This window comes from Eschrichtius robustus, chromosome 6 (assembly GCF_028021215.1).
Source record: "Eschrichtius robustus isolate mEscRob2 chromosome 6, mEscRob2.pri, whole genome shotgun sequence".
Classification (NCBI taxonomy): domain Eukaryota; kingdom Metazoa; phylum Chordata; class Mammalia; order Artiodactyla; family Eschrichtiidae; genus Eschrichtius; species Eschrichtius robustus.
The window spans coordinates 500,069-636,822 of record NC_090829.1 but is presented as its reverse complement, the minus strand read 5'-3'; the positions used below and the strand labels follow the sequence as shown (position 1 = coordinate 636,822).

At 51.2% G+C, this 136,754-nt stretch overlaps 12 protein-coding genes across 12 annotated transcripts; all 12 read right to left on the bottom strand.

The window, feature by feature from the left end:
- Window positions 1-24,885: 24,885 nt before the first annotated feature.
- Window positions 24,886-26,649, bottom strand: LOC137766685 (ubiquitin carboxyl-terminal hydrolase 17-like protein 6). The gene has a single exon (XM_068547284.1). The coding sequence runs from the start codon at window positions 26,647-26,649 to the stop codon at window positions 24,886-24,888; it is 1,764 nt and encodes a 587-aa protein (XP_068403385.1).
- A 6,310-nt stretch (window positions 26,650-32,959) lies between these two features.
- Window positions 32,960-38,190, bottom strand: LOC137766684 (double homeobox protein 4-like protein 4). The gene is made up of 4 exons (XM_068547282.1): window positions 38,148-38,190; window positions 36,259-36,413; window positions 34,722-34,842; window positions 32,960-33,417 (listed from the first exon to the last, which is right to left on the bottom strand). Exons 1-4 carry the CDS (start codon window positions 38,188-38,190, stop codon window positions 32,960-32,962), a joined length of 777 nt encoding a protein of 258 aa, XP_068403383.1.
- Window positions 38,191-41,236: 3,046 nt separating this feature from the next.
- On the bottom strand, window positions 41,237-46,471 carry LOC137766683 (double homeobox protein 4-like protein 4). The gene is made up of 4 exons (XM_068547281.1): window positions 46,429-46,471; window positions 44,540-44,694; window positions 42,999-43,119; window positions 41,237-41,694 (listed from the first exon to the last, which is right to left on the bottom strand). Exons 1-4 carry the CDS (start codon window positions 46,469-46,471, stop codon window positions 41,237-41,239), a joined length of 777 nt encoding a protein of 258 aa, XP_068403382.1.
- Window positions 46,472-49,517: 3,046 nt separating this feature from the next.
- Window positions 49,518-54,752, bottom strand: LOC137766682 (double homeobox protein 4-like protein 4). The gene is made up of 5 exons (XM_068547280.1): window positions 54,710-54,752; window positions 52,821-52,975; window positions 51,280-51,400; window positions 50,718-50,872; window positions 49,518-50,207 (listed from the first exon to the last, which is right to left on the bottom strand). The coding sequence occupies exons 1-5, from the start codon at window positions 54,750-54,752 to the stop codon at window positions 49,518-49,520; spliced, it is 1,164 nt and encodes a 387-aa protein (XP_068403381.1).
- Window positions 54,753-57,798: 3,046 nt separating this feature from the next.
- On the bottom strand, window positions 57,799-63,032 carry LOC137766681 (double homeobox protein 4-like protein 4). The gene is made up of 4 exons (XM_068547279.1): window positions 62,990-63,032; window positions 61,102-61,256; window positions 59,561-59,681; window positions 57,799-58,256 (listed from the first exon to the last, which is right to left on the bottom strand). The coding sequence occupies exons 1-4, from the start codon at window positions 63,030-63,032 to the stop codon at window positions 57,799-57,801; spliced, it is 777 nt and encodes a 258-aa protein (XP_068403380.1).
- Window positions 63,033-66,079: 3,047 nt separating this feature from the next.
- Window positions 66,080-71,314, bottom strand: LOC137766680 (double homeobox protein 4-like protein 4). Its single transcript, XM_068547278.1, has 4 exons — window positions 71,272-71,314; window positions 69,383-69,537; window positions 67,842-67,962; window positions 66,080-66,537 (listed from the first exon to the last, which is right to left on the bottom strand). Exons 1-4 carry the CDS (start codon window positions 71,312-71,314, stop codon window positions 66,080-66,082), a joined length of 777 nt encoding a protein of 258 aa, XP_068403379.1.
- Window positions 71,315-74,363: 3,049 nt separating this feature from the next.
- On the bottom strand, window positions 74,364-79,593 carry LOC137766679 (double homeobox protein 4-like protein 4). The gene is made up of 4 exons (XM_068547277.1): window positions 79,551-79,593; window positions 77,663-77,817; window positions 76,126-76,246; window positions 74,364-74,821 (listed from the first exon to the last, which is right to left on the bottom strand). The coding sequence occupies exons 1-4, from the start codon at window positions 79,591-79,593 to the stop codon at window positions 74,364-74,366; spliced, it is 777 nt and encodes a 258-aa protein (XP_068403378.1).
- A 3,047-nt stretch (window positions 79,594-82,640) lies between these two features.
- Window positions 82,641-87,870, bottom strand: LOC137766678 (double homeobox protein 4-like protein 4). Its single transcript, XM_068547276.1, has 4 exons — window positions 87,828-87,870; window positions 85,940-86,094; window positions 84,403-84,523; window positions 82,641-83,098 (listed from the first exon to the last, which is right to left on the bottom strand). Exons 1-4 carry the CDS (start codon window positions 87,868-87,870, stop codon window positions 82,641-82,643), a joined length of 777 nt encoding a protein of 258 aa, XP_068403377.1.
- Window positions 87,871-90,917: 3,047 nt separating this feature from the next.
- LOC137766677 (double homeobox protein 4-like protein 4) lies at window positions 90,918-96,147 on the bottom strand. The gene is made up of 4 exons (XM_068547274.1): window positions 96,105-96,147; window positions 94,217-94,371; window positions 92,680-92,800; window positions 90,918-91,375 (listed from the first exon to the last, which is right to left on the bottom strand). The coding sequence occupies exons 1-4, from the start codon at window positions 96,145-96,147 to the stop codon at window positions 90,918-90,920; spliced, it is 777 nt and encodes a 258-aa protein (XP_068403375.1).
- Window positions 96,148-99,196: 3,049 nt separating this feature from the next.
- Window positions 99,197-104,426, bottom strand: LOC137766676 (double homeobox protein 4-like protein 4). Its single transcript, XM_068547273.1, has 4 exons — window positions 104,384-104,426; window positions 102,496-102,650; window positions 100,959-101,079; window positions 99,197-99,654 (listed from the first exon to the last, which is right to left on the bottom strand). Exons 1-4 carry the CDS (start codon window positions 104,424-104,426, stop codon window positions 99,197-99,199), a joined length of 777 nt encoding a protein of 258 aa, XP_068403374.1.
- A 3,043-nt stretch (window positions 104,427-107,469) lies between these two features.
- On the bottom strand, window positions 107,470-112,700 carry LOC137766675 (double homeobox protein 4-like protein 4). Its single transcript, XM_068547272.1, has 4 exons — window positions 112,658-112,700; window positions 110,769-110,923; window positions 109,232-109,352; window positions 107,470-107,927 (listed from the first exon to the last, which is right to left on the bottom strand). Exons 1-4 carry the CDS (start codon window positions 112,698-112,700, stop codon window positions 107,470-107,472), a joined length of 777 nt encoding a protein of 258 aa, XP_068403373.1.
- A 3,046-nt stretch (window positions 112,701-115,746) lies between these two features.
- On the bottom strand, window positions 115,747-120,976 carry LOC137766674 (double homeobox protein 4-like protein 4). The gene is made up of 4 exons (XM_068547271.1): window positions 120,934-120,976; window positions 119,046-119,200; window positions 117,509-117,629; window positions 115,747-116,204 (listed from the first exon to the last, which is right to left on the bottom strand). The coding sequence occupies exons 1-4, from the start codon at window positions 120,974-120,976 to the stop codon at window positions 115,747-115,749; spliced, it is 777 nt and encodes a 258-aa protein (XP_068403372.1).
- Window positions 120,977-136,754: the final 15,778 nt, after the last annotated feature.

Sequence of the window (136,754 nt, the reverse complement as noted above, 5' to 3'; positions counted from 1 at the left end):
GTCTTAACACCCAGGAATAAGCCCCCCTCTGCTCAAAACACAAAGAGTGGATTCTGTCATCTGTAACTAATCATTGTGACCGATACAAAGTCAGATTCTGAAATCACCTCATTGTTTTTCCTGTGCAGAAGAAATACAGAAAACTTAGGAAAAACAAGTAAAAAACATCTGTGATCCCACCATCTGGAGGTAGTCACTGTAATATTTTTGCATGTTTTCTATTTTTTTTCTGTAGTCAAAATGACAGAGTTTGTATTATTCTCTGCCAGCTTTGCTCACTTAATGTGAATTATAAATGTGTCCCAGTAGCTTTGTCCATGTGACCTTCAGCTCCCTAGACCAAATCAGGTTCTATTCACTTTTTTAAACCACCGTATTGATGTACAATTGATATAGAAAAAGCTGTACGTATTTAATGTATACAACCCGATGACTTTGGAGATAAGTATACATCTGTGACGCCATCCCCATTCTATGGCATAAATACATACATCATATCCAAGTTTCCTCCACCCTCTCTATTTATTATGGTGATAAGAACACTTAATGGGAGATCTACCCTCTTAACCAAGCTCTAAGTATATAACATGGTTTTATGAACCTCAGGCACCCTGCCGTGCGGATCTCTAGAACTTACTTATCTCGGGTACCTGACACTTTGTACCCTTTGACCATTACCTCCCTGTTTCCCCCCTCCCTAGCCCCGGGCAACAAGCCTTCTACTCTTGTCTAAGGGTTTGGCCGTCTTAGATTCCTCATATAAGTGGTACTATGTAGTATTTGTCCCCTGTGTCTGGCTTATTTCACTTGGCATGATGTCCCCCATGTTCATCCATGTTGTTGCAAATGGCAGGATTTCCTTTTTCTTAAAAGGCTGACTAATATCCCATTTTGTGTATATACCACATTTTCTTTAAGCATTCATCAGGCAATGCACATTTAGGTTGCTTCCATGTTTTGGCTATTGTGAACAATGCTGCAATGAACAGGGGGTGCAGATACCTCTTTGAGATCCTGATTTCAATTCCTTTGTGTATGTAAGTGGGATCATCTGGTAGCTCTATTTCTAATTTTTTGTCTGCCTTTGGTGTTAGGGTAATGCTGGCTTCATAAAATGTGTTGGGAAGTGTTCTTTCTTTCATTTGTGGAAGAGTTTAAGAAGGATTGGTATTAATTCTTCTTTAAATGTTTGCTAGAACTGCCTGTGAAGACCTGGCCCTGAGTTTTTCTTTGTTGAGAGGTGTTTGGTTACTGATTCAAGCTCCTTATTTATTATTGGTCTGTTCAAGCTTTCAGTTTCTTCTTGGTTCTGTCTTGGTAGATTGTATATTCCTAGGAATTTATCCATTCTTTCTTGGTTGTCCAATTTATTGGTATATAATTGTTCACAATAGTTTCTAATATTTTAAAAACACTTCTCTGGCATCTGTTATGATGTCTTCTCTATCATTTATTATTTTATTTATTTGAGTCTTCTTTCTTTTTTATTTCACAATCTTGCTAAGCGTTTGTTAGTTTTATCTTTTCAAAAAACACATCTTAGTTTCATCTATTTTTTCTACTGTTTTTCTATTTTCTAACTTTATTTATTTATGCTTTGACCTTTAGTTTTTTCTTTCCTTCTGCTAACTTGGGTCTTAGTCTGTTCTTTTTCTAGTTCCTTGAGGTGTAAATTTGGGTTATTTGAGATTTTTCTTTTGTGATGTGTGTATTTATTTGTATATCTTGGTACTTTCCATTTGTCTCAAAATATTTCTAATTTCCCTTAAGTTTCTTCTTTGATCCAATGTTATCCAAGAGAGTGTTGTTTAATTTCTGTGTATTTATAAATGTGCCCATTTTCCTTCTGTTATTGATTTGTAATTTCATTCTGTTGTGTTCAGAAAAGACATTTGGGATGATTTCAATCTCCTTAAATTTGTTTTAAGACTTGTTTTGTGATCTATAATGTGATTTATCCTGGAGAATCCATGTGTGCTTGAGAAGAAGGTGCATTCTGCTGCTGTTGGATGTTCACTATATATCTGTTGGGTCCATTGGTTTATAGTGATGTTCAACTCTGCTGTTTCCTTACTGATTTTTGTCTGGATGTTCCATCCATTATTGAAAATGGAGTATTCAAGTCTCCTACTATCATTGTATGGCCATCTATTTCTCCCTTTAGATCTGTAGATGTTTGCTTTATATGTTTAGGAGCTCTGATGTTGGATGCATATGTATATATATATATATATATATATATATATAGTTTTTATAACCATTTTAAAAATGGAAGTATAGTTAATTTACAATGTGTTAGTTTCAGGTTTACAGCAAAGTGATACATATATACATATATGGATATGTATATATGTATATATATACATATATATATTCTTTGTCAGATTCTTTTCCATTATAGGTTATTACAAAATATTGAATATAGTTCCCTGTGCTATACAGTAGGTCCTTGTTGTTTATCTATTTTTAGTACTGTGTATATGTTAATCCCAAACTTCTTGTTTTATTTATTTGTATTAAAAATTTTTTTTATATTTAAAACATTTTTAAACATTACTTTCCATTTTTAGTTATTACAAAATATTGGCTATATTTCCCATATTGTACAATACATCCTTGTGCTTATCTTACAACCAATAGTTTGTACCTCCCACTCTCTTATGCCAATATTGCCCCCCCCAACTGGTAACCACAAGTTTGTTCTCTATATCTGTGAGTCTACTTCTTTTTTGTTATATTCACTAGTTTTGTTGTATTTTATAGATTCCACATATAAGTGATTTCATATAGTATTTGTCTTTCTCTGTCTGACTTATTTCACTTAGCATTATGCCTTCCAAGTTCATCCATGTTGCTGCAAATGGCAAAATTTCATTCTTTTTTTATGGCTGAGTAGTATTCCATTGTGTATATATATATATATATATATATATATATATATATATATACACCACACCTTCTTTATCCATTCTTCTGTTGGCCACTTAGATTGCGTCTATATCTTGGCAATTGTAAATGACGCTGCTGTGAACACTGGGATGCATGTATCTTCTAGAATTAGTGTTTTTGCTATTTTTCAGATATATACCCCAGAGTGGATGGGTGCATAGATAATTGTTGTATCTTCCTGTTGAATAAACTTTTGTATCATTATATAATGATCTTCTTTATCCCCTGTAGCAGTTTTTGATTCAAAGTCTATTTTGTCTCATAAAAATATAGCCACTCCTGCTTTCTTTGGTTACCCTTTGTATGGAATATCGTTTTATATCCCTTTACTTTCAACCTTTGAGTGTTCTTAAGGCTATAGTGAGTCTCTTGTACACAGCATATGGTTGTAGCTTGTTGTTTTATCCATTCAGTCACTCAATGTCTTTCAATTAGTGAGTTTAATCCATTTAAATTCAAAGTAATTATTGATTGATTATTGTAGTTATAGTTATTCTTAATACTTTTGTCTTTTAACTTTTCAGCTAGGGATAAAAGCGATTTGTGTACCACCATTACAGTATTGCATTGTTCTTTATTTGTCTATATATTTACCAGTAAAAATTATACTTTCTTATGCTTTTGTCTTGTTCTTTAGTATCCTTTTGTTTCAACTCGACAAACTCCCTTCAGCACTTCTTGTAAGGCAGGCCTAATGGTAACAAACTCCCTCAATTTTTGTTTGTCTGGGAAAGTCTACCCCTCCTTCATTTTTTTTTTTTTCTAAAGAGCTCCTGACTTATTTATTTATTTATTTATTTATTTTATTTATTTATTTTGTTTGGCTGTGTTGGGTCTTCATTTCTATGCGAGGGCTTTCTCTAGTTGTGGCAAGCGGGGACCACTCTTCATCGTGGTGCGCGGGCCTTTCAGTGTCATGGCCTCTCGTTACAGGGCACAGGTTCCAGACATGCAGGCTCAGTAGTTGTGTCTCACAGGCCCAGTTGCTCCGTGGCATGTGGGATCTTCCCAGACCAGGGCTCATACCAGTGTCCCCTGCATTGGCAGGCAGATTCTCAACCACTGTGCCACCAGGGAAGCCCTCTCCTTCATTTTTAAAGGGCAGTTTTGCCAGGCATAGTATTCTTGGTTGGCAGATTTTTCCTCAGCATTTTGAATGTATCATCCTACTCTCTACTGGACTTCAAGGTTTGTGCTAAAAATTCTGCTGATAATCTTAATGGATTTTCATTTTATATAATGAATCATTTTTCTTTTGCTGTTTCAACATTCTCTCTTTAACTTTTGACAATTTAATTTTCGTGTGCCTTAGTGTAGACCTTTTTTAGGTTCAACCTATTTGAGGTCTTTTGGGTTTTATGAATCTAGGTGTCCTTTTCCTTCCCCAGATTTAGGAAAATGTTAGCCAATATTTCTTTAAATAAGCTTTCTTCTCCTTTCTATTGTTCTCCTGAAACTCCCATTATGTTATATTGTTTTTCTTGACTGTGTCGTATGAGTCCTGTGGGCTTTATTCACTCTTTTTCATTCCTTTATACTTTTGTTCCTGAGTAGAGCATTTCAAATAACCTGCTGTCAAGTCCACTGAATCTTTCTTCTACTTTATCAAGTCTGCAATTGAAGCTGTCTCTTGAAAATTTTCAGTTTAGTCATTGTGTTCTTTGCTCCAGAATTTATGTTTTGGTTCTTTTTTATGGTTTCTATCTCTTTGTTGAACTTCTCATTGTGATCATGTATTGCTTTTTCTGATTTTGTCTAGTTTGCCTGCATTCTCTTATAGCTCAATGAGCTTCTTTAGGATGATTATTTTGAATTCTTTGTTAGGCAATTCACAGATCTCCATTTCTTTGGGGTCAGTTACTGGAACTTTGTTTTGTTCCTTTGGTGATGTTATGCTTCCCTGATTATTTGTGATCATTTTATCCTGTGTTGCTTCTGCACATTTGAAGAAGTAGCCACCCCTTCTAGTCCTTATGTACTGGCTTGGAAAGGGAAAGACTTTCATCTGGTTAGAGATTCTGGGAATCTATCAAACATTTTGTATAGAGGTGCCCACTCTACTCCTCTCATGCCTCCTTGGGGAGCTACTTTTAGGATTGTGTGCCTTCCTCTGAACCCATAGAGCTCTGTAAGGTGATGAGAGCTGCCTACTCCTTTTCTCTAGGGTGTGCCCTGCTAGGCCAGGGCATTGGGTTCAAGCACCACTTCCATCCCTCCCTTCTGAAAGGCATGTCTTATAATTTTGTGCATTTTCTCTACCCCACAGAGCCATGTCGAGTGTCAGGCATCACCCACCCCTTTTCCATAGGGCAGTGCACTGAGGTGCCAGGACAAAGAGCTCAATCCCACTCTGTCCCTCCCTCCTGAAGGAGCAGTCTCATGGTGGTGTACCTTCTTCCAATCCTGCAGAGTCAAGTTGGTTGCTGAGATCTTCACTGGTTGCTGAGGTTCATGTGCCATTTGTGGGAGTGTGTGGGGCACCATCTTTGGGGAATTGTTGCTTTGGGGGTGTATATGTTGGTTGCTATGAGCCTCCACCCTTTTCTTTGTTCTTAGCAGCTCCCAGAGAATCCAACCATGCTGATTTCTTCAGTGTTCTGGATGCATCAAGATAAGCAGAGCTTTTAGACATTGCCCCAAAAGGCTGGGGAGCAAGACCCTCACATGTTCTCTCTTTATCCTGTGGGAGAAATCGTGGGCTGGCTGATCTCTCTTCATGCTGAGTTTTATCAGCCTGGGGGAGGGGTGATGCAGACAAAGTGACACTGTTCTTTCTATCCTTTCAGTGTGGCTGATCTTGCATTTTGTGGTTCACTGGGGTGCTAGAACCTCTCAACTGGACTTCAGAGCTCTCACACAGGTATTTTTGTCTGTAGATTGTTGTCAAATCATCAGTGTTTCTATGGGGGAATGAGGGCTGGAACCTCCTATTCTGCCATCTTATGGATATGATTCCCTTTCTCCATGTACTCTTGCAACACTCAGCCCTTAGAACAAAACTCAAACTTCACTCACAGCCCAGGAGTGCTGAGGGGTCTGGCTCTGCTCACTTCTTCAGCCTCCTCAGCTTCCAGCTTCCTCTGGCTTATCCTGCTCCAGCCACACGTCTTCCATTACTTCCATCTCACAGCCAAGCTCCTCTAGCCCAGCATCCTGGCAATTCCTGTTCCCCTTGCCTGGAAGGTCTTTTCCTGGCTGTTCATTTGGCTGGCTCCTGCTCGACTTTTGGATTCCATTTTAAATGCCAGCTCCTAGAGCAGGTTTTCCCTGTTTCCCCATCTAAGTAACCTCCCCTACTCACCCATGGTTCTCTACCACATTACCCCTTCTTCCTTCTGTGTACTTGTCACATTTGTCCACTTACTTATTGTCTGTCTTCCCCCATAGCATGTCAACTCCAAGAGGACAGACACTGTGTCTGTCTTGTTTATCACTATGTTCCTTGCCCATTCCCTATAGATTACTTTTAAAAGAATATTTCAAGTGGTAACATAACAGTCAATGTGTATATGGTGCCATACTTGACTTCATTCTTTCCTATTTGTGGATATGCAATAGTTTCTGATTATAAATAGTACTGCAATGAACATCTCCGTGCATAACATTCTTTGTCCCTGCCTCTGGTGATTTTGTTCAGTAATGTCTCAGAAGTAGAAATATTGGCTCTATGATAGAGCATGAGTACGTTTAAGGCTTCTTCATAAACATGGCCACACTGCACTCCAGAAAGGCTGACTGACGACCTAACATAAGTTCCATCACCCCTGAATGTGAGGGCTATGAGACAAGAGATGAGTCTTCAGATGAGCAGTGCATATGAACCATCTGGGGATCTGATTATAATTCAGATTCTGATACGGGAGGTCTGGAGTCAGGCCTGAGATGCTGCATTTCTAACAAGCTCCCTGGAGGACTCCCCCAGAGCTCCTCATCCTGCTTGCTCTTTCCTGTCGGTGTCTGGGCTCTATACAGACCCAGCCCCTGGGCACCTGTATCTCTGCCCAGACCTCAGCCTCCTAGGACAGCAGCCCCAGCAGGACAGCCTGTGCTTGTTTCCGCTCTGCTTGCCTCAGGCCCTGTCTCCATTCAGCCATCAACTCCAGGCTCTATAACTCCTGATGCATGTGTGGCTCTTAGGGGTTCTGAGTTTGGTTTTCCACTAGGTGTGGGTTGAACTCATCCCTTCACATCCCAGGATGCTCCACTGCCCTGGGTGGGGTAGTGGACATCTGTGACTACCTTTCCTTCCAGCCCTCTCTCTCCTCATCGTATGGCAATAGTACCTCTTTTTTCCTGTGAAGACGGCCCCCGCCCCCGCCAGCCTTTCCTAGTCCATGTGGTTTGGGGAAGTTAACCCTCTATAATATCAGAATCAAAAGGTGAACATATAACCTAAATCTAGCCAATCAACAGATTTCATCTCCTTTGTTTCAGCAACCTGTTTGCAGGTGGACATGTGACCTTGTCCCAGGAAACCTGTGCCAGGACTTACAACAGAACTATTGTGAATGAGAAGTTCTCTCCCCTCTGGGGTGCTGCCAGGGCCACTATATGTAGCTAACAGGCCAGAGAGTAAGGCCAGCATGGAAACCAGAGATAAGGTAACTCATGATGTCATAATTTGAGGCCTTGGGTCAAGCTGGACCTGAAGTTGAATTGATTTTAATGGAGTTGGGCCACAGTTGAGCTAGGACCAAAGCCATCACAGCAAGGCATCAGCTTGGGCAGCGAGGCTTGTGTGTGTCAGTGTGTTCAGCACAAACTAAGGAAGGCAGAGGACTCCAGAAAGAGAAACCCCAAGAATGTGCCTGCCCCTCCCACACATGCACCCATGGGCACGTGGGCACCCACACAGTCCAGGCCAGAATAGTGGGGATCATGATGGGGATGCGGGACTGCAGCCAACAGAGAGGAGGGCTGCTGCCATCAGATGGGAGGTTTTCCCATGTTACTGGTATCTTTGCATGATACATAATGAGCTTTGAAACAAAAATAAGAGACACATTGAGCAGGTAAGAAGTAGCTTAAAGTGAGTGTGAGTCACAACAGCATTAAATCTGGTACAGCCTCTAGACAGCCTCACACCTTTCATCTCTCCCTGGAGAGGAAGTCCTCAGTGCTGTCGCTGTCTTGTTCTTACACATGTACAGGGCTGTCAAATGCACCATCGTGGGGGTGGGGGGGAAAGCAGAGAGGAGAGGTGGCCAGGTCAAGGTCATACAGCCCATTGTGTACAATGCACCATCTGAGGGAGAGGTTCCGGATCAAGGTCACACAACCTACTGGGGCAGAGCAGACACGCAGGCAAAGTTTTCTTACTAAATCCCTGGCTTTGACTCATCATCAGAGGCAGGTTTCCTGGGAAGTTATGGAGGCTGAAACCACAGGGCCCTCACTTGTTCAGCCCCTTCTTTGATCCCAACGTAATTCTGGGTTCTTTCTCTTTAAAAAAGTCACACAAAACTATATAGTTCTACGTTTTAGGCCCCCCAAGGTGTGGATCAGCCCCAACCCCCATCTGACCCAAGGCTGTTTCCCACTTCCTTCCCATCACCTTTCAAGAACCCCAAACTCAAGGGCATTGTCATAAACTTGAAATACGTGCTGAAAGGCCTTTGCTTCTAGGGTACCTCTGCTTGTCCTCAAGTGTAGTTTTTTCCCCCTATTTTTGATGATTTAGGCACTTGTTATGCAAACGACATCTACAGAGATCCATTCTGTGAAATGCTTACATGCCTCTTTCAATGTCTTCTGCTTCAACTTCAACATAAAACCAAATCTTCTTGCTTCTCCCTGGGCCAGTGCTCAGGGGTCTCAGCCTGCAGAAATGAGAGAAGCCCATGAGAAGCTCCCTAGCCATCCACCCAGTGACTCATAAGAGAAACCCCCACCTCCTGGCCAGTCAGTGCCAGTTCGTTGAGAGTGGACTGTGTTTCATAGGTAAAATAGCTGCACCTTGTCACACGTGCTTCTGTCTGTCGGTGCCTGTCACTCCACAGGAAGCATCTGCAAAGTCCAGCTTGGTGTCTGGTCCTGGGATGGATACTGACAAGACTCAGCAGGCAGATGCCTGCTCAGGGCTGGGTGTGCTTTAGGCTCCCAGAGGGGACGCAGAGGGGTGCAAGTGTCCCAGGGCAAAAGGTCGGGGGGCAATGAGAGAGGCCTCTGGGAGGAGACCTGTGGGCAACCACCTCCTGGAGGAGAGCACGAAATGTGTCTTCACTCTTCCAGAGCCTGCAGAGGGATGCAGGCCCCACTCCACATTAGCTCACTTGCAGGATGCACTTTACAGAAGCAGTGTCTGTGGGTAGGACATATCCTTCCTGTCCAAATCACATCTTGCAAAAAAATAAAGTAAAATAAAATAAGATAAAATAAAATAAAAATAAAATAGTTAGACACTTTCTTCTTCTCCCCTTCCCCAGCCGAGTCCTCCAAGGACAGTGGGGACTCAGCCTCCAGCCTGCTGACCACTGGTGGACAGGGTTGGGTCTGGAACTACTGGCAGCAGTTTTGCTTTTCTGTAAAACTTTAGACCTCTCCATCAAATCTGAATGAGGGGGCTTCCCTGGTGGCGCAGTGGTTAAGAACCCTCCTGCCAATGCAGGTGACACGGGTTCGAGCCCTGGTCCAGGAAGATCCCGCATGCCTTGGAGCAACTAAGCCTGTGCACCACAAATACTGAGCCTGTGCTCTGGAGCCTGTGAGCCACAACTACCGAGCCCATGTGCCACAACTACTGAAGCCCACGCACTTAGAGCCCGTGCTCCACAACAATAGAAGCCACCGCAATGAGAAGACCGCACACTGCGCCGAAGAGTAGCTCCCACTTGCCGCAACTAGAGAAAACCCATGTACAACAACAAAGACCAAATGCAACCAAAAATAAATATTAAATAAATTTTTTAAAATGTTAAAAAAAAATTTGAAGGAGAGCCTTGCTGGGTAAAGTAAATTTGGTTATAGGATTTTCCCTTTTATCACTTTAAATATACCATGCCATTCCTTCTGGCTTGCAGAGTTTATCCTGAAAAGTCAGGTGATAACCTTATGGAAGTTCCCACGTATGTAACTTATTGCTTTACCTTTGCACCTTTTAATAGTTTATATCTTTAATTTTTTGCCATTTTAATTATGAGTCTTGGAGTGGTCCTCTTTGGGTTGATCCTGTTTGGGGCTTACTGTGTCTACTGGACTTGGGTGTCTGTTTTCTGAGCTGAAGTTTTCAGCTTTTATGTCTTTAAGTATGTTCTGGGACGTTTTCCTTCTGGGACCGCAAATGTTAGTACATTTGATGTTGTTTCAGAGGTCTGTTAAACTGTCCTCAATTCTTTTTATCCTATTTTTTTTCTGTTCATATTCAGTGATTTCTAGTACTCTGTCCTCCAGTTTTCTGATTTGTTCCTCTGTATCATTTTATCTACAGTTGTTTCCTTTTAGTGTATTTTTCATTTCAGTTATTGTATTCCTCATCTCTGTTTGGTTGTCCTTTAAGATCACCTTTTTTATAAGTATATTTATTTATTTTTGGCTGCGTTGGGTCTTCGTTGCTGTGTGTGGGCTTTCTCTAGTTGCGGCGAGCAGGGGTTACTCTTTGTTGTGGTGCGCAGGCTTCTCATTGTGGTGGCTTCTCTCGTTGCCAAGCATGGGCTCTAGGCACGCAGGCTTCAGTAGTTGTAGCACACGGGCTCAGTAGCTGTGGCTCATGGGCTCTAGAGCATAGACTGAGTAGTTGTGGCACTCGGGCTTAGTTGCTCCAAGGCATGCGGGATCTTCCTGGACCAGGGCTTGAACCCATGTCCCCTGCATTGGCAGGCAGATTCTTAACCACTGTGCCACCAGGGAAGACCCTAGATCACCTTTTAAAAAAGCTTCTAAGGGACCTCTCTCATTGTCCAGTGGTTAAGACTTTGCCTTCCAATGCAGGGGGTGCGGGTTCAATCCCTGGTCAGGGAGCTAAGTTCCCACATGCCTAGCAGCCAAAAAACCAAAACACAAAATAAAAGCAATATTGTAACAAATTCAACAAAAGACAAAAAACCCCACAAACTTCTAACTTCTTGCTCTGGTTGTCCATTTTTCTCCTAAGTTCTTTGATTATCTTTACAATCATTACCTTGAACACTTTCTTGAGTAGATTGGCTATTTCCACTTCATTTAGATCTTCTTCTGGGTTATCTTGTTCCATCATCTGTATAGTGTTTCTCTGTCATCTCACTTTTCTTAACTTGCTGATTTTATTGCTATGTATCTGGTAGGTTAGTTACATTTCCTGACCTTGGAAAAGTGGCCTTTTGTAGGAGATGTCCTATGTGTTCCAGCTGCCTACTCTCCCTTGGTCACTAGAACTATATGCTCTAGGTGTACCCCCTATGTGGGCTGCCTGGGCTCTTCTGTTGTGGTGGGCTGACTACTGTGGGTGGTCTAGAAGGCTTGGCTGCCCCCAGTCTGGTTGTTTGCCAGGCTGTGCCTTGCTTGGAGGCTGTCAGTGCTGCTTGATGGGAGAGGATAATGAGGCAGCTGGTTGGACAACCTTGGGTGACATCGAGACTAGTGTTGGCTCACTTGTGGGTGGAGATGGGGTCCAGGAGATACCAGGGCTGGTGCCCAACCACTGGTGTGTAAAGCCAAGTCCTGGGGCTATCCTGGCCCACTTGCTGGCAGAGCCAGGTCCTGGTTTCTGCTTGCAGGGCCCAGGAGAACCAGAGCTGGTGTCAGACCACTGTTCTGGACACAGCTGGCTGCAGGGTCTGGGGTGTCCTGAATCTTGTGTTGGCATTCTGATGTGCAGGGTCAGGACCCAGCCGAGTCCATAGATGGTCCTTGCCTGCTGGCGTTTGGCTGGGTCAGTGGGCTGCTGGGCTGTGGCAGTCCTAGGACTGCTCTCTGTCCACTGGTAGGTGGGGCTGGTTGTGAAGCTTGAGCAGGCTCAGTGGTGGTTGGCGCCAGGGCCCAGCCAGTCTTAGGACTTTTTCTGGCCTTCTAGAAAGTGGGCTGCTTCCACAGGTTGTTAGACAGAGTTATTTCTGGGACTGGTGTCTGACTCTTTTTTTGTGAGGCTGGTCCCAAGGCTAGAGCAGGTTTACTGTTGTGTAGGACCAATCGCCCACCAGTCCCTGGATGGTGACCACCTGCTGATGGGTGAGGCTGGTCCCGAGGCTAAAGCAGTCTCACTTGTGGGAGGGACCAGGGATTCTGGGGCTGGTGCCTGCCCACTGGTGGGTGGAGTTGGGAACCAGGGTCTCTGGCTGGAGGGTCCTGGGGGCCCTGGATCTAGTTCCTGTGCACTGGTGTGTGTGGAGCCTGGTCCTGGGGCTTCTGGTGGTTGGAGGCCAAGTCCAGGAGCAGCTGTGGGCTTGAGAGGGTCTTAAGGTAGCCTGAATGCTGGTGGATGGGGCTGTGTCCCTGCTCAATTAGTTGCTTGGCCTGCGGCATTCTAGTAGTTGGACTAAGGGTATCGTTGGGTAGATTTCTAGGGGTGACCCCTCGCACAACCCTAAACCCACCATGCAATTTCCACCAAGCCAGCAGCATCTATTCTAGGCAACAGCAAGGCCACACCTATTCCAGGAGGAGCTCAGCCCCTAGGAATTAGGCCCAGGGAGCCTGCACTTCTGCAAGTTGTTACCTGAAACCCTCACGCTATGCAGTGGTCTCAGGTGTGCTATGCCTGATAGCTCTAGCTCAGTGCTACTGAATACGGGTCTGAGGGAGTAACATCTGCACCAACAAAAAACTTGTTAAAGGTGCCGTTTCATGGGACCCACAGGAGGATCATAACTTAGAGTGGGGCCCTGATCCCCCCCAACTTTGTGCGCACTTTAAAGCTTCAGAAATGTTTGCTCCGTTGTTCCCATGCAGTCTCCCATTAGTGTTACACAATAAATATTTAGATATAACATCACCTGTGCCCTCCCCACAGCGTCTGTCTAGTGATCTGGGTGGGAGCATCCGTGTTGTTTTAACTCCAGGTGATTCTAAGTTTAGGCCAGGTTGAACCCCGAGGGCTGCTGGGTACATTGGTGAGAGTTGCTTCCAGTCTTTTGTCCTTTTTCCTTTGGGGAGGCATCAGTGTCTTGTCTACATGGAATTGGAAGGGGCAGGGCAGTGTAGCTCACTTACTATGCTGTATCAGAAGTTTTGGACATCTGTGTGAGGGGGGAGCATGTGTAGACAGGAAAGGAAAACCTCACAGCTTGTTCTCCATGCAGGAGCTCATTGTTCCTGAATCTCTCTTTTTCAAAAGGTTGGCATTTGTATCATTTTTAAAGATTCCACATGTAAGCATATCATGATATTTGTCTTTCTCTGTCTGACTTCCTTCACTCAGTATGACAATCTCTAGGTCCATCCATGTTGCTGCAAATGGCATTATTTCATTCTTTTTTTATGGCTGAGGAATATTCCATTGTATATGTGTACTACATCATCTTTATCCATTCCTCTGTTGATGGACACTTAGGTTGCTTCTATGTCCTACCTATTATAAATAGTGCTGCAATGAACATTGGGGTGAATGTATCTTTCTGAATTACAGTTTTCTATGGATACATGGCCAGGATTGGGATTGCTGGATCATATGGTAGCTCTATTTTAAATTTTTTTAAGGAAGCTTCATACTGTTCTCCATAGTGGCTGTACCACTTTATGTTCCCACAAACAGTATAGGAGGGTTCCCTTTTCTCCATACCCTCTCCAGCATTTATTGTTTGTAGAAGTTTTGATGATGACCATTCTGACTGGTGGATAGAGTTATAGATGTAGAAAATAAACTTATGGTTACCAGGAGGTAAGGGGGGGAGAGATAACATTGGGAGATGGGGATTGACATATACACACTACTATATATAAAATAGATAACTAATAAGGACCTACTGTATAGCACAGGGAACTCTACTCAGTACTCTGTAATGGCTTATCTTGGAAAAGAATCTGAAAAAGAGTGGATATATGTATATGTATAACTGAATCACTTTGCTGTACACCTGAAACTAACACAACGTTGTAAATCAGCTATACTCCAATAAAATTTAAAAAAAAAACTTGGGAATTTAACATATCAAGGTCCTTTTGCCTGTTGGTGTTGTGGGAAGAGGTGAAGGAGCTGCGCTGACGGTGCTGGAGGCACATTTTCAAGATGCTGATGTAGTTCGTCAACACGATATTGATGAGAAAATGACCCAGAGCAGGAGGAAGGAGAGGAGGAAATGGCAGCTTCTTAGGTAAATGTCCTGTCCTGGGTCAGAGGCTGTGTCTGCTTTTCCTCCTGAAATGTCATGGATTGCAAACCTGCAAACATTTAGTTTTGTATTTCTAATGTTCTTGCCTAGCAAGGTTGTTTTCAACTACTTATTTTTCCTTCTTATGATAGCCAAAGTCAGCTCTTTAGAATACTTCTCGCCTGTGTTCCAGAGTCTTTTCCCCATTGTCTCCATCCAGGCTCCCTACGGAGCATGGAGAATTCTCACCATGAATTAATGACATTCAACTATTGAAATGATTCCCTTTGTGAAAGATCAACATGGGAAGGCATTAATATGCAAAATTCTCTATGGGATAATTTCACATATTGAAATATTAGTAAAGAAAGGGAAAGTGGAATGATTAATGCTCATCTGAATTCAATGTCAAATTATCACAACAGGATTAAGAAAATGCACTTTTAAATGGGATGGCGTTAGTGGTCCAGATAACTCAAAGTTCTGAAAAAAAAATAATTTGGAGAGACTTGCTCTCTGTATTGATAAGAATGACTTACTATTTAAATACACTATTAGAGTTAGAGAACATGGGAGGTATATGTGGACTGAAATTCGTGTAAAACTGACATTTTTTCTTGATCGTTTCAGATCATAATTTTCTAAATTATTTTTGCCCAGAATACCACAGCAGTGATAATGTGTCTTGTGAGTTTCAGTCACCTGATAATCATTTGTTCCATTACACCTAATGTTCACTGGTTCAGATGCTTTCTGCAAGATTCCTCCACTATGAAGTTCATATATTTCTTATATCTTTAGTAAGGGTTTGCTGTGATTCACTGAGAATGTGCATAAACCATCACGATAAATCTGGAAACTTCCATTTCTTCTTAGTTTTCCTTTGTTTGTAGTTTGCTTTGGAAAATGAACATTGTCACCTTTGTTTCTTAAAGATGTTGGCTTTTCAAGTGGAAGTTGTAATCAGTCAAGCCTTGTTCTTCAAAGTTTCCATTATACTCCACACTCATGTAACAGACATACTTTTCTTTGTCACTTCTTTGTATTTTCAAAAAAATTTACAAGGATCATATTATTGATGTATGTTCAATTGTGTTAAATTCCTGAAATATAGCTCAACTCAAATGATAAATATTTTCAAAGAAATCAAAGATTCAGGACCAATAGCTCTAACTTATTTTATATCATTGTATGTATATCTCCCGTAGTTTATTTATAAAATACAAAGTGTATCATCCACAAATAGATTTATAAGGTTTACCCAATTAAAAACAATCAGATTTAATTCTTCTTTAAGTTTGTTAGAACTCACCAGTGAAGCCATCTAACCCTGATATATATATATTGGTTGAGAGGTTTTGGAGAACTGGTTCAATCTCCTTAATAGTAATTTGGTCCGTTCAGATTGTTTTATTTCTTCGTGATTCAGTCTTTTTTTTTTTTTTTTAATCTTTTTTGGCCCATTGATTCTTTAGGATCATGTTGTTTAATTTCCATGCATTTGTAAATTTTCCAGATTCTGTCTTGTTGTTCATTTCTAGTTTCTTACCATTGTGGTTGAAAAAAAATACTTAGTATGATATCAGTCTTCTTAAATTTGCAAAGATTTGTTTAGTGACCCATCACATGATCTGTCCTGGAGAATGTCTAATGTGCATTTGAGAAGAATATGTGTATTCTGCTTCCATTGGATGGACTGTTCTATTTTAGTCTAAGTCATTTTCTCTAATGTATAATTCCAGTTCAGTACTTCTTTATTGATTTTCTTTCTGGATTCATTGTTGAAAGTTGGGTATGAGAGATCCTTACACTTTTTTTTTTGTATTGTCTATTTCTCTCTTCAAATCTGTTAGTACTTGCTTAACATACTAAAGTCCTCCACTGTTGGGTGGGTATTAATTTATGATCGTTGTCTTCTTGATGAATTGACAATGTTATCATTATATAATGATCTTATTTTTTTTTCCTTGTTGCACCTTTTGATGTAAAGTCTATTTTGTCTGGTGTAACTCTAGCTACCACTGCTTTCTTTTTGTTTCCACTTGTATGGAATATCTTGTTCCAAAGCTTTGCTTTGAGCCTATTTCTTTTTTTAATACTGAAGTGAGTCTCTGATAGACTGCATATCATGTATTTTTATCTGTCTAGCCACTATGACTTTTGACTACAAAATTTAATATATTAATGTTTACAGCAATTGTTGATAGGTAAGGACTTACAAATCCCATCTTATTGCTTTCTGGATGTTTTGTTGTTTCTTGTTCCTTTCTTCCTCTTTTGCTGCCTTTCTTTGTGTATTAGTGATATTCTGTAGTGGTATGTTATGATTTCCTTCTCTTTTTATTTTCTGAATGTGCTATAAGTTTTTGCTTTGTGGTTCCATGAGGCTCATGGAAAACATCTTATAGATACAACACTCTATTTTATGTTGATAACAATTCAACTTCCATCACATACAAAAAATTTACTCTCTTACACCCCTCCATGAATTTTTGTATATGGTGTTATAATTTACCTCTCTGTATATTGCTTATCCATTAAAATTATTATAACTGCTCTTCACTTAAGAGAGACAATATTCTTGGTTGGCACATTTGTTTTTTCACTGAGCAATTTGAATGTATTATTCTGTTCTCTCTTTGCCTATGAAGTTTCTGCTGAGAAATCAACTGATAACCTTATGAGGGCTCTCCTGTAATTTATAAGTTTCTCTCCTCTTGCTGCTTTTAAGATTCTTTGGGGACTTCCCTGGTGGTCCAGGGGTTAAGAATCCACCTTCCAGTGCAGGGGACGCAGGTTCAGTCCCTGGCTGGGAAACTAAGATCCCACATGCTGTGAGACAACTAAGCCCATGGGCCACAACTACTGAGCTCGTGCTCCTCAACTAGAGAGCCCGTGTGCCACAACTACAGAGCCCAGGTGCCCTGGAGCCTGTACGTCACAACTAGAGAGAGAAAACCTGCACCCCACAACTAGAGAGAAGCCTGCACCCCACAACTAGAGAGAAGCCCGCATGCCACAACTAGAGAGAAGAGAACGTGTCACAACTAGAGAGAAGCCCGTGCAGCACAACGAAGAGCCTGCGCACTGCAACAAAGTATCCTGCATGCCTCAACAAAGATCCTGTGTGCTGCAACTAACACGTGGCACAGCCAAAAAATTAAATAACTAAATCAATAAATGAAAAGTTTTTAAAAGAAGCCTTTGCTTAAAAAAAAAAAAAGATTCTTTGTTTTTGATTGTTGACAGTTTAACTATAATGTGTTTTGGAGAAGTTTTTTTTTTTTAATGGTGTTTGTCTGGTGCCCTATGAGCTCATGAACTTGGATATCCAAATTTCTCCCCTGATTTGGAAAGTTCTCAGCCACTTTTTCTTTAAATAAGCCTTCTGTCTCTTTTCCCTCTAAGACTCCATGATTCACAGAATGTTTCTTTTGATTTTATCTTACAGATCACACAGTCATTCTGCACTCTTTTTCTCTTTGTTCTCTCTTGAGTGGATGTTTTCATCTTACTGTCTTCTAACTCACAGAAAATTTCTTCTGCTTGATCGGTTTTGATATTGATGGTACTTTTTGCATTTCTTCTTTTTCTTGTAACATATAATATTATTTGACCTTAAGGTGTACAGCATGGTGATTTGATACATTTACATATTATACCATGATTGCTATTGTAGCAGTATTTATTATTATTATTTCTTTATTGTGTTTGGAAAAATTAAGTTCTAGTCTCTTGGCAAGTTTGATGATTATAATACAATACGTCATCTTGGCAGCAGATGGTCAATGTCTCATCCTGAGACAACACTTTGTGTAAAGAAGAAAGTCCTATTGGTTTGATGCGTGGTCACGGAGGCCCCATCACCTCCGCTTGGAGAAGAAGGTGCAGGAGGGACATCTCTCTGGTCTGTCTCTCTATGTGACATAATTTTCCTTTTCATGTGATTCAGGATCTCTAAAATGAATATCTGAGGAAGACTGATTGAAAGCTTCAAGAAGATAAGGCAGATGGCAGGTCAAAAGCAGAATCAGCTCCACAGACCCCTATATGTGAGAATGTGATGTCAGGACTGTGGGGACCAGTGTGACAGAGGGCTCTCCACAGCGGGGAGGAGGATCCCAGGGTAAGCAGAGGCTCGAAGCCGTCCTCAAGTTCCCCTTTGAAAGCTGACTGTGATTCCTGCTGATTCACTGATCGCAGGTGCGTGCGAGGCCTGGAGGGTCCTTGGGCCACAGCGAGTGAGCATGGGAGCTGCCCTGTGAAGGGCCAAGATGGGGCTCTACTTCCCTGGCCCTTGGGTCAAATCAAAGGAAGGAGAACCAAGAGGGCTGTGGGATCATCAGAGCCCAAGATCCTCTCACAAGACTGAAGAAAGGGGCACAGACAGTGGTGAGGAAGGGTTAGCATAACGTGGTGGATTGTGACCTAGCGGTGCTGTGTCTCTCCACCTCTGCACCAGGTGCACAGCCGTCTCCAGGCAAGGATCGGCAACCGGGAGAGAAACCGGCAAGGGATCCGTATCCTCCTCGGTCTACATGGGGGAAGGGGCTCATTCTACTCTGAGAGAATCACTGGTGCAGCGGGGGAGAGAAGAGGGCACCTCTGGGAACTCGGGCCCATGGCAGGAATGAAAACAACAGAACCATTAGTGGGGAAGCCTGGTAGACCCTGGAGTGGGTCGATGGCTCTGAGATGAGGGAAGGGGCCGTCTTGGCCAAGGTCATAGCACTTCAGTACTTCCCCCACCCGAAAACATGGAATAAGCCTGGGTCCCAGTTATTGCTCTCCCTAGTGGGACAGGACCTTGAGGTGCATCCACTTACCATGGTCTGTTTTGCAGGCCAGGAAAGCCGACATGGAAGCCTTGGGGTCCCAATCCACAAGGAGACTCTGAAGAAGGAAGCCACAGCACTGGGAGGAGTGGGCTGACAGAATTGGGGGTCGCTTGCCCAGGCCACTCCGGTTCCCCATCCTGAACCAGCCAACCATCTTCAGGGTGGCCCCTGGGACGGTCTTTACTAGATAGGGCAATGGATGGTGGGGCTCCAGGTTCAGAAGAGCTCCCTTCCTCCAGCCCCTGAGACAACAACCCTTTTCCGCCAGAGCCCTCCTACCTGCCCTTCAGGGACTCTGGAGGACATGGATTGTCCTGTGTCCTCTTAGGTGAGTTTAAGCACTTGGACTAGAGTGAGAAGCTCACAGAGCAGCTCCGACTTGGCTTTCAGGCTCAAGGGACCTGGAAGGGGCTCTCAGACTGAGGCAGGGGAAGCACATGGGGCAGGCCTTGTCCGATGAATCAGGCTTACCCGGCTCTGGGGCAGGTGTGGTGGGAGGAGCCCTGTGGAGCCCCAGGAGACAGACCCCCCACACAGCCTCTTCTAATGATGGACATAGCCAGTGCTTGTAATATGGAACTAATGGAACTGGCATGGGGAATGGTTTTGATGCAGTGAACTTGGTGGTAAACTGAGTGGGAAAATTGGCATAAGGATTTAATGTACGTGAGGAGCTACGAAATTAATCTGCGCTGGAGGAGGGAGGTGGGCACTCTGTGTCTTTTAAGAGGTGCCCTGTCCTGAGACAAACGTTTTGTTTTATAGACGACAAAGGTCTTGTTTCTGTGGAAGTGCATTACAGAAACCCGTAAATTTTGTTCTTCAGTATCACTGTAAAGTTGTGCTTCTAAAATGTCTTTTACTGTTAATAAATCCACAGAATAAGACAATATTGCACAGGTATTTGGATTTCTAAACACCACCAGTCCATTTGATATATATGTTTTTAATTTATTAAGTTCATCCTCCTAATAATAAGGTGAAACTAGGAACCTGCAGCTTCAGAGAAGTACAGTCTCTTGGATGTCCAGGGATCCATGCTCAGAAAAGAGGATTCTGCCAGGTTGGATGGACCCACGGATTTACAGTTTCAACCAACTTCCCAGTGATGGTGGAGCTGGTCTCCAGACGTCCATCAGCCAGCACTAAGAGAAAGAGCAAGCAGAGTGCAGCCTGTGCCTTAGTGCCAACCAGCTTGTTTCCAGGGACATCACCACTGTGTCTCAGAAAGATCCCATTGTGTGCTGAGCCTTCCCTAGCAAAGACAAGAGGGGAGAAGGCAGCGGGTTCCGAGCAAGGCAGTATCTGAGAAACAACAGGCCTTCATTCCTTCATGAAATTTGCATGGAACATCTACTATGCTCTCTTAGGTGGGTTAGGGGGCACTGTGTGCTGGGCACCATGCTGGACACCATAGTGCATGGATGTGAGTTCATCCTCATATACACTTTAAGCGATCAGTCGATTCATACATGGGAGTGGAATTCTCATGGTTGTGGAGATAGGCTCTTTCAGCTGAGAATTCCTGATTCCCAGGTGGTCATAATTCCACCAGAAGACAAAGTATTTTGTTGCATCTGACTGAGGACATTTCGGTTATTTCTCCTAAAACACCTGGCAATCCTGTGACATCAAACATCTTGATTCTGTCTCCCATGCTCATTGTTAAAGGAGCATTCCACCTGAAACTACTAGAATGTAAATCAACTATACTTCAAGTAAATATATATATATATATATATATATATATATATATATATATATATATATATATATATATATATATATATATAATTTAAAACCTTTGGCATTTCCCCCAATATCCATGGACTCTTCTCTCACATTCATCAGATTATATGTAAACTATTACACAAATGAAACATAATTTTGGATGTAGGTACTTTCCATCACAAGATTTAAAATCATATTTACTTACTGTCATTTATTACTTTGTCCCTCTCCCTCATACAAGGAAATAAATTGCTTTTCATCTCAGCTAGGTAATTTTTTCTACATCTGTGTTTTTTCCTATTCTCTCCTGTTGTGTCAGAATTTATGTTATCCTTTAAAACAATTACGCCTTATTCTAGTTTTATTTTTTTAAGTCTGGATGATTTACAATATTAGTTTCAGGTGTACAGCTAGTTGTTCAATTATTTTAAACATTATACTCCACTTAAAGTTATTATGAAATATTGCCTATATTTTTTGTGTCATACAATTTATCCTTGTAGCTAAGTTTATTTTTAAATTTTATTTATTTATTCATTTATTTAATTTTTGGCTGCATTGGATCTTTGCTGCTGCATGCTGGTTTTCTCTAGTTGCTGAGAGCGGGGGCTACTCTTTGTTGCGGTGCACAGGCTTCTTATTGCGGTGGCTTCTCTTGTTGTGGAGCACGGGCTCTAGGCGTGTGGGCTTCAGTAGTTGTGGCACACGGGCTTCAGTAGTTGTGGTTCGTGGGCTCTAGAATGCAGACTCAGTAGTTGTGGTGCACGGGCTTAGTTGCTCCACGGCCTGTGGGATCTTCCTGGACCAGGGCTCGAACCCGTGTCCCCTGCATTGGCAGGTGGATTCTTAACCACTGTACCACCAGGGAAGCCCCATGTAACTAAGTTTTTCCCCCATTTGTATGTATAGTAGTTAGTATCTCTTCATCTCATGTTTCTTATTTGTCCCTCTCCCCCTTCCCTCTCCCCTATGGTAAACACTTTTTTGTTTTCTATATCTGTGAGACTGTTTCTGTGTTCTTATTTCATTTCTTTGTTTCATTTTTTTAAATGATTTTACACATTTTGTCTTTTTTTTCTTTTTTTTGGCCTGATGTATTTCCTGAAACATAAGACTCTCCAAGTCCATCCATGTTGTCAACAATGGCAAAGTTTCATTGTTTTTCTCATGGCAGAGTTATATTCCATTGTATATATACACCACTAGTCATTTATCCATTCATCTGTTGATGGACACATAGGTTGCTTCCATGTCTTGGCTATTGTAAATAATATTGTTATGAATATTGGGGTGCATGTATCTTTTCAAAATAGTGTTTCCATTTTCTTCAGATATATAACCAGGAGTGGAATTGTTGGATCATATAGTAGTTCTATGTTAATTAAAATTTTTTTTAGGAACCTCCATAGTCTTTCCCATAGTACTGCACCAATTTGCATTCTCCCCAACAGTGTAGTAGTGTTCTTTTTTTCTCCATATCTTGGAAAATTTTTTCTATTTGTAGAAGTTTTAATGAAGGTATTTAGTCTGGTGCATGGTGATATCTCATTTTGGATTTTTGGATTCGTATTTCTTGATGTGTAGTGTTGCTGAGCACCTTTTCATGTGCCTGTTGCCATGCGTATTTCTCCTTTGTGAAAATGTCTGTTCATATCCTCTTCTCATTTTTAAAATTGAGTTGCTTAGTTTTTTGATATTGAATTGTCTGGGTTGTAAAACGATGTATACTCTATTTGAAACTACTCCCTGTCTCTGAACCATCCTCTTAGCATTTAAATAAGCTTTGGTATCGCCCAACCTTAAATTTGATTTTTTGGAGAAGGTTAAAATTTTGAAATCCTTTTATTTCCAATAGCTTCCCTTTCATTTTTAAAATCCAGTTTTGAAGGCACATCCATTAATAAACATTTCCCCTCACCTCAAACAATCTTGTCTTTGTCCCCATTAATTCATGGATATTATTCCTTTATTTAATAAAAAAGAAAAATAAGTTTTTAAGATATAAAAATATGAAAAGAATGAACCAACTTTTATAAACTCAACTGTGTTCCCCTCCCTTAAATTCATATGTTGAAGCCCTAACATTTATTTCATCAGAATGCAATTGTATATGGACATAGGGTAGTTGCATATGTGATTAGTTTAAGGTGAGTCCTTTAGCATGGGTCCCTAATCCAAGCAGACCTATGCTCTTGAAGAAAAGCAAGAGACTCTGCAGAACTCTGTATCCCAAGGACAGAAGAGCTGCTGGCTGAAGGCATGATGTGCATTTATTCACCAGTAGATCTGGAAGGGCCTGAGATTTGAAAAAGCCTTAGGTCCTCCCAATCACCCCTTTCCTCTCAGTTACATGAGCTTCGATGACTAAAAATGAACGTTAAGATGATCTTTCAAGGCTGAGAAATAAAGACCATGTACAGTATGACTTTTTTGGTAGAATTTTATTTATACTGAATAAAAATTTTAAAAGAAAACTTTAGAATAATGCTCATTAAAATATAATAAGCAAAGCCATGGGAATGTTTACCACCATGATTTACATGGGAAGAACTACACAGAGTCCACAAAACTTGTCTCAAGACAGGGAACTGCTGAAATTTTGCAAAACACAGGGTTTGGCCCTTTAGCCAGTTTCGAAAAGTTCAGACATTTGCCACCAAAGTCTGATGAATGCCGTAGCTTCCTATTCACACCAAGTTACTCAGTTACTTAAAATGGATTTAGATTGACTAACAATTTGACGTGTCACTTTGCTAAGTACCATTTGACATAGGACTCTATTTCTGTCGTGAGACAGCACAGTGCTTGCATGTGTGTGTGCCGAAGCATGATATGGGTTTCCACCATTGTGTCACCCACTCTTAATTGGATTAAGGGTCTGAGGGTGTGGTCACTCTCAACCCCGAGAGAGAAGAATGGACTCTTTACTGAGGAATTCTCTTATCAAACTCCAGGAATGCCTCTGAGAGGCTCCCAAATAGATTCACATGGGGGTGTAGACGTTCAGCATACAAATTTGGGGGCACACAATTCAGTTCACAACACATTTCACTTGTTAAAAAGATTTCTGTCCAAAGGAAAACAAACATTTTAACACTTCACTCAACTTCCTGAATTTCCACTCTACTCTTATTTTTTTAATTAATTAATTAACTTATTTATTTATTCATTATTTATTTTTGGCTGCGTTGTGTCTTCATTGCTGCATGGGGACTTCCTCTAGTTGTGGCTAGTGGGGGCTACTCCTTGTTGTGGTGCACAGACTTCTTATTGCGGTGGCTTCTCTGGTTGTGGAGCACAGGCTCTAGGTGCACGGGCTTCAGTAGTTGTGGCTCACGGTCTCAGTAGATGTAGCTCAGAGGTTCTAGAGCACAGGCTCAGTAGTTCCTGTGCAGGATATTAGTTGTTCCACAGAATGTGGGATCTTCCTGGACCAGGACTCAACCCATGTCACCTGCATTGGCAGGCAGATCTTTAACAACTACGCCACCAGGGCGCCCCCAACAAGCATCTTGGTGGCAGGCACCTTCTTGAGACAAACACTGCAATGATAGGCATTTTTGCCATCCAGCTTCTTGGGCTTCACCAACTCGTTCAAAGCTTGCACCACACTCTGAGCTGCCGTGATATCCAGGTAAGGGTTGAGAGTGTCCAAAACCCCGAGGCAGTGGAGACATTGGATCTGAGATCTCCAAGACCCGCCAACGGTTCAACGGATGAGAGTGGTGCCCTCGGAGGGATGGCCTAACAGCTCGTGCACACTCAAGCATGCTTGCTGCATGGCATCCAGAGTGAATATCAGAAACTTGTGGGCACCTTCCTGCTTGTGTCTGTGGAAGCTAATGACCAGGCCCTTCCAGGGCTGGATCACTTCTCCAGGATGAAGGAGGACTTGGGTAATGTGAGTTTGCATAGCACACAACATGCAGAAGGTCTGGTTCGGACAGATTGTTGAGTGCTGCTGGGACAGCATCGAGCTGGCCAGGGGTGGTGTGTGGGTCAGACACTGCAGCGCTGCATTCATGTAGCAGGTGTTCCCCACATTCTGAAGCCTGGCTCCCACCACAGAGGGTCTCCTCTGGGTTCTGCAAGGCTAGAGTAGCCACACTTGTGACACAAACTCTTTCCTCTGTGTGACTCTAGGTTTGTCAGTTGGATGTGTGGGTGTCTGCAAGGATGTGCATCAGACCTTTCTGCAGTGCACCCACAGACCTCTGCTTCTTCTTGTTCTTTTTCTTGGAGGCTCTGGCTCTCCTGCTGAGACAAGGGATGTTGCTGCCGATGTTTATTGGCCTCTGGGGTGCAGTGTCCCCGCTGGCACGGTTGAACTGGTAGTTCTCTTGCTCACACAGCTTTGTGCTCATCCCACCTTCATAGTTCGATGGGTGAATCACGACTGCATCGGCAGGCAAGGCAGACTCGATCTTCCTGAGGTTGAACTCAGGCTTAGGTCGGTTGGGTGCCTGGAGGCGTCTCCACTGCTCTAAGCTGACTTCTTGAACGTCTGTTCCCTCCAGGGGCTCCTCCGACCCAGGAACTCCGATGCTGACATCTCTTTCAGGCTCCCTGTGGGCCGCCATGGTGCATGTGGGCTCAGCCCCCAGGGGTGTCCGTGCCCCTCCTGGTGACACTCCCCCACTGTCTCCTTCCAGTGCACTATTCTGGACGTAAAAGAGGACATAGGCACTTTGGCTCAGGGCAGAAGTCACATCACAGGCTGTTACCATGGCATCGTCCACTTTATACCACTGGCCGTTTCCAGCTTTGACATAACAAAAGTAGTGTCCTTGGTGACCACTCCACCCGGCGTGCACCAGCACAGCATAGAGCGCATAATCTAATGGCCCTGCCTTCTGCTCAGACACGTACGGTCGCAAGTCGAGGTACTCGGGATAGTGCACTTTCTGAACCATTTTGACTCCTGTGACCTCTGTGAACCGTTTCAGCACAACGATGAGGACCTGGGAGGCACTGTGCAAAGTCAATCTCTTGGTGGCAGGCACCTTCTTGAGACAAACACTGCAATGATAGGCATTTTCGCCGTCCAGCTTCTCGGGCTTCACCAACTCGTTCAAAGCTTGTACCACACTCTGAGCTGCCGTGATATCCAGGGTGATGTCCAGGTAAGGGTCGAGAGTGTCTGAAACCCCGAGGCAGTGGAGACACTGGATCTGACATCTCCAAGACCCGCCAAAGATTCGATGGACGAGGGTGGTGTCCTCGGAGGGATGGCCTAACAGCTCGTGTGCACTCAAGCATGCTTGTTGCATGGCATCCAGAGTGAACATCAGAAACTCGTGGGCATCTTCCTGCTTGTGTCTGTGGAAGCTAGCGACCAGATCCTTCCGGGGCCGGATCACCTCTCCAGGATGAAGAAGGGCTCGGGTAATGTGAGTTTGCATAGCACACAGCATGCAGAAGGTCTGGTTAGGACAGACTGTTGAGTGCTGCTGGGACAGCATCGAGCTGGCCAGGGGTGGTGTGTGGGTCAGACACTGCAGCGCTGCATTCATGTAGCAGGTGTTCCCCACATTCTGAAGTCCGGCTCCCACCACAAACGGTAACCTCCAAGGCAGGAGAAGTTTCTGGGCACAAGCCAGCCCTGCTGACACTGGAGTCAAGTCACCGCGCTGACTGCACCAAACCATCTGGGATGGCGGGGACGGCTCCTCAGGTCGAGGGGACCCCCAGTGGGCATCAACAGCAGTGGCACTTGGCTGAGGAGAGTGGAGTTTGGGAAAGATGTCGAACTGAAATAGACACTCATCTCCCCAGTCGAGAGAAGCAGCCTCCACGTCTCTGCAAACAAGGTCCACAAGATTTTCCATCTGGTGCTCCAGCAGCACAACGATGCCTCCTTCCTGGAGACAGTCGGTCTGCAAGTGACAGCCTGGGACACTCCCATCAGCCATTTTATAGCTCACTCCTAGCCCTGCCCCCACCCCCGCCACCCCACCGGTACAAGATCCACCAATGCGTTGCAAGCTCTTAATTGGATTAAGGGTCTGAGGGCGTGGTCTCTCTGAATCCGAAGAAAGAGAGAACAGTGGACACATTTCCTGAGGAATTCTCTTTATCAAAATCCAGGACCACCTCTGAGAGGCCCCCCAGTAGATTCACACAGTGGTGTAGACGTTCAGCATACGCATTTGAGGGAACACAATTCAATCCAGAACACACTTCACTTGTTAAAAAGATTTCTGACCGAAGGGAAAACAAACATATTAACACTTCTCTCAACTTCACGAATTTCAAAGGTTCTCTGACGTGACAGAATTTCTTGAGAGCTTTCCACATCAACTTCGATAGTTTATGAATAGCAACTTGCACTCAGAGTCCAAGCAAGTGATTCAAGGAGTGTAAAACCTCTCAGGGAATACATGATTCCATCACTCTTAGGTGAGGAAGCTCTTATGTACCCTCTCAACATCCTCAAATTATCTGTCCTTCTCTTCAACAGTGAAACAGGGTGCTTGCTAACTCATTCCCTGAGACTGAATTGAACTGTGGAACTGTGCTTGTGTGCGTGTGTGTGGGTGTGTGTTTAGACGTTTCTGAAGGTGGTGTGTGGAAAATTTGACACCCCAAGAAAAAGTGTCCATAGGGAAAGACAATCAGTATTTGGCAACGCCTGGTAAAATTGCAGGCAGGGTGCGCCTGCCTTTGGTGACTCCTCTCCAACCTGCCCAGAGAGGGAAGTCTTCAGCACAGCTAGTTCTTCGGAGGCCAGCCATCAAGGGAACACCTGCCTGGCACCATCGGGCCCTCCTGCTACCTTGGCCCTCGACCCTTTCTTCCTGACCACCCATTTGAATGGACCTCTCGCCACACAGCTCAGTCTGGCCACGTTTTCCCAAAGGGGGCACCTTCCTTGCCAACATTCGAGTTCCTGCTGTCTGGAGCACCCATAAGAGGAAGCCCCAAGAGCAAGGACTCCAGGTAGCTTAGGGAGACTTGCGTCTGGACATGGACCCCGAGAGGGAGAATAGATCGAGAGACTCGAACGTACCTGAGTTCTGCTTTCCGGAATGCCCAGAATCACGGGCCACCCGTTCTCTGGTCATTATCCCAGGGTAGGCGTTCTGTTGAAAGAGTGCTTGCAGGGTGTCCTTCTGACTCAGCCTCAGAACCAGCCTCCTCCTTCGCGATGGTCTTGAGAGCCGGCCTGTGGGAGAGAAAAGGGGGAATGTGTCAGGGGCGAATCCATGGAGATGCAAACCAATGGTAACGGCACAACGGTGGTCCTTGTGCCACGTGAAAAACCTCTAAGCCAGGGGAAGACTCTGCATTTGGAACTACCTTGGGTACACCCCGAACGCCACACTGACTGGGACCCTGGGAGTTCATGCAAAGCTGAGAGTCAAGGTTATGGGGATTTCCCCCACCACTCGCCAAGGATCCACAGAACGCCATGCAAACAGAAGGGGAAAGCCCTAGAAGAACAGGCAACCATGACCAAAATGGATGGAAGGATTTTCCACCTATGGATGCCTGGGAAAGTCTTGATGGCTTCTACCAGATTCAGCTCGAACTCTATGCTAACAAGAGGAGCCGAGCTTCTGGCCTGTCATACGCACAGGGAACATCCACTTTCACTATTTAAAAGGAAACGAGATGAAACTTAAACGAAGCCAGACAAACACACAAGCCAAACCCCAACACAGAATGCACTAGGAGATTGTTTAGAAGACCCACTTTTTTGAGATAAGGACCAACGTGGGGCCCCGTCTGAAGGTGCCCACCCACCCACACACCCACAACAGCCCGGTACTCCTCGGAAGATGACTTTCCTTTTCTAGGCACCAAGGTCATGCTGACTCGCTGTGTGTTCATGTTATTCTTTCAGTTTGGCAGCCTTGAAGGGCTGCCCCCAACCCTGTCCTATTTGAGGTTGGATCGTTCTGATGCCAAGGAATAAATAGGTGGTTGTTTCCTGACTTCCAAACGGGGAGCCGGGTGTGATGGCCAGAGTGGGTGTGGTTTCAGGCAAGTCAGACACGTCCCTGAGATCTTGAGTTTCCTGAACTCTCTGCAACTCTAGGACAACACCAAACTGTCTACAAAGGCTACCTGCTCTAGCAGCTGGCAGCTGGTGATGTAAGGTTGTCTCCAGGTCTCTCCCTGGAAAGAGGCAAGGCAAGGAAAGGGTTTCAAACCCCCAACAGTGAGTTCCCTAAAAAGCACCCTTCCTTCTTGCCAACTCCATGGAAAATCTTTGGAAAACACTCAAGAAACTAATGTATCACACTGGGGATTTTGCCTTTCCAGAGGTTCCTGCACAACCTACCCTGGAGTCCAGTAGGAGACAGTTCGAGTGCTCCGGGAATCACTGTTTCCAAGGCTATAGCTTTCAGCTGTGCTCAAAGAAAAACTCTCTTTTTCTTCTATTCTTAATACATACTGGATGTGGATTCTTTCCCTGGCCACCATAGAAGTTAATCAGTTCAAATGGAACGCGAAACCAAAGAGAGCAAATCGGAAACAACAAGAAGAGAACATGTGAAACCAACCTAAAATCCCAAACACAGTCAACTGGAAAATAGTTTCAGTTTACTTGGGAACGTTTTCCAGCACTCATGTTCTGTTCTCTGCAACCACAGACTGGGACTTATGGTAGAGAAGCCATTCTCTGGTAAGGGGCTACCAATTTCGATTTCGATTTCAAGAAGGAAAACAAACGAACCAGCAAACCAGACATATGTATGTGAAATGCCCTAGTTACTGTGCATCTTTTGGCCCAACTGATTCCTGAAACATGTCTCATGAAATCTATCCATGCCATTTGGTGGTCATTGACAATCTTCAATCGTCGCGATGATCACCACTTGGGGTGGAAATGTGCAGCAGCATATTTGGATGATCCAACCCCAGAGCACAGATGCCGAGGCAACGTAGCTCCAGAGGTGCTGGATGTACCAGAAGACCTGGACGAATCCATGGAGGTAGACCCACATGGATGGCATGGAAACAGCTGGCCAGCCCTTCAGTACCCAGAAGCTCAGGACTTATAATGGATGAGGATGCCCCATACCTATTTATATAAATATCCACAGATGGTGGGGAACCCTTCCTTGCAAATTGAGGAACTGGAAGGAATCCATTGAGGCAAGTGGGCGTTGGAATGGAAGGCCTGTTCGGAGGCTCCCAGGTCTCTTTGAAGCTGCCGCCCTCGTCATCCTTTCCCAGAATGCTTGGGGTCCAGTGCTCTCTCGTTTTCACACCTTTTCACATTCCACACATACTTTTGCTCTCCGTGGAATTCCCCAACTCTGAATCCCTCACGCTTAGCTGTGTCACTGTACTTTCCAAAATGGAGAGAGAACCTGGAGCCTAGCTTTCCTCGAGTACGTTTCCCACTTCGTTCATCACCACCAGGACGTCATTGCCTCCCACTCTTAAAGCATTTCCTTGGCTGGGGTTTGAGTTCCCGATAATTCACACACTAAGCTTGACTGCTTATCTAGGGTCTACCCATGGTCCTCAACAGTTCGGGACTTTTTCAGAGGTACCCTGAAACCCACCCCCTTGCTCACATGCCATGGAGAGACCATAGAAATGGGCACGACACACGTGTAGGTTTCACAAGCCAAGGAACTTAATTTCAGTGCTTGTCCTTGGCGTCCACAAGACGAAGTCGGTTTCACATTCACTGGTCAACTGGCATCTGTACGAAGAAAAAGAAGAAGAAGAAGAAGAAGAAGAAGAAGAAGAAGAAGAAGAAGAAGAAGAAGAAGAAGAAGAAGAAGAAGAAGAAGAAGAAGAAGAAGAAGAAGAAGAAGAAGAAGAAGAAGAAGAAGAAGAAGAAGAAGAAGGAGAAGAAGAAGAAGGAGGAGGAGGAGGAGGAGGAGGAGGAGGAGGAGGAGGAGAAGGAGAAGGAGAAGGAGGAGAAGGAGAAGGAGAAGGAGAAGGAGAAGGAGAAAAAGAAGAAGAAGGAGAGGGATATGAAGCAAGTTAGATGATGGATGATGACACAGCTGCCTTTGAAAGGAATGCTTTGGATTGCAAATACAACCATCCAAAATATTCCGTATATTTGGGCTGCAGAGAATTGAAAAACTCAAAACAAACCAACAAAAAAACCCACACAGAAACACAGTACCATCTCCAATGTGTTCTTTTGCCACCAAGGTTTATAAATGTCAGCCACGTAAATTAACATGAGGACAGTGAGCTTATTTAGAAACAGTTGGGAATCGGAGTAATTACACCAGAAATTCGTTAAAATATAGCTGGTGAGTGTGTGTGTGTGTTTGTGTGTGTATGTGTGTGTGTGTCAGTGTTTGTGTGATCTGTGTGTTTGATTTTCTGCACCAAGTAAGGACGGTTATCAGGTAGTACCCGGGCATGGAGGCCACCGGGACAGGTAGGTGTCTGCAAGTCCCAGGAGGCCCAAGAGGATATCCTAAGGAGGTGCAGGTCCTGGTCCCTTGTCCTCAAGTGCCAGACATCAGAGGGTGGCATGACCATCTATATGGATCAGGGTGGTTTTTCCCGAGAAGTTGAAAGTTTTGGCTGAGATAATAACGGAAACATGAGATTTGCTGGCTCCTCCCAGGAGACACTGGCGGCCAGACTTGGACCGGCTCCCTCCTGGACAATCCAGGTGGGGTAAGGTTGCGTGAGAGAGAAGAAGCTTTGATCAGCATGGCAGCCAGGACATCCTGAGAGCCCGCAGGTGTGTTTATGCACAGTCCACCGTGGCATCCCTGTGGAGATTCCGCTGCCTGTCCCTGGGCTACGAGGTTACGCAGGAGCAGCCAGCATAGGACCCCCAAGATGGTAAAGCCACAGCTCCTAGCTCTACCTAGAGCCTGTGCAACTCCTGCCACCCATAAGGAACTCAGTGTTTCCCGGCACACTGTGACCCAGTGTTCCTCCCGCCCTCTTGAAAGCACCATCTTTTCCATAAGCTGTCTCTTTCTACATCTCCAGTCATACTTGTCCTGAGGCTACCGTGGCCAGATCCTTTTCCCAGAAGCCCTATGCCACCTGTGTGGCCCTTGAATCTGACATTTCCTTTCTGCACAATGAAAAGAATGAGAGAGATAGAGAGAGAAAAAGAGAAAAAGAGAGACAGAGAGAGAGGGCTGTATATTGCTCTAGAGCTCTGGAGAAAGGGGAGCCTAAGACAGAGGAGTGACTGGGAGGGAGCTGAGGACTAGATGTGTCTGCAGAGGTATACAGACTATAGAGCTAGAGACCCGGATGCAGTAGTAGCTAGAGAGTCAGATACATCGGCGTATACACATTCAAGTGGCAACTCTCAGATTATTTTCCTACTTCGTGCCGCTGACACACCCATGCTGGACATGGGGAGCACGGATTGAGCCAATCGAGAATCACTCAACACAGAGTATACGAGGCACATGTATTCGAAAATATTTTTGAAAGAAGCAGTGGGAGGGATCACCTGCCACGACATTAAGATGCCACAGGCATTTGGTTTTTCAGTTCCTTTGTGCATCGCTTTAGTTGTAACACGGCTTATCTTTTGAGAGGTGTGCGCGTGTAGTGTGTGGCCGTAGACAGACAATGAGAGAGAGAGAGGGACGGAGAGAGATTATTTGCCTGCATAATAAACCGGGCACAGTTGTTACTATGAACTCTGGCAGTGAAAGTGCTTGCAAAGTTCTGTCCTTGTGCGCAGAGGGCGATAACCTGAGGAACCCTTCCACACCATGCACCCAGAAACCAAGTGAAGGTTGTCACTGAGAGACTGTTTTCGTGCTTCCACTAGGGTGTGTTTGTGGCTACAAGCTATGGGACTAGACAGGGGCGTCTGGACCACCTTCCCGTGCTGTCCCAGGCCAAGGGAGGGATTTCACCTCCCCGAGGAAACGCGGGAGAATACAAAGCGACCAAAGCACAACCAAGAACTTGAACTGAGTGCCAAGATTTATTGATTGGATCAATGGAATGTCACATACAACGGGGAAATCCAGTTCAGCCTTGGGTCCTCCTCGTTGTCACTGAAAGGCTAGAATTCCTTGAGGCTTCAGAGGTGGTGGCCCTCCTGGTGCCCATGCTTCCTGACAGTCCGTGTGGAGCATGGCATTGCTCGTAGACACAACGCAGTTGCCGTCGACAGTCTTCTTGCCTTGGTCGCCCTGCCAGACAGTATCATGAGCGTTGCTTGTTCCTTCTCCTTTCTCTCGCCCGTGGCTCTGCCTCCCGGGAAAGGAGGCTTGAACGGGGCTCGGGGGAAGGTCTTCCTACCTCCCCCTAAGCCTGTGGCACTGGGGAGCCTGGCAGCATGTCGAGCAAGGCCTGGAATTCTTCCTCGCTGAGGGGGGCTTCCAGGGTTGCCGCAAGTTCCTCTTCCTCTGCGTCCGCATTCGGAAAAGGGCCTGCCTTGTCCAGAATGTCCGCGTCTGACAAGAGTTCGTCCAGGAGGCTTGAAGAGCCTGGAAGGGCTGAGTGCAGGGGCTGTTGCTCCAGCTGGGGAGATGTCTCTTCACTTGAGGTTGGCTGCTGCGGCCAAAAGTGTGTCTCTGGCGGTGCAGGCGGCACGATGGCCCCCTGGGCAGGCTGCCCACTGGCGATGACAGCATGTGTCCCTTCGCCCCACGGAACTGTGGCCGGAAGAGGCTGCGGGTTCTGGCATCCCTGAAGTGCTGCCAGGCTGGGCTGGACCACGATGAACATCAACGGGTGGCCCACACAGCACCCAGGGGCAGCCCCTGGCAGAAGAAAGGTGGGGGAGAAAACAGGAGTGGCCGCAGCAAAGGATTGCGTGCTCTCGGGTGCATGAGAGGGAGGATAACGATGAGAGCTGCTATGGACAGTGGGCGGGGGGCTTTGGTCCGACAGGGCAGTCACGGCTGACGTGGCATCTAGTCCTTCGGCCAGGGCATTCACAGGCCCACTAGCGCTCTGCTTTGGGTGCCGAGCTCTTCGGTTCTGGAACCATATCTAGGGAACCATATGGGGAGACAGGAACATTAGCAGCGCAACAGTCCAGATCTACTTGCCGCCGCCCCATCCCTGGCCGGCCCCGCCACGGCCCGCCCTGCCCTGCCCTGCCCTGCCCTCCAATCTGTCAGGTCCATGGCAAGTACTGGTGGGCCTCATCTAAGGGCCATTTTACCTAGAGCTTTCGCCTTGGCTCTTGAAAATGCGGGAGGACGTCAGGGCAACACAGGACCCACCCCACCCCTCCCCACCCCTGGCTTTGAGGAGAGCCGTCATTGACCGGCTACAACCTCAGGCCCCTCCCTGGCTGCCCAGGACTTCCATTGCCCTCTCCTCTTCCGGAAAGGGATGCCTTCAGATCAGCTCCCTTAGTGTATTCGTAGGACGAAGGGAACCTCCTCCCAATCCCCCCTCGCCAAGCCTACCTATATCCAGCAGCAACCCGTCACAAGGTTTAACACTCCTTCCTCGTGGGAGAAGCCAAGTCCCACCCACTGGTGGAGAACTTACCTGGATTCGAGGTTCAGGAATTCCTGTCTGGTGAGCCAATTCTTCCCTGGCAGCAATAGATGGAAATCGATCCCTCTCAAAGGCTTGCACAAGGACCCTTGTTTGAGAAGGAGAGATGAAAGTCCTCTTTCGCCTGGCCTCTCTTCCCAAGCTTTCTGAAGAAGAACACACAGAGAAGAGAGGACATTCAGGCCAATTGCAGCACATTCACAGCAGATGCAGTGTGTGGTATGTAGGAAGTGGTATGTCATAGATCAAGATCGATACATCGATACATCTTATTCAGTGCTATGTGAAAATGCCCCATGTGATGGAAGAAGGGATTTCTGCACATCCGGGCAGGTTCCGGACCCGAAGATTCCAAGCCTTCCTGGCCATGCATCTCCCCACCCTCCAACAGGGGCATGATGCTCCTGTGTGGAACAGGAATGGGGCAAGAAGCCAAGATATCATGGTTTCCTCTCTGAAGCGTTCCTGGCCTCCCACGGTCATCCACGTTCAGAGATGATTGTGTCTCAAGGGGATGCTCTGGGGAAATGCCTTTGGATTGCTGGGTACTTACCTCGAGTCAAAGCCTGAGGTGGTGGCGGCCGCAGCGGCTGCGACTGCCCCCCTTTGAAGGCATTCGCCGACAGCAATCGGCTCTGCTTTAGGCGTCTTCTTCGTTGGTTTTGAAACCAAACCTGGGTACAAAGAAAGAAAGCCTTGTCATTCAATGCTTATGCACGTACTTCCAAGACCGATTGCAGGATGCACCATAAAACAAACGCACAAACGCGCCAGCCAGCCAGCCAGCCAGCCAGAACAAGCCGACTAATGGAGACCCAGTATGGCCCATCTGCCCCCAGTGGAAATATTTACGAGTCAAAGGGACTGAACTCTCACTGGCAGGTAGAATGTAGACTCCCGCTTTCACCTCTGAAGAAGTGCACCAGATTCCAGAATACACAATCTGTGTCCGTGAAAATAATCCTTCCTCTTCGCGTCACCTTACTGGTGTGCAGAGTAATGACTTGTGACACAGGAGGAGACAATGCTTGCTTTCCCACAGTCAGAATGGGATGGATAGCTACCTCTCTCTCTCCCTCTCACCCGCCCCACCCCTCCTCATCAAAACTAGCAGTTTCTCTGTGGGTCTTTTGGTCCCCATCTACGATTCTCCGCATCTACCTGTTGACGTCTGTCTCTGTTGCCACCCGCCCGCCGGCGCACCTGCCTGCCTGCCTGCCTTGCCCTCACTCTGTCTCTGTCCCAGGCTCTCAGGCTCAATCTCCTTTCCCTCATTTGCTCTCTTTGCCTCCCCTTTGGCACGGTCCATGCCCGATTCATGGTTCCCTGTCTCTCTTATGTCCCCACAGGCAGTACTGTCTCATAACACGCAATCATATCCATTAGCAAGTGCCCCCATGAAAACCACACTTCCCATGCTGCCTGGGAACTACTCATTGACAGTCACTTCTCAGGGACTACATGCCTCCATCACTCTTAGGTCAGGAGACTCTTATGTACCCGCTCCCCATCTTCAGAATATGTGTCCTTGTCTTCAACAGTGAAGCCGTGTGCATGCTACCTCATTCCCCGAGGCCGAACCGCAGTGTGGACCTGTGCTTGTGTGCGTGTGTGTGTGCATGTTTTTAGACGTTTCTGACGGTGGTGTGTGGAAAATGTGACACCCTGAGAAAACGTGTTCGTAGGGAAAGCCAATCAGTCTTTGGCGACGCTTTGTAAGGTCGCAGGCGATGTGTTCCTACCTTTGGTGACTCCTCTCCAGCCTGCCCAGAGAGGGAAGTCTTCAGCACGGCTAGTTCCTCGGAGGCCAGCCATCAAGGGAACACCTCCCTGGCACCACCAGGCCCTCCTGCTTCCTTGGCCCCTCGCCCTTTATTCTTGACCACCCATTTGAATGGACCTCTCGCCACACAGCTCAGTCTGGCCACGCTTTCGAAAGGGAGCCACCGTCCTTGCCAAGATTCGAGTCCCTTCTGTCTGGAGCACCCAGAAGAGGAAGCCCCAAGGGCAAGGACTCCAGCTGGCGTAGGGCGACTTGCGTCTGGACATGGACCCCGAGAGGGAGAATGGATCGAGAGACTCGGACGTACCTGAATTCTGCTTTCTGGAATGCCCAGTTCTCGTGCCAGCCGTTCTCTGGTCGTTATCCCGGGGTAGGGGTTCTGTTGAAAGAGTGCTTGCAGGGTGTCCTTCTGACTCAGCCTCAGAACCAGCCTCCTCCTTCGCGATGGTCTTGAGAGTCGGCCTGTGGGAGAGAAAAGGGGGAATGTGTCAGGGGCGAATCCATGGAGGTGCACACCAATGGTACCGGCACAGCGCTGGCCCTTGTGCCACGTGAAAAATCTGTAAGCCAGGGGAAGACTCTGCATTTGGAATAACCGTGGGCACACCCTGAAAGCAACGCTGAGTGGAACCCTGTGGGCTCAAGCTAAGCTGAGGGTCAAGGCTATGGGGATCCCCCCACCAATTGCCAAGGATCCACAGGGCGCCATGCAAGCAGAAGGGGAAATCCCTAGGAAAACAGGCTAACGTGACCTAAATCGGTTGAAGGATTTTCCACCTGTGGAGGCCTCAGAAAGTCTTGATGGCTCCTACCAGATTTACCTTGAACTCTAAGCTAACGAGAGGAGCCCGGCTTCTGGCCTGTCATACGCACAGGGCACATCCGCTTTCACTATTTGAAAGGAAACGAGACGAAAGCCAAACGAAGCCAAACAAACACACAAGCCAACCCCCAACACAGAACGCACTAAGAGATTGTTAAGAAGACCCACATTTTTGAGATAAGGAGCAACGTGGGGCCCCGTCTGATGGCGCCCGCCCACCCACACACCCACAACAGCCGAGTATACTTCGGAAGATGAGTTTCCCTTTCCAGGCACCAAGGTCTTGCTGACTCGCCGTGTGTGTGTGCTATTCTTTCAGTTGGGCAGCCTTGAAGGGCTGCCGCCATCCCTGTCCTATTTGAGGTTGCGTCTTTCTGGTGGCAAGGGAATAGATGCGTGTTGGTTTCCTGCCTTCTAAGGCGGGAGCCGGGCGTGATGGCCAGGGTGGATGTGGTTTCAGGCACGTCCTGCACATCCTTGAGATTTGAGTTTCCTGAACTCTCTCCAAGTCTAGGACAACACCAACCCTTCTGCAAGGGCCACCCGCTCTAGCAGCTGGCAGCTGGTGACGTAGGGTCGTCTCCAGGTCTCGCGCTGGAAGGAGACAAGGCAAGGCAAGGGTTACGGACCCCCAACGGGGACTTCCTTTAAAAGAGCCCTTCCTTCCTGCCAGCTCCAAGGAAAATCTTTGGAAAGCACTCAAGGAACGAACGTGTCACACTGCGGATTTTGCCTTTCCAGAGGCTCCTGCACTGGCTACCTTGGAGTCCAATGAGAGACAGTTCGAGTGCTCCTGGAATCTCTGTTTCCCAGGCTCTAGCTTTCAGGTGTGCTCAAAGAAAAACTCTCTTTTTCTTGTATTCTTAATACATACTGGATGTGGATCCTTTCCATGGACACCATGGAAGTTAACCAGTTCAAATGGAACACGAAACCAAAGAGAGCAAATCCGTAACAACAGCAAGAATAGAACATGGGAAACCAACACAAAATCCCAAACATGGTCAACTGGAAAAAAGTGTCAGTTTAGTTGGGAACGTTTTCAAACACTCGTGTTCCGTTCACTGCAACCACAGGCTGGGATTTTTGGTAGAGAAGCCATTGTCAGGCAACAGGCCTACCTACTTCCATGTCGATTTCAAGAAGGAAAAGAAACGAACCATCAAACCAGAAATATGTACGTGAATTGCCCAAACCAAGGTGCATCCTTTGGCCCAACTGATTCCAGAAACATGTCCCAGCATATCTGTCCGTGCCAATTGGTGGTCATTGGGAAACTTCAACCTTCGTGGTGATCAACCCTTGGGGTGGGGAGGTGCATGAGTGTATTTGGAGGACCCAACCCCAGAGCCCAGATGCTGAGGGCAACGTACCTGTGGAGCTGCTGTATGTGCCGGACGAGCTGGACGAATCCATGGTGGGAGACCCACACGGATGGCACGGAAGCTGCTGGCCAACTGCTCAGTGCTGAGAAGCTCAGGATTTATAATGGGTGAGGATGCCCCGCCCCTATTTATGTAAATAGCCGCAGATGGTGGGGAACCCTTCCTTGCACATTGAGAACCTGGAAGGAATCCCGTGAGGCAAGTGGGCGTTGGAATGGAAGGCCTGTTGGGAGGCTCCCAGGTCCCTTTGAAGCTGCCGCCCTCGTCATCCTTTCCCAGAATGCTTGGGGTCCAGTGCTCTCTCGTTTTCACACCTTTTCACATTCCACACATACTTTTGCTCTCCGTGGAATTCCCCAACTCTGAATCCCTCACGCTTAGCTGTGTCACTGTACTTTCCAAAATGGAGAGAGAACCTGGAGCCTAGCTTTCCTCGAGTACGTTTCCCACTTCGTTCATCACCACCAGGACGTCATTGCCTCGCACTCTTAAAGCATTTCCTTGGCTGGGGTTTGAGTTCCCGATAATTCACACACTAAGCTTGACTGCTTATCTAGGGTCTACCCATGGTCCTCAACAGTTCGGGACTTTTTCAGAGGTACCCTGAAACCCACCCCCTTGCTCACATGCCATGGAGAGACCAGAGAAAGGGGCAGGCCACATGTGTAGGTTTCACAAGCCAAGGAACTTAATTTCAGTGCTTGTCCTTGGCGTCCACAAGATGAAGTCGGTTTCACATTCACTGGTCAACTGGCATCTGGAAGAAGAAGAAGAGAGGAAGAAGAAGAGGAGGAGGAAGAGGAGGAAGAAGAAGAAGAGGAGGAAGAAGGAGAGGGATATGAAGCAAGTTATATGATGGATGATGACACAGCTTGGTTTGAAAGGAATGCTTTGGATTCCAAATACAACCATCCCAAAATTTTCGGGGCGTTTGGGCTGCAGAGAATTGAAAACTTAGAAGCAAACAAACAAAAAAACCACACAGAAACACAGAACCATCTCTAATGTGTTCTTTTGCCACCACGTGGATTAACATGAGGACAGTGAGCTTATTTAGAAACAGTTGGGAATTGGAGTAATTACACCACCAATTCGTGAAAATATGCCTGGGGCGTGTGTGTTTGTGTGATCTGTGTGTTTGATTTTCTGCACCCACCCACTAAGGGCGGTTGTCAGGTGGTACCCGTGGACGGATGTCACCGGGGCTAGTAGGAGTGTGCAAGTCCCAGGAGGCCCAAGAGGATGTCCTGAGGAGGTGCAGTTCCTGGTCCATTGTCCTCAAGTGCCAGACATCGGGGGGGGGGGGCGTGACCGTCTTGTTGGATCAGGGTGGTTTTTCCCGAGAAGGTGGAAGTTTTGGCTGAGATAATCACAGAAACATGGGATTTGCTGGCTCCTCCCAGAAGGCACTGGCTTCCAGACTTGGACCGGCTCCCTCCTGGACAATCCAGGTGGGGTAAGCTTGCTTGGGAGAGTAGAAGCTTTGATCAGCATGGCAGCCAGGACATCCTGAGAGCCCGCAGGTGTGTTTATGCGCAGTCCACCAGTGGCCTCCCTGTGGACGTTCCGCTGCCGGTCCCTGGGCTCCGAGATTTCGCTGGAGCAACCAGCATTGAAACCCCAAGATGGTAAAGCCACAGTTCCTAGCTCTAGCTAGCGTCTGTGCAAGTCCTGCCACCCACAAGGATCTCAGTGTTTCCCGGCACACTGTGACCCAGTGTTCCTCCCGCCCTGTTGAAAGCACCATCTTTTCCATAAGTTGTCTCTTACCGCATCACCAGTCATACTTGTCCTGACGCTACCGTGGCCAGATTCTTTTCCCAGAAGCCCTATGCCACCTGTGTGGCCCTTGAAACTGACGTTTCCTTTCTGCCCAAGGAAAAGAAGGAGAGAGAGAGAGAGAGGAAGAGAGAGAGAGAGACAGAGAGACAGAGAGAGAGGGCTGTATATTGCTCTAGAGCTCTGGAGAAAGGGGAGCCTAAGACAGAGGAGTGACTGGGAGGGAGCTGAGGACTAGATGTGTCTGCAGAGGTATACACACTATAGAGCTAGAGACCCGGATGCAGTAGTAGCTAGAGAGTCAGATACATCGGCGTATACACATTCAAGTGGCAACTCTCAGATTATTTTCCTACTTCGTGCCGCTGACACACCCATGCTGGACATGGGGAGCACGGATTGAGCCAATCGAGAATCACTCAACACAGAGTGTACGAGGCACATGTATTCGAAAATATTTTTGAAAGAAGCAGTGGGAGGGATCACCTGCCACGACGTTAAGATGCCACAGGCATTTGGTTTTTCAGTTCCTTTGTGCATCGCTTTAGTTGTAACACGGCTTATCTTTTGAGAGGTGTGCGCGTGTGGTGTGTGGCCGTAGACAGACAATGAGAGAGAGAAAGGGACGGAGAGAGATTATTTGCCTGCATAATAAACCGGGCACAGTTGTTACTATGAACTCTGGCAATGAAAGTGTTTGCATAGTTCTGTCCTTGTGCGCAGAGGGCGATACCCTGAGGAACCCTTCCACACCATGCACCCAGAAACCAAGTGAAGGTTGTCACTGAGAGACTGTTTACGTGCTTCCACTAGGGTGTGTTTGTGGCTACAAGCTACGGGACTAGACAGGGGCGTCTGGACCACCTTCCCGTGCTGTCCCAGGCCAAGGGAGGGATTTCACCTCCCCGAGGAAACGCGGGAGAATACAAAGCGACCAAAGCACAACCAAGAACTTGAACTGAGTGCCAAGATTTATTGATTGGATCAATGGAATGTCACATACAACGGGGAAATCCAGTTCAGCCTTGGGTCCTCCTCGTTGTCACTGAAAGGCTAGAATTCCTTGAGGCTTCAGAGGTGGTGGCCCTCCTGGTGCCCATGCTTCCTGACAGTCCGTGTGGAGCATGGCATTGCTCGTAGACACAACGCAGTTGCCGTCGACAGTCTTCTTGCCTTGGTCGCCCTGCCAGACAGTATCATGAGCGTTGCTTGTTCCTTCTCCTTTCTCTCGCCCGTGGCTCTGCCTCCCGGGAAAGGAGGCTTGAACGGGGCTCGGGGGAAGGTCTTCCTACCTCCCCCTAAGCCTGTGGCACTGGGGAGCCTGGCAGCATGTCGAGCAAGGCCTGGAATTCTTCCTCGCTGAGGGGGGCTTCCAGGGTTGCCGCAAGTTCCTCTTCCTCTGCGTCCGCATTCGGAAAAGGGCCTGCCTTGTCCAGAATGTCCGCGTCTGACAAGAGTTCGTCCAGGAGGCTTGAAGAGCCTGGAAGGGCTGAGTGCTGGGGCTGTTGCTCCAGCTGGGGAGATGTCTCTTCACTTGAGGTTGGCTGCTGCGGCCAAAAGTGTGTCTCTGGCGGTGCAGGCGGCACGATGGCCCCCTGGGCAGGCTGCCCACTGGCGATGACAGCATGTGTCCCTTCGCCCCACGGAACTGTGGCCGGAAGAGGCTGCGGGTTCTGGCATCCCTGAAGTGCTGCCAGGCTGGGCTGGACCACGATGAACATCAACGGGTGGCCCACACAGCACCCAGGGGCAGCCCCTGGCAGAAGAAAGGTGGGGGAGAAAACAGGAGTGGCCGCAGCAAAGGATTGCGTGCTCTCGGGTGCATGAGAGGGAGGATAACGATGAGAGCTGCTATGGACAGTGGGCGGGGGGCTTTGGTCCGACAGGGCAGTCACGGCTGACGTGGCATCTGGTCCTTCGGCCAGGGCATTCACAGGCCCACTAGCGCTCTGCTTTGGGTGCCGAGCTCTTCGGTTCTGGAACCATATCTAGGGAACCATATGGGGAGACAGGAACATTAGCAGCGCAACAGTCCAGATCTACTTGCCGCCGCCCCATCCCTGGCCGGCCCCGCCACGGCCCGCCCTGCCCTGCCCTGCCCTGCCCTCCAATCTGTCAGGTCCATGGCAAGTACTGGTGGGCCTCATCTAAGGGCCATTTTACCTAGAGCTTTCGCCTTGGCTCTTGAAAATGCGGGAGGACGTCAGGGCAACACAGGACCCACCCCACCCCTCCCCACCCCTGGCTTTGAGGAGAGCCGTCATTGACCGGCTACAACCTCAGGCCCCTCCCTGGCTGCCCAGGACTTCCATTGCCCTCTCCTCTTCCGGAAAGGGATGCCTTCAGATCAGCTCCCTTAGTGTATTCGTAGGACGAAGGGAACCTCCTCCCAATCCCCCCTCGCCAAGCCTACCTATATCCAGCAGCAACCCGTCACAAGGTTTAACACTCCTTCCTCGTGGGAGAAGCCAAGTCCCACCCACTGGTGGAGAACTTACCTGGATTCGAGGTTCAGGAATTCCTGTCTGGTGAGCCAATTCTTCCCTGGCAGCAATAGATGGAAATCGATCCCTCTCAAAGGCTTGCACAAGGACCCTTGTTTGAGAAGGAGAGATGAAAGTCCTCTTTCGCCTGGCCTCTCTTCCCAAGCTTTCTGAAGAAGAACACACAGAGAAGAGAGGACATTCAGGCCAATTGCAGCACATTCACAGCAGATGCAGTGTGTGGTATGTAGGAAGTGGTATGTCATAGATCAAGATCGATACATCGATACATCTTATTCAGTGCTATGTGAAAATGCCCCATGTGATGGAAGAAGGGATTTCTGCACATCCGGGCAGGTTCCGGACCCGAAGATTCCAAGCCTTCCTGGCCATGCATCTCCCCACCCTCCAACAGGGGCATGATGCTCCTGTGTGGAACAGGAATGGGGCAAGAAGCCAAGATATCATGGTTTCCTCTCTGAAGCGTTCCTGGCCTCCCACGGTCATCCACGTTCAGAGATGATTGTGTCTCAAGGGGATGCTCTGGGGAAATGCCTTTGGATTGCTGGGTACTTACCTCGAGTCAAAGCCTGAGGTGGTGGCGGCCGCAGCGGCTGCGACTGCCCCCCTTTGAAGGCATTCTCCGACAGCAATCGGCTCTGCTTTAGGCGTCTTCTTCGTTGGTTTTGAAACCAAACCTGGGTACAAAGAAAGAAAGCCTTGTCATTCAATGCTTATGCACGTACTTCCAAGACCGATTGCAGGATGCACCATAAAACAAACGCACAAACGCGCCAGCCAGCCAGCCAGCCAGCCAGAACAAGCCGACTAATGGAGACCCAGTATGGCCCATCTGCCCCCAGTGGAAATATTTACGAGTCAAAGGGACTGAACTCTCACTGGCAGGTAGAATGTAGACTCCCGCTTTCACCTCTGAAGAAGTGCACCAGATTCCAGAATACACAATCCGTGTCCGTGAAAATAATCCTTCCTCTTCGCGTCACCTTACTGGTGTGCAGAGTAATGACTTGTGACACAGGAGGAGACAATGCTTGCTTTCCCACAGTCAGAATGGGATGGATAGCTACCTCTCTCTCTCCCTCTCACCCGCCCCACCCCTCCTCATCAAAACTAGCAGTTTCTCTGTGGGTCTTTTGGTCCCCATCTACGATTCTCCGCATCTACCTGTTGACGTCTGTCTCTGTTGCCACCCGCCCGCCGGCGCACCTGCCTGCCTGCCTGCCTGCCTTGCCCTCACTCTGTCTCTGTCCCAGGCTCTCAGGCTCAATCTCCTTTCCCTCATTTGCTCTCTTTGCCTCCCCTTTGGCACGGTCCATGCCCGATTCATGGTTCCCTGTCTCTCTTATGTCCCCACAGGCAGTACTGTCTCATAACACGCAATCATATCCATTAGCAAGTGCCCCCATGAAAACCACACTTCCCATGCTGCCTGGGAACTACTCATTGACAGTCACTTCTCAGGGACTACATGCCTCCATCACTCTTAGGTCAGGAGACTCTTATGTACCCGCTCCCCATCTTCAGAATATGTGTCCTTGTCTTCAACAGTGAAGCCGTGTGCATGCTACCTCATTCCCCGAGGCCGAACCGCAGTGTGGACCTGTGCTTGTGTGCGTGTGTGTGTGCATGTTTTTAGACGTTTCTGACGGTGGTGTGTGGAAAATGTGACACCCTGAGAAAACGTGTTCGTAGGGAAAGCCAATCAGTCTTTGGCGACGCTTTGTAAGGTCGCAGGCGAGGTGTTCCTACCTTTGGTGACTCCTCTCCAGCCTGCCCAGAGAGGGAAGTCTTCAGCACGGCTAGTTCCTCGGAGGCCAGCCATCAAGGGAACACCTCCCTGGCACCACCAGGCCCTCCTGCTTCCTTGGCCCCTCGCCCTTTATTCTTGACCACCCATTTGAATGGACCTCTCGCCACACAGCTCAGTCTGGCCACGCTTTCGAAAGGGAGCCACCGTCCTTGCCAAGATTCGAGTCCCTGCTGTCTGGAGCACCCAGAAGAGGAAGCCCCAAGGGCAAGGACTCCAGCTGGCGTAGGGCGACTTGCGTCTGGACATGGACCCCGAGAGGGAGAATGGATCGAGAGACTCGGACGTACCTGAATTCTGCTTTCTGGAATGCCCAGTTCTCGTGCCAGCCGTTCTCTGGTCGTTATCCCGGGGTAGGGGTTCTGTTGAAAGAGTGCTTGCAGGGTGTCCTTCTGACTCAGCCTCAGAACCAGCCTCCTCCTTCGCGATGGTCTTGAGAGTCGGCCTGTGGGAGAGAAAAGGGGGAATGTGTCAGGGGCGAATCCATGGAGGTGCACACCAATGGTACCGGCACAGCGCTGGCCCTTGTGCCACGTGAAAAATCTGTAAGCCAGGGGAAGACTCTGCATTTGGAATAACCGTGGGCACACCCTGAAAGCAACGCTGAGTGGAACCCTGTGGGCTCAAGCTAAGCTGAGGGTCAAGGCTATGGGGATCCCCCCACCAATTGCCAAGGATCCACAGGGCGCCATGCAAGCAGAAGGGGAAATCCCTAGGAAAACAGGCTAACGTGACCTAAATCGGTTGAAGGATTTTCCACCTGTGGAGGCCTCAGAAAGTCTTGATGGCTCCTACCAGATTTACCTTGAACTCTAAGCTAACGAGAGGAGCCCGGCTTCTGGCCTGTCATACGCACAGGGCACATCCGCTTTCACTATTTGAAAGGAAACGAGACGAAAGCCAAACGAAGCCAAACAAACACACAAGCCAACCCCCAACACAGAACGCACTAAGAGATTGTTAAGAAGACCCACATTTTTGAGATAAGGAGCAACGTGGGGCCCCGTCTGATGGCGCCCGCCCACCCACACACCCACAACAGCCGAGTATACTTCGGAAGATGAGTTTCCCTTTCCAGGCACCAAGGTCTTGCTGACTCGCCGTGTGTGTGTGCTATTCTTTCAGTTGGGCAGCCTTGAAGGGCTGCCGCCATCCCTGTCCTATTTGAGGTTGCGTCTTTCTGGTGGCAAGGGAATAGATGCGTGTTGGTTTCCTGCCTTCTAAGGCGGGAGCCGGGCGTGATGGCCAGGGTGGATGTGGTTTCAGGCACGTCCTGCACATCCTTGAGATTTGAGTTTCCTGAACTCTCTCCAAGTCTAGGACAACACCAACCCTTCTGCAAGGGCCACCCGCTCTAGCAGCTGGCAGCTGGTGACGTAGGGTCGTCTCCAGGTCTCGCGCTGGAAGGAGACAAGGCAAGGCAAGGGTTACGGACCCCCAACGGGGACTTCCTTTAAAAGAGCCCTTCCTTCCTGCCAGCTCCAAGGAAAATCTTTGGAAAGCACTCAAGGAACGAACGTGTCACACTGCGGATTTTGCCTTTCCAGAGGCTCCTGCACTGGCTACCTTGGAGTCCAATGAGAGACAGTTCGAGTGCTCCTGGAATCTCTGTTTCCCAGGCTCTAGCTTTCAGGTGTGCTCAAAGAAAAACTCTCTTTTTCTTGTATTCTTAATACATACTGGATGTGGATCCTTTCCATGGACACCATGGAAGTTAACCAGTTCAAATGGAACACGAAACCAAAGAGAGCAAATCCGTAACAACAGCAAGAATAGAACATGGGAAACCAACACAAAATCCCAAACATGGTCAACTGGAAAAAAGTGTCAGTTTAGTTGGGAACGTTTTCAAACACTCGTGTTCCGTTCACTGCAACCACAGGCTGGGATTTTTGGTAGAGAAGCCATTGTCAGGCAACAGGCCTACCTACTTCCATGTCGATTTCAAGAAGGAAAAGAAACGAACCATCAAACCAGAAATATGTACGTGAATTGCCCAAACCAAGGTGCATCCTTTGGCCCAACTGATTCCAGAAACATGTCCCAGCATATCTGTCCGTGCCAATTGGTGGTCATTGGGAAACTTCAACCTTCGTGGTGATCAACCCTTGGGGTGGGGAGGTGCATGAGTGTATTTGGAGGACCCAACCCCAGAGCCCAGATGCTGAGGGCAACGTACCTGTGGAGCTGCTGTATGTGCCGGACGAGCTGGACGAATCCATGGTGGGAGACCCACACGGATGGCACGGAAGCTGCTGGCCAACTGCTCAGTGCTGAGAAGCTCAGGATTTATAATGGGTGAGGATGCCCCGCCCCTATTTATGTAAATAGCCGCAGATGGTGGGGAACCCTTCCTTGCACATTGAGAACCTGGAAGGAATCCCGTGAGGCAAGTGGGCGTTGGAATGGAAGGCCTGTTGGGAGGCTCCCAGGTCCCTTTGAAGCTGCCGCCCTCGTCATCCTTTCCCAGAATGCTTGGGGTCCAGTGCTCTCTCGTTTTCACACCTTTTCACATTCCACACATACTTTTGCTCTCCGTGGAATTCCCCAACTCTGAATCCCTCACGCTTAGCTGTGTCACTGTACTTTCCAAAATGGAGAGAGAACCTGGAGCCTAGCTTTCCTCGAGTACGTTTCCCACTTCGTTCATCACCACCAGGACGTCATTGCCTCGCACTCTTAAAGCATTTCCTTGGCTGGGGTTTGAGTTCCCGATAATTCACACACTAAGCTTGACTGCTTATCTAGGGTCTACCCATGGTCCTCAACAGTTCGGGACTTTTTCAGAGGTACCCTGAAACCCACCCCCTTGCTCACATGCCATGGAGAGACCAGAGAAAGGGGCAGGCCACATGTGTAGGTTTCACAAGCCAAGGAACTTAATTTCAGTGCTTGTCCTTGGCGTCCACAAGATGAAGTCGGTTTCACATTCACTGGTCAACTGGCATCTGGAAGAAGAAGAAGAGAGGAAGAAGAAGAGGAGGAGGAAGAGGAGGAAGAAGAAGAAGAGGAGGAAGAAGGAGAGGGATATGAAGCAAGTTATATGATGGATGATGACACAGCTTGGTTTGAAAGGAATGCTTTGGATTCCAAATACAACCATCCCAAAATTTTCGGGGCGTTTGGGCTGCAGAGAATTGAAAACTTAGAAGCAAACAAACAAAAAAACCACACAGAAACACAGAACCATCTCTAATGTGTTCTTTTGCCACCACGTGGATTAACATGAGGACAGTGAGCTTATTTAGAAACAGTTGGGAATTGGAGTAATTACACCACCAATTCGTGAAAATATGCCTGGGGCGTGTGTGTTTGTGTGATCTGTGTGTTTGATTTTCTGCACCCACCCACTAAGGGCGGTTGTCAGGTGGTACCCGTGGACGGATGTCACCGGGGCTAGTAGGAGTGTGCAAGTCCCAGGAGGCCCAAGAGGATGTCCTGAGGAGGTGCAGTTCCTGGTCCATTGTCCTCAAGTGCCAGACATCGGGGGGGGGGGGCGTGACCGTCTTGTTGGATCAGGGTGGTTTTTCCCGAGAAGGTGGAAGTTTTGGCTGAGATAATCACAGAAACATGGGATTTGCTGGCTCCTCCCAGAAGGCACTGGCTTCCAGACTTGGACCGGCTCCCTCCTGGACAATCCAGGTGGGGTAAGCTTGCTTGGGAGAGTAGAAGCTTTGATCAGCATGGCAGCCAGGACATCCTGAGAGCCCGCAGGTGTGTTTATGCGCAGTCCACCAGTGGCCTCCCTGTGGACGTTCCGCTGCCGGTCCCTGGGCTCCGAGATTTCGCTGGAGCAACCAGCATTGAAACCCCAAGATGGTAAAGCCACAGTTCCTAGCTCTAGCTAGCGTCTGTGCAAGTCCTGCCACCCACAAGGATCTCAGTGTTTCCCGGCACACTGTGACCCAGTGTTCCTCCCGCCCTGTTGAAAGCACCATCTTTTCCATAAGTTGTCTCTTACCGCATCACCAGTCATACTTGTCCTGACGCTACCGTGGCCAGATTCTTTTCCCAGAAGCCCTATGCCACCTGTGTGGCCCTTGAAACTGACGTTTCCTTTCTGCCCAAGGAAAAGAAGGAGAGAGAGAGAGAGAGGAAGAGAGAGAGAGAGACAGAGAGACAGAGAGAGAGGGCTGTATATTGCTCTAGAGCTCTGGAGAAAGGGGAGCCTAAGACAGAGGAGTGACTGGGAGGGAGCTGAGGACTAGATGTGTCTGCAGAGGTATACACACTATAGAGCTAGAGACCCGGATGCAGTAGTAGCTAGAGAGTCAGATACATCGGCGTATACACATTCAAGTGGCAACTCTCAGATTATTTTCCTACTTCGTGCCGCTGACACACCCATGCTGGACATGGGGAGCACGGATTGAGCCAATCGAGAATCACTCAACACAGAGTGTACGAGGCACATGTATTCGAAAATATTTTTGAAAGAAGCAGTGGGAGGGATCACCTGCCACGACGTTAAGATGCCACAGGCATTTGGTTTTTCAGTTCCTTTGTGCATCGCTTTAGTTGTAACACGGCTTATCTTTTGAGAGGTGTGCGCGTGTGGTGTGTGGCCGTAGACAGACAATGAGAGAGAGAAAGGGACGGAGAGAGATTATTTGCCTGCATAATAAACCGGGCACAGTTGTTACTATGAACTCTGGCAATGAAAGTGTTTGCATAGTTCTGTCCTTGTGCGCAGAGGGCGATACCCTGAGGAACCCTTCCACACCATGCACCCAGAAACCAAGTGAAGGTTGTCACTGAGAGACTGTTTACGTGCTTCCACTAGGGTGTGTTTGTGGCTACAAGCTACGGGACTAGACAGGGGCGTCTGGACCACCTTCCCGTGCTGTCCCAGGCCAAGGGAGGGATTTCACCTCCCCGAGGAAACGCGGGAGAATACAAAGCGACCAAAGCACAACCAAGAACTTGAACTGAGTGCCAAGATTTATTGATTGGATCAATGGAATGTCACATACAACGGGGAAATCCAGTTCAGCCTTGGGTCCTCCTCGTTGTCACTGAAAGGCTAGAATTCCTTGAGGCTTCAGAGGTGGTGGCCCTCCTGGTGCCCATGCTTCCTGACAGTCCGTGTGGAGCATGGCATTGCTCGTAGACACAACGCAGTTGCCGTCGACAGTCTTCTTGCCTTGGTCGCCCTGCCAGACAGTATCATGAGCGTTGCTTGTTCCTTCTCCTTTCTCTCGCCCGTGGCTCTGCCTCCCGGGAAAGGAGGCTTGAACGGGGCTCGGGGGAAGGTCTTCCTACCTCCCCCTAAGCCTGTGGCACTGGGGAGCCTGGCAGCATGTCGAGCAAGGCCTGGAATTCTTCCTCGCTGAGGGGGGCTTCCAGGGTTGCCGCAAGTTCCTCTTCCTCTGCGTCCGCATTCGGAAAAGGGCCTGCCTTGTCCAGAATGTCCGCGTCTGACAAGAGTTCGTCCAGGAGGCTTGAAGAGCCTGGAAGGGCTGAGTGCTGGGGCTGTTGCTCCAGCTGGGGAGATGTCTCTTCACTTGAGGTTGGCTGCTGCGGCCAAAAGTGTGTCTCTGGCGGTGCAGGCGGCACGATGGCCCCCTGGGCAGGCTGCCCACTGGCGATGACAGCATGTGTCCCTTCGCCCCACGGAACTGTGGCCGGAAGAGGCTGCGGGTTCTGGCATCCCTGAAGTGCTGCCAGGCTGGGCTGGACCACGATGAACATCAACGGGTGGCCCACACAGCACCCAGGGGCAGCCCCTGGCAGAAGAAAGGTGGGGGAGAAAACAGGATTGGCCGCAGCAAAGGATTGCGTGCTCTCGGGTGCATGAGAGGGAGGATAACGATGAGAGCTGCTATGGACAGTGGGCGGGGGGCTTTGGTCCGACAGGGCAGTCACGGCTGACGTGGCATCTGGTCCTTCGGCCAGGGCATTCACAGGCCCACTAGCGCTCTGCTTTGGGTGCCGAGCTCTTCGGTTCTGGAACCATATCTAGGGAACCATATGGGGAGACAGGAACATTAGCAGCGCAACAGTCCAGATCTACTTGCCGCCGCCCCATCCCTGGCCGGCCCCGCCACGGCCCGCCCTGCCCTGCCCTGCCCTGCCCTCCAATCTGTCAGGTCCATGGCAAGTACTGGTGGGCCTCATCTAAGGGCCATTTTACCTAGAGCTTTCGCCTTGGCTCTTGAAAATGCGGGAGGACGTCAGGGCAACACAGGACCCACCCCACCCCTCCCCACCCCTGGCTTTGAGGAGAGCCGTCATTGACCGGCTACAACCTCAGGCCCCTCCCTGGCTGCCCAGGACTTCCATTGCCCTCTCCTCTTCCGGAAAGGGATGCCTTCAGATCAGCTCCCTTAGTGTATTCGTAGGACGAAGGGAACCTCCTCCCAATCCCCCCTCGCCAAGCCTACCTATATCCAGCAGCAACCCGTCACAAGGTTTAACACTCCTTCCTCGTGGGAGAAGCCAAGTCCCACCCACTGGTGGAGAACTTACCTGGATTCGAGGTTCAGGAATTCCTGTCTGGTGAGCCAATTCTTCCCTGGCAGCAATAGATGGAAATCGATCCCTCTCAAAGGCTTGCACAAGGACCCTTGTTTGAGAAGGAGAGATGAAAGTCCTCTTTCGCCTGGCCTCTCTTCCCAAGCTTTCTGAAGAAGAACACACAGAGAAGAGAGGACATTCAGGCCAATTGCAGCACATTCACAGCAGATGCAGTGTGTGGTATGTAGGAAGTGGTATGTCATAGATCAAGATCGATACATCGATACATCTTATTCAGTGCTATGTGAAAATGCCCCATGTGATGGAAGAAGGGATTTCTGCACATCCGGGCAGGTTCCGGACCCGAAGATTCCAAGCCTTCCTGGCCATGCATCTCCCCACCCTCCAACAGGGGCATGATGCTCCTGTGTGGAACAGGAATGGGGCAAGAAGCCAAGATATCATGGTTTCCTCTCTGAAGCGTTCCTGGCCTCCCACGGTCATCCACGTTCAGAGATGATTGTGTCTCAAGGGGATGCTCTGGGGAAATGCCTTTGGATTGCTGGGTACTTACCTCGAGTCAAAGCCTGAGGTGGTGGCGGCCGCAGCGGCTGCGACTGCCCCCCTTTGAAGGCATTCTCCGACAGCAATCGGCTCTGCTTTAGGCGTCTTCTTCGTTGGTTTTGAAACCAAACCTGGGTACAAAGAAAGAAAGCCTTGTCATTCAATGCTTATGCACGTACTTCCAAGACCGATTGCAGGATGCACCATAAAACAAACGCACAAACGCGCCAGCCAGCCAGCCAGCCAGCCAGAACAAGCCGACTAATGGAGACCCAGTATGGCCCATCTGCCCCCAGTGGAAATATTTACGAGTCAAAGGGACTGAACTCTCACTGGCAGGTAGAATGTAGACTCCCGCTTTCACCTCTGAAGAAGTGCACCAGATTCCAGAATACACAATCCGTGTCCGTGAAAATAATCCTTCCTCTTCGCGTCACCTTACTGGTGTGCAGAGTAATGACTTGTGACACAGGAGGAGACAATGCTTGCTTTCCCACAGTCAGAATGGGATGGATAGCTACCTCTCTCTCTCCCTCTCACCCGCCCCACCCCTCCTCATCAAAACTAGCAGTTTCTCTGTGGGTCTTTTGGTCCCCATCTACGATTCTCCGCATCTACCTGTTGACGTCTGTCTCTGTTGCCACCCGCCCGCCGGCGCACCTGCCTGCCTGCCTGCCTGCCTTGCCCTCACTCTGTCTCTGTCCCAGGCTCTCAGGCTCAATCTCCTTTCCCTCATTTGCTCTCTTTGCCTCCCCTTTGGCACGGTCCATGCCCGATTCATGGTTCCCTGTCTCTCTTATGTCCCCACAGGCAGTACTGTCTCATAACACGCAATCATATCCATTAGCAAGTGCCCCCATGAAAACCACACTTCCCATGCTGCCTGGGAACTACTCATTGACAGTCACTTCTCAGGGACTACATGCCTCCATCACTCTTAGGTCAGGAGACTCTTATGTACCCGCTCCCCATCTTCAGAATATGTGTCCTTGTCTTCAACAGTGAAGCCGTGTGCATGCTACCTCATTCCCCGAGGCCGAACCGCAGTGTGGACCTGTGCTTGTGTGCGTGTGTGTGTGCATGTTTTTAGACGTTTCTGACGGTGGTGTGTGGAAAATGTGACACCCTGAGAAAACGTGTTCGTAGGGAAAGCCAATCAGTCTTTGGCGACGCTTTGTAAGGTCGCAGGCGAGGTGTTCCTACCTTTGGTGACTCCTCTCCAGCCTGCCCAGAGAGGGAAGTCTTCAGCACGGCTAGTTCCTCGGAGGCCAGCCATCAAGGGAACACCTCCCTGGCACCACCAGGCCCTCCTGCTTCCTTGGCCCCTCGCCCTTTATTCTTGACCACCCATTTGAATGGACCTCTCGCCACACAGCTCAGTCTGGCCACGCTTTCGAAAGGGAGCCACCGTCCTTGCCAAGATTCGAGTCCCTGCTGTCTGGAGCACCCAGAAGAGGAAGCCCCAAGGGCAAGGACTCCAGCTGGCGTAGGGCGACTTGCGTCTGGACATGGACCCCGAGAGGGAGAATGGATCGAGAGACTCGGACGTACCTGAATTCTGCTTTCTGGAATGCCCAGTTCTCGTGCCAGCCGTTCTCTGGTCGTTATCCCGGGGTAGGGGTTCTGTTGAAAGAGTGCTTGCAGGGTGTCCTTCTGACTCAGCCTCAGAACCAGCCTCCTCCTTCGCGATGGTCTTGAGAGTCGGCCTGTGGGAGAGAAAAGGGGGAATGTGTCAGGGGCGAATCCATGGAGGTGCACACCAATGGTACCGGCACAGCGCTGGCCCTTGTGCCACGTGAAAAATCTGTAAGCCAGGGGAAGACTCTGCATTTGGAATAACCGTGGGCACACCCTGAAAGCAACGCTGAGTGGAACCCTGTGGGCTCAAGCTAAGCTGAGGGTCAAGGCTATGGGGATCCCCCCACCAATTGCCAAGGATCCACAGGGCGCCATGCAAGCAGAAGGGGAAATCCCTAGGAAAACAGGCTAACGTGACCTAAATCGGTTGAAGGATTTTCCACCTGTGGAGGCCTCAGAAAGTCTTGATGGCTCCTACCAGATTTACCTTGAACTCTAAGCTAACGAGAGGAGCCCGGCTTCTGGCCTGTCATACGCACAGGGCACATCCGCTTTCACTATTTGAAAGGAAACGAGACGAAAGCCAAACGAAGCCAAACAAACACACAAGCCAACCCCCAACACAGAACGCACTAAGAGATTGTTAAGAAGACCCACATTTTTGAGATAAGGAGCAACGTGGGGCCCCGTCTGATGGCGCCCGCCCACCCACACACCCACAACAGCCGAGTATACTTCGGAAGATGAGTTTCCCTTTCCAGGCACCAAGGTCTTGCTGACTCGCCGTGTGTGTGTGCTATTCTTTCAGTTGGGCAGCCTTGAAGGGCTGCCGCCATCCCTGTCCTATTTGAGGTTGCGTCTTTCTGGTGGCAAGGGAATAGATGCGTGTTGGTTTCCTGCCTTCTAAGGCGGGAGCCGGGCGTGATGGCCAGGGTGGATGTGGTTTCAGGCACGTCCTGCACATCCTTGAGATTTGAGTTTCCTGAACTCTCTCCAAGTCTAGGACAACACCAACCCTTCTGCAAGGGCCACCCGCTCTAGCAGCTGGCAGCTGGTGACGTAGGGTCGTCTCCAGGTCTCGCGCTGGAAGGAGACAAGGCAAGGCAAGGGTTACGGACCCCCAACGGGGACTTCCTTTAAAAGAGCCCTTCCTTCCTGCCAGCTCCAAGGAAAATCTTTGGAAAGCACTCAAGGAACGAACGTGTCACACTGCGGATTTTGCCTTTCCAGAGGCTCCTGCACTGGCTACCTTGGAGTCCAATGAGAGACAGTTCGAGTGCTCCTGGAATCTCTGTTTCCCAGGCTCTAGCTTTCAGGTGTGCTCAAAGAAAAACTCTCTTTTTCTTGTATTCTTAATACATACTGGATGTGGATCCTTTCCATGGACACCATGGAAGTTAACCAGTTCAAATGGAACACGAAACCAAAGAGAGCAAATCCGTAACAACAGCAAGAATAGAACATGGGAAACCAACACAAAATCCCAAACATGGTCAACTGGAAAAAAGTGTCAGTTTAGTTGGGAACGTTTTCAAACACTCGTGTTCCGTTCACTGCAACCACAGGCTGGGATTTTTGGTAGAGAAGCCATTGTCAGGCAACAGGCCTACCTACTTCCATGTCGATTTCAAGAAGGAAAAGAAACGAACCATCAAACCAGAAATATGTACGTGAATTGCCCAAACCAAGGTGCATCCTTTGGCCCAACTGATTCCAGAAACATGTCCCAGCATATCTGTCCGTGCCAATTGGTGGTCATTGGGAAACTTCAACCTTCGTGGTGATCAACCCTTGGGGTGGGGAGGTGCATGAGTGTATTTGGAGGACCCAACCCCAGAGCCCAGATGCTGAGGGCAACGTACCTGTGGAGCTGCTGTATGTGCCGGACGAGCTGGACGAATCCATGGTGGGAGACCCACACGGATGGCACGGAAGCTGCTGGCCAACTGCTCAGTGCTGAGAAGCTCAGGATTTATAATGGGTGAGGATGCCCCGCCCCTATTTATGTAAATAGCCGCAGATGGTGGGGAACCCTTCCTTGCACATTGAGAACCTGGAAGGAATCCCGTGAGGCAAGTGGGCGTTGGAATGGAAGGCCTGTTGGGAGGCTCCCAGGTCCCTTTGAAGCTGCCGCCCTCGTCATCCTTTCCCAGAATGCTTGGGGTCCAGTGCTCTCTCGTTTTCACACCTTTTCACATTCCACACATACTTTTGCTCTCCGTGGAATTCCCCAACTCTGAATCCCTCACGCTTAGCTGTGTCACTGTACTTTCCAAAATGGAGAGAGAACCTGGAGCCTAGCTTTCCTCGAGTACGTTTCCCACTTCGTTCATCACCACCAGGACGTCATTGCCTCGCACTCTTAAAGCATTTCCTTGGCTGGGGTTTGAGTTCCCGATAATTCACACACTAAGCTTGACTGCTTATCTAGGGTCTACCCATGGTCCTCAACAGTTCGGGACTTTTTCAGAGGTACCCTGAAACCCACCCCCTTGCTCACATGCCATGGAGAGACCAGAGAAAGGGGCAGGCCACATGTGTAGGTTTCACAAGCCAAGGAACTTAATTTCAGTGCTTGTCCTTGGCGTCCACAAGATGAAGTCGGTTTCACATTCACTGGTCAACTGGCATCTGGAAGAAGAAGAAGAGAGGAAGAAGAAGAGGAGGAGGAAGAGGAGGAAGAAGAAGAAGAGGAGGAAGAAGGAGAGGGATATGAAGCAAGTTATATGATGGATGATGACACAGCTTGGTTTGAAAGGAATGCTTTGGATTCCAAATACAACCATCCCAAAATTTTCGGGGCGTTTGGGCTGCAGAGAATTGAAAACTTAGAAGCAAACAAACAAAAAAACCACACAGAAACACAGAACCATCTCTAATGTGTTCTTTTGCCACCACGTGGATTAACATGAGGACAGTGAGCTTATTTAGAAACAGTTGGGAATTGGAGTAATTACACCACCAATTCGTGAAAATATGCCTGGGGCGTGTGTGTTTGTGTGATCTGTGTGTTTGATTTTCTGCACCCACCCACTAAGGGCGGTTGTCAGGTGGTACCCGTGGACGGATGTCACCGGGGCTAGTAGGAGTGTGCAAGTCCCAGGAGGCCCAAGAGGATGTCCTGAGGAGGTGCAGTTCCTGGTCCATTGTCCTCAAGTGCCAGACATCGGGGGGGGGGGGCGTGACCGTCTTGTTGGATCAGGGTGGTTTTTCCCGAGAAGGTGGAAGTTTTGGCTGAGATAATCACAGAAACATGGGATTTGCTGGCTCCTCCCAGAAGGCACTGGCTTCCAGACTTGGACCGGCTCCCTCCTGGACAATCCAGGTGGGGTAAGCTTGCTTGGGAGAGTAGAAGCTTTGATCAGCATGGCAGCCAGGACATCCTGAGAGCCCGCAGGTGTGTTTATGCGCAGTCCACCAGTGGCCTCCCTGTGGACGTTCCGCTGCCGGTCCCTGGGCTCCGAGATTTCGCTGGAGCAACCAGCATTGAAACCCCAAGATGGTAAAGCCACAGTTCCTAGCTCTAGCTAGCGTCTGTGCAAGTCCTGCCACCCACAAGGATCTCAGTGTTTCCCGGCACACTGTGACCCAGTGTTCCTCCCGCCCTGTTGAAAGCACCATCTTTTCCATAAGTTGTCTCTTACCGCATCACCAGTCATACTTGTCCTGACGCTACCGTGGCCAGATTCTTTTCCCAGAAGCCCTATGCCACCTGTGTGGCCCTTGAAACTGACGTTTCCTTTCTGCCCAAGGAAAAGAAGGAGAGAGAGAGAGAGAGGAAGAGAGAGAGAGAGACAGAGAGACAGAGAGAAAGGGCTGTATATTGCTCTAGAGCTCTGGAGAAAGGGGAGCCTAAGACAGAGGAGTGACTGGGAGGGAGCTGAGGACTAGATGTGTCTGCAGAGGTATACACACTATAGAGCTAGAGACCCGGATGCAGTAGTAGCTAGAGAGTCAGATACATCGGCGTATACACATTCAAGTGGCAACTCTCAGATTATTTTCCTACTTCGTGCCGCTGACACACCCATGCTGGACATGGGGAGCACGGATTGAGCCAATCGAGAATCACTCAACACAGAGTGTACGAGGCACATGTATTCGAAAATATTTTTGAAAGAAGCAGTGGGAGGGATCACCTGCCACGACGTTAAGATGCCACAGGCATTTGGTTTTTCAGTTCCTTTGTGCATCGCTTTAGTTGTAACACGGCTTATCTTTTGAGAGGTGTGCGCGTGTGGTGTGTGGCCGTAGACAGACAATGAGAGAGAGAGAGGGACGGAGAGAGATTATTTGCCTGCATAATAAACCGGGCACAGTTGTTACTAAGAACTCTGGCAATGAAAGTGTTTGCATAGTTCTGTCCTTGTGCGCAGAGGGCGATACCCTGAGGAACCCTTCCACACCATGCACCCAGAAACCAAGTGAAGGTTGTCACTGAGAGACTGTTTACGTGCTTCCACTAGGGTGTGTTTGTGGCTACAAGCTACGGGACTAGACAGGGGCGTCTGGACCACCTTCCCGTGCTGTCCCAGGCCAAGGGAGGGATTTCACCTCCCCGAGGAAACGCGGGAGAATACAAAGCGACCAAAGCACAACCAAGAACTTGAACTGAGTGCCAAGATTTATTGATTGGATCAATGGAATGTCACATACAACGGGGAAATCCAGTTCAGCCTTGGGTCCTCCTCGTTGTCACTGAAAGGCTAGAATTCCTTGAGGCTTCAGAGGTGGTGGCCCTCCTGGTGCCCATGCTTCCTGACAGTCCGTGTGGAGCATGGCATTGCTCGTAGACACAACGCAGTTGCCGTCGACAGTCTTCTTGCCTTGGTCGCCCTGCCAGACAGTATCATGAGCGTTGCTTGTTCCTTCTCCTTTCTCTCGCCCGTGGCTCTGCCTCCCGGGAAAGGAGGCTTGAACGGGGCTCGGGGGAAGGTCTTCCTACCTCCCCCTAAGCCTGTGGCACTGGGGAGCCTGGCAGCATGTCGAGCAAGGCCTGGAATTCTTCCTCGCTGAGGGGGGCTTCCAGGGTTGCCGCAAGTTCCTCTTCCTCTGCGTCCGCATTCGGAAAAGGGCCTGCCTTGTCCAGAATGTCCGCGTCTGACAAGAGTTCGTCCAGGAGGCTTGAAGAGCCTGGAAGGGCTGAGTGCTGGGGCTGTTGCTCCAGCTGGGGAGATGTCTCTTCACTTGAGGTTGGCTGCTGCGGCCAAAAGTGTGTCTCTGGCGGTGCAGGCGGCACGATGGCCCCCTGGGCAGGCTGCCCACTGGCGATGACAGCATGTGTCCCTTCGCCCCACGGAACTGTGGCCGGAAGAGGCTGCGGGTTCTGGCATCCCTGAAGTGCTGCCAGGCTGGGCTGGACCACGATGAACATCAACGGGTGGCCCACACAGCACCCAGGGGCAGCCCCTGGCAGAAGAAAGGTGGGGGAGAAAACAGGAGTGGCCGCAGCAAAGGATTGCGTGCTCTCGGGTGCATGAGAGGGAGGATAACGATGAGAGCTGCTATGGACAGTGGGCGGGGGGCTTTGGTCCGACAGGGCAGTCACGGCTGACGTGGCATCTGGTCCTTCGGCCAGGGCATTCACAGGCCCACTAGCGCTCTGCTTTGGGTGCCGAGCTCTTCGGTTCTGGAACCATATCTAGGGAACCATATGGGGAGACAGGAACATTAGCAGCGCAACAGTCCAGATCTACTTGCCGCCGCCCCATCCCTGGCCGGCCCCGCCACGGCCCGCCCTGCCCTGCCCTGCCCTGCCCTCCAATCTGTCAGGTCCATGGCAAGTACTGGTGGGCCTCATCTAAGGGCCATTTTACCTAGAGCTTTCGCCTTGGCTCTTGAAAATGCGGGAGGACGTCAGGGCAACACAGGACCCACCCCACCCCTCCCCACCCCTGGCTTTGAGGAGAGCCGTCATTGACCGGCTACAACCTCAGGCCCCTCCCTGGCTGCCCAGGACTTCCATTGCCCTCTCCTCTTCCGGAAAGGGATGCCTTCAGATCAGCTCCCTTAGTGTATTCGTAGGACGAAGGGAACCTCCTCCCAATCCCCCCTCGCCAAGCCTACCTATATCCAGCAGCAACCCGTCACAAGGTTTAACACTCCTTCCTCGTGGGAGAAGCCAAGTCCCACCCACTGGTGGAGAACTTACCTGGATTCGAGGTTCAGGAATTCCTGTCTGGTGAGCCAATTCTTCCCTGGCAGCAATAGATGGAAATCGATCCCTCTCAAAGGCTTGCACAAGGACCCTTGTTTGAGAAGGAGAGATGAAAGTCCTCTTTCGCCTGGCCTCTCTTCCCAAGCTTTCTGAAGAAGAACACACAGAGAAGAGAGGACATTCAGGCCAATTGCAGCACATTCACAGCAGATGCAGTGTGTGGTATGTAGGAAGTGGTATGTCATAGATCAAGATCGATACATCGATACATCTTATTCAGTGCTATGTGAAAATGCCCCATGTGATGGAAGAAGGGATTTCTGCACATCCGGGCAGGTTCCGGACCCGAAGATTCCAAGCCTTCCTGGCCATGCATCTCCCCACCCTCCAACAGGGGCATGATGCTCCTGTGTGGAACAGGAATGGGGCAAGAAGCCAAGATATCATGGTTTCCTCTCTGAAGCGTTCCTGGCCTCCCACGGTCATCCACGTTCAGAGATGATTGTGTCTCAAGGGGATGCTCTGGGGAAATGCCTTTGGATTGCTGGGTACTTACCTCGAGTCAAAGCCTGAGGTGGTGGCGGCCGCAGCGGCTGCGACTGCCCCCCTTTGAAGGCATTCTCCGACAGCAATCGGCTCTGCTTTAGGCGTCTTCTTCGTTGGTTTTGAAACCAAACCTGGGTACAAAGAAAGAAAGCCTTGTCATTCAATGCTTATGCACGTACTTCCAAGACCGATTGCAGGATGCACCATAAAACAAACGCACAAACGCGCCAGCCAGCCAGCCAGCCAGCCAGAACAAGCCGACTAATGGAGACCCAGTATGGCCCATCTGCCCCCAGTGGAAATATTTACGAGTCAAAGGGACTGAACTCTCACTGGCAGGTAGAATGTAGACTCCCGCTTTCACCTCTGAAGAAGTGCACCAGATTCCAGAATACACAATCCGTGTCCGTGAAAATAATCCTTCCTCTTCGCGTCACCTTACTGGTGTGCAGAGTAATGACTTGTGACACAGGAGGAGACAATGCTTGCTTTCCCACAGTCAGAATGGGATGGATAGCTACCTCTCTCTCTCCCTCTCACCCGCCCCACCCCTCCTCATCAAAACTAGCAGTTTCTCTGTGGGTCTTTTGGTCCCCATCTACGATTCTCCGCATCTACCTGTTGACGTCTGTCTCTGTTGCCACCCGCCCGCCGGCGCACCTGCCTGCCTGCCTGCCTGCCTTGCCCTCACTCTGTCTCTGTCCCAGGCTCTCAGGCTCAATCTCCTTTCCCTCATTTGCTCTCTTTGCCTCCCCTTTGGCACGGTCCATGCCCGATTCATGGTTCCCTGTCTCTCTTATGTCCCCACAGGCAGTACTGTCTCATAACACGCAATCATATCCATTAGCAAGTGCCCCCATGAAAACCACACTTCCCATGCTGCCTGGGAACTACTCATTGACAGTCACTTCTCAGGGACTACATGCCTCCATCACTCTTAGGTCAGGAGACTCTTATGTACCCGCTCCCCATCTTCAGAATATGTGTCCTTGTCTTCAACAGTGAAGCCGTGTGCATGCTACCTCATTCCCCGAGGCCGAACCGCAGTGTGGACCTGTGCTTGTGTGCGTGTGTGTGTGCATGTTTTTAGACGTTTCTGACGGTGGTGTGTGGAAAATGTGACACCCTGAGAAAACGTGTTCGTAGGGAAAGCCAATCAGTCTTTGGCGACGCTTTGTAAGGTCGCAGGCGAGGTGTTCCTACCTTTGGTGACTCCTCTCCAGCCTGCCCAGAGAGGGAAGTCTTCAGCACGGCTAGTTCCTCGGAGGCCAGCCATCAAGGGAACACCTCCCTGGCACCACCAGGCCCTCCTGCTTCCTTGGCCCCTCGCCCTTTATTCTTGACCACCCATTTGAATGGACCTCTCGCCACACAGCTCAGTCTGGCCACGCTTTCGAAAGGGAGCCACCGTCCTTGCCAAGATTCGAGTCCCTGCTGTCTGGAGCACCCAGAAGAGGAAGCCCCAAGGGCAAGGACTCCAGCTGGCGTAGGGCGACTTGCGTCTGGACATGGACCCCGAGAGGGAGAATGGATCGAGAGACTCGGACGTACCTGAATTCTGCTTTCTGGAATGCCCAGTTCTCGTGCCAGCCGTTCTCTGGTCGTTATCCCGGGGTAGGGGTTCTGTTGAAAGAGTGCTTGCAGGGTGTCCTTCTGACTCAGCCTCAGAACCAGCCTCCTCCTTCGCGATGGTCTTGAGAGTCGGCCTGTGGGAGAGAAAAGGGGGAATGTGTCAGGGGCGAATCCATGGAGGTGCAAACCAATGGTACCGGCACAGCGCTGGTCCTTGTGCCACGTGAAAAATCTGTAAGCCAGGGGAAGACTCTGCATTTGGAAAAACCGTGGGCACACCCTGAAAGCCACGCTGAGTGGGACCCTGTGGGCTCAAGCTAAGCTGAGGGTCAAGGCTATGGGGATCCCCCAACAATCGCCAAGGATCCACAGGGCGCCATGCAAGCAGAAGGGGAAAGCCCTAGAAAAACAGGCTAACGTGACCAAAATGGGTGGAAGGATTGTCCACCTGTGGAGGCCTCAGAAAGTCTTGATGGCTTCTACCAGATTTACCTTGAACTCTATGCTAACGGAAGGAGCCCGGCTTCTGGCCTGTCATACGCACAGGGCACATCCGCTTTCACTATTTGAAAGGAAACGAGACGAAAGCCAAACGAAGCCAGTCAAATACACAAGCCAACCCCCAACACAGAACGCACTAGGAGATTGTTAAGAAGACAAACTCTTTTGAGATAAGGAGCAACGTGGGGCCCCGTCTGATGGCGCCCGCCCACCCACACACCCACAACAGCCGAGTATACTTCGGAAGATGAGTTTCCCTTTCCAGGCACCAAGGTCTTGCTGACTCGCCGTGTGTGTGTGCTATTCTTTCAGTTGGGCAGCCTTGAAGGGCTGCCGCCATCCCTGTCCTATTTGAGGTTGCGTCTTTCTGGTGGCAAGGGAATAGATGCGTGTTGGTTTCCTGCCTTCTAAGGCGGGAGCCGGGCGTGATGGCCAGGGTGGATGTGGTTTCAGGCACGTCCTGCACATCCTTGAGATTTGAGTTTCCTGAACTCTCTCCAAGTCTAGGACAACACCAACCCTTCTGCAAGGGCCACCCGCTCTAGCAGCTGGCAGCTGGTGACGTAGGGTCGTCTCCAGGTCTCGCGCTGGAAGGAGACAAGGCAAGGCAAGGGTTACGGACCCCCAACGGGGACTTCCTTTAAAAGAGCCCTTCCTTCCTGCCAGCTCCAAGGAAAATCTTTGGAAAGCACTCAAGGAACGAACGTGTCACACTGCGGATTTTGCCTTTCCAGAGGCTCCTGCACTGGCTACCTTGGAGTCCAATGAGAGACAGTTCGAGTGCTCCTGGAATCTCTGTTTCCCAGGCTCTAGCTTTCAGGTGTGCTCAAAGAAAAACTCTCTTTTTCTTGTATTCTTAATACATACTGGATGTGGATCCTTTCCATGGACACCATGGAAGTTAACCAGTTCAAATGGAACACGAAACCAAAGAGAGCAAATCCGTAACAACAGCAAGAATAGAACATGGGAAACCAACACAAAATCCCAAACATGGTCAACTGGAAAAAAGTGTCAGTTTAGTTGGGAACGTTTTCAAACACTCGTGTTCCGTTCACTGCAACCACAGGCTGGGATTTTTGGTAGAGAAGCCATTGTCAGGCAACAGGCCTACCTACTTCCATGTCGATTTCAAGAAGGAAAAGAAACGAACCATCAAACCAGAAATATGTACGTGAATTGCCCAAACCAAGGTGCATCCTTTGGCCCAACTGATTCCAGAAACATGTCCCAGCATATCTGTCCGTGCCAATTGGTGGTCATTGGGAAACTTCAACCTTCGTGGTGATCAACCCTTGGGGTGGGGAGGTGCATGAGTGTATTTGGAGGACCCAACCCCAGAGCCCAGATGCTGAGGGCAACGTACCTGTGGAGCTGCTGTATGTGCCGGACGAGCTGGACGAATCCATGGTGGGAGACCCACACGGATGGCACGGAAGCTGCTGGCCAACTGCTCAGTGCTGAGAAGCTCAGGATTTATAATGGGTGAGGATGCCCCGCCCCTATTTATGTAAATAGCCGCAGATGGTGGGGAACCCTTCCTTGCACATTGAGAACCTGGAAGGAATCCCGTGAGGCAAGTGGGCGTTGGAATGGAAGGCCTGTTGGGAGGCTCCCAGGTCCCTTTGAAGCTGCCGCCCTCGTCATCCTTTCCCAGAATGCTTGGGGTCCAGTGCTCTCTCGTTTTCACACCTTTTCACATTCCACACATACTTTTGCTCTCCGTGGAATTCCCCAACTCTGAATCCCTCACGCTTAGCTGTGTCACTGTACTTTCCAAAATGGAGAGAGAACCTGGAGCCTAGCTTTCCTCGAGTACGTTTCCCACTTCGTTCATCACCACCAGGACGTCATTGCCTCGCACTCTTAAAGCATTTCCTTGGCTGGGGTTTGAGTTCCCGATAATTCACACACTAAGCTTGACTGCTTATCTAGGGTCTACCCATGGTCCTCAACAGTTCGGGACTTTTTCAGAGGTACCCTGAAACCCACCCCCTTGCTCACATGCCATGGAGAGACCAGAGAAAGGGGCAGGCCACATGTGTAGGTTTCACAAGCCAAGGAACTTAATTTCAGTGCTTGTCCTTGGCGTCCACAAGATGAAGTCGGTTTCACATTCACTGGTCAACTGGCATCTGGAAGAAGAAGAAGAGAGGAAGAAGAAGAGGAGGAGGAAGAGGAGGAAGAAGAAGAAGAGGAGGAAGAAGGAGAGGGATATGAAGCAAGTTATATGATGGATGATGACACAGCTTGGTTTGAAAGGAATGCTTTGGATTCCAAATACAACCATCCCAAAATTTTCGGGGCGTTTGGGCTGCAGAGAATTGAAAACTTAGAAGCAAACAAACAAAAAAACCACACAGAAACACAGAACCATCTCTAATGTGTTCTTTTGCCACCACGTGGATTAACATGAGGACAGTGAGCTTATTTAGAAACAGTTGGGAATTGGAGTAATTACACCACCAATTCGTGAAAATATGCCTGGGGCGTGTGTGTTTGTGTGATCTGTGTGTTTGATTTTCTGCACCCACCCACTAAGGGCGGTTGTCAGGTGGTACCCGTGGACGGATGTCACCGGGGCTAGTAGGAGTGTGCAAGTCCCAGGAGGCCCAAGAGGATGTCCTGAGGAGGTGCAGTTCCTGGTCCATTGTCCTCAAGTGCCAGACATCGGGGGGGGGGGCGTGACCGTCTTGTTGGATCAGGGTGGTTTTTCCCGAGAAGGTGGAAGTTTTGGCTGAGATAATCACAGAAACATGGGATTTGCTGGCTCCTCCCAGAAGGCACTGGCTTCCAGACTTGGACCGGCTCCCTCCTGGACAATCCAGGTGGGGTAAGCTTGCTTGGGAGAGTAGAAGCTTTGATCAGCATGGCAGCCAGGACATCCTGAGAGCCCGCAGGTGTGTTTATGCGCAGTCCACCAGTGGCCTCCCTGTGGACGTTCCGCTGCCGGTCCCTGGGCTCCGAGATTTCGCTGGAGCAACCAGCATTGAAACCCCAAGATGGTAAAGCCACAGTTCCTAGCTCTAGCTAGCGTCTGTGCAAGTCCTGCCACCCACAAGGATCTCAGTGTTTCCCGGCACACTGTGACCCAGTGTTCCTCCCGCCCTGTTGAAAGCACCATCTTTTCCATAAGTTGTCTCTTACCGCATCACCAGTCATACTTGTCCTGACGCTACCGTGGCCAGATTCTTTTCCCAGAAGCCCTATGCCACCTGTGTGGCCCTTGAAACTGACGTTTCCTTTCTGCCCAAGGAAAAGAAGGAGAGAGAGAGAGAGAGGAAGAGAGAGAGAGAGAGACAGAGAGACAGAGAGAGAGGGCTGTATATTGCTCTAGAGCTCTGGAGAAAGGGGAGCCTAAGACAGAGGAGTGACTGGGAGGGAGCTGAGGACTAGATGTGTCTGCAGAGGTATACACACTATAGAGCTAGAGACCCGGATGCAGTAGTAGCTAGAGAGTCAGATACATCGGCGTATACACATTCAAGTGGCAACTCTCAGATTATTTTCCTACTTCGTGCCGCTGACACACCCATGCTGGACATGGGGAGCACGGATTGAGCCAATCGAGAATCACTCAACACAGAGTGTACGAGGCACATGTATTCGAAAATATTTTTGAAAGAAGCAGTGGGAGGGATCACCTGCCACGACGTTAAGATGCCACAGGCATTTGGTTTTTCAGTTCCTTTGTGCATCGCTTTAGTTGTAACACGGCTTATCTTTTGAGAGGTGTGCGCGTGTGGTGTGTGGCCGTAGACAGACAATGAGAGAGAGAAAGGGACGGAGAGAGATTATTTGCCTGCATAATAAACCGGGCACAGTTGTTACTAAGAACTCTGGCAATGAAAGTGTTTGCATAGTTCTGTCCTTGTGCGCAGAGGGCGATACCCTGAGGAACCCTTCCACACCATGCACCCAGAAACCAAGTGAAGGTTGTCACTGAGAGACTGTTTTCGTGCTTCCACTAGGGTGTGTTTGTGGCTACAAGCTACGGGACTAGACAGGGGCGTCTGGACCACCTTCCCGTGCTGTCCCAGGCCAAGGGAGGGATTTCACCTCCCCGAGGAAACGCGGGAGAATACAAAGCGACCAAAGCACAACCAAGAACTTGAACTGAGTGCCAAGATTTATTGATTGGATCAATGGAATGTCACATACAACGGGGAAATCCAGTTCAGCCTTGGGTCCTCCTCGTTGTCACTGAAAGGCTAGAATTCCTTGAGGCTTCAGAGGTGGTGGCCCTCCTGGTGCCCATGCTTCCTGACAGTCCGTGTGGAGCATTGCATTGCTCGTAGACACAACGCAGTTGCCGTCGACAGTCTTCTTGCCTTGGTCGCCCTGCCAGACAGTATCATGAGCGTTGCTTGTTCCTTCTCCTTTCTCTCGCCCGTGGCTCTGCCTCCCGGGAAAGGAGGCTTGAACGGGGCTCGGGGGAAGGTCTTCCTACCTCTCCCTAAGCCTGTGGCACTGGGGAGCCTGGCAGCATGTCGAGCAAGGCCTGGAATTCTTCCTCGCTGAGGGGGGCTTCCAGGGTTGCCGCAAGTTCCTCTTCCTCTGCGTCCGCATTCGGAAAAGGGCCTGCCTTGTCCAGAATGTCCGCGTCTGACAAGAGTTCGTCCAGGAGGCTTGAAGAGCCTGGAAGGGCTGAGTGCAGGGGCTGTTGCTCCAGCTGGGGAGATGTCTCTTCACTTGAGGTTGGCTGCTGCGGCCAAAAGTGTGTCTCTGGCGGTGCAGGCGGCACGATGGCCCCCTGGGCAGGCTGCCCACTGGCGATGACAGCATGTGTCCCTTCGCCCCACGGAACTGTGGCCGGAAGAGGCTGCGGGTTCTGGCATCCCTGAAGTGCTGCCAGGCTGGGCTGGACCACGATGAACATCAACGGGTGGCCCACACAGCACCCAGGGGCAGCCCCTGGCAGAAGAAAGGTGGGGGAGAAAACAGGAGTGGCCGCAGCAAAGGATTGCGTGCTCTCGGGTGCATGAGAGGGAGGATAACGATGAGAGCTGCTATGGACAGTGGGCGGGGGGCTTTGGTCCGACAGGGCAGTCACGGCTGACGTGGCATCTGGTCCTTCGGCCAGGGCATTCACAGGCCCACTAGCGCTCTGCTTTGGGTGCCGAGCTCTTCGGTTCTGGAACCATATCTAGGGAACCATATGGGGAGACAGGAACATTAGCAGCGCAACAGTCCAGATCTACTTGCCGCCGCCCCATCCCTGGCCGGCCCCGCCACGGCCCGCCCTGCCCTGCCCTGCCCTGCCCTCCAATCTGTCAGGTCCATGGCAAGTACTGGTGGGCCTCATCTAAGGGCCATTTTACCTAGAGCTTTCGCCTTGGCTCTTGAAAATGCGGGAGGACGTCAGGGCAACACAGGACCCACCCCACCCCTCCCCACCCCTGGCTTTGAGGAGAGCCGTCATTGACCGGCTACAACCTCAGGCCCCTCCCTGGCTGCCCAGGACTTCCATTGCCCTCTCCTCTTCCGGAAAGGGATGCCTTCAGATCAGCTCCCTTAGTGTATTCGTAGGACGAAGGGAACCTCCTCCCAATCCCCCCTCGCCAAGCCTACCTATATCCAGCAGCAACCCGTCACAAGGTTTAACACTCCTTCCTCGTGGGAGAAGCCAAGTCCCACCCACTGGTGGAGAACTTACCTGGATTCGAGGTTCAGGAATTCCTGTCTGGTGAGCCAATTCTTCCCTGGCAGCAATAGATGGAAATCGATCCCTCTCAAAGGCTTGCACAAGGACCCTTGTTTGAGAAGGAGAGATGAAAGTCCTCTTTCGCCTGGCCTCTCTTCCCAAGCTTTCTGAAGAAGAACACACAGAGAAGAGAGGACATTCAGGCCAATTGCAGCACATTCACAGCAGATGCAGTGTGTGGTATGTAGGAAGTGGTATGTCATAGATCAAGATCGATACATCGATACATCTTATTCAGTGCTATGTGAAAATGCCCCATGTGATGGAAGAAGGGATTTCTGCACATCCGGGCAGGTTCCGGACCCGAAGATTCCAAGCCTTCCTGGCCATGCATCTCCCCACCCTCCAACAGGGGCATGATGCTCCTGTGTGGAACAGGAATGGGGCAAGAAGCCAAGATATCATGGTTTCCTCTCTGAAGCGTTCCTGGCCTCCCACGGTCATCCACGTTCAGAGATGATTGTGTCTCAAGGGGATGCTCTGGGGAAATGCCTTTGGATTGCTGGGTACTTACCTCGAGTCAAAGCCTGAGGTGGTGGCGGCCGCAGCGGCTGCGACTGCCCCCCTTTGAAGGCATTCTCCGACGGCAATCGGCTCTGCTTTAGGCGTCTTCTTCGTTGGTTTTGAAACCAAACCTGGGTACAAAGAAAGAAAGCCTTGTCATTCAATGCTTATGCACGTACTTCCAAGACCGATTGCAGGATGCACCATAAAACAAACGCACAAACGCGCCAGCCAGCCAGCCAGCCAGCCAGAACAAGCCGACTAATGGAGACCCAGTATGGCCCATCTGCCCCCAGTGGAAATATTTACGAGTCAAAGGGACTGAACTCTCACTGGCAGGTAGAATGTAGACTCCCGCTTTCACCTCTGAAGAAGTGCACCAGATTCCAGAATACACAATCCGTGTCCGTGAAAATAATCCTTCCTCTTCGCGTCACCTTACTGGTGTGCAGAGTAATGACTTGTGACACAGGAGGAGACAATGCTTGCTTTCCCACAGTCAGAATGGGATGGATAGCTACCTCTCTCTCTCCCTCTCACCCGCCCCACCCCTCCTCATCAAAACTAGCAGTTTCTCTGTGGGTCTTTTGGTCCCCATCTACGATTCTCCGCATCTACCTGTTGACGTCTGTCTCTGTTGCCACCCGCCCGCCGGCGCACCTGCCTGCCTGCCTGCCTGCCTTGCCCTCACTCTGTCTCTGTCCCAGGCTCTCAGGCTCAATCTCCTTTCCCTCATTTGCTCTCTTTGCCTCCCCTTTGGCACGGTCCATGCCCGATTCATGGTTCCCTGTCTCTCTTATGTCCCCACAGGCAGTACTGTCTCATAACACGCAATCATATCCATTAGCAAGTGCCCCCATGAAAACCACACTTCCCATGCTGCCTGGGAACTACTCATTGACAGTCACTTCTCAGGGACTACATGCCTCCATCACTCTTAGGTCAGGAGACTCTTATGTACCCGCTCCCCATCTTCAGAATATGTGTCCTTGTCTTCAACAGTGAAGCCGTGTGCATGCTACCTCATTCCCCGAGGCCGAACCGCAGTGTGGACCTGTGCTTGTGTGCGTGTGTGTGTGCATGTTTTTAGACGTTTCTGACGGTGGTGTGTGGAAAATGTGACACCCTGAGAAAACGTGTTCGTAGGGAAAGCCAATCAGTCTTTGGCGACGCTTTGTAAGGTCGCAGGCGAGGTGTTCCTACCTTTGGTGACTCCTCTCCAGCCTGCCCAGAGAGGGAAGTCTTCAGCACGGCTAGTTCCTCGGAGGCCAGCCATCAAGGGAACACCTCCCTGGCACCACCAGGCCCTCCTGCTTCCTTGGCCCCTCGCCCTTTATTCTTGACCACCCATTTGAATGGACCTCTCGCCACACAGCTCAGTCTGGCCACGCTTTCGAAAGGGAGCCACCGTCCTTGCCAAGATTCGAGTCCCTGCTGTCTGGAGCACCCAGAAGAGGAAGCCCCAAGGGCAAGGACTCCAGCTGGCGTAGGGCGACTTGCGTCTGGACATGGACCCCGAGAGGGAGAATGGATCGAGAGACTCGGACGTACCTGAATTCTGCTTTCTGGAATGCCCAGTTCTCGTGCCAGCCGTTCTCTGGTCGTTATCCCGGGGTAGGGGTTCTGTTGAAAGAGTGCTTGCAGGGTGTCCTTCTGACTCAGCCTCAGAACCAGCCTCCTCCTTCGTGATGGTCTTGAGAGTCGGCCTGTGGGAGAGAAAAGGGGGAATGTGTCAGGGGCGAATCCATGGAGGTGCACACCAATGGTACCGGCACAGCGCTGGCCCTTGTGCCACGTGAAAAATCTGTAAGCCAGGGGAAGACTCTGCATTTGGAATAACCGTGGGCACACCCTGAAAGCAACGCTGAGTGGAACCCTGTGGGCTCAAGCTAAGCTGAGGGTCAAGGCTATGGGGATCCCCCCACCAATTGCCAAGGATCCACAGGGCGCCATGCAAGCAGAAGGGGAAATCCCTAGGAAAACAGGCTAACGTGACCTAAATCGGTTGAAGGATTTTCCACCTGTGGAGGCCTCAGAAAGTCTTGATGGCTCCTACCAGATTTACCTTGAACTCTAAGCTAACGAGAGGAGCCCGGCTTCTGGCCTGTCATACGCACAGGGCACATCCGCTTTCACTATTTGAAAGGAAACGAGACGAAAGCCAAACGAAGCCAAACAAACACACAATCCAACCCCCAACACAGAACGCACTAAGAGATTGTTAAGAAGACCCACATTTTTGAGATAAGGAGCAACGTGGGGCCCCGTCTGATGGCGCCCGCCCACCCACACACCCACAACAGCCGAGTATACTTCGGAAGATGAGTTTCCCTTTCCAGGCACCAAGGTCTTGCTGACTCGCCGTGTGTGTGTGCTATTCTTTCAGTTGGGCAGCCTTGAAGGGCTGCCGCCATCCCTGTCCTATTTGAGGTTGCGTCTTTCTGGTGGCAAGGGAATAGATGCGTGTTGGTTTCCTGCCTTCTAAGGCGGGAGCCGGGCGTGATGGCCAGGGTGGATGTGGTTTCAGGCACGTCCTGCACATCCTTGAGATTTGAGTTTCCTGAACTCTCTCCAAGTCTAGGACAACACCAACCCTTCTGCAAGGGCCACCCGCTCTAGCAGCTGGCAGCTGGTGACGTAGGGTCGTCTCCAGGTCTCGCGCTGGAAGGAGACAAGGCAAGGCAAGGGTTACGGACCCCCAACGGGGACTTCCTTTAAAAGAGCCCTTCCTTCCTGCCAGCTCCAAGGAAAATCTTTGGAAAGCACTCAAGGAACGAACGTGTCACACTGCGGATTTTGCCTTTCCAGAGGCTCCTGCACTGGCTACCTTGGAGTCCAATGAGAGACAGTTCGAGTGCTCCTGGAATCTCTGTTTCCCAGGCTCTAGCTTTCAGGTGTGCTCAAAGAAAAACTCTCTTTTTCTTGTATTCTTAATACATACTGGATGTGGATCCTTTCCATGGACACCATGGAAGTTAACCAGTTCAAATGGAACACGAAACCAAAGAGAGCAAATCCGTAACAACAGCAAGAATAGAACATGGGAAACCAACACAAAATCCCAAACATGGTCAACTGGAAAAAAGTGTCAGTTTAGTTGGGAACGTTTTCAAACACTCGTGTTCCGTTCACTGCAACCACAGGCTGGGATTTTTGGTAGAGAAGCCATTGTCAGGCAACAGGCCTACCTACTTCCATGTCGATTTCAACAAGGAAAAGAAACGAACCATCAAACCAGAAATATGTACGTGAATTGCCCAAACCAAGGTGCATCCTTTGGCCCAACTGATTCCAGAAACATGTCCCAGCATATCTGTCCGTGCCAATTGGTGGTCATTGGGAAACTTCAACCTTCGTGGTGATCAACCCTTGGGGTGGGGAGGTGCATGAGTGTATTTGGAGGACCCAACCCCAGAGCCCAGATGCTGAGGGCAACGTACCTGTGGAGCTGCTGTATGTGCCGGACGAGCTGGACGAATCCATGGTGGGAGACCCACACGGATGGCACGGAAGCTGCTGGCCAACTGCTCAGTGCTGAGAAGCTCAGGATTTATAATGGGTGAGGATGCCCCGCCCCTATTTATGTAAATAGCCGCAGATGGTGGGGAACCCTTCCTTGCACATTGAGAACCTGGAAGGAATCCCGTGAGGCAAGTGGGCGTTGGAATGGAAGGCCTGTTGGGAGGCTCCCAGGTCCCTTTGAAGCTGCCGCCCTCGTCATCCTTTCCCAGAATGCTTGGGGTCCAGTGCTCTCTCGTTTTCACACCTTTTCACATTCCACACATACTTTTGCTCTCCGTGGAATTCCCCAACTCTGAATCCCTCACGCTTAGCTGTGTCACTGTACTTTCCAAAATGGAGAGAGAACCTGGAGCCTAGCTTTCCTCGAGTACGTTTCCCACTTCGTTCATCACCACCAGGACGTCATTGCCTCGCACTCTTAAAGCATTTCCTTGGCTGGGGTTTGAGTTCCCGATAATTCACACACTAAGCTTGACTGCTTATCTAGGGTCTACCCATGGTCCTCAACAGTTCGGGACTTTTTCAGAGGTACCCTGAAACCCACCCCCTTGCTCACATGCCATGGAGAGACCAGAGAAAGGGGCAGGCCACATGTGTAGGTTTCACAAGCCAAGGAACTTAATTTCAGTGCTTGTCCTTGGCGTCCACAAGATGAAGTCGGTTTCACATTCACTGGTCAACTGGCATCTGGAAGAAGAAGAAGAGAGGAAGAAGAAGAGGAGGAGGAAGAGGAGGAAGAAGAAGAAGAGGAGGAAGAAGGAGAGGGATATGAAGCAAGTTATATGATGGATGATGACACAGCTTGGTTTGAAAGGAATGCTTTGGATTCCAAATACAACCATCCCAAAATTTTCGGGGCGTTTGGGCTGCAGAGAATTGAAAACTTAGAAGCAAACAAACAAAAAAACCACACAGAAACACAGAACCATCTCTAATGTGTTCTTTTGCCACCACGTGGATTAACATGAGGACAGTGAGCTTATTTAGAAACAGTTGGGAATTGGAGTAATTACACCACCAATTCGTGAAAATATGCCTGGGGCGTGTGTGTTTGTGTGATCTGTGTGTTTGATTTTCTGCACCCACCCACTAAGGGCGGTTGTCAGGTGGTACCCGTGGACGGATGTCACCGGGGCTAGTAGGAGTGTGCAAGTCCCAGGAGGCCCAAGAGGATGTCCTGAGGAGGTGCAGTTCCTGGTCCATTGTCCTCAAGTGCCAGACATCGGGGGGGGGGGGGGGCGTGACCGTCTTGTTGGATCAGGGTGGTTTTTCCCGAGAAGGTGGAAGTTTTGGCTGAGATAATCACAGAAACATGGGATTTGCTGGCTCCTCCCAGAAGGCACTGGCTTCCAGACTTGGACCGGCTCCCTCCTGGACAATCCAGGTGGGGTAAGCTTGCTTGGGAGAGTAGAAGCTTTGATCAGCATGGCAGCCAGGACATCCTGAGAGCCCGCAGGTGTGTTTATGCGCAGTCCACCAGTGGCCTCCCTGTGGACGTTCCGCTGCCGGTCCCTGGGCTCCGAGATTTCGCTGGAGCAACCAGCATTGAAACCCCAAGATGGTAAAGCCACAGTTCCTAGCTCTAGCTAGCGTCTGTGCAAGTCCTGCCACCCACAAGGATCTCAGTGTTTCCCGGCACACTGTGACCCAGTGTTCCTCCCGCCCTGTTGAAAGCACCATCTTTTCCATAAGTTGTCTCTTACCGCATCACCAGTCATACTTGTCCTGACGCTACCGTGGCCAGATTCTTTTCCCAGAAGCCCTATGCCACCTGTGTGGCCCTTGAAACTGACGTTTCCTTTCTGCCCAAGGAAAAGAAGGAGAGAGAGAGAGAGAGGAAGAGAGAGAGAGAGACAGAGAGACAGAGAGAGAGGGCTGTATATTGCTCTAGAGCTCTGGAGAAAGGGGAGCCTAAGACAGAGGAGTGACTGGGAGGGAGCTGAGGACTAGATGTGTCTGCAGAGGTATACACACTATAGAGCTAGAGACCCGGATGCAGTAGTAGCTAGAGAGTCAGATACATCGGCGTATACACATTCAAGTGGCAACTCTCAGATTATTTTCCTACTTCGTGCCGCTGACACACCCATGCTGGACATGGGGAGCACGGATTGAGCCAATCGAGAATCACTCAACACAGAGTGTACGAGGCACATGTATTCGAAAATATTTTTGAAAGAAGCAGTGGGAGGGATCACCTGCCACGACGTTAAGATGCCACAGGCATTTGGTTTTTCAGTTCCTTTGTGCATCGCTTTAGTTGTAACACGGCTTATCTTTTGAGAGGTGTGCGCGTGTGGTGTGTGGCCGTAGACAGACAATGAGAGAGAGAGAGGGACGGAGAGAGATTATTTGCCTGCATAATAAACCGGGCACAGTTGTTACTAAGAACTCTGGCAATGAAAGTGTTTGCATAGTTCTGTCCTTGTGCGCAGAGGGCGATACCCTGAGGAACCCTTCCACACCATGCACCCAGAAACCAAGTGAAGGTTGTCACTGAGAGACTGTTTACGTGCTTCCACTAGGGTGTGTTTGTGGCTACAAGCTACGGGACTAGACAGGGGCGTCTGGACCACCTTCCCGTGCTGTCCCAGGCCAAGGGAGGGATTTCACCTCCCCGAGGAAACGCGGGAGAATACAAAGCGACCAAAGCACAACCAAGAACTTGAACTGAGTGCCAAGATTTATTGATTGGATCAATGGAATGTCACATACAACGGGGAAATCCAGTTCAGCCTTGGGTCCTCCTCGTTGTCACTGAAAGGCTAGAATTCCTTGAGGCTTCAGAGGTGGTGGCCCTCCTGGTGCCCATGCTTCCTGACAGTCCGTGTGGAGCATGGCATTGCTCGTAGACACAACGCAGTTGCCGTCGACAGTCTTCTTGCCTTGGTCGCCCTGCCAGACAGTATCATGAGCGTTGCTTGTTCCTTCTCCTTTCTCTCGCCCGTGGCTCTGCCTCCCGGGAAAGGAGGCTTGAACGGGGCTCGGGGGAAGGTCTTCCTACCTCCCCCTAAGCCTGTGGCACTGGGGAGCCTGGCAGCATGTCGAGCAAGGCCTGGAATTCTTCCTCGCTGAGGGGGGCTTCCAGGGTTGCCGCAAGTTCCTCTTCCTCTGCGTCCGCATTCGGAAAAGGGCCTGCCTTGTCCAGAATGTCCGCGTCTGACAAGAGTTCGTCCAGGAGGCTTGAAGAGCCTGGAAGGGCTGAGTGCTGGGGCTGTTGCTCCAGCTGGGGAGATGTCTCTTCACTTGAGGTTGGCTGCTGCGGCCAAAAGTGTGTCTCTGGCGGTGCAGGCGGCACGATGGCCCCCTGGGCAGGCTGCCCACTGGCGATGACAGCATGTGTCCCTTCGCCCCACGGAACTGTGGCCGGAAGAGGCTGCGGGTTCTGGCATCCCTGAAGTGCTGCCAGGCTGGGCTGGACCACGATGAACATCAACGGGTGGCCCACACAGCACCCAGGGGCAGCCCCTGGCAGAAGAAAGGTGGGGGAGAAAACAGGAGTGGCCGCAGCAAAGGATTGCGTGCTCTCGGGTGCATGAGAGGGAGGATAACGATGAGAGCTGCTATGGACAGTGGGCGGGGGGCTTTGGTCCGACAGGGCAGTCACGGCTGACGTGGCATCTGGTCCTTCGGCCAGGGCATTCACAGGCCCACTAGCGCTCTGCTTTGGGTGCCGAGCTCTTCGGTTCTGGAACCATATCTAGGGAACCATATGGGGAGACAGGAACATTAGCAGCGCAACAGTCCAGATCTACTTGCCGCCGCCCCATCCCTGGCCGGCCCCGCCACGGCCCGCCCTGCCCTGCCCTGCCCTGCCCTCCAATCTGTCAGGTCCATGGCAAGTACTGGTGGGCCTCATCTAAGGGCCATTTTACCTAGAGCTTTCGCCTTGGCTCTTGAAAATGCGGGAGGACGTCAGGGCAACACAGGACCCACCCCACCCCTCCCCACCCCTGGCTTTGAGGAGAGCCGTCATTGACCGGCTACAACCTCAGGCCCCTCCCTGGCTGCCCAGGACTTCCATTGCCCTCTCCTCTTCCGGAAAGGGATGCCTTCAGATCAGCTCCCTTAGTGTATTCGTAGGACGAAGGGAACCTCCTCCCAATCCCCCCTCGCCAAGCCTACCTATATCCAGCAGCAACCCGTCACAAGGTTTAACACTCCTTCCTCGTGGGAGAAGCCAAGTCCCACCCACTGGTGGAGAACTTACCTGGATTCGAGGTTCAGGAATTCCTGTCTGGTGAGCCAATTCTTCCCTGGCAGCAATAGATGGAAATCGATCCCTCTCAAAGGCTTGCACAAGGACCCTTGTTTGAGAAGGAGAGATGAAAGTCCTCTTTCGCCTGGCCTCTCTTCCCAAGCTTTCTGAAGAAGAACACACAGAGAAGAGAGGACATTCAGGCCAATTGCAGCACATTCACAGCAGATGCAGTGTGTGGTATGTAGGAAGTGGTATGTCATAGATCAAGATCGATACATCGATACATCTTATTCAGTGCTATGTGAAAATGCCCCATGTGATGGAAGAAGGGATTTCTGCACATCCGGGCAGGTTCCGGACCCGAAGATTCCAAGCCTTCCTGGCCATGCATCTCCCCACCCTCCAACAGGGGCATGATGCTCCTGTGTGGAACAGGAATGGGGCAAGAAGCCAAGATATCATGGTTTCCTCTCTGAAGCGTTCCTGGCCTCCCACGGTCATCCACGTTCAGAGATGATTGTGTCTCAAGGGGATGCTCTGGGGAAATGCCTTTGGATTGCTGGGTACTTACCTCGAGTCAAAGCCTGAGGTGGTGGCGGCCGCAGCGGCTGCGACTGCCCCCCTTTGAAGGCATTCTCCGACAGCAATCGGCTCTGCTTTAGGCGTCTTCTTCGTTGGTTTTGAAACCAAACCTGGGTACAAAGAAAGAAAGCCTTGTCATTCAATGCTTATGCACGTACTTCCAAGACCGATTGCAGGATGCACCATAAAACAAACGCACAAACGCGCCAGCCAGCCAGCCAGCCAGCCAGAACAAGCCGACTAATGGAGACCCAGTATGGCCCATCTGCCCCCAGTGGAAATATTTACGAGTCAAAGGGACTGAACTCTCACTGGCAGGTAGAATGTAGACTCCCGCTTTCACCTCTGAAGAAGTGCACCAGATTCCAGAATACACAATCTGTGTCCGTGAAAATAATCCTTCCTCTTCGCGTCACCTTACTGGTGTGCAGAGTAATGACTTGTGACACAGGAGGAGACAATGCTTGCTTTCCCACAGTCAGAATGGGATGGATAGCTACCTCTCTCTCTCCCTCTCACCCGCCCCACCCCTCCTCATCAAAACTAGCAGTTTCTCTGTGGGTCTTTTGGTCCCCATCTACGATTCTCCGCATCTACCTGTTGACGTCTGTCTCTGTTGCCACCCGCCCGCCGGCGCACCTGCCTGCCTGCCTGCCTTGCCCTCACTCTGTCTCTGTCCCAGGCTCCCAGGCTCAATCTCCTTTCCCTCATTTGCTCTCTTTGCCTCCCCTTTGGCACGGTCCATGCCCGATTCATGGTTCCCTGTCTCTCTTATGTCCTCACAGGCAGTACTGTCTCATAACACGCAATCATATCCATTAGCAAGTGCCCCCATGAAAACCACACTTCCCATGCTGCCTGGGAACTACTCATTGACAGTCACTTCTCAGGGACTACATGCCTCCATCACTCTTAGGTCAGGAGACTCTTATGTACCCGCTCCCCATCTTCAGAATATGTGTCCTTGTCTTCAACAGTGAAGCCGTGTGCATGCTACCTCATTCCCCGAGGCCGAACCGCAGTGTGGACCTGTGCTTGTGTGCGTGTGTGTGTGCATGTTTTTAGACGTTTCTGACGGTGGTGTGTGGAAAATGTGACACCCTGAGAAAACGTGTTCGTAGGGAAAGCCAATCAGTCTTTGGCGACGCTTTGTAAGGTCGCAGGCGAGGTGTTCCTACCTTTGGTGACTCCTCTCCAGCCTGCCCAGAGAGGGAAGTCTTCAGCACGGCTAGTTCCTCGGAGGCCAGCCATCAAGGGAACACCTCCCTGGCACCACCAGGCCCTCCTGCTTCCTTGGCCCCTCGCCCTTTATTCTTGACCACCCATTTGAATGGACCTCTCGCCACACAGCTCAGTCTGGCCACGCTTTCGAAAGGGAGCCACCGTCCTTGCCAAGATTCGAGTCCCTGCTGTCTGGAGCACCCAGAAGAGGAAGCCCCAAGGGCAAGGACTCCAGCTGGCGTAGGGCGACTTGCGTCTGGACATGGACCCCGAGAGGGAGAATGGATCGAGAGACTCGGACGTACCTGAATTCTGCTTTCTGGAATGCCCAGTTCTCGTGCCAGCCGTTCTCTGGTCGTTATCCCGGGGTAGGGGTTCTGTTGAAAGAGTGCTTGCAGGGTGTCCTTCTGACTCAGCCTCAGAACCAGCCTCCTCCTTCGCGATGGTCTTGAGAGTCGGCCTGTGGGAGAGAAAAGGGGGAATGTGTCAGGGGCGAATCCATGGAGGTGCAAACCAATGGTACCGGCACAGCGCTGGTCCTTGTGCCACGTGAAAAATCTGTAAGCCAGGGGAAGACTCTGCATTTGGAAAAACCGTGGGCACACCCTGAAAGCCACGCTGAGTGGGACCCTGTGGGCTCAAGCTAAGCTGAGGGTCAAGGCTATGGGGATCCCCCAACAATCGCCAAGGATCCACAGGGCGCCATGCAAGCAGAAGGGGAAAGCCCTAGAAAAACAGGCTAACGTGACCAAAATGGGTGGAAGGATTGTCCACCTGTGGAGGCCTCAGAAAGTCTTGATGGCTTCTACCAGATTTACCTTGAACTCTATGCTAACGGAAGGAGCCCGGCTTCTGGCCTGTCATACGCACAGGGCACATCCGCTTTCACTATTTGAAAGGAAACGAGACGAAAGCCAAACGAAGCCAGTCAAATACACAAGCCCACCCCCAACACAGAACGCACTAGGAGATTGTTAAGAAGACAAACTCTTTTGAGATAAGGAGCAACGTGGGGCCCCGTCTGATGGCGCCCGCCCACCCACACACCCACAACAGCCGAGTATACTTCGGAAGATGAGTTTCCCTTTCCAGGCACCAAGGTCTTGCTGACTCGCCGTGTGTGTGTGCTATTCTTTCAGTTGGGCAGCCTTGAAGGGCTGCCGCCATCCCTGTCCTATTTGAGGTTGCGTCTTTCTGGTGGCAAGGGAATAGATGCGTGTTGGTTTCCTGCCTTCTAAGGCGGGAGCCGGGCGTGATGGCCAGGGTGGATGTGGTTTCAGGCACGTCCTGCACATCCTTGAGATTTGAGTTTCCTGAACTCTCTCCAACTCTAGGACAACACCAACCCTTCTGCAAGGGCCACCCGCTCTAGCAGCTGGCAGCTGGTGACGTAGGGTCGTCTCCAGGTCTCGCGCTGGAAGGAGACAAGGCAAGGCAAGGGTTACGGACCCCCAACGGGGACTTCCTTTAAAAGAGCCCTTCCTTCCTGCCAGCTCCAAGGAAAATCTTTGGAAAGCACTCAAGGAACGAACGTGTCACACTGCGGATTTTGCCTTTCCAGAGGCTCCTGCACTGGCTACCTTGGAGTCCAATGAGAGACAGTTCGAGTGCTCCTGGAATCTCTGTTTCCCAGGCTCTAGCTTTCAGGTGTGCTCAAAGAAAAACTCTCTTTTTCTTGTATTCTTAATACATACTGGATGTGGATCCTTTCCATGGACACCATGGAAGTTAACCAGTTCAAATGGAACACGAAACCAAAGAGAGCAAATCCGTAACAACAGCAAGAATAGAACATGGGAAACCAACACAAAATCCCAAACATGGTCAACTGGAAAAAAGTGTCAGTTTAGTTGGGAACGTTTTCAAACACTCGTGTTCCGTTCACTGCAACCACAGGCTGGGATTTTTGGTAGAGAAGCCATTGTCAGGCAACAGGCCTACCTACTTCCATGTCGATTTCAAGAAGGAAAAGAAACGAACCATCAAACCAGAAATATGTACGTGAATTGCCCAAACCAAGGTGCATCCTTTGGCCCAACTGATTCCAGAAACATGTCCCAGCATATCTGTCCGTGCCAATTGGTGGTCATTGGGAAACTTCAACCTTCGTGGTGATCAACCCTTGGGGTGGGGAGGTGCATGAGTGTATTTGGAGGACCCAACCCCAGAGCCCAGATGCTGAGGGCAACGTACCTGTGGAGCTGCTGTATGTGCCGGACGAGCTGGACGAATCCATGGTGGGAGACCCACACGGATGGCACGGAAGCTGCTGGCCAACTGCTCAGTGCTGAGAAGCTCAGGATTTATAATGGGTGAGGATGCCCCGCCCCTATTTATGTAAATAGCCGCAGATGGTGGGGAACCCTTCCTTGCACATTGAGAACCTGGAAGGAATCCCGTGAGGCAAGTGGGCGTTGGAATGGAAGGCCTGTTGGGAGGCTCCCAGGTCCCTTTGAAGCTGCCGCCCTCGTCATCCTTTCCCAGAATGCTTGGGGTCCAGTGCTCTCTCGTTTTCACACCTTTTCACATTCCACACATACTTTTGCTCTCCGTGGAATTCCCCAACTCTGAATCCCTCACGCTTAGCTGTGTCACTGTACTTTCCAAAATGGAGAGAGAACCTGGAGCCTAGCTTTCCTCGAGTACGTTTCCCACTTCGTTCATCACCACCAGGACGTCATTGCCTCGCACTCTTAAAGCATTTCCTTGGCTGGGGTTTGAGTTCCCGATAATTCACACACTAAGCTTGACTGCTTATCTAGGGTCTACCCATGGTCCTCAACAGTTCGGGACTTTTTCAGAGGTACCCTGAAACCCACCCCCTTGCTCACATGCCATGGAGAGACCAGAGAAAGGGGCAGGCCACATGTGTAGGTTTCACAAGCCAAGGAACTTAATTTCAGTGCTTGTCCTTGGCGTCCACAAGATGAAGTCGGTTTCACATTCACTGGTCAACTGGCATCTGGAAGAAGAAGAAGAGAGGAAGAAGAAGAGGAGGAGGAAGAGGAGGAAGAAGAAGAAGAGGAGGAAGAAGGAGAGGGATATGAAGCAAGTTATATGATGGATGATGACACAGCTTGGTTTGAAAGGAATGCTTTGGATTCCAAATACAACCATCCCAAAATTTTCGGGGCGTTTGGGCTGCAGAGAATTGAAAACTTAGAAGCAAACAAACAAAAAAACCACACAGAAACACAGAACCATCTCTAATGTGTTCTTTTGCCACCACGTGGATTAACATGAGGACAGTGAGCTTATTTAGAAACAGTTGGGAATTGGAGTAATTACACCACCAATTCGTGAAAATATGCCTGGGGCGTGTGTGTTTGTGTGATCTGTGTGTTTGATTTTCTGCACCCACCCACTAAGGGCGGTTGTCAGGTGGTACCCGTGGACGGATGTCACCGGGGCTAGTAGGAGTCTGCAAGTCCCAGGAGGCCCAGGAGGATGTCCTGAGGAGGTGCAGTTCCTGGTCCCTTGTCCTCAAGTGCCAGACATCGGGGGGGGGGGGGCGTGACCGTCTTGTTGGATCAGGGTGGTTTTTCCCGAGAAGGTGGAAATTTTGGCTGAGATAATCACAGAAACATGGGATTTGCTGGCTCCTCCCAGAAGGCACTGGCTTCCAGACTTGGACCGGCTCCCTCCTGGACAATCCAGGTGGGGTAAGCTTGCTTGGGAGAGTAGAAGCTTTGATCAGCATGGCAGCCAGGACATCCTGAGAGCCCGCAGGTGTGTTTATGCACAGTCCACCAGTGGCCTCCCTGTGGACGTTCCGCTGCCGGTCCCTGGGCTCCGAGATTTCGCTGGAGCAACCAGCATTGAAACCCCAAGATGGTAAAGCCACTGTTCCTAGCTCTAGCTAGCGTCTGTGCAAGTCCTGCCACCCACAAGTATCTCAGTGTTTCCCGGCACACTGTGACCCAGTGTTCCTCCCGCCCTGTTGAAAGCACCATCTTTTCCATAAGTTGTCTCTTACCGCATCACCAGTCATACTTGTCCTGACGCTACCGTGGCCAGATTCTTTTCCCAGAAGCCCTATGCCACCTGTGTGGCCCTTGAAACTGACGTTTCCTTTCTGCCCAAGGAAAAGAAGGAGAGAGAGAGAGAGAGGAAGAGAGAGAGAGAGACAGAGAGACAGAGAGAGAGGGCTGTATATTGCTCTAGAGCTCTGGAGAAAGGGGAGCCTAAGACAGAGGAGTGACTGGGAGGGAGCTGAGGACTAGATGTGTCTGCAGAGGTATACACACTATAGAGCTAGAGACCCGGATGCAGTAGTAGCTAGAGAGTCAGATACATCGGCGTATACACATTCAAGTGGCAACTCTCAGATTATTTTCCTACTTCGTGCCACTGACACACCCATGCTGGACATGGGGAGCACGGATTGAGCCAATCGAGAATCACTCAACACAGAGTGTACGAGGCACATGTATTCGAAAATATTTTTGAAAGAAGCAGTGGGAGGGATCACCTGCCACGACGTTAAGATGCCACAGGCATTTGGTTTTTCAGTTCCTTTGTGCATCGCTTTAGTTGTAACACGGCTTATCTTTTGAGAGGTGTGCGCGTGTGGTGTGTGGCCGTAGACAGACAATGAGAGAGAGAGAGGGACGGAGAGAGATTATTTGCCTGCATAATAAACCGGGCACAGTTGTTACTATGAACTCTGGCAATGAAAGTGTTTGCATAGTTCTGTCCTTGTGCGCAGAGGGCGATACCCTGAGGAACCCTTCCACACCATGCACCCAGAAACCAAGTGAAGGTTGTCACTGAGAGACTGTTTTCGTGCTTCCACTAGGGTGTGTTTGTGGCTACAAGCTACGGGACTAGACAGGGGCGTCTGGACCACCTTCCCGTGCTGTCCCAGGCCAAGGGAGGGATTTCACCTCCCCGAGGAAACGCGGGAGAATACAAAGCGACCAAAGCACAACCAAGAACTTGAACTGAGTGCCAAGATTTATTGATTGGATCAATGGAATGTCACATACAACGGGGAAATCCAGTTCAGCCTTGGGTCCTCCTCGTTGTCACTGAAAGGCTAGAATTCCTTGAGGCTTCAGAGGTGGTGGCCCTCCTGGTGCCCATGCTTCCTGACAGTCCGTGTGGAGCATGGCATTGCTCGTAGACACAACGCAGTTGCCGTCGACAGTCTTCTTGCCTTGGTCGCCCTGCCAGACAGTATCATGAGCGTTGCTTGTTCCTTCTCCTTTCTCTCGCCCGTGGCTCTGCCTCCCGGGAAAGGAGGCTTGAACGGGGCTCGGGGGAAGGTCTTCCTACCTCCCCCTAAGCCTGTGGCACTGGGGAGCCTGGCAGCATGTCGAGCAAGGCCTGGAATTCTTCCTCGCTGAGGGGGGCTTCCAGGGTTGCCGCAAGTTCCTCTTCCTCTGCGTCCGCATTCGGAAAAGGGCCTGCCTTGTCCAGAATGTCCGCGTCTGACAAGAGTTCATCCAGGAGGCTTGAAGAGCCTGGAAGGGCTGAGTGCTGGGGCTGTTGCTCCAGCTGGGGAGATGTCTCTTCACTTGAGGTTGGCTGCTGCGGCCAAAAGTGTGTCTCTGGCGGTGCAGGCGGCACGATGGCCCCCTGGGCAGGCTGCCCACTGGCGATGACAGCATGTGTCCCTTCGCCCCACGGAACTGTGGCCGGAAGAGGCTGCGGGTTCTGGCATCCCTGAAGTGCTGCCAGGCTGGGCTGGACCACGATGAACATCAACGGGTGGCCCACACAGCACCCAGGGGCAGCCCCTGGCAGAAGAAAGGTGGGGGAGAAAACAGGAGTGGCCGCAGCAAAGGATTGCGTGCTCTCGGGTGCATGAGAGGGAGGATAACGATGAGAGCTGCTATGGACAGTGGGCGGGGGGCTTTGGTCCGACAGGGCAGTCACGGCTGACGTGGCATCTAGTCCTTCGGCCAGGGCATTCACAGGCCCACTAGCGCTCTGCTTTGGGTGCCGAGCTCTTCGGTTCTGGAACCATATCTAGGGAACCATATGGGGAGACAGGAACATTAGCAGCGCAACAGTCCAGATCTACTTGCCGCCGCCCCATCCCTGGCCGGCCCCGCCACGGCCCGCCCTGCCCTGCCCTGCCCTGCCCTCCAATCTGTCAGGTCCATGGCAAGTACTGGTGGGCCTCATCTAAGGGCCATTTTACCTAGAGCTTTCGCCTTGGCTCTTGAAAATGCGGGAGGACGTCAGGGCAACACAGGACCCACCCCACCCCTCCCCACCCCTGGCTTTGAGGAGAGCCGTCATTGACCGGCTACAACCTCAGGCCCCTCCCTGGCTGCCCAGGACTTCCATTGCCCTCTCCTCTTCCGGAAAGGGATGCCTTCAGATCAGCTCCCTTAGTGTATTCGTAGGACGAAGGGAACCTCCTCCCAATCCCCCCTCGCCAAGCCTACCTATATCCAGCAGCAACCCGTCACAAGGTTTAACACTCCTTCCTCGTGGGAGAAGCCAAGTCCCACCCACTGGTGGAGAACTTACCTGGATTCGAGGTTCAGGAATTCCTGTCTGGTGAGCCAATTCTTCCCTGGCAGCAATAGATGGAAATCGATCCCTCTCAAAGGCTTGCACAAGGACCCTTGTTTGAGAAGGAGAGATGAAAGTCCTCTTTCGCCTGGCCTCTCTTCCCAAGCTTTCTGAAGAAGAACACACAGAGAAGAGAGGACATTCAGGCCAATTGCAGCACATTCACAGCAGATGCAGTGTGTGGTATGTAGGAAGTGGTATGTCATAGATCAAGATCGATACATCGATACATCTTATTCAGTGCTATGTGAAAATGCCCCATGTGATGGAAGAAGGGATATCTGCACATCCGGGCAGGTTCCGGACCCGAAGATTCCAAGCCTTCCTGGCCATGCATCTCCCCACCCTCCAACAGGGGCATGATGCTCCTGTGTGGAACAGGAATGGGGCAAGAAGCCAAGATATCATGGTTTCCTCTCTGAAGCGTTCCTGGCCTCCCACGGTCATCCACGTTCAGAGATGATTGTGTCTCAAGGGGATGCTCTGGGGAAATGCCTTTGGATTGCTGGGTACTTACCTCGAGTCAAAGCCTGAGGTGGTGGCGGCCGCAGCGGCTGCGACTGCCCCCCTTTGAAGGCATTCTCCGACGGCAATCGGCTCTGCTTTAGGCGTCTTCTTCGTTGGTTTTGAAACCAAACCTGGGTACAAAGAAAGCAAGCCTTGTCATTCAATGCTTATGCACGTACTTCCAAGACCGATTGCAGGATGCACCATAAAACAAACGCACAAACGCGCCAGCCAGCCAGCCAGCCAGCCAGAACAAGCCGACTAATGGAGACCCAGTATGGCCCATCTGCCCCCAGTGGAAATATTTACGAGTCAAAGGGACTGAACTCTCACTGGCAGGTAGAATGTAGACTCCCGCTTTCACCTCTGAAGAAGTGCACCAGATTCCAGAATACACAATCTGTGTCCATGAAAATAATCCTTCCTCTTCGCGTCACCTTACTGGTGTGCAGAGTAATGACTTGTGACACAGGAGGAGACAATGCTTGCTTTCCCACAGTCAGAATGGGATGGATAGCTACCTCTCTCTCTCCCTCTCACCCGCCCCACCCCTCCTCATCAAAACTAGCAGTTTCTCTGTGGGTCTTTTGGTCCCCATCTACGATTCTCCGCATCTACCTGTTGACGTCTGTCTCTGTTGCCACCCGCCCGCCGGCGCACCTGCCTGCCTGCCTGCCTTGCCCTCACTCTGTCTCTGTCCCAGGCTCCCAGGCTCAATCTCCTTTCCCTCATTTGCTCTCTTTGCCTCCCCTTTGGCACGGTCCATGCCCGATTCATGGTTCCCTGTCTCTCTTATGTCCCCACAGGCAGTACTGTCTCATAACACGCAATCATATCCATTAGCAAGTGCCCCCATGAAAACCACACTTCCCATGCTGCCTGGGAACTACTCATTGACAGTCACTTCTCAGGGACTACATGCCTCCATCACTCTTAGGTCAGGAGACTCTTATGTACCCGCTCCCCATCTTCAGAATATGTGCCCTTGTCTTCAACAGTGAAGCCGTGTGCATGCTACCTCATTCCCCGAGGCCGAACCGCAGTGTGGACCTGTGCTTGTGTGCGTGTGTGTGTGCATGTTTTTAGACGTTTCTGACGGTGGTGTGTGGAAAATGTGACACCCTGAGAAAACGTGTTCGTAAGGAAAGCCAATCAGTCTTTGGCGACGCTTTGTAAGGTCGCAGGCGAGGTGTTCCTACCTTTGGTGACTCCTCTCCAGCCTGCCCAGAGAGGGAAGTCTTCAGCACGGCTAGTTCCTCGGAGGCCAGCCATCAAGGGAACACCTCCCTGGCACCACCAGGCCCTCCTACTTCCTTGGCCCCTCGCCCTTTATTCTTGACCACCCATTTGAATGGACCTCTCGCCACACAGCTCAGTCTGGCCACGCATTCGAAAGGGAGCCACCGTCCTTGCCAAGATTCGAGTCCCTGCTGTCTGGAGCACCCAGAAGAGGAAGCCCCAAGGGCAAGGACTCCAGCTGGCATAGGGTGACTTGCGTCTGGACATGGACCCCGAGAGGGAGAATGGATCGAGAGACTCGGACGTACCTGAATTCTGCTTTCTGGAATGCCCAGTTCTCGTGCCAGCCGTTCTCTGGTCGTTATCCCGGGGTAGGGGTTCTGTTGAAAGAGTGCTTGCAGGGTGTCCTTCTGACTCAGCCTCAGAACCAGCCTCCTCCTTCGCGATGGTCTTGAGAGTCGGCCTGTGGGAGAGAAAAGGGGGAATGTGTCAGGGGCGAATCCATGGAGGTGCAAACCAATGGTACCGGCACAGCGCTGGTCCTTGTGCCACGTGAAAAATCTGTAAGCCAGGGGAAGACTCTGCATTTGGAACAACCGTGGGCACACCCTGAAAGCCACGCTGAGTGGGACCCTGTGGGCTCAAGCTAAGCTGAGGGTCAAGGCTATGGGGATCCCCCAACAATCGCCAAGGATCCACAGGGCGCCATGCAAGCAGAAGGGGAAAGCCCTAGAAAAACAGGCTAACGTGACCAAAATGGGTGGAAGGATTGTCCACCTGTGGAGGCCTCAGAAAGTCTTGATGGCTTCTACCAGATTTACCTTGAACTCTAAGCTAACGAGAGGAGCCCGGCTTCTGGCCTGTCATACGCACAGGGCACATCCGCTTTCACTATTTGAAAGGAAACGAGACGAAAGCCAAACGAAGCCAGTCAAATACACAAGCCAACCCCCAACACAGAACGCACTAGGAGATTGTTAAGAAGACAAACTCTTTTGAGATAAGGAGCAACGTGGGGCCCCGTCTGATGGCGCCCGCCCACCCACACACCCACAACAGCCGAGTATACTTCGGAAGATGAGTTTCCCTTTCCAGGCACCAAGGTCTTGCTGACTCGCCGTGTGTGTGTGCTATTCTTTCAGTTGGGCAGCCTTGAAGGGCTGCCGCCATCCCTGTCCTATTTGAGGTTGCGTCTTTCTGGTGGCAAGGGAATAGATGCGTGTTGGTTTCCTGCCTTCTAAGGCGGGAGCCGGGCGTGATGGCCAGGGTGGATGTGGTTTCAGGCACGTCCTGCACATCCTTGAGATTTGAGTTTCCTGAACTCTCTCCAAGTCTAGGACAACACCAACCCTTCTGCAAGGGCCACCCGCTCTAGCAGCTGGCAGCTGGTGACGTAGGGTCGTCTCCAGGTCTCGCGCTGGAAGGAGACAAGGCAAGGCAAGGGTTACGGACCCCCAACGGGGACTTCCTTTAAAAGAGCCCTTCCTTCCTGCCAGCTCCAAGGAAAATCTTTGGAAAGCACTCAAGGAACGAACGTGTCACACTGCGGATTTTGCCTTTCCAGAGGCTCCTGCACTGGCTACCTTGGAGTCCAATGAGAGACAGTTCGAGTGCTCCTGGAATCTCTGTTTCCCAGGCTCTAGCTTTCAGGTGTGCTCAAAGAAAAACTCTCTTTTTCTTGTATTCTTAATACATACTGGATGTGGATCCTTTCCATGGACACCATGGAAGTTAACCAGTTCAAATGGAACACGAAACCAAAGAGAGCAAATCTGTAACAACAGCAAGAATAGAACATGGGAAACCAACACAAAATCCCAAACATGGTCAACTGGAAAAAAGTGTCAGTTTAGTTGGGAACGTTTTCAAACACTCGTGTTCCGTTCACTGCAACCACAGGCTGGGATTTTTGGTAGAGAAGCCATTGTCAGGCAACAGGCCTACCTACTTCCATGTCGATTTCAAGAAGGAAAAGAAACGAACCATCAAACCAGAAATATGTACGTGAATTGCCCAAACCAAGGTGCATCCTTTGGCCCAACTGATTCCAGAAACATGTCCCAGCATATCTGTCCGTGCCAATTGGTGGTCATTGGGAAACTTCAACCTTCGTGGTGATCAACCCTTGGGGTGGGGAGGTGCATGAGTGTATTTGGAGGACCCAACCCCAGAGCCCAGATGCTGAGGGCAACGTACCTGTGGAGCTGCTGTATGTGCCGGACGAGCTGGACGAATCCATGGTGGGAGACCCACACGGATGGCACGGAAGCTGCTGGCCAACTGCTCAGTGCTGAGAAGCTCAGGATTTATAATGGGTGAGGATGCCCCGCCCCTATTTATGTAAATAGCCGCAGATGGTGGGGAACCCTTCCTTGCACATTGAGAACCTGGAAGGAATCCCGTGAGGCAAGTGGGCGTTGGAATGGAAGGCCTGTTGGGAGGCTCCCAGGTCCCTTTGAAGCTGCCGCCCTCGTCATCCTTTCCCAGAATGCTTGGGGTCCAGTGCTCTCTCGTTTTCACACCTTTTCACATTCCACACATACTTTTGCTCTCCGTGGAATTCCCCAACTCTGAATCCCTCACGCTTAGCTGTGTCACTGTACTTTCCAAAATGGAGAGAGAACCTGGAGCCTAGCTTTCCTCGAGTACGTTTCCCACTTCGTTCATCACCACCAGGACGTCATTGCCTCGCACTCTTAAAGCATTTCCTTGGCTGGGGTTTGAGTTCCCGATAATTCACACACTAAGCTTGACTGCTTATCTAGGGTCTACCCATGGTCCTCAACAGTTCGGGACTTTTTCAGAGGTACCCTGAAACCCACCCCCTTGCTCACATGCCATGGAGAGACCAGAGAAAGGGGCAGGCCACATGTGTAGGTTTCACAAGCCAAGGAACTTAATTTCAGTGCTTGTCCTTGGCGTCCACAAGATGAAGTCGGTTTCACATTCACTGGTCAACTGGCATCTGTAAGAAGAAGAAGAGAGGAAGAAGAAGAGGAGGAGGAAGAGGAAGAAGAAGAAGAAGAGGAGGAAGAAGGAGAGGGATATGAAGCAAGTTATATGATGGATGATGACACAGCTTGGTTTGAAAGGAATGCTTTGGATTCCAAATACAACCATCCCAAAATTTTCGGGGCGTTTGGGCTGCAGAGAATTGAAAACTTAGAAGCAAACAAACAAAAAAACCACACAGAAACACAGAACCATCTCTAATGTGTTCTTTTGCCACCACGTGGATTAACATGAGGACAGTGAGCTTATTTAGAAACAGTTGGGAATTGGAGTAATTACACCACCAATTCGTGAAAATATGCCTGGGGCGTGTGTGTTTGTGTGATCTGTGTGTTTGATTTTCTGCACCCACCCACTAAGGGCGGTTGTCAGGTGGTACCCGTGGACGGATGTCACCGGGGCTAGTAGGAGTGTGCAAGTCCCAGGAGGCCCAAGAGGATGTCCTGAGGAGGTGCAGTTCCTGGTCCATTGTCCTCAAGTGCCAGACATCGGGGGGGGGGGCGTGACCGTCTTGTTGGATCAGGGTGGTTTTTCCCGAGAAGGTGGAAGTTTTGGCTGAGATAATCACAGAAACATGGGATTTGCTGGCTCCTCCCAGAAGGCACTGGCTTCCAGACTTGGACCGGCTCCCTCCTGGACAATCCAGGTGGGGTAAGCTTGCTTGGGAGAGTAGAAGCTTTGATCAGCATGGCAGCCAGGACATCCTGAGAGCCCGCAGGTGTGTTTATGCGCAGTCCACCAGTGGCCTCCCTGTGGACGTTCCGCTGCCGGTCCCTGGGCTCCGAGATTTCGCTGGAGCAACCAGCATTGAAACCCCAAGATGGTAAAGCCACAGTTCCTAGCTCTAGCTAGCGTCTGTGCAAGTCCTGCCACCCACAAGGATCTCAGTGTTTCCCGGCACACTGTGACCCAGTGTTCCTCCCGCCCTGTTGAAAGCACCATCTTTTCCATAAGTTGTCTCTTACCGCATCACCAGTCATACTTGTCCTGACGCTACCGTGGCCAGATTCTTTTCCCAGAAGCCCTATGCCACCTGTGTGGCCCTTGAAACTGACGTTTCCTTTCTGCCCAAGGAAAAGAAGGAGAGAGAGAGAGAGAGGAAGAGAGAGAGAGAGAGACAGAGAGACAGAGAGAGAGGGCTGTATATTGCTCTAGAGCTCTGGAGAAAGGGGAGCCTAAGACAGAGGAGTGACTGGGAGGGAGCTGAGGACTAGATGTGTCTGCAGAGGTATACACACTATAGAGCTAGAGACCCGGATGCAGTAGTAGCTAGAGAGTCAGATACATCGGCGTATACACATTCAAGTGGCAACTCTCAGATTATTTTCCTACTTCGTGCCGCTGACACACCCATGCTGGACATGGGGAGCACGGATTGAGCCAATCGAGAATCACTCAACACAGAGTGTACGAGGCACATGTATTCGAAAATATTTTTGAAAGAAGCAGTGGGAGGGATCACCTGCCACGACGTTAAGATGCCACAGGCATTTGGTTTTTCAGTTCCTTTGTGCATCGCTTTAGTTGTAACACGGCTTATCTTTTGAGAGGTGTGCGCGTGTGGTGTGTGGCCGTAGACAGACAATGAGAGAGAGAAAGGGACGGAGAGAGATTATTTGCCTGCATAATAAACCGGGCACAGTTGTTACTAAGAACTCTGGCAATGAAAGTGTTTGCATAGTTCTGTCCTTGTGCGCAGAGGGCGATACCCTGAGGAACCCTTCCACACCATGCACCCAGAAACCAAGTGAAGGTTGTCACTGAGAGACTGTTTTCGTGCTTCCACTAGGGTGTGTTTGTGGCTACAAGCTACGGGACTAGACAGGGGCGTCTGGACCACCTTCCCGTGCTGTCCCAGGCCAAGGGAGGGATTTCACCTCCCCGAGGAAACGCGGGAGAATACAAAGCGACCAAAGCACAACCAAGAACTTGAACTGAGTGCCAAGATTTATTGATTGGATCAATGGAATGTCACATACAACGGGGAAATCCAGTTCAGCCTTGGGTCCTCCTCGTTGTCACTGAAAGGCTAGAATTCCTTGAGGCTTCAGAGGTGGTGGCCCTCCTGGTGCCCATGCTTCCTGACAGTCCGTGTGGAGCATTGCATTGCTCGTAGACACAACGCAGTTGCCGTCGACAGTCTTCTTGCCTTGGTCGCCCTGCCAGACAGTATCATGAGCGTTGCTTGTTCCTTCTCCTTTCTCTCGCCCGTGGCTCTGCCTCCCGGGAAAGGAGGCTTGAACGGGGCTCGGGGGAAGGTCTTCCTACCTCTCCCTAAGCCTGTGGCACTGGGGAGCCTGGCAGCATGTCGAGCAAGGCCTGGAATTCTTCCTCGCTGAGGGGGGCTTCCAGGGTTGCCGCAAGTTCCTCTTCCTCTGCGTCCGCATTCGGAAAAGGGCCTGCCTTGTCCAGAATGTCCGCGTCTGACAAGAGTTCGTCCAGGAGGCTTGAAGAGCCTGGAAGGGCTGAGTGCAGGGGCTGTTGCTCCAGCTGGGGAGATGTCTCTTCACTTGAGGTTGGCTGCTGCGGCCAAAAGTGTGTCTCTGGCGGTGCAGGCGGCACGATGGCCCCCTGGGCAGGCTGCCCACTGGCGATGACAGCATGTGTCCCTTCGCCCCACGGAACTGTGGCCGGAAGAGGCTGCGGGTTCTGGCATCCCTGAAGTGCTGCCAGGCTGGGCTGGACCACGATGAACATCAACGGGTGGCCCACACAGCACCCAGGGGCAGCCCCTGGCAGAAGAAAGGTGGGGGAGAAAACAGGAGTGGCCGCAGCAAAGGATTGCGTGCTCTCGGGTGCATGAGAGGGAGGATAACGATGAGAGCTGCTATGGACAGTGGGCGGGGGGCTTTGGTCCGACAGGGCAGTCACGGCTGACGTGGCATCTGGTCCTTCGGCCAGGGCATTCACAGGCCCACTAGCGCTCTGCTTTGGGTGCCGAGCTCTTCGGTTCTGGAACCATATCTAGGGAACCATATGGGGAGACAGGAACATTAGCAGCGCAACAGTCCAGATCTACTTGCCGCCGCCCCATCCCTGGCCGGCCCCGCCACGGCCCGCCCTGCCCTGCCCTGCCCTGCCCTCCAATCTGTCAGGTCCATGGCAAGTACTGGTGGGCCTCATCTAAGGGCCATTTTACCTAGAGCTTTCGCCTTGGCTCTTGAAAATGCGGGAGGACGTCAGGGCAACACAGGACCCACCCCACCCCTCCCCACCCCTGGCTTTGAGGAGAGCCGTCATTGACCGGCTACAACCTCAGGCCCCTCCCTGGCTGCCCAGGACTTCCATTGCCCTCTCCTCTTCCGGAAAGGGATGCCTTCAGATCAGCTCCCTTAGTGTATTCGTAGGACGAAGGGAACCTCCTCCCAATCCCCCCTCGCCAAGCCTACCTATATCCAGCAGCAACCCGTCACAAGGTTTAACACTCCTTCCTCGTGGGAGAAGCCAAGTCCCACCCACTGGTGGAGAACTTACCTGGATTCGAGGTTCAGGAATTCCTGTCTGGTGAGCCAATTCTTCCCTGGCAGCAATAGATGGAAATCGATCCCTCTCAAAGGCTTGCACAAGGACCCTTGTTTGAGAAGGAGAGATGAAAGTCCTCTTTCGCCTGGCCTCTCTTCCCAAGCTTTCTGAAGAAGAACACACAGAGAAGAGAGGACATTCAGGCCAATTGCAGCACATTCACAGCAGATGCAGTGTGTGGTATGTAGGAAGTGGTATGTCATAGATCAAGATCGATACATCGATACATCTTATTCAGTGCTATGTGAAAATGCCCCATGTGATGGAAGAAGGGATTTCTGCACATCCGGGCAGGTTCCGGACCCGAAGATTCCAAGCCTTCCTGGCCATGCATCTCCCCACCCTCCAACAGGGGCATGATGCTCCTGTGTGGAACAGGAATGGGGCAAGAAGCCAAGATATCATGGTTTCCTCTCTGAAGCGTTCCTGGCCTCCCACGGTCATCCACGTTCAGAGATGATTGTGTCTCAAGGGGATGCTCTGGGGAAATGCCTTTGGATTGCTGGGTACTTACCTCGAGTCAAAGCCTGAGGTGGTGGCGGCCGCAGCGGCTGCGACTGCCCCCCTTTGAAGGCATTCTCCGACAGCAATCGGCTCTGCTTTAGGCGTCTTCTTCGTTGGTTTTGAAACCAAACCTGGGTACAAAGAAAGAAAGCCTTGTCATTCAATGCTTATGCACGTACTTCCAAGACCGATTGCAGGATGCACCATAAAACAAACGCACAAACGCGCCAGCCAGCCAGCCAGCCAGCCAGAACAAGCCGACTAATGGAGACCCAGTATGGCCCATCTGCCCCCAGTGGAAATATTTACGAGTCAAAGGGACTGAACTCTCACTGGCAGGTAGAATGTAGACTCCCGCTTTCACCTCTGAAGAAGTGCACCAGATTCCAGAATACACAATCTGTGTCCGTGAAAATAATCCTTCCTCTTCGCGTCACCTTACTGGTGTGCAGAGTAATGACTTGTGACACAGGAGGAGACAATGCTTGCTTTCCCACAGTCAGAATGGGATGGATAGCTACCTCTCTCTCTCCCTCTCACCCGCCCCACCCCTCCTCATCAAAACTAGCAGTTTCTCTGTGGGTCTTTTGGTCCCCATCTACGATTCTCCGCATCTACCTGTTGACGTCTGTCTCTGTTGCCACCCGCCCGCCGGCGCACCTGCCTGCCTGCCTGCCTTGCCCTCACTCTGTCTCTGTCCCAGGCTCCCAGGCTCAATCTCCTTTCCCTCATTTGCTCTCTTTGCCTCCCCTTTGGCACGGTCCATGCCCGATTCATGGTTCCCTGTCTCTCTTATGTCCTCACAGGCAGTACTGTCTCATAACACGCAATCATATCCATTAGCAAGTGCCCCCATGAAAACCACACTTCCCATGCTGCCTGGGAACTACTCATTGACAGTCACTTCTCAGGGACTACATGCCTCCATCACTCTTAGGTCAGGAGACTCTTATGTACCCGCTCCCCATCTTCAGAATATGTGTCCTTGTCTTCAACAGTGAAGCCGTGTGCATGCTACCTCATTCCCCGAGGCCGAACCGCAGTGTGGACCTGTGCTTGTGTGCGTGTGTGTGTGCATGTTTTTAGACGTTTCTGACGGTGGTGTGTGGAAAATGTGACACCCTGAGAAAACGTGTTCGTAGGGAAAGCCAATCAGTCTTTGGCGACGCTTTGTAAGGTCGCAGGCGAGGTGTTCCTACCTTTGGTGACTCCTCTCCAGCCTGCCCAGAGAGGGAAGTCTTCAGCACGGCTAGTTCCTCGGAGGCCAGCCATCAAGGGAACACCTCCCTGGCACCACCAGGCCCTCCTGCTTCCTTGGCCCCTCGCCCTTTATTCTTGACCACCCATTTGAATGGACCTCTCGCCACACAGCTCAGTCTGGCCACGCTTTCGAAAGGGAGCCACCGTCCTTGCCAAGATTCGAGTCCCTGCTGTCTGGAGCACCCAGAAGAGGAAGCCCCAAGGGCAAGGACTCCAGCTGGCGTAGGGCGACTTGCGTCTGGACATGGACCCCGAGAGGGAGAATGGATCGAGAGACTCGGACGTACCTGAATTCTGCTTTCTGGAATGCCCAGTTCTCGTGCCAGCCGTTCTCTGGTCGTTATCCCGGGGTAGGGGTTCTGTTGAAAGAGTGCTTGCAGGGTGTCCTTCTGACTCAGCCTCAGAACCAGCCTCCTCCTTCGCGATGGTCTTGAGAGTCGGCCTGTGGGAGAGAAAAGGGGGAATGTGTCAGGGGCGAATCCATGGAGGTGCAAACCAATGGTACCGGCACAGCGCTGGTCCTTGTGCCACGTGAAAAATCTGTAAGCCAGGGGAAGACTCTGCATTTGGAAAAACCGTGGGCACACCCTGAAAGCCACGCTGAGTGGGACCCTGTGGGCTCAAGCTAAGCTGAGGGTCAAGGCTATGGGGATCCCCCAACAATCGCCAAGGATCCACAGGGCGCCATGCAAGCAGAAGGGGAAAGCCCTAGAAAAACAGGCTAACGTGACCAAAATGGGTGGAAGGATTGTCCACCTGTGGAGGCCTCAGAAAGTCTTGATGGCTTCTACCAGATTTACCTTGAACTCTATGCTAACGGAAGGAGCCCGGCTTCTGGCCTGTCATACGCACAGGGCACATCCGCTTTCACTATTTGAAAGGAAACGAGACGAAAGCCAAACGAAGCCAGTCAAATACACAAGCCCACCCCCAACACAGAACGCACTAGGAGATTGTTAAGAAGACAAACTCTTTTGAGATAAGGAGCAACGTGGGGCCCCGTCTGATGGCGCCCGCCCACCCACACACCCACAACAGCCGAGTATACTTCGGAAGATGAGTTTCCCTTTCCAGGCACCAAGGTCTTGCTGACTCGCCGTGTGTGTGTGCTATTCTTTCAGTTGGGCAGCCTTGAAGGGCTGCCGCCATCCCTGTCCTATTTGAGGTTGCGTCTTTCTGGTGGCAAGGGAATAGATGCGTGTTGGTTTCCTGCCTTCTAAGGCGGGAGCCGGGCGTGATGGCCAGGGTGGATGTGGTTTCAGGCACGTCCTGCACATCTTTGAGATTTGAGTTTCCTGAACTCTCTCCAAGTCTAGGACAACACCAACCCTTCTGCAAGGGCCACCCGCTCTAGCAGCTGGCAGCTGGTGACGTAGGGTCGTCTCCAGGTCTCGCGCTGGAAGGAGACAAGGCAAGGCAAGGGTTACGGACCCCCAACGGGGACTTCCTTTAAAAGAGCCCTTCCTTCCTGCCAGCTCCAAGGAAAATCTTTGGAAAGCACTCAAGGAACGAACGTGTCACACTGCGGATTTTGCCTTTCCAGAGGCTCCTGCACTGGCTACCTTGGAGTCCAATGAGAGACAGTTCGAGTGCTCCTGGAATCTCTGTTTCCCAGGCTCTAGCTTTCAGGTGTGCTCAAAGAAAAACTCTCTTTTTCTTGTATTCTTAATACATACTGGATGTGGATCCTTTCCATGGACACCATGGAAGTTAACCAGTTCAAATGGAACACGAAACCAAAGAGAGCAAATCCGTAACAACAGCAAGAATAGAACATGGGAAACCAACACAAAATCCCAAACATGGTCAACTGGAAAAAAGTGTCAGTTTAGTTGGGAACGTTTTCAAACACTCGTGTTCCGTTCACTGCAACCACAGGCTGGGATTTTTGGTAGAGAAGCCATTGTCAGGCAACAGGCCTACCTACTTCCATGTCGATTTCAAGAAGGAAAAGAAACGAACCATCAAACCAGAAATATGTACGTGAATTGCCCAAACCAAGGTGCATCCTTTGGCCCAACTGATTCCAGAAACATGTCCCAGCATATCTGTCCGTGCCAATTGGTGGTCATTGGGAAACTTCAACCTTCGTGGTGATCAACCCTTGGGGTGGGGAGGTGCATGAGTGTATTTGGAGGACCCAACCCCAGAGCCCAGATGCTGAGGGCAACGTACCTGTGGAGCTGCTGTATGTGCCGGACGAGCTGGACGAATCCATGGTGGGAGACCCACACGGATGGCACGGAAGCTGCTGGCCAACTGCTCAGTGCTGAGAAGCTCAGGATTTATAATGGGTGAGGATGCCCCGCCCCTATTTATGTAAATAGCCGCAGATGGTGGGGAACCCTTCCTTGCACATTGAGAACCTGGAAGGAATCCCGTGAGGCAAGTGGGCGTTGGAATGGAAGGCCTGTTGGGAGGCTCCCAGGTCCCTTTGAAGCTGCCGCCCTCGTCATCCTTTCCCAGAATGCTTGGGGTCCAGTGCTCTCTCGTTTTCACACCTTTTCACATTCCACACATACTTTTGCTCTCCGTGGAATTCCCCAACTCTGAATCCCTCACGCTTAGCTGTGTCACTGTACTTTCCAAAATGGAGAGAGAACCTGGAGCCTAGCTTTCCTCGAGTACGTTTCCCACTTCGTTCATCACCACCAGGACGTCATTGCCTCGCACTCTTAAAGCATTTCCTTGGCTGGGGTTTGAGTTCCCGATAATTCACACACTAAGCTTGACTGCTTATCTAGGGTCTACCCATGGTCCTCAACAGTTCGGGACTTTTTCAGAGGTACCCTGAAACCCACCCCCTTGCTCACATGCCATGGAGAGACCAGAGAAAGGGGCAGGCCACATGTGTAGGTTTCACAAGCCAAGGAACTTAATTTCAGTGCTTGTCCTTGGCGTCCACAAGATGAAGTCGGTTTCACATTCACTGGTCAACTGGCATCTGGAAGAAGAAGAAGAGAGGAAGAAGAAGAGGAGGAGGAAGAGGAGGAAGAAGAAGAAGAGGAGGAAGAAGGAGAGGGATATGAAGCAAGTTATATGATGGATGATGACACAGCTTGGTTTGAAAGGAATGCTTTGGATTCCAAATACAACCATCCCAAAATTTTCGGGGCGTTTGGGCTGCAGAGAATTGAAAACTTAGAAGCAAACAAACAAAAAAACCACACAGAAACACAGAACCATCTCTAATGTGTTCTTTTGCCACCACGTGGATTAACATGAGGACAGTGAGCTTATTTAGAAACAGTTGGGAATTGGAGTAATTACACCACCAATTCGTGAAAATATGCCTGGGGCGTGTGTGTTTGTGTGATCTGTGTGTTTGATTTTCTGCACCCACCCACTAAGGGCGGTTGTCAGGTGGTACCCGTGGACGGATGTCACCGGGGCTAGTAGGAGTGTGCAAGTCCCAGGAGGCCCAAGAGGATGTCCTGAGGAGGTGCAGTTCCTGGTCCATTGTCCTCAAGTGCCAGACATCGGGGGGGGGGGGGGGCGTGACCGTCTTGTTGGATCAGGGTGGTTTTTCCCGAGAAGGTGGAAGTTTTGGCTGAGATAATCACAGAAACATGGGATTTGCTGGCTCCTCCCAGAAGGCACTGGCTTCCAGACTTGGACCGGCTCCCTCCTGGACAATCCAGGTGGGGTAAGCTTGCTTGGGAGAGTAGAAGCTTTGATCAGCATGGCAGCCAGGACATCCTGAGAGCCCGCAGGTGTGTTTATGCGCAGTCCACCAGTGGCCTCCCTGTGGACGTTCCGCTGCCGGTCCCTGGGCTCCGAGATTTCGCTGGAGCAACCAGCATTGAAACCCCAAGATGGTAAAGCCACAGTTCCTAGCTCTAGCTAGCGTCTGTGCAAGTCCTGCCACCCACAAGGATCTCAGTGTTTCCCGGCACACTGTGACCCAGTGTTCCTCCCGCCCTGTTGAAAGCACCATCTTTTCCATAAGTTGTCTCTTACCGCATCACCAGTCATACTTGTCCTGACGCTACCGTGGCCAGATTCTTTTCCCAGAAGCCCTATGCCACCTGTGTGGCCCTTGAAACTGACGTTTCCTTTCTGCCCAAGGAAAAGAAGGAGAGAGAGAGAGAGAGGAAGAGAGAGAGAGAGACAGAGAGACAGAGAGAGAGGGCTGTATATTGCTCTAGAGCTCTGGAGAAAGGGGAGCCTAAGACAGAGGAGTGACTGGGAGGGAGCTGAGGACTAGATGTGTCTGCAGAGGTATACACACTATAGAGCTAGAGACCCGGATGCAGTAGTAGCTAGAGAGTCAGATACATCGGCGTATACACATTCAAGTGGCAACTCTCAGATTATTTTCCTACTTCGTGCCGCTGACACACCCATGCTGGACATGGGGAGCACGGATTGAGCCAATCGAGAATCACTCAACACAGAGTGTACGAGGCACATGTATTCGAAAATATTTTTGAAAGAAGCAGTGGGAGGGATCACCTGCCACGACGTTAAGATGCCACAGGCATTTGGTTTTTCAGTTCCTTTGTGCATCGCTTTAGTTGTAACACGGCTTATCTTTTGAGAGGTGTGCGCGTGTGGTGTGTGGCCGTAGACAGACAATGAGAGAGAGAGAGGGACGGAGAGAGATTATTTGCCTGCATAATAAACCGGGCACAGTTGTTACTAAGAACTCTGGCAATGAAAGTGTTTGCATAGTTCTGTCCTTGTGCGCAGAGGGCGATACCCTGAGGAACCCTTCCACACCATGCACCCAGAAACCAAGTGAAGGTTGTCACTGAGAGACTGTTTACGTGCTTCCACTAGGGTGTGTTTGTGGCTACAAGCTACGGGACTAGACAGGGGCGTCTGGACCACCTTCCCGTGCTGTCCCAGGCCAAGGGAGGGATTTCACCTCCCCGAGGAAACGCGGGAGAATACAAAGCGACCAAAGCACAACCAAGAACTTGAACTGAGTGCCAAGATTTATTGATTGGATCAATGGAATGTCACATACAACGGGGAAATCCAGTTCAGCCTTGGGTCCTCCTCGTTGTCACTGAAAGGCTAGAATTCCTTGAGGCTTCAGAGGTGGTGGCCCTCCTGGTGCCCATGCTTCCTGACAGTCCGTGTGGAGCATGGCATTGCTCGTAGACACAACGCAGTTGCCGTCGACAGTCTTCTTGCCTTGGTCGCCCTGCCAGACAGTATCATGAGCGTTGCTTGTTCCTTCTCCTTTCTCTCGCCCGTGGCTCTGCCTCCCGGGAAAGGAGGCTTGAACGGGGCTCGGGGGAAGGTCTTCCTACCTCCCCCTAAGCCTGTGGCACTGGGGAGCCTGGCAGCATGTCGAGCAAGGCCTGGAATTCTTCCTCGCTGAGGGGGGCTTCCAGGGTTGCCGCAAGTTCCTCTTCCTCTGCGTCCGCATTCGGAAAAGGGCCTGCCTTGTCCAGAATGTCCGCGTCTGACAAGAGTTCGTCCAGGAGGCTTGAAGAGCCTGGAAGGGCTGAGTGCTGGGGCTGTTGCTCCAGCTGGGGAGATGTCTCTTCACTTGAGGTTGGCTGCTGCGGCCAAAAGTGTGTCTCTGGCGGTGCAGGCGGCACGATGGCCCCCTGGGCAGGCTGCCCACTGGCGATGACAGCATGTGTCCCTTCGCCCCACGGAACTGTGGCCGGAAGAGGCTGCGGGTTCTGGCATCCCTGAAGTGCTGCCAGGCTGGGCTGGACCACGATGAACATCAACGGGTGGCCCACACAGCACCCAGGGGCAGCCCCTGGCAGAAGAAAGGTGGGGGAGAAAACAGGAGTGGCCGCAGCAAAGGATTGCGTGCTCTCGGGTGCATGAGAGGGAGGATAACGATGAGAGCTGCTATGGACAGTGGGCGGGGGGCTTTGGTCCGACAGGGCAGTCACGGCTGACGTGGCATCTGGTCCTTCGGCCAGGGCATTCACAGGCCCACTAGCGCTCTGCTTTGGGTGCCGAGCTCTTCGGTTCTGGAACCATATCTAGGGAACCATATGGGGAGACAGGAACATTAGCAGCGCAACAGTCCAGATCTACTTGCCGCCGCCCCATCCCTGGCCGGCCCCGCCACGGCCCGCCCTGCCCTGCCCTGCCCTGCCCTCCAATCTGTCAGGTCCATGGCAAGTACTGGTGGGCCTCATCTAAGGGCCATTTTACCTAGAGCTTTCGCCTTGGCTCTTGAAAATGCGGGAGGACGTCAGGGCAACACAGGACCCACCCCACCCCTCCCCACCCCTGGCTTTGAGGAGAGCCGTCATTGACCGGCTACAACCTCAGGCCCCTCCCTGGCTGCCCAGGACTTCCATTGCCCTCTCCTCTTCCGGAAAGGGATGCCTTCAGATCAGCTCCCTTAGTGTATTCGTAGGACGAAGGGAACCTCCTCCCAATCCCCCCTCGCCAAGCCTACCTATATCCAGCAGCAACCCGTCACAAGGTTTAACACTCCTTCCTCGTGGGAGAAGCCAAGTCCCACCCACTGGTGGAGAACTTACCTGGATTCGAGGTTCAGGAATTCCTGTCTGGTGAGCCAATTCTTCCCTGGCAGCAATAGATGGAAATCGATCCCTCTCAAAGGCTTGCACAAGGACCCTTGTTTGAGAAGGAGAGATGAAAGTCCTCTTTCGCCTGGCCTCTCTTCCCAAGCTTTCTGAAGAAGAACACACAGAGAAGAGAGGACATTCAGGCCAATTGCAGCACATTCACAGCAGATGCAGTGTGTGGTATGTAGGAAGTGGTATGTCATAGATCAAGATCGATACATCGATACATCTTATTCAGTGCTATGTGAAAATGCCCCATGTGATGGAAGAAGGGATTTCTGCACATCCGGGCAGGTTCCGGACCCGAAGATTCCAAGCCTTCCTGGCCATGCATCTCCCCACCCTCCAACAGGGGCATGATGCTCCTGTGTGGAACAGGAATGGGGCAAGAAGCCAAGATATCATGGTTTCCTCTCTGAAGCGTTCCTGGCCTCCCACGGTCATCCACGTTCAGAGATGATTGTGTCTCAAGGGGATGCTCTGGGGAAATACCTTTGGATTGCTGGGTACTTACCTCGAGTCAAAGCCTGAGGTGGTGGCGGCCGCAGCGGCTGCGACTGCCCCCCTTTGAAGGCATTCTCCGACAGCAATCGGCTCTGCTTTAGGCGTCTTCTTCGTTGGTTTTGAAACCAAACCTGGGTACAAAGAAAGAAAGCCTTGTCATTCAATGCTTATGCACGTACTTCCAAGACCGATTGCAGGATGCACCATAAAACAAACGCACAAACGCGCCAGCCAGCCAGCCAACCAGCCAGAACAAGCCGACTAATGGAGACCCAGTATGGCCCATCTGCCCCCAGTGGAAATATTTACGAGTCAAAGGGACTGAACTCTCACTGGCAGGTAGAATGTAGACTCCCGCTTTCACCTCTGAAGAAGTGCACCAGATTCCAGAATACACAATCTGTGTCCGTGAAAATAATCCTTCCTCTTCGCGTCACCTTACTGGTGTGCAGAGTAATGACTTGTGACACAGGAGGAGACAATGCTTGCTTTCCCACAGTCAGAATGGGATGGATAGCTACCTCTCTCTCTCCCTCTCACCCGCCCCACCCCTCCTCATCAAAACTAGCAGTTTCTCTGTGGGTCTTTTGGTCCCCATCTACGATTCTCCGCATCTACCTGTTGACGTCTGTCTCTGTTGCCACCCGCCCGCCGGCGCACCTGCCTGCCTGCCTGCCTTGCCCTCACTCTGTCTCTGTCCCAGGCTCCCAGGCTCAATCTCCTTTCCCTCATTTGCTCTCTTTGCCTCCCCTTTGGCACGGTCCATGCCCGATTCATGGTTCCCTGTCTCTCTTATGTCCTCACAGGCAGTACTGTCTCATAACACGCAATCATATCCATTAGCAAGTGCCCCCATGAAAACCACACTTCCCATGCTGCCTGGGAACTACTCATTGACAGTCACTTCTCAGGGACTACATGCCTCCATCACTCTTAGGTCAGGAGACTCTTATGTACCCGCTCCCCATCTTCAGAATATGTGTCCTTGTCTTCAACAGTGAAGCCGTGTGCATGCTACCTCATTCCCCGAGGCCGAACCGCAGTGTGGACCTGTGCTTGTGTGCGTGTGTGTGTGCATGTTTTTAGACGTTTCTGACGGTGGTGTGTGGAAAATGTGACACCCTGAGAAAACGTGTTCGTAGGGAAAGCCAATCAGTCTTTGGCGACGCTTTGTAAGGTCGCAGGCGATGTGTTCCTACCTTTGGTGACTCCTCTCCAGCCTGCCCAGAGAGGGAAGTCTTCAGCACGGCTAGTTCCTCGGAGGCCAGCCATCAAGGGAACACCTCCCTGGCACCACCAGGCCCTCCTGCTTCCTTGGCCCCTCGCCCTTTATTCTTGACCACCCATTTGAATGGACCTCTCGCCACACAGCTCAGTCTGGCCACGCTTTCGAAAGGGAGCCACCGTCCTTGCCAAGATTCGAGTCCCTGCTGTCTGGAGCACCCAGAAGAGGAAGCCCCAAGGGCAAGGACTCCAGCTGGCGTAGGGCGACTTGCGTCTGGACATGGACCCCGAGAGGGAGAATGGATCGAGAGACTCGGACGTACCTGAATTCTGCTTTCTGGAATGCCCAGTTCTCGTGCCAGCCGTTCTCTGGTCGTTATCCCGGGGTAGGGGTTCTGTTGAAAGAGTGCTTGCAGGGTGTCCTTCTGACTCAGCCTCAGAACCAGCCTCCTCCTTCGCGATGGTCTTGAGAGTCGGCCTGTGGGAGAGAAAAGGGGGAATGTGTCAGGGGCGAATCCATGGAGGTGCAAACCAATGGTACCGGCACAGCGCTGGTCCTTGTGCCACGTGAAAAATCTGTAAGCCAGGGGAAGACTCTGCATTTGGAAAAACCGTGGGCACACCCTGAAAGCCACGCTGAGTGGGACCCTGTGGGCTCAAGCTAAGCTGAGGGTCAAGGCTATGGGGATCCCCCAACAATCGCCAAGGATCCACAGGGCGCCATGCAAGCAGAAGGGGAAAGCCCTAGAAAAACAGGCTAACGTGACCAAAATGGGTGGAAGGATTGTCCACCTGTGGAGGCCTCAGAAAGTCTTGATGGCTTCTACCAGATTTACCTTGAACTCTATGCTAACGGAAGGAGCCCGGCTTCTGGCCTGTCATACGCACAGGGCACATCCGCTTTCACTATTTGAAAGGAAACGAGACGAAAGCCAAACGAAGCCAGTCAAATACACAAGCCCACCCCCAACACAGAACGCACTAGGAGATTGTTAAGAAGACAAACTCTTTTGAGATAAGGAGCAACGTGGGGCCCCGTCTGATGGCGCCCGCCCACCCACACACCCACAACAGCCGAGTATACTTCGGAAGATGAGTTTCCCTTTCCAGGCACCAAGGTCTTGCTGACTCGCCGTGTGTGTGTGCTATTCTTTCAGTTGGGCAGCCTTGAAGGGCTGCCGCCATCCCTGTCCTATTTGAGGTTGCGTCTTTCTGGTGGCAAGGGAATAGATGCGTGTTGGTTTCCTGCCTTCTAAGGCGGGAGCCGGGCGTGATGGCCAGGGTGGATGTGGTTTCAGGCACGTCCTGCACATCCTTGAGATTTGAGTTTCCTGAACTCTCTCCAACTCTAGGACAACACCAACCCTTCTGCAAGGGCCACCCGCTCTAGCAGCTGGCAGCTGGTGACGTAGGGTCGTCTCCAGGTCTCGCGCTGGAAGGAGACAAGGCAAGGCAAGGGTTACGGACCCCCAACGGGGACTTCCTTTAAAAGAGCCCTTCCTTCCTGCCAGCTCCAAGGAAAATCTTTGGAAAGCACTCAAGGAACGAACGTGTCACACTGCGGATTTTGCCTTTCCAGAGGCTCCTGCACTGGCTACCTTGGAGTCCAATGAGAGACAGTTCGAGTGCTCCTGGAATCTCTGTTTCCCAGGCTCTAGCTTTCAGGTGTGCTCAAAGAAAAACTCTCTTTTTCTTGTATTCTTAATACATACTGGATGTGGATCCTTTCCATGGACACCATGGAAGTTAACCAGTTCAAATGGAACACGAAACCAAAGAGAGCAAATCCGTAACAACAGCAAGAATAGAACATGGGAAACCAACACAAAATCCCAAACATGGTCAACTGGAAAAAAGTGTCAGTTTAGTTGGGAACGTTTTCAAACACTCGTGTTCCGTTCACTGCAACCACAGGCTGGGATTTTTGGTAGAGAAGCCATTGTCAGGCAACAGGCCTACCTACTTCCATGTCGATTTCAAGAAGGAAAAGAAACGAACCATCAAACCAGAAATATGTACGTGAATTGCCCAAACCAAGGTGCATCCTTTGGCCCAACTGATTCCAGAAACATGTCCCAGCATATCTGTCCGTGCCAATTGGTGGTCATTGGGAAACTTCAACCTTCGTGGTGATCAACCCTTGGGGTGGGGAGGTGCATGAGTGTATTTGGAGGACCCAACCCCAGAGCCCAGATGCTGAGGGCAACGTACCTGTGGAGCTGCTGTATGTGCCGGACGAGCTGGACGAATCCATGGTGGGAGACCCACACGGATGGCACGGAAGCTGCTGGCCAACTGCTCAGTGCTGAGAAGCTCAGGATTTATAATGGGTGAGGATGCCCCGCCCCTATTTATGTAAATAGCCGCAGATGGTGGGGAACCCTTCCTTGCACATTGAGAACCTGGAAGGAATCCCGTGAGGCAAGTGGGCGTTGGAATGGAAGGCCTGTTGGGAGGCTCCCAGGTCCCTTTGAAGCTGCCGCCCTCGTCATCCTTTCCCAGAATGCTTGGGGTCCAGTGCTCTCTCGTTTTCACACCTTTTCACATTCCACACATACTTTTGCTCTCCGTGGAATTCCCCAACTCTGAATCCCTCACGCTTAGCTGTGTCACTGTACTTTCCAAAATGGAGAGAGAACCTGGAGCCTAGCTTTCCTCGAGTACGTTTCCCACTTCGTTCATCACCACCAGGACGTCATTGCCTCGCACTCTTAAAGCATTTCCTTGGCTGGGGTTTGAGTTCCCGATAATTCACACACTAAGCTTGACTGCTTATCTAGGGTCTACCCATGGTCCTCAACAGTTCGGGACTTTTTCAGAGGTACCCTGAAACCCACCCCCTTGCTCACATGCCATGGAGAGACCAGAGAAAGGGGCAGGCCACATGTGTAGGTTTCACAAGCCAAGGAACTTAATTTCAGTGCTTGTCCTTGGCGTCCACAAGATGAAGTCGGTTTCACATTCACTGGTCAACTGGCATCTGGAAGAAGAAGAAGAGAGGAAGAAGAAGAGGAGGAGGAAGAGGAGGAAGAAGAAGAAGAGGAGGAAGAAGGAGAGGGATATGAAGCAAGTTATATGATGGATGATGACACAGCTTGGTTTGAAAGGAATGCTTTGGATTCCAAATACAACCATCCCAAAATTTTCGGGGCGTTTGGGCTGCAGAGAATTGAAAACTTAGAAGCAAACAAACAAAAAAAACACACAGAAACACAGAACCATCTCAAATGTGTTCTTTTGCCACCACGTGGATTAACATGAGGACAGTGAGCTTATTTAGAAACAGTTGGGAATTGGAGGAATTACACCACCAATTCGTGAAAATATGCCTGGGGCGTGTGTGTTTGTGTGATCTGTGTGTTTGATTTTCTGCACCCACCCACTAAGGGCGGTTGTCAGGTGGTACCCGTGGACGGATGTCACCGGGGCTAGTAGGAGTCTGCAAGTCCCAGGAGGCCCAGGAGGATGTCCTGAGGAGGTGCAGGTCCTGGTCTCTTGTCCTCAAGTGCCAGAGATTGGGGGGGGGCGTGAACACCTTGTTGGATCAGGGTAGTTTTTACCGAGAAGGTGGAAGTTTTGGCTGAGATAATCACAGAAGCATGGGATTTGCTGGCTCCTCCCAGAAGGCACTGGCTTCCAGACTTGGACCGGCTCCCTCCTGGACAAGCCAGGTGGGGTAAGCTTGCTTGGGAGAGTAGAAGCTTTGATCAGCATGGCAGCCAGGACATCCTGAGAGCCCGCAGGTGTGTTTATGCGCAGTCCACCAGTGGCCTCCCTGTGGACGTTCCACTGCCGGTCCCTGGGCTCCGAGATTTCGCTGGAGCAACCAGCATTGAAACCCCAAGATGGTAAAGCCACAGTTCCTAGCTCTAGCTAGCGTCTGTGCAAGTCCTGCCACCCACAAGGATCTCAGTGTTTCCCGGCACACTGTGACCCAGTGTTCCTCCCGCCCTTTTGAAAGCACCATCTTTTCCATAAGTTGTCTCTTACCGCATCACCAGTCATACTTGTCCTGACGCTACCGTGGCCAGATTCTTTTCCCAGAAGCCCTATGCCACCTGTGTGGCCCTTGAAACTGACGTTTCCTTTCTGCCCAAGGAAAAGAAGGAGAGAGAGAGAGAGAGGAAGAGAGAGAGAGAGACAGAGAGACAGAGAGAGAGGGCTGTATATTGCTCTAGAGCTCTGGAGAAAGGGGAGCCTAAGACAGAGGAGTGACTGGGAGGGAGCTGAGGACTAGATGTGTCTGCAGAGGTATACACACTATAGAGCTAGAGACCCGGATGCAGTAGTAGCTAGAGAGTCAGATACATCGGCGTATACACATTCAAGTGGCAACTCTCAGATTATTTTCCTACTTCGTGCCGCTGACACACCCATGCTGGACATGGGGAGCACGGATTGAGCCAATCGAGAATCACTCAACACAGAGTGTACGAGGCACATGTATTCGAAAATATTTTTGAAAGAAGCAGTGGGAGGGATCACCTGCCACGACGTTAAGATGCCACAGGCATTTGGTTTTTCAGTTCCTTTGTGCATCGCTTTAGTTGTAACACGGCTTATCTTTTGAGAGGTGTGCGCGTGTGGTGTGTGGCCGTAGACAGACAATGAGAGAGAGAAAGGGACGGAGAGAGATTATTTGCCTGCATAATAAACCGGGCACAGTTGTTACTATGAACTCTGGCAATGAAAGTGTTTGCATAGTTCTGTCCTTGTGCGCAGAGGGCGATACCCTGAGGAACCCTTCCACACCATGCACCCAGAAACCAAGTGAAGGTTGTCACTGAGAGACTGTTTACGTGCTTCCACTAGGGTGTGTTTGTGGCTACAAGCTACGGGACTAGACAGGGGCGTCTGGACCACCTTCCCGTGCTGTCCCAGGCCAAGGGAGGGATTTCACCTCCCCGAGGAAACGCGGGAGAATACAAAGCGACCAAAGCACAACCAAGAACTTGAACTGAGTGCCAAGATTTATTGATTGGATCAATGGAATGTCACATACAACGGGGAAATCCAGTTCAGCCTTGGGTCCTCCTCGTTGTCACTGAAAGGCTAGAATTCCTTGAGGCTTCAGAGGTGGTGGCCCTCCTGGTGCCCATGCTTCCTGACAGTCCGTGTGGAGCATGGCATTGCTCGTAGACACAACGCAGTTGCCGTCGACAGTCTTCTTGCCTTGGTCGCCCTGCCAGACAGTATCATGAGCGTTGCTTGTTCCTTCTCCTTTCTCTCGCCCGTGGCTCTGCCTCCCGGGAAAGGAGGCTTGAACGGGGCTCGGGGGAAGGTCTTCCTACCTCCCCCTAAGCCTGTGGCACTGGGGAGCCTGGCAGCATGTCGAGCAAGGCCTGGAATTCTTCCTCGCTGAGGGGGGCTTCCAGGGTTGCCGCAAGTTCCTCTTCCTCTGCGTCCGCATTCGGAAAAGGGCCTGCCTTGTCCAGAATGTCCGCGTCTGACAAGAGTTCGTCCAGGAGGCTTGAAGAGCCTGGAAGGGCTGAGTGCTGGGGCTGTTGCTCCAGCTGGGGAGATGTCTCTTCACTTGAGGTTGGCTGCTGCGGCCAAAAGTGTGTCTCTGGCGGTGCAGGCGGCACGATGGCCCCCTGGGCAGGCTGCCCACTGGCGATGACAGCATGTGTCCCTTCGCCCCACGGAACTGTGGCCGGAAGAGGCTGCGGGTTCTGGCATCCCTGAAGTGCTGCCAGGCTGGGCTGGACCACGATGAACATCAACGGGTGGCCCACACAGCACCCAGGGGCAGCCCCTGGCAGAAGAAAGGTGGGGGAGAAAACAGGAGTGGCCGCAGCAAAGGATTGCGTGCTCTCGGGTGCATGAGAGGGAGGATAACGATGAGAGCTGCTATGGACAGTGGGCGGGGGGCTTTGGTCCGACAGGGCAGTCACGGCTGACGTGGCATCTGGTCCTTCGGCCAGGGCATTCACAGGCCCACTAGCGCTCTGCTTTGGGTGCCGAGCTCTTCGGTTCTGGAACCATATCTAGGGAACCATATGGGGAGACAGGAACATTAGCAGCGCAACAGTCCAGATCTACTTGCCGCCGCCCCATCCCTGGCCGGCCCCGCCACGGCCCGCCCTGCCCTGCCCTGCCCTGCCCTCCAATCTGTCAGGTCCATGGCAAGTACTGGTGGGCCTCATCTAAGGGCCATTTTACCTAGAGCTTTCGCCTTGGCTCTTGAAAATGCGGGAGGACGTCAGGGCAACACAGGACCCACCCCACCCCTCCCCACCCCTGGCTTTGAGGAGAGCCGTCATTGACCGGCTACAACCTCAGGCCCCTCCCTGGCTGCCCAGGACTTCCATTGCCCTCTCCTCTTCCGGAAAGGGATGCCTTCAGATCAGCTCCCTTAGTGTATTCGTAGGACGAAGGGAACCTCCTCCCAATCCCCCCTCGCCAAGCCTACCTATATCCAGCAGCAACCCGTCACAAGGTTTAACACTCCTTCCTCGTGGGAGAAGCCAAGTCCCACCCACTGGTGGAGAACTTACCTGGATTCGAGGTTCAGGAATTCCTGTCTGGTGAGCCAATTCTTCCCTGGCAGCAATAGATGGAAATCGATCCCTCTCAAAGGCTTGCACAAGGACCCTTGTTTGAGAAGGAGAGATGAAAGTCCTCTTTCGCCTGGCCTCTCTTCCCAAGCTTTCTGAAGAAGAACACACAGAGAAGAGAGGACATTCAGGCCAATTGCAGCACATTCACAGCAGATGCAGTGTGTGGTATGTAGGAAGTGGTATGTCATAGATCAAGATCGATACATCGATACATCTTATTCAGTGCTATGTGAAAATGCCCCATGTGATGGAAGAAGGGATTTCTGCACATCCGGGCAGGTTCCGGACCCGAAGATTCCAAGCCTTCCTGGCCATGCATCTCCCCACCCTCCAACAGGGGCATGATGCTCCTGTGTGGAACAGGAATGGGGCAAGAAGCCAAGATATCATGGTTTCCTCTCTGAAGCGTTCCTGGCCTCCCACGGTCATCCACGTTCAGAGATGATTGTGTCTCAAGGGGATGCTCTGGGGAAATGCCTTTGGATTGCTGGGTACTTACCTCGAGTCAAAGCCTGAGGTGGTGGCGGCCGCAGCGGCTGCGACTGCCCCCCTTTGAAGGCATTCTCCGACAGCAATCGGCTCTGCTTTAGGCGTCTTCTTCGTTGGTTTTGAAACCAAACCTGGGTACAAAGAAAGAAAGCCTTGTCATTCAATGCTTATGCACGTACTTCCAAGACCGATTGCAGGATGCACCATAAAACAAACGCACAAACGCGCCAGCCAGCCAGCCAGCCAGCCAGAACAAGCCGACTAATGGAGACCCAGTATGGCCCATCTGCCCCCAGTGGAAATATTTACGAGTCAAAGGGACTGAACTCTCACTGGCAGGTAGAATGTAGACTCCCGCTTTCACCTCTGAAGAAGTGCACCAGATTCCAGAATACACAATCTGTGTCCGTGAAAATAATCCTTCCTCTTCGCGTCACCTTACTGGTGTGCAGAGTAATGACTTGTGACACAGGAGGAGACAATGCTTGCTTTCCCACAGTCAGAATGGGATGGATAGCTACCTCTCTCTCTCCCTCTCACCCGCCCCACCCCTCCTCATCAAAACTAGCAGTTTCTCTGTGGGTCTTTTGGTCCCCATCTACGATTCTCCGCATCTACCTGTTGACGTCTGTCTCTGTTGCCACCCGCCCGCCGGCGCACCTGCCTGCCTGCCTGCCTTGCCCTCACTCTGTCTCTGTCCCAGGCTCTCAGGCTCAATCTCCTTTCCCTCATTTGCTCTCTTTGCCTCCCCTTTGGCACGGTCCATGCCCGATTCATGGTTCCCTGTCTCTCTTATGTCCCCACAGGCAGTACTGTCTCATAACACGCAATCATATCCATTAGCAAGTGCCCCCATGAAAACCACACTTCCCATGCTGCCTGGGAACTACTCATTGACAGTCACTTCTCAGGGACTACATGCCTCCATCACTCTTAGGTCAGGAGACTCTTATGTACCCGCTCCCCATCTTCAGAATATGTGTCCTTGTCTTCAACAGTGAAGCCGTGTGCATGCTACCTCATTCCCCGAGGCCGAACCGCAGTGTGGACCTGTGCTTGTGTGCGTGTGTGTGTGCATGTTTTTAGACGTTTCTGACGGTGGTGTGTGGAAAATGTGACACCCTGAGAAAACGTGTTCGTAGGGAAAGCCAATCAGTCTTTGGCGACGCTTTGTAAGGTCGCAGGCGATGTGTTCCTACCTTTGGTGACTCCTCTCCAGCCTGCCCAGAGAGGGAAGTCTTCAGCACGGCTAGTTCCTCGGAGGCCAGCCATCAAGGGAACACCTCCCTGGCACCACCAGGCCCTCCTGCTTCCTTGGCCCCTCGCCCTTTATTCTTGACCACCCATTTGAATGGACCTCTCGCCACACAGCTCAGTCTGGCCACGCTTTCGAAAGGGAGCCACCGTCCTTGCCAAGATTCGAGTCCCTGCTGTCTGGAGCACCCAGAAGAGGAAGCCCCAAGGGCAAGGACTCCAGCTGGCGTAGGGCGACTTGCGTCTGGACATGGACCCCGAGAGGGAGAATGGATCGAGAGACTCGGACGTACCTGAATTCTGCTTTCTGGAATGCCCAGTTCTCGTGCCAGCCGTTCTCTGGTCGTTATCCCGGGGTAGGGGTTCTGTTGAAAGAGTGCTTGCAGGGTGTCCTTCTGACTCAGCCTCAGAACCAGCCTCCTCCTTCGCGATGGTCTTGAGAGTCGGCCTGTGGGAGAGAAAAGGGGGAATGTGTCAGGGGCGAATCCATGGAGGTGCACACCAATGGTACCGGCACAGCGCTGGCCCTTGTGCCACGTGAAAAATCTGTAAGCCAGGGGAAGACTCTGCATTTGGAATAACCGTGGGCACACCCTGAAAGCAACGCTGAGTGGAACCCTGTGGGCTCAAGCTAAGCTGAGGGTCAAGGCTATGGGGATCCCCCCACCAATTGCCAAGGATCCACAGGGCGCCATGCAAGCAGAAGGGGAAATCCCTAGGAAAACAGGCTAACGTGACCTAAATCGGTTGAAGGATTTTCCACCTGTGGAGGCCTCAGAAAGTCTTGATGGCTCCTACCAGATTTACCTTGAACTCTAAGCTAACGAGAGGAGCCCGGCTTCTGGCCTGTCATACGCACAGGGCACATCCGCTTTCACTATTTGAAAGGAAACGAGACGAAAGCCAAACGAAGCCAAACAAACACACAAGCCAACCCCCAACACAGAACGCACTAAGAGATTGTTAAGAAGACCCACATTTTTGAGATAAGGAGCAACGTGGGGCCCCGTCTGATGGCGCCCGCCCACCCACACACCCACAACAGCCGAGTATACTTCGGAAGATGAGTTTCCCTTTCCAGGCACCAAGGTCTTGCTGACTCGCCGTGTGTGTGTGCTATTCTTTCAGTTGGGCAGCCTTGAAGGGCTGCCGCCATCCCTGTCCTATTTGAGGTTGCGTCTTTCTGGTGGCAAGGGAATAGATGCGTGTTGGTTTCCTGCCTTCTAAGGCGGGAGCCGGGCGTGATGGCCAGGGTGGATGTGGTTTCAGGCACGTCCTGCACATCCTTGAGATTTGAGTTTCCTGAACTCTCTCCAAGTCTAGGACAACACCAACCCTTCTGCAAGGGCCACCCGCTCTAGCAGCTGGCAGCTGGTGACGTAGGGTCGTCTCCAGGTCTCGCGCTGGAAGGAGACAAGGCAAGGCAAGGGTTACGGACCCCCAACGGGGACTTCCTTTAAAAGAGCCCTTCCTTCCTGCCAGCTCCAAGGAAAATCTTTGGAAAGCACTCAAGGAACGAACGTGTCACACTGCGGATTTTGCCTTTCCAGAGGCTCCTGCACTGGCTACCTTGGAGTCCAATGAGAGACAGTTCGAGTGCTCCTGGAATCTCTGTTTCCCAGGCTCTAGCTTTCAGGTGTGCTCAAAGAAAAACTCTCTTTTTCTTGTATTCTTAATACATACTGGATGTGGATCCTTTCCATGGACACCATGGAAGTTAACCAGTTCAAATGGAACACGAAACCAAAGAGAGCAAATCCGTAACAACAGCAAGAATAGAACATGGGAAACCAACACAAAATCCCAAACATGGTCAACTGGAAAAAAGTGTCAGTTTAGTTGGGAACGTTTTCAAACACTCGTGTTCCGTTCACTGCAACCACAGGCTGGGATTTTTGGTAGAGAAGCCATTGTCAGGCAACAGGCCTACCTACTTCCATGTCGATTTCAAGAAGGAAAAGAAACGAACCATCAAACCAGAAATATGTACGTGAATTGCCCAAACCAAGGTGCATCCTTTGGCCCAACTGATTCCAGAAACATGTCCCAGCATATCTGTCCGTGCCAATTGGTGGTCATTGGGAAACTTCAACCTTCGTGGTGATCAACCCTTGGGGTGGGGAGGTGCATGAGTGTATTTGGAGGACCCAACCCCAGAGCCCAGATGCTGAGGGCAACGTACCTGTGGAGCTGCTGTATGTGCCGGACGAGCTGGACGAATCCATGGTGGGAGACCCACACGGATGGCACGGAAGCTGCTGGCCAACTGCTCAGTGCTGAGAAGCTCAGGATTTATAATGGGTGAGGATGCCCCGCCCCTATTTATGTAAATAGCCGCAGATGGTGGGGAACCCTTCCTTGCACATTGAGAACCTGGAAGGAATCCCGTGAGGCAAGTGGGCGTTGGAATGGAAGGCCTGTTGGGAGGCTCCCAGGTCCCTTTGAAGCTGCCGCCCTCGTCATCCTTTCCCAGAATGCTTGGGGTCCAGTGCTCTCTCGTTTTCACACCTTTTCACATTCCACACATACTTTTGCTCTCCGTGGAATTCCCCAACTCTGAATCCCTCACGCTTAGCTGTGTCACTGTACTTTCCAAAATGGAGAGAGAACCTGGAGCCTAGCTTTCCTCGAGTACGTTTCCCACTTCGTTCATCACCACCAGGACGTCATTGCCTCGCACTCTTAAAGCATTTCCTTGGCTGGGGTTTGAGTTCCCGATAATTCACACACTAAGCTTGACTGCTTATCTAGGGTCTACCCATGGTCCTCAACAGTTCGGGACTTTTTCAGAGGTACCCTGAAACCCACCCCCTTGCTCACATGCCATGGAGAGACCAGAGAAAGGGGCAGGCCACATGTGTAGGTTTCACAAGCCAAGGAACTTAATTTCAGTGCTTGTCCTTGGCGTCCACAAGATGAAGTCGGTTTCACATTCACTGGTCAACTGGCATCTGGAAGAAGAAGAAGAGAGGAAGAAGAAGAGGAGGAGGAGGAGGAGGAAGAAGAAGAAGAGGAGGAAGAAGGAGACGGATATGAAGCAAGTTATATGATGGATGATGACACAGCTTGGTTTGAAAGGAATGCTTTGGATTCCAAATACAACCATCCCAACATTTTCGGGGCGTTTGGGCTGCAGAGAATTGAAAACTTAGAAGCAAACAAACAAAAAAAACACACAGAAACACAGAACCATCTCTAATGTGTTCTTTTGCCACCACGTGGATTAACATGAGGACAGTGAGCTTATTTAGAAACAGTTGGGAATTGGAGTAATTACACCACCAATTCGTGAAAATATGCCTGGGGCATGTGTGTTTGTGTGATCTGTGTGTTTGATTTTCTGCACCCACCCACTAAGGGCGGTTGTCAGGTGGTACCCGTGGACGGATGCCACCAGGGCTAGTAGGAGTGTGCAAGTCCCAGGAGGCCCAAGAGGATGTCCTGAGGAGGTGCAGTTCCTGGTCCCTTGTCCTCAAGTGCCAGACATCGGGGGGGGGGGGCGTGACCGTCTTGTTGGATCAGGGTGGTTTTTCCCGAGAAGGTGGAAATTTTGGCTGAGATAATCACAGAAACATGGGATTTGCTGGCTCCTCCCAGAAGGCACTGGCTTCCAGACTTGGACCGGCTCCCTCCTGGACAATCCAGGTGGGGTAAGCTTGCTTGGGAGAGTAGAAGCTTTGATCAGCATGGCAGCCAGGACATCCTGAGAGCCCGCAGGTGTGTTTATGCACAGTCCACCAGTGGCCTCCCTGTGGACGTTCCGCTGCCGGTCCCTGGGCTCCGAGATTTCGCTGGAGCAACCAGCATTGAAACCCCAAGATGGTAAAGCCACTGTTCCTAGCTCTAGCTAGCGTCTGTGCAAGTCCTGCCACCCACAAGTATCTCAGTGTTTCCCGGCACACTGTGACCCAGTGTTCCTCCCGCCCTGTTGAAAGCACCATCTTTTCCATAAGTTGTCTCTTACCGCATCACCAGTCATACTTGTCCTGACGCTACCGTGGCCAGATTCTTTTCCCAGAAGCCCTATGCCACCTGTGTGGCCCTTGAAACTGACGTTTCCTTTCTGCCCAAGGAAAAGAAGGAGAGAGAGAGAGAGAGGAAGAGAGAGAGAGAGACAGAGAGACAGAGAGAGAGGGCTGTATATTGCTCTAGAGCTCTGGAGAAAGGGGAGCCTAAGACAGAGGAGTGACTGGGAGGGAGCTGAGGACTAGATGTGTCTGCAGAGGTATACACACTATAGAGCTAGAGACCCGGATGCAGTAGTAGCTAGAGAGTCAGATACATCGGCGTATACACATTCAAGTGGCAACTCTCAGATTATTTTCCTACTTCGTGCCACTGACACACCCATGCTGGACATGGGGAGCACGGATTGAGCCAATCGAGAATCACTCAACACAGAGTGTACGAGGCACATGTATTCGAAAATATTTTTGAAAGAAGCAGTGGGAGGGATCACCTGCCACGACGTTAAGATGCCACAGGCATTTGGTTTTTCAGTTCCTTTGTGCATCGCTTTAGTTGTAACACGGCTTATCTTTTGAGAGGTGTGCGCGTGTGGTGTGTGGCCGTAGACAGACAATGAGAGAGAGAGAGGGACGGAGAGAGATTATTTGCCTGCATAATAAACCGGGCACAGTTGTTACTATGAACTCTGGCAATGAAAGTGTTTGCATAGTTCTGTCCTTGTGCGCAGAGGGCGATACCCTGAGGAACCCTTCCACACCATGCACCCAGAAACCAAGTGAAGGTTGTCACTGAGAGACTGTTTTCGTGCTTCCACTAGGGTGTGTTTGTGGCTACAAGCTACGGGACTAGACAGGGGCGTCTGGACCACCTTCCCGTGCTGTCCCAGGCCAAGGGAGGGATTTCACCTCCCCGAGGAAACGCGGGAGAATACAAAGCGACCAAAGCACAACCAAGAACTTGAACTGAGTGCCAAGATTTATTGATTGGATCAATGGAATGTCACATACAACGGGGAAATCCAGTTCAGCCTTGGGTCCTCCTCGTTGTCACTGAAAGGCTAGAATTCCTTGAGGCTTCAGAGGTGGTGGCCCTCCTGGTGCCCATGCTTCCTGACAGTCCGTGTGGAGCATGGCATTGCTCGTAGACACAACGCAGTTGCCGTCGACAGTCTTCTTGCCTTGGTCGCCCTGCCAGACAGTATCATGAGCGTTGCTTGTTCCTTCTCCTTTCTCTCGCCCGTGGCTCTGCCTCCCGGGAAAGGAGGCTTGAACGGGGCTCGGGGGAAGGTCTTCCTACCTCCCCCTAAGCCTGTGGCACTGGGGAGCCTGGCAGCATGTCGAGCAAGGCCTGGAATTCTTCCTCGCTGAGGGGGGCTTCCAGGGTTGCCGCAAGTTCCTCTTCCTCTGCGTCCGCATTCGGAAAAGGGCCTGCCTTGTCCAGAATGTCCGCGTCTGACAAGAGTTCGTCCAGGAGGCTTGAAGAGCCTGGAAGGGCTGAGTGCTGGGGCTGTTGCTCCAGCTGGGGAGATGTCTCTTCACTTGAGGTTGGCTGCTGCGGCCAAAAGTGTGTCTCTGGCGGTGCAGGCGGCACGATGGCCCCCTGGGCAGGCTGCCCACTGGCGATGACAGCATGTGTCCCTTCGCCCCACGGAACTGTGGCCGGAAGAGGCTGCGGGTTCTGGCATCCCTGAAGTGCTGCCAGGCTGGGCTGGACCACGATGAACATCAACGGGTGGCCCACACAGCACCCAGGGGCAGCCCCTGGCAGAAGAAAGGTGGGGGAGAAAACAGGAGTGGCCGCAGCAAAGGATTGCGTGCTCTCGGGTGCATGAGAGGGAGGATAACGATGAGAGCTGCTATGGACAGTGGGCGGGGGGCTTTGGTCCGACAGGGCAGTCACGGCTGACGTGGCATCTGGTCCTTCGGCCAGGGCATTCACAGGCCCACTAGCGCTCTGCTTTGGGTGCCGAGCTCTTCGGTTCTGGAACCATATCTAGGGAACCATATGGGGAGACAGGAACATTAGCAGCGCAACAGTCCAGATCTACTTGCCGCCGCCCCATCCCTGGCCGGCCCCGCCACGGCCCGCCCTGCCCTGCCCTGCCCTGCCCTCCAATCTGTCAGGTCCATGGCAAGTACTGGTGGGCCTCATCTAAGGGCCATTTTACCTAGAGCTTTCGCCTTGGCTCTTGAAAATGCGGGAGGACGTCAGGGCAACACAGGACCCACCCCACCCCTCCCCACCCCTGGCTTTGAGGAGAGCCGTCATTGACCGGCTACAACCTCAGGCCCCTCCCTGGCTGCCCAGGACTTCCATTGCCCTCTCCTCTTCCGGAAAGGGATGCCTTCAGATCAGCTCCCTTAGTGTATTCGTAGGACGAAGGGAACCTCCTCCCAATCCCCCCTCGCCAAGCATACCTATATCCAGCAGCAACCCGTCACAAGGTTTAACACTCCTTCCTCGTGGGAGAAGCCAAGTCCCACCCACTGGTGGAGAACTTACCTGGATTCGAGGTTCAGGAATTCCTGTCTGGTGAGCCAATTCTTCCCTGGCAGCAATAGATGGAAATCGATCCCTCTCAAAGGCTTGCACAAGGACCCTTGTTTGAGAAGGAGAGATGAAAGTCCTCTTTCGCCTGGCCTCTCTTCCCAAGCTTTCTGAAGAAGAACACACAGAGAAGAGAGGACATTCAGGCCAATTGCAGCACATTCACAGCAGATGCAGTGTGTGGTATGTAGGAAGTGGTATGTCATAGATCAAGATCGATACATCGATACATCTTATTCAGTGCTATGTGAAAATGCCCCATGTGATGGAAGAAGGGATATCTGCACATCCGGGCAGGTTCCGGACCCGAAGATTCCAAGCCTTCCTGGCCATGCATCTCCCCACCCTCCAACAGGGGCATGATGCTCCTGTGTGGAACAGGAATGGGGCAAGAAGCCAAGATATCATGGTTTCCTCTCTGAAGCGTTCCTGGCCTCCCACGGTCATCCACGTTCAGAGATGATTGTGTCTCAAGGGGATGCTCTGGGGAAATGCCTTTGGATTGCTGGGTACTTACCTCGAGTCAAAGCCTGAGGTGGTGGCGGCCGCAGCGGCTGCGACTGCCCCCCTTTGAAGGCATTCTCCGACGGCAATCGGCTCTGCTTTAGGCGTCTTCTTCGTTGGTTTTGAAACCAAACCTGGGTACAAAGAAAGCAAGCCTTGTCATTCAATGCTTATGCACGTACTTGCAAGACCGATTGCAGGATGCACCATAAAACAAACGCACAAACGCGCCAGCCAGCCAGCCAGCCAGCCAGAACAAGCCGACTAATGGAGACCCAGTATGGCCCATCTGCCCCCAGTGGAAATATTTACGAGTCAAAGGGACTGAACTCTCACTGGCAGGTAGAATGTAGACTCCCGCTTTCACCTCTGAAGAAGTGCACCAGATTCCAGAATACACAATCTGTGTCCATGAAAATAATCCTTCCTCTTCGCGTCACCTTACTGGTGTGCAGAGTAATGACTTGTGACACAGGAGGAGACAATGCTTGCTTTCCCACAGTCAGAATGGGATGGATAGCTACCTCTCTCTCTCCCTCTCACCCGCCCCACCCCTCCTCATCAAAACTAGCAGTTTCTCTGTGGGTCTTTTGGTCCCCATCTACGATTCTCCGCATCTACCTGTTGACGTCTGTCTCTGTTGCCACCCGCCCGCCGGCGCACCTGCCTGCCTGCCTGCCTTGCCCTCACTCTGTCTCTGTCCCAGGCTCCCAGGCTCAATCTCCTTTCCCTCATTTGCTCTCTTTGCCTCCCCTTTGGCACGGTCCATGCCCGATTCATGGTTCCCTGTCTCTCTTATGTCCCCACAGGCAGTACTGTCTCATAACACGCAATCATATCCATTAGCAAGTGCCCCCATGAAAACCACACTTCCCATGCTGCCTGGGAACTACTCATTGACAGTCACTTCTCAGGGACTACATGCCTCCATCACTCTTAGGTCAGGAGACTCTTATGTACCCGCTCCCCATCTTCAGAATATGTGCCCTTGTCTTCAACAGTGAAGCCGTGTGCATGCTACCTCATTCCCCGAGGCCGAACCGCAGTGTGGACCTGTGCTTGTGTGCGTGTGTGTGTGCATGTTTTTAGACGTTTCTGACGGTGGTGTGTGGAAAATGTGACACCCTGAGAAAACGTGTTCGTAAGGAAAGCCAATCAGTCTTTGGCGACGCTTTGTAAGGTCGCAGGCGAGGTGTTCCTACCTTTGGTGACTCCTCTCCAGCCTGCCCAGAGAGGGAAGTCTTCAGCACGGCTAGTTCCTCGGAGGCCAGCCATCAAGGGAACACCTCCCTGGCACCACCAGGCCCTCCTACTTCCTTGGCCCCTCGCCCTTTATTCTTGACCACCCATTTGAATGGACCTCTCGCCACACAGCTCAGTCTGGCCACGCATTCGAAAGGGAGCCACCGTCCTTGCCAAGATTCGAGTCCCTGCTGTCTGGAGCACCCAGAAGAGGAAGCCCCAAGGGCAAGGACTCCAGCTGGCATAGGGTGACTTGCGTCTGGACATGGACCCCGAGAGGGAGAATGGATCGAGAGACTCGGACGTACCTGAATTCTGCTTTCTGGAATGCCCAGTTCTCGTGCCAGCCGTTCTCTGGTCGTTATCCCGGGGTAGGGGTTCTGTTGAAAGAGTGCTTGCAGGGTGTCCTTCTGACTCAGCCTCAGAACCAGCCTCCTCCTTCGCGATGGTCTTGAGAGTCGGCCTGTGGGAGAGAAAAGGGGGAATGTGTCAGGGGCGAATCCATGGAGGTGCAAACCAATGGTACCGGCACAGCGCTGGTCCTTGTGCCACGTGAAAAATCTGTAAGCCAGGGGAAGACTCTGCATTTGGAACAACCGTGGGCACACCCTGAAAGCCACGCTGAGTGGGACCCTGTGGGCTCAAGCTAAGCTGAGGGTCAAGGCTATGGGGATCCCCCAACAATCGCCAAGGATCCACAGGGCGCCATGCAAGCAGAAGGGGAAAGCCCTAGAAAAACAGGCTAACGTGACCAAAATGGGTGGAAGGATTGTCCACCTGTGGAGGCCTCAGAAAGTCTTGATGGCTTCTACCAGATTTACCTTGAACTCTAAGCTAACGAGAGGAGCCCGGCTTCTGGCCTGTCATACGCACAGGGCACATCCGCTTTCACTATTTGAAAGGAAACGAGACGAAAGCCAAACGAAGCCAGTCAAATACACAAGCCAACCCCCAACACAGAACGCACTAGGAGATTGTTAAGAAGACAAACTCTTTTGAGATAAGGAGCAACGTGGGGCCCCGTCTGATGGCGCCCGCCCACCCACACACCCACAACAGCCGAGTATACTTCGGAAGATGAGTTTCCCTTTCCAGGCACCAAGGTCTTGCTGACTCGCCGTGTGTGTGTGCTATTCTTTCAGTTGGGCAGCCTTGAAGGGCTGCCGCCATCCCTGTCCTATTTGAGGTTGCGTCTTTCTGGTGGCAAGGGAATAGATGCGTGTTGGTTTCCTGCCTTCTAAGGCGGGAGCCGGGCGTGATGGCCAGGGTGGATGTGGTTTCAGGCACGTCCTGCACATCCTTGAGATTTGAGTTTCCTGAACTCTCTCCAAGTCTAGGACAACACCAACCCTTCTGCAAGGGCCACCCGCTCTAGCAGCTGGCAGCTGGTGACGTAGGGTCGTCTCCAGGTCTCGCGCTGGAAGGAGACAAGGCAAGGCAAGGGTTACGGACCCCCAACGGGGACTTCCTTTAAAAGCGCCCTTGCTTCCTGCCAGCTCCAAGGAAAATCTTTGGAAAGCACTCAAGGAACGAACGTGTCACACTGCGGATTTTGCCTTTCCAGAGGCTCCTGCACTGGCTACCTTGGAGTCCAATGAGAGACAGTTCGAGTGCTCCTGGAATCTCTGTTTCCCAGGCTCTAGCTTTCAGGTGTGCTCAAAGAAAAACTCTCTTTTTCTTGTATTCTTAATACATACTGGATGTGGATCCTTTCCATGGACACCATGGAAGTTAACCAGTTCAAACGGAACACGAAACCAAAGAGAGCAAATCCGTAACAACAGCAAGAATAGAACATGGGAAACCAACACAAAATCCCAAACACGGTCAACTGGAAAAAAGTGTCAGTTTAGTTGGGAACGTTTTCAAACACTCGTGTTCCGTTCACTGCAACCACAGGCTGGGATTTTTGGTAGAGAAGCCATTGTCAGGCAACAGGCCTACCTACTTCCATGTCGATTTCAAGAAGGAAAAGAAACGAACCATCAAACCAGAAATATGTACGTGAATTGCCCAAACCAAGGTGCATCCTTTGGCCCAACTGATTCCAGAAAAATGTCCCAGCATATCTGTCCGTGCCAAGTGGTGGTCATTGGGAAACTTCAACCTTCGTGGTGATCAACCCTTGGGGTGGGGAGGTGCATGAGTGTATTTGGAGGACCCAACCCCAGAGCCCAGATGCTGAGGGCAACGTACCTGTGGAGCTGCTGTATGTGCCGGACGAGCTGGACGAATCCATGGTGGGAGACCCACACGGATGGCACGGAAGCTGCTGGCCAACTGCTCAGTGCTGAGAAGCTCAGGATTTATAATGGGTGAGGATGCCCCGCCCCTATTTATGTAAATAGCCGCAGATGGTGGGGAACCCTTCCTTGCACATTGAGAACCTGGAAGGAATCCCGTGAGGCAAGTGGGCGTTGGAATGGAAGGCCTGTTGGGAGGCTCCCAGGTCCCTTTGAAGCTGCCGCCCTCGTCATCCTTTCCCAGAATGCTTGGGGTCCAGTGCTCTCTCGTTTTCACACCTTTTCACATTCCACACATACTTTTGCTCTCCGTGGAATTCCCCAACTCTGAATCCCTCACGCTTAGCTGTGTCACTGTACTTTCCAAAATGGAGAGAGAACCTGGAGCCTAGCTTTCCTCGAGTACGTTTCCCACTTCGTTCATCACCACCAGGACGTCATTGCCTCGCACTCTTAAAGCATTTCCTTGGCTGGGGTTTGAGTTCCCGATAATTCACACACTAAGCTTGACTGCTTATCTAGGGTCTACCCATGGTCCTCAACAGTTCGGGACTTTTTCAGAGGTACCCTGAAACCCACCCCCTTGCTCACATGCCATGGAGAGACCAGAGAAAGGGGCAGGCCACATGTGTAGGTTTCACAAGCCAAGGAACTTAATTTCAGTGCTTGTCCTTGGCGTCCACAAGATGAAGTCGGTTTCACATTCACTGGTCAACTGGCATCTGGAAGAAGAAGAAGAGAGGAAGAAGAAGAGGAGGAGGAGGAGGAGGAAGAAGAAGAAGAGGAGGAAGAAGGAGACGGATATGAAGCAAGTTATATGATGGATGATGACACAGCTTGGTTTGAAAGGAATGCTTTGGATTCCAAATACAACCATCCCAACATTTTCGGGGCGTTTGGGCTGCAGAGAATTGAAAACTTAGAAGCAAACCAACAAAGAAACCACACAGAAACACAGAACCATCTCTAATGTGTTCTTTTGCCACCACGTGGATTAACATGAGGACAGTGAGCTTATTTAGAAACAGTTGGGAATTGGAGTAATTACACCACCAATTCGTGAAAATATGCCTGGGGCGTGTGTGTTTGTGTGATCTGTGTGTTTGATTTTCTGCACCCACCCACTAAGGGCGGTTGTCAGGTGGTACCCGTGGATGGATGCCACCAGGGCTAGTAGGAGTGTGCAAGTCCCAGGAGGCCCAAGAGGATGTCCTGAGGAGGTGCAGGTCCTGGTCTCTTGTCCTCAAGTGCCAGAGATCAGAGGGGGGGTGGGGCGTGACCATCTTGTTGGATCAGTGTGGTTTTTCCCGAGAAGGTGGAAGTTTTGGCTGAGATAATCACAGAAACATGGGATTTGCTGGCTCCTCCCAGAAGGCACTGGCTTCCAGACTTGGACCGGCTCCCTCCTGGACAATCCAGGTGGGGTAAGCTTGCTTGAGAGAGTAGAAGCTTTGATCAGTATGGCAGCCAGGACATCCTGAGAGCCCGCAGGTGTGTTTATGCGCAGTCCACCAGTGGCCTCCCTGTGGACGTTCCGCTGCCGGTCCCTGGGCTCCGAGATTTCGCTGGAGTAACCAGCTTTGAACCACCAAGATGGTAAAGCCACAGTTCCTAGCTCTAGCTAGCGTCTGTGCAAGTCCTGCCACCCACAAGGATCTCAGTGTTTCCCGGCACACTGTGACCCAGTGTTCCTCCCGCCCTCTTGAAAGCACCATCTTTTCCATAAGTTGTCTCTTCCCGCATCTCCAGTCATACTTGTCCTGACGCTACCGTGGCCAGATTCTTTTCCCAGAAGCCCTATGCCACCTGTGTGGCCCTTGAAACTGACGTTTCCTTTCTGCCCAAGGAAAAGAAGGAGAGAGAGAGAGAGAGGAAGAGAGAGAGAGAGACAGAGAGACAGAGAGAGAGGGCTGTATATTGCTCTAGAGATCTGGAGAAAGGGGAGCCTAAGACAGAGGAGTGACTGCGAGGGAGCTGAGGACTAGATGTGTCTGCAGAGATATACACACTATAGAGGTAGAGACCCGGATGCAGTTGTAGCTAGAGACTGAGATACATCGGTGTATACACATTCAAGTGGCAACTCTCAGATTATTTTCCTACTTCGTGCTGCTGACACACCCATGCTGGACATGGGGAGCACGGATTGAGCCAATCGAGAATCACTCAATACAGAGTGTACGAGGCACATGTATTCGAAAATATTTTTGAAAGAAGCAGTGGAAGGGATCACCTGCCAAGACGTTAAGATGCCACAGGCATTTGGTTTTTCATTTCCTTTTTGCATCGCTTTAGTTGTAACACGGCTTATCTTTTGAGAGATGTGTGCATGTAGTGTGTGGCCGTCGACAGACAATGAGAGAGAGGGTGGGACGGAGAGAGATTATTTGCCTGCATAATAAACCAGGCACAGTTGTTACTATGAACTCTGTCAATGAAAGTGTTTGCATAGTTCTGTCCTTGTGTGCAAGGACGATGCCCTTGAGGAACCCTTCCACACCATGCACCCAGAAACCAAGTGACGGTTGTCACTGAGAGACGGTTTTCGTGATTCCACTAGGGTGTGTTTGTGGCTACAGGCTACGGGACTAGACAGCGGCGTCTGGACCACCTTCCCGTGCTGTCCCAGGCCAAGGGAGGGATTTCACCTCCCCGAGGAAACGCGGGAGAATACAAAGCGACCAAAGCACAACCAAGAACTTGAACTGAGTGCCAAGATTTATTGATTGGATCAATGGAATGTCACATACAACGGGGAAATCCAGTTCAGCCTTGGGTCCTCCTCGTTGTCACTGAAAGGCTAGAATTCCTTGAGGCTTCAGAGGTGGTGGCCCTCCTGGTGCCCATGCTTCCTGACAGTCCGTGTGGAGCATGGCATTGCTCGTAGACACAACGCAGTTGCCGTCGACAGTCTTCTTGCCTTGGTCGCCCTGCCAGACAGTATCATGAGCGTTGCTTGTTCCTTCTCCTTTCTCTCGCCCGTGGCTCTGCCTCCCAGGAAAGGAGGTTTGAACGGGGCTCGGGGGAAGGTCTTCCTACCTCCCCCTAAGCCTGTGGCACTGGGGAGCCTGGAAGCATTTCGAGCAAGGCCTGGAATTCTTCCTCGCTGAGGGGGGCTTCCAGGGTTGCCGCAAGTTCCTCTTCCTCTGTGTCCGAATTCGGAAAAGGGCCTGCCGTGTCCAGAATGTCTGCGTCTGACAAGAGTTCATCCAGGAGGCTTGAGGATCCTGGAAGGGCTGAGTGCTGGGGCTGTTGATCCAGCTGGGGAGATGTCTCTTCACTTGAGGTTGGCTGTTGCTGCCAGAAGTGTGTCTGGGGGTGCAGGCGGCAAGATGGCCCCCTGGGCAGGCTGCCCACTCGGACAGACAGGGTTCCTCTGAGCAGCTTCATGCTGTTTTAAAGGGTAATGAGAGACCATGTGAAGGAAGGGCGGGCTTGTGTGTGGGGAGGCAGCGGAGAGGGTGATGGAAAAAAAAGAATCGTCCTGTCTCCACTGCTCACACCACACCCCCCACCCCAACGAGGTCCCCTAGAAGCCAGGAGATGATTCCAGCCAGGAAACGAGCCCATGCCGGTGGCCATGTGGGGTGGCGGGGTGGGGGATGTGGTCACCGCCGTCTGCAGTGTCACCCACAAGGACACCAGCAGGCTGGGGGTGCCGGCCGGATGGGCCTGGGTGTGTGAGTGTGAGAGGGTCCCGCCGATAAGCGCAGGGGTGCTGAGGACCTCCTTGAGACCGTTCTCTCTTGAGAGCCAGTGGGTGACAATAGCAAGGTGAAGGGCAAGGGTGTGTGTGCCCTCGGGATGCACGAAGGTCTCTTCCACGGGGAGGTGTGTGACAGTGACTGGCGCCGTGGAGAAACAGGCAAGACCCAGGCTCCTGTGGGCTCGGCCTTTGGCCCACGCCTGGGGTCAAGAAACCACAAGGGAGAGTGTCAGTGAGGCCATGGGTGTATCCCAGTGTGAAACCAGGTGAGTATGGGAACCCTCGAAAATATCCGGGAGCCACTGCTGGATAAAGGGGAAACGAAGGGGAGTAAAGCTCTGAGGTCTGTGAGCTGACAGGGCTTTCCGGTCTGGGACGTGCCAACTCGGGCAGAAATTTGGTGCTGGTGGGAGAGGAGCGGGGGGCCACGAGAGAGTCCCAGGGGCCTGTGGGTGAGCCCAGGGGAGACCCAGTGGAAGAGATGGGGGAGGTGTGCCAGGGAATAGTGGTGCCCCGGGGGCTCGATTCAGTCCCCCACTGGGGCGAGGAGCCGGGTGCCACGGGGGAAGCCTGTGGAGACTCTGCGCAAGAGATGCTGATGGGTGAGTAGCTCAGGGCCGAGGCCGAGCCCAGGGGAGTCGCCGCGGAAGAGATCGGGGAGGTGTGCCAGGCAGCAGTGGGGCCCCGGGGGCTGGCTTCGGTCTCCCACCATGGTCTCGGAGGGGTGTTGGGCGAGCAACCGGGGCCCACGTGTGAACCCAGGGTAGACCCCGCGGAAGAGACACTGATGGGCGAGTAGCTCAGGGCTGAGGGCGAGCCCAGGGGAGACCCCGCAGAAGAGATGCTGATGGGCGAGTAACTTAGGGCCGAGGGCGAGCCCAGGGGAGACCCCACGGAAGAGATGCTGATGGGCGGGTAGCTCAGGTCCGAGGGCGAGCCCAGGGGAGACCCCGCGGAAGAGATCGGGGAGGTGTGCCAGGCAGCAGTGCGGCCCCGGGGGCTGGCTTCGGTCTCCCGCCGTGGTCTCGGAGGGGTGTTGGGCGAGCAACCGGGGCCCACGTGAGAACCCAGGGTAGACCCCGCGGAAGAGACACTGATGGGCGAGTAGCTCAGGGCCGAGGGTGAGCCCAGGGGAGACCCCGCGGAAGAGATGCTGATGGGCGAGTAACTTAGGGCCGAGGGCGAGCCCAGGGACCACCCCGCGTACGAGATGCTTATGGGCGAGTAGCTCAGGGCCGAGGGCGAGCCTACGGGAGACCCCGCGGAAGAGATCGGGGAGGTGTGCCAGGCACCAATGGGGCTCCGGGGGCTGGCTTCGGTCTCCCGCTGGGGTCTCGGAGGAGTGTTGAGCGAGCAGCCGTGGGCCACTTGAGAGCCCAGGGGAGACCCCGCGGAAGAGATGCTGATGGGCGAGTAGCTCAAGGCCGAGGGCGAGCCCAGGGGAGACCCCGCCGAAGAGATCTGGGAGGTGTGGCAGGCACCAGTGTTGCCCTGGGGGCTGGCCTCTTTTTCCCGCCGGGGTCTCCGAAGGTTGGTGGGAGGCGAGTAGCTTCGGGCCAGGGGGGAATCCCTGAGGGCTGGGCATGAAGGACTAGGCGATGACGGTACGAACATGTGGTACATTATTGAGAAGCCGGGTGACAGTGAGGAAACCACGAGGGAAGAAGTTGGCGTCAAGTCCATGGAGTCTCGTGACTGTCCCCTGTGCTCTTTATGGGGGAACGGGAAGTCGAAGTCGTGCGGTAGAGGTAGAGGTGAAGCCGGGGTGGTCGCCCTGGGAAAGGATGGAAATTTCACCTGGAGAGTCACAAGTGAGGAGTCCCTTCCTGAGCCTGAGAGGCTGGAGGAGTCCAGACCATCGTTTGGGCTGTCAAGGCTGGGGGATCCCTCAGGGGTCGAGAAGGACATGGGCCCTGTCTCCTCAGATGCAGACATGGTGAAGAAACCTGCTGCTTTTAGGACACCCTGCCCCCTCCTCTGAAAACAGGAATGGGGGACGGGGTGGTGGGGTGTGTGTGTGCGGGGGTGGGGGTGAGGGGTGTCTTGTGGGGAGAGAATGCGTCCTCCACAGAGACGCAGATATGAACAAAGGAGACAGACAGAGATTTCAGGTACCAAAGCGTTCGGTCCTTCTGTCTTGGGAATGGGCTTCCAGGTCGCAGGACGCTGTCAGCACCGGGCACGCGCAGAAGTTCAGACCAACGGATCTGTCCTCCTCTGAGGCGCTGTGCACAGAGACCCGCTGGGTGAGGCTTTAAATAGCTTCGCTGGAGGTGTGGGCGGGGATTGAGAGGGGAAGAGGCGGAGCTTCACCGCTCCTTCCACCGGCCCGCCCCAGGTGTGTGGACCTCTCTCTGCCGCAGAGAAAAGGACTCTCTTGATCAGAGAGTGGGCTAAAATGGTCCACAACTTGAAGGCAAAGGGTGCAGAATGGTTTTGGCTACGGATGTGGCCATGTGGGTTCAGCCGGTGGGGATGGGAGTGGGAGATGTTGATAATGGGGCAGGGTAGGCTTGTGTGGAGCGGGGATCTAGAAAAGCAATCTCAGTACCACCACCCCCTCACCCCACCGCAACCTACCCCCAGCCCACCCCAGCCCACTGTGCTAACTAGTAAGGTTAAAGGGCCCCACAGACATTTTAGTGTTTGTTTTAAGAAAAAACCCGAAAAAAACCTAGAGAGAAAGTTTCATTGGGGGGGAAGTGTGCTCATGGGTTGAGAAGAGTGCTGTGTGTGTGTGTGTGTGTGTGTGTGGGCGTGTGCGTGGGTGGGTGGGTGAGGAGCGGATGTTGCTCTGGAACAGGGTAGGAAGGTACCGAAAATGCAAAACAATCGGTCGACTTTTGCAACCAAATGAAGAGTGGAAGCACTGCATGATCACCCAGCTCGGGCACAGGTCAGGGATTTCCTCCCAAAGACTTGAAAAGAGGTAGCACCTCGAAGTGATCGCAGCTCTGCCATGTACACTGCACAACTGATCGCCAAGAGTCAAGATTTGGCAACCACGTCTAGTGTCCCGGGAAAGAGGCCTGGACACCGACAAGCTGGTATGTCTGAATTATGGGTGGAGCGTGTGTATGGAAGAGAGAGGTAAAGGTAGACTGTTGTGTGTGTGAAGCCATTCTTCTATTTTAATAGTACGCCTACATGAGACTATACAAACATGTATAGACATCCAGTAGGCCGTTCCCCCTACCCTACACAGGTCAGGAAATAAATTGAGGGGATAAGGTGAACAGAAAACGTATAGGAATCCAACCTGAAATTCAGCTCTGATTCTCCCACCGCTTATTGGGTTCTAAAAAAGGCAGGTGCTGGAAAACTCCCCTGACTTCTAAAGGCTTTAAGGTCAAGTGATCTCCTTGAGTCTTTCTCACCCTGAGAATTTTATCTCTCACCTTTTTGGCCACACCCCCCTACATCCTTACATCAAAGGATGCGACTGCAACTTGTGATGTAGTGTTTTCAAGCATTTCGGCCTTCTGCGGACATATTTTTAGCACTATATTTATTTTCGGAAAGGGCAACTTAATTTTTCTTTCTTCTGAAGTCCACAAGGTTTATCTTGGAAAAGCATACAGAACGTAATATGGAAAAGTATACAGAATGTAGTAATATTTACTATTTAATAAACATTCCTTGGGGTGTATTTCCTAGGGCCTCCCTTCTTTCCGTATATTGCTGCAAACAGCAACATCACCGAGGTCCGCGCCACACCTACTCTCCACAGAGAGCAGAGAATGCAATAGAATTGGGAAGGAAAAGGAGGGGTGGGGGTGGGGTCATAATACGATGACGGGATTCCTTCATGTAATATTTTTCGTACAGGCATTGGAACCTCAAAGAGCGTATGGCCACTTCTGAAAAACAGGCTTTCCCCTGTGAGAAGAGATGAGGTCTATTCCTCCTCCACTAGACTGGTAGAAGCTTCGTGGCTGGGTATTCGAACTCTTTCATGTATTTCATCTTTTATGTGGATGTGCGATTGATCATGAATCCCAGTGGTGATGTCAATGTCACGTTGTCCAGTTGCTCGGCCATCTTCGTGAACTACATCGCCTGCAGAAAGATGTACCTTAATCCCTCTCTGTTTCAGAATTCCCTTGAAATATAAAGGATCTCTCCCATCACAATCTTGCATGCTCACCCAAATTCAACTCAAGAAACTCCGGGAGTGGAACACAGCGTCAGATGTGGTACTATTTCTAGAGGAAAAGACAGGCTATATACACAAGGCTTCCTATCCTTCCCAACCCGTGGATCCGGGCGTCATGAAGAATGGATTATAATGCCTAGGCAGAAGGGGCAGTTTCCCCCGTGGAAGTCCTCACATGTAAATTTTCATTTCAATTCCCCATGCTTCGGGAGGCAGAGACTCCTCTTTGGGCTCAGTGCCTTTGCACCCCGTAGGAGCACGACCTTGGCTGTAAAATGGGGGGGGGGAGGGGCAGGCAGGGGAGAATTGCTGTAAAATAACAGATTTTAAAATATCCATCTAATAATAGCCATCATCTTTGTATGTGTATATAATAGGTATGTGGTTATGGATGTCTTACCTCTCTATCTATCTTTGTATATATACATGTACCTATCGAACTCCCTAATTTCTTTTTTCTTCATCCCCTACACTTCATGGGTTCTAGCTCACTCCCCTTTCGATAAGGTCAAATAAATTTGACGTTAGTCTAAATGCCATCCCCTACTTTTCCATAGTTTCTAAGTATACTGAAATTTCCCATTCTTCAGTATCTTTGTTTCTGGCTCACAAGATAAGCCAGGAAGCAGGGAGAGAGATCTCTATTATTTAGAGGGTAGGGGGCCCATAAAACAAGAAAAATTGAAAAAAACTAAAAGTAGATTGAACGTTTCATGAAAGAACTCAAATTACCCAAAAAAATTTTAAAGAGTCACAGGGCTGAATTCTGCATTCCTACTGGGAGTGTTCACAAAGGAAGTGCCCCATGAGAAATGGAGGATGACAGGATGATACCCGAAGCAACGTTGTTGGGTGTGAGTTTGTTCGTTTGATTCTTTGTTTGCTTTTGTTTTGGCTTTGTGCGAAAAAGAGAAATTCAAATACAGTTCTGTTATAGAAATGAAACTTCCAGACTACTATTCCAGCGATTCCTCTGTAAATCAAAGGGCATTTACTCCATTGCCTGAGGACAACATCACACCTCACACCTCACTCCGTATATTGAGTATTGTTCTACTTCCCTCAGGAACAATGGGAAGAAACGTGAGTGCTGGACAAACTCCACTGGACACGGTGCAGAACCCACAGGACTGGAGAAGGAGTTCCTCGTCCCGCTGACTTTTATAGGGCTTTAAGGTCACGTGATCTCCGATCTCCTGGAGAATTTCTCATCCAAGGAACCTTATCTCTCACCTTTTTGCACACCTTAACATCAAAGAATGAGACTGCATTTTGTGTGGCAGTGTTTTTCACAACCTTTAGGCTTTGGCGGACAGCTGTATCTCTTTTTATCCGTAGGTTTATTTCTGGAAAGAGCCATTTAATCAGTTTTCCATACGTGTTTTTTTTTTCCTGAATTCCCGAACTTCATCATGGTTAATATATCCGTAACGTGATATTTACTGCGGACGTCCATCGAAGTGTGTTTCATGTGGCCTTCATTACCGCGAATGGAATTGACCTTTGGGGTGCCTTCCCACCAGGTTTCTCCTCTGTCAAGTGGCTCTTCTGCTCTTGGTCGTTCACAAAGTACTCTCGGGGTGAAAGCTGGACAGGAGGTCAGCAGGGAAATACAGACCTCGTGAGAGTGTCCCTTCTGGGGATGTTGATTGGCGGGATGCATTCTCACTAGGGGAATGGCTCGAATTCTGTCTTTCCTTCTCATGGGATTAGGTCCCACTCCACGGTACTGGGGGAGGGCAGTGGAACACTCTTCATCTCACGGATGTTCTCACCGCCACATCTAGGTCTTGATGGACTCCCAGAAGGCCCTCCGTCGTGGAACTCCCTGGGTTATTCGCCATCACCAACCGAAAGCATCCTTTAGAATTCTCCAACGACCCAAGTGTGGGTGAGTTGGTGCCCCTTCCAGCTGGAACCCGTGTCCCTCTCCTTCTGAAAAGAGACAGTGTTCCTCCTAGCAGCTTCATGCTGGTTGGAAAGGGTGATGAGAGACGATGGGAAGGAAGGGTGGGCTAGGGAGTGGGGAGGCAGGGGAGAGGGTGATGGAAAAAAAAGAATCGTCCTGTCTCCACTGCTCACACCACGCCCACCACCCCCACGAGGTCCCCTAGAAGCCAGGAGATGATTCCAGCCAGGAAACGAGCCCATGCCGGTGGCCATGTGGGGTGGCGGGGTGGGGGATGTGGTCACCGCCGTCTGCAGTGTCACCCACAAGGACACCAGCAGGCTGGGGGTGCCGGCCGGATGGGCCTGGGAGTGTGAGTGTGAGAGGGTCCCGCCGATAAGTGCAGGGGTGCTGAGGACGGCCTTGAGACCGTTCTCTCTTGAGAGCCAGTGGGTGACAATAGCAAGGTGAAGGGCAAGGGTGTGTGTGCCCTCGGGATGCACGAAGGTCTCTTCCACGGGGAGGTGTGTGACAGTGACTGGCGCCGTGGAGAAACAGGCAAGACCCAGGCTCCTGTGGGCTCGGCCTTTGGCCCACGCCTGGGGTCAAGAAACCACAAGGGAGAGTGTCAGTGAGGCCATGGGTGTATCCCAGTGTGAAACCAGGTGAGTATGGGAACCCTCAAAAATATCCGGGAGCCACTGCTGGATAAAGGGGAAACGAAGGGGAGTAAAGCTCTGAGGTCTGTGAGCTGACAGGGCTTTCCGGTCTGGGACGAGCCGACTCGGGGAGAAATTTGGTGCTGGTGGGAGAGGAGCGGGGGGCCACGAGAGAGTCCCAGGGGGCTGTGGGTGAGCCCAGGGGAGACCCAGTGGAAGAGATGGGGGAGGTGTGCCAGGGATTAGTGGTGCCCCGGGGGCTCGATTCAGTCCCCCACTGGGGCGAGGAGCCGGGGGCCATGGGGGAGGCCACGGGAGACCCCGTGGAAGAGATGCTGATGGGTGAGTAGCTCATGGCCTAGGGCGAGCCCAGGGGAGACCACGCGGAAGAGATGCTGATGGGCGAGTAGCTCAGGGCCTAGGGCGAGCCCAGGGTAGACCCCGCGGAAGAGATCGGGGATGTGTGCCAGGCAGCAGTGGGGCCCCGGAGGCTGGCTTCTGTCTCCCGCCGGGGTCTCGGAGGTGTGTTGGGCGAGCAACCGGGGCCCACGGGTGAACCCAGGGGAGAGCCCGCGGAAGAGATGCTGATGGGCGGGTAGCTCAGGGCCGAGGGCGAGCCCACGGGAGACCCCCGGAAGAGATCGGGGAGGTGTATCAGGCACCAGTGGGGCCCCGGGTGTGTGGTAGAGAAATGCAACGTCAATAAAGATATTGTCAAAAGTGAAACCTGGAGGCTTCCAGGCCCACCCCCAGAATGTGACAGCAGAGGTATGGGGTCGGACAGGACCTGCGCCTCTGAAAGCCCCATGTGTCCGACCAGGTGGTCTGAGGGCACCTTGCGAAATTCTCCCTGTGGCATCAGAAGCGTGGGGCGCTAGTGTGGCCAGGTCTCAGGCAGACAGGCTGGATTCCGTGGCCTTGCTGTCCTCTCTTAGGGTCTGTGGCATCGTCTGTATAGAAGGATGTGGGTCAGCTTGAAGCCCGGTTCCCTCTTCTGCACGTTTCTTCTTTCTCTCCCAGCGGTGGTGCCGGCCGAGCTGTGCCAGAGCAACCAAGGCAAAAGGGTCATGCACAGAATGACTGAGAACTTTGACCAGGTGCCGTGGGCTCCTCAGAGGCAGTGACCCAGGACTGAGGTCCCAGAGCCTCCTTCTGAGTGTCGTGGCCCCGCTGCCCCTCTCACGGGAGTTGTTGTCAGGCTTGATGGTTGAAGCAGCCATGGTATCAAGATTTCACTGGTAGAAACTATTCCTTTTCTTCCCTGGGAGAAGCAGGTCTCTTTCCACTTTGTTGGGGAGACCCCCTTTTTAATAAAGAAAAATGATAAGCTGTAAGTACATATTAAGGATTAGGTTATATACATGTAAAGAATAATCATAAACATCAAGAAACAGAACATGATGAGTGGACACCCAGGAGTGCCCTTCCCTCGTCACAGCGTCCTCCCCACCGTGAGGTAGCTGTTCTTCTGATTTTGTGTCCGTGACTTGTTCTCATAGTTTACGCCCAGGCATGCATCCCTCAATAACGCAGCCCAGCTTTGCCTAGTTCCAAAGTCTGTAAGTGTGTGTACCGTGCATGCTGCTTTATTGTTCTTGACGGCTCAGCATTGTGTCCATGAGATTCTTTCATCTTGTGAATATGGTTTTTTTAAAAAATAATTTTTATAGTTTTACTACCTTTAAACAAAATGTACTCCATTGCTGTGGAATATTCCTTCATAGGAGCGTGCATGGTTCATTTCTGCATCCGTTTGTGGTGGCCTTCAGTTTCTTTCAGGTTTGGATCCTGTGGCTGTGGAGTCCATGTCCGTGTGTCCTGGTGCAGGGCTGGTGGGTTTGTGTTCAGCTGGGAGGAGCACTGTGGGTCTGTGTGCACGGACTTCGCTATCTGAGGCTCGATTGTTTCAGAAGTGGTTGCACCCCCCGCTGCGTACCAGGCTTTCCATTGCTCCACATCCTGCTGATATTTGATACTATGTCTTTCATGTCTGCCACTCTGGTAGGTGTATGCACAGTATTTTTCTTATGGCTTTAATCCCTCTGTTGTTAGTGAAGTTGTGCATCTTGTGCTATTCATGGACTATTTCCTGTTGTTTTAAAAAAAGTTTAAAAAATTGTGGTCAAATACACATAACATAAAATTTACTATCTTAACCATTTTTAAGTGCACATTTCAGGGTCAAGAAGTAATTCGCACTGTTGTGCAAACCTGACCGCCATCGTCCTACAGAACTTTTTCATCTTGCAAAATTGAAACAGTCTCCATTAAACACTCACTCTCCATTGTCCCTCCCTCAGCCTCTGGCACTCAACATCCTACTTTATGTCTCTTTGTTTCCGACTGCTCTAGGGGTCTTTTATGAGTGGATCAAGCACTGCTTGTTTTTTTGTGTCTAGCTTACATCACTGAGCATAATGCCCTCAAGGTTCATCCCTGCTGCAGCCTGTGTCAGAATTGCCTTCCTTTTTAGGCTGAATAACATTCCCTTGTATTGATGGACCGTGTTTTTCTTCTCCATTCATCCATTAGTGGACACATGTAATATCTACGTTCATTTCTCCTGTCATAATATTTGTGGAATAACGTCAGAAAGTCCTATGAATCAAAAGTCATTTGCCATTAACTTTTTTCTTAAACTTTTTATTGTGAAAAACTTCAAAGCTAAGAAAAGGGAAAAATACATGTCAGCTTCACTTGTGTTCAGGAATTAATGCTTTACGGATTCACTTTATTCCCTGTGTGTGTGCTATGTGTGTGCATGTGCCCGTTTGCATACATATGCTGTGCATGTGCATAGGTATGTGCACTTGCAGACGTTAGTGTGTGCATGGGCATATGGGTGCATGTGTGTTCACATGCTAGTGTGTGAATATATGTGTGCTGTGCACGTGCATATGTTTGTGTGTGTGCTGTGCCTGCCTGTGCGCACACCTGTGTGTTTGCTGGAACCACTTGCAAGTTGGCTGCAGACTGAATTGTGCCCCAGATATATCTGCACGCAGCTGCTCTAACAATCCTGCGTAGCCACGTAAAGGTCACAGATCTCGGGGATTTAAATGGATGGAGCAGGATATCCTGACACAGAGTCTGTCTTCCAGTGACTGTCACTGTCTCAGTAACACCCTTCACACCTTCTTTCAGCCCCATTCAGGGTCCAGTTTAGGCCCCCATTACATTCAGTCACCTGCCCCAGGTCCCCTAAAGCAACAATGTCACAGTTGGAGAGCCCGGCCAAGGCTGCGGGTGCCCCTCCTGTTGGCCTGGCCTCCAGGCCCTGCACTTGGCTCCTGTGTTCCCATCTCTCAGCCAGGCCCCGACTTGGATGGGGCCGCCACCTCTTTCCTCACAGGGTCCCATCACCCAGTCAAGGGGGTTCATTCTCCCCAAACACAGCATCAGGAGTGGGGGGGTGACAGTCCCCACTGGGTCTCCTTCATGTGAGACCCTGTGCTGTTGAAAGAGCAGGCGTCCTGCCCTCGGGGGTGGGGGGCTAGGGGGTGACATGCGGCCCATGATGGGCAGGCGGGTCCCCGGGTGGGGCGAGCCAGTGTGCAAGGAGTTCTGCGGTGGCTTCTCCTCTCCAACGGCTTCTGTGCCCCTACCTCTCCCCGTGCCTCCCCTCGAAGACAGCGCGGTGCCCAGGACGGGAGCCATGGGAGCCGTCAGCCACCGCCCCCTCTACACACACACGCACACACACACACACACGCACACGCACACGCTGCAGGGAAGCAGGACCTGAGTGCAGGGCTCTCAGCGGCCCCGAGCGCCCCGCCCGGAATCGGCCAGCCGAATGGACAGACCGGACCTCCCGGCCCGGACCGTGCAGGACTCTCCTGCCTGGGCTTCCAGTGTGGCCGCCTCCTTCTGGAAGCCTGCGAGGCTGGAATCACGCCACTTCTTGTCTGTCCTGGCAGCAGACTGGGCTGCACTCTAAGAAGTTCGTGGCTCGCCCGTGGGTCCTGACCATCAGGTGGCCAGAGAAATTGGGAACATTTCTGTTTTGCTTGTTGAAATGTTTAATGACAATGATTTTGTTCAGTTTCCTGATGTGGGTGTCCAAAGATGAGAGACCCATGTGTGTAATCTGTACCTCCTATGAGATCAGCCCTAAGCTAGTTTAAACATGATCAAGTTCTGTCTACACGGTAGATTTAGACTTCTGCATGTCCCGTCTACTGATTATGTTTAGAGCTGACCATGTGTTGTCTATAATAAGAAGATTTAGACCTGACCATGTTCTGTGTACGCTAGTACTATGGAGACCTGGGTAGAGGCCCGGCCTGGCCTCAGTACTGAGAAGCTCCGTGCCTGCATCTGAATGTCAGTGCTTAGATGTCTGGGGTCTGGAGCTGAGGTGGGCTTGTCTACTTAACAGCCTCTCTTCTGAGTGTGGTGACCTGGTCCTCCCAAGGGTCAGTGCTATGGTCGGGGCCTTAGTCTTAATCCCTGCAAGGTTCACCTTCCCTGGGGCTCGTGGAGAATCCTCAGGAGGGCTACCTGGCAATAATTCCAATTTACCAGCACGTGCATGGTGCATGGGGAGGCAGGTTTAGCTCGTGAACTGATTGCAGGGCATGCAGATCAGGCAAAAGGCCGATGGGTAACAGCTGAGGCTGCTGCTGAGCTCTCCTTCCAGTCTACCGTCCCTACTCAGCAGAGTCCAGAGCTGCCCCTCGGCTTTCAGCCCTGCTGTCCTGTGAGTTTTCTCAACATGTAAGTGAGACGAGAAAGGACTGAGCATGCCAGCACCAAGGTCGTGTGTTCAACTCTAGCATGAAAGCTTTAAAAACAGTTAAAATCACACAGAACCAAAGTGAGAAGAGGAGGACTCCTCTGGGACAAGTGTGGGGAAAGGAGACCCACCTGACACTTTTTCGCATCCCAGGAGGTCCCAGGGACCCAGCTTGTTTCCACATTGGGGGATCCTCCTGCAGAGCCATGGTGTCCTGACCAAGGGGACATGTGACCCCAGGTGCAGGGTCTGGAGAGGTGAGGTCACCCTGGGACTGTGGACATGTGACCCAGGTGGAGGGGTCTGGGGAGGAGGGGTCACCTGGTGAGAGAGAACGTGTGACTTTAGGTGCAGGGTCTGGGGAGGTGGGTCACCCTGGTGAGTGTGGATGTGTGGCCCCAGGTATAGGGTGCGGGGACTGTGTGGGTCTCACCACACCTGCATGGGTCAGGATCACATGTACGGGGAGACCGCACATGCACTCTTTGCCTCTTTTCCTCAAAGGGGAAATCCTCTTTGAGATTTCCAACATCTGCATTAAGGTGTTGCCCTGATTAACCTGTGGTTCCTTCTCTTCTCTTAATCTTGTCACAATCATATGAGGCCAGGCATGTTTGAGTGGGTTGC

What these genes read in the sequence shown, in the direction of transcription:
- LOC137766685 (XM_068547284.1), bottom strand. Translation starts at nt 26,649, where the DNA reads ATGGCTGATGGGAGTGTCCCAGGCTGTCACTTGCAGACCGACTGTCTC.
- LOC137766684 (XM_068547282.1), bottom strand. Translation starts at nt 38,190, where the DNA reads ATGGATTCGTCCAGCTCGTCCGGCACATACAGCAGCTCCACAG. An exon ending in CACATACAGCAGCTCCACAG is followed by an intron (nt 36,414 to 38,147) that starts GTACGTTGCCCT and finishes TCTCTCCCACAG; the next exon opens with GCCGACTCTCAAGACCATCG. An exon ending in ACCTCAGGCTTTGACTCGAG is followed by an intron (nt 33,418 to 34,721) that starts GTAAGTACCCAG and finishes TTCTTCTGCCAG; the next exon opens with GGGCTGCCCCTGGGTGCTGT.
- LOC137766683 (XM_068547281.1), bottom strand. Translation starts at nt 46,471, where the DNA reads ATGGATTCGTCCAGCTCGTCCGGCACATACAGCAGCTCCACAG. An exon ending in TTCCAGAAAGCAGAATTCAG is followed by an intron (nt 43,120 to 44,539) that starts GTACGTCCGAGT and finishes CTTTGTACCCAG; the next exon opens with GTTTGGTTTCAAAACCAACG. An exon ending in ACCTCAGGCTTTGACTCGAG is followed by an intron (nt 41,695 to 42,998) that starts GTAAGTACCCAG and finishes TTCTTCTGCCAG; the next exon opens with GGGCTGCCCCTGGGTGCTGT.
- LOC137766682 (XM_068547280.1), bottom strand. Translation starts at nt 54,752, where the DNA reads ATGGATTCGTCCAGCTCGTCCGGCACATACAGCAGCTCCACAG. An exon ending in ACCTCAGGCTTTGACTCGAG is followed by an intron (nt 50,873 to 51,279) that starts GTAAGTACCCAG and finishes GTTCTTCTTCAG; the next exon opens with AAAGCTTGGGAAGAGAGGCC. An exon ending in TTCCTGAACCTCGAATCCAG is followed by an intron (nt 50,208 to 50,717) that starts GTAAGTTCTCCA and finishes ATGGTTCCCTAG; the next exon opens with ATATGGTTCCAGAACCGAAG.
- LOC137766681 (XM_068547279.1), bottom strand. Translation starts at nt 63,032, where the DNA reads ATGGATTCGTCCAGCTCGTCCGGCACATACAGCAGCTCCACAG. An exon ending in CACATACAGCAGCTCCACAG is followed by an intron (nt 61,257 to 62,989) that starts GTACGTTGCCCT and finishes TCTCTCCCACAG; the next exon opens with GCCGACTCTCAAGACCATCG. An exon ending in ACCTCAGGCTTTGACTCGAG is followed by an intron (nt 58,257 to 59,560) that starts GTAAGTACCCAG and finishes TTCTTCTGCCAG; the next exon opens with GGGCTGCCCCTGGGTGCTGT.
- LOC137766680 (XM_068547278.1), bottom strand. Translation starts at nt 71,314, where the DNA reads ATGGATTCGTCCAGCTCGTCCGGCACATACAGCAGCTCCACAG. An exon ending in CACATACAGCAGCTCCACAG is followed by an intron (nt 69,538 to 71,271) that starts GTACGTTGCCCT and finishes TCTCTCCCACAG; the next exon opens with GCCGACTCTCAAGACCATCA. An exon ending in TTCCAGAAAGCAGAATTCAG is followed by an intron (nt 67,963 to 69,382) that starts GTACGTCCGAGT and finishes CTTTGTACCCAG; the next exon opens with GTTTGGTTTCAAAACCAACG.
- LOC137766679 (XM_068547277.1), bottom strand. Translation starts at nt 79,593, where the DNA reads ATGGATTCGTCCAGCTCGTCCGGCACATACAGCAGCTCCACAG. An exon ending in CACATACAGCAGCTCCACAG is followed by an intron (nt 77,818 to 79,550) that starts GTACGTTGCCCT and finishes TCTCTCCCACAG; the next exon opens with GCCGACTCTCAAGACCATCG. An exon ending in TTCCAGAAAGCAGAATTCAG is followed by an intron (nt 76,247 to 77,662) that starts GTACGTCCGAGT and finishes CTTTGTACCCAG; the next exon opens with GTTTGGTTTCAAAACCAACG.
- LOC137766678 (XM_068547276.1), bottom strand. Translation starts at nt 87,870, where the DNA reads ATGGATTCGTCCAGCTCGTCCGGCACATACAGCAGCTCCACAG. An exon ending in TTCCAGAAAGCAGAATTCAG is followed by an intron (nt 84,524 to 85,939) that starts GTACGTCCGAGT and finishes CTTTGTACCCAG; the next exon opens with GTTTGGTTTCAAAACCAACG. An exon ending in ACCTCAGGCTTTGACTCGAG is followed by an intron (nt 83,099 to 84,402) that starts GTAAGTACCCAG and finishes TTCTTCTGCCAG; the next exon opens with GGGCTGCCCCTGGGTGCTGT.
- LOC137766677 (XM_068547274.1), bottom strand. Translation starts at nt 96,147, where the DNA reads ATGGATTCGTCCAGCTCGTCCGGCACATACAGCAGCTCCACAG. An exon ending in CACATACAGCAGCTCCACAG is followed by an intron (nt 94,372 to 96,104) that starts GTACGTTGCCCT and finishes TCTCTCCCACAG; the next exon opens with GCCGACTCTCAAGACCATCG. An exon ending in ACCTCAGGCTTTGACTCGAG is followed by an intron (nt 91,376 to 92,679) that starts GTAAGTACCCAG and finishes TTCTTCTGCCAG; the next exon opens with GGGCTGCCCCTGGGTGCTGT.
- LOC137766676 (XM_068547273.1), bottom strand. Translation starts at nt 104,426, where the DNA reads ATGGATTCGTCCAGCTCGTCCGGCACATACAGCAGCTCCACAG. An exon ending in CACATACAGCAGCTCCACAG is followed by an intron (nt 102,651 to 104,383) that starts GTACGTTGCCCT and finishes TCTCTCCCACAG; the next exon opens with GCCGACTCTCAAGACCATCG. An exon ending in TTCCAGAAAGCAGAATTCAG is followed by an intron (nt 101,080 to 102,495) that starts GTACGTCCGAGT and finishes CTTTGTACCCAG; the next exon opens with GTTTGGTTTCAAAACCAACG.
- LOC137766675 (XM_068547272.1), bottom strand. Translation starts at nt 112,700, where the DNA reads ATGGATTCGTCCAGCTCGTCCGGCACATACAGCAGCTCCACAG. An exon ending in CACATACAGCAGCTCCACAG is followed by an intron (nt 110,924 to 112,657) that starts GTACGTTGCCCT and finishes TCTCTCCCACAG; the next exon opens with GCCGACTCTCAAGACCATCG. An exon ending in TTCCAGAAAGCAGAATTCAG is followed by an intron (nt 109,353 to 110,768) that starts GTACGTCCGAGT and finishes CTTTGTACCCAG; the next exon opens with GTTTGGTTTCAAAACCAACG.
- LOC137766674 (XM_068547271.1), bottom strand. Translation starts at nt 120,976, where the DNA reads ATGGATTCGTCCAGCTCGTCCGGCACATACAGCAGCTCCACAG. An exon ending in TTCCAGAAAGCAGAATTCAG is followed by an intron (nt 117,630 to 119,045) that starts GTACGTCCGAGT and finishes CTTTGTACCCAG; the next exon opens with GTTTGGTTTCAAAACCAACG. An exon ending in ACCTCAGGCTTTGACTCGAG is followed by an intron (nt 116,205 to 117,508) that starts GTAAGTACCCAG and finishes TTCTTCTGCCAG; the next exon opens with GGGCTGCCCCTGGGTGCTGT.